Here is a 129,801-nt window from a genome sequence, read left to right as displayed (position 1 = left end):
CATGGTCGGTGGGGCTAACAAAATCATAGAATGAAAGCATCTATTTCTCCATCCCAAGTGGCGAAGGACGGCAGCTGGCGGCAAGAGGCAGCCGGCATTGGTTGGTGGCGGACAGCGGGCGATGGAGGACGGCAGGCGGCGGAGGACGGCAGACGACAACGGCGGACGGTAGGAGGTAGTCGGCGGGCAGGAGCGGAGGATGGCAGACAACGGCGAGAGGCGGCGGGGGGCGATCGGTGGGAGGCAGGAGGTGGTCGGTAGGTGGCGGGTGGGCGGCCGATTAGTAGCGAGGGCGAGCGATGAAAAAAGTTTTTATTTCTCATTTCTATTTCAAAAATAGAAAAGTATAAAATTTGTACTTCTTATTTATGTTCCAAACCTATTTCTGAAATCAAAATTTGTTCTAGAAAAAAGAATGAAATTGTATTACCAAACGGATTTCTGTTGCAAACCGAGGTATAGGTGCCTCGATTACCCGTGCGGGCTCGTCCCCGGGGAATGGTGGCGGATCCTCGGTTACCAAAAACAAAAAAAAACATCATAGAAGGATATTATCTTTTCTTACCAACGTGACACGTATAATTTCACGACAGTGATTGAACACGTGTGCTTAGCACGCGGGTTGAAATTTAATCAACAATGCTTTGATCAATCTTTGTTTATGCGACTTTCCAATTAAAATGCTAGCTTCCCCCGAGGCTTTAAAGTAAAAACATTGGGATACTTTGAATTAAATTAGTACATGGTCGGTGGGGATAACAAAATCGTAGAACAGAGAACACAAATCTTGTATTCAACATTCAAAGCATCTATTTGTGATTAATGAATATGTTTCGGAGGCATGAATAATAAATTTTAATACGACAACTGCAGCGAATTTACAATCCCCAAAACGACACGATATTGGAAAGAAAAGCTTTTGCATCATCAACATCAACATCAACATCAACATCAACATCATCATCATTATTACTATAATTATTATAATTTTTGTGATGTAATTATTGTTGTGATTACCATGCACTTGCTTTCGTGAAACGAAGATGCGATTGCCGTCGTGCGATTCCTCTTTTTTCAATCGAGGCGGGTCTTCAATGACGGGCTGTACAATCAAACGCAGCGTTTCGGGCTCGCTTCGTGATTAACGTGCGCGCGGATCAGGAACGAGAGAAAGGTCAAAGCCCAAACGCAAAAGAAAAAGAAAAGAAAAAGGAAAAAAGAAAAAAAGAAAAACAATCGTGAATTATCGGTTGGACGGACATCGCAGTTTATTCTCGGATTGGAACATTTTCCTCTGGAAGAGGTCGACGAGGGAATCGACTGAAGAAGAAGAGAGGCGGAGAAGAGAGTGAAGAAGGAGGAGGGAGGAGATGGAGATGATCGTCGCGTAGAGGGAAGGGAATGGATCCGGAGCAGACGTTCATTCGGGTCCAGGAGCGGTTCTCGCAGATCCTGACGCCCCGGCTCCGAGCTGCTTTGGAGTATGTCTACCTCTTCATCGCCGTCACTCTCTTCTGCATCCTCGTCGTCATGCACGCCAATTACGTCCAGCAGGTAACCCTCGATCGTCCCTCGCGCTTGTTCTGAGTACCCTTTTGCGAGCTTGGGGCCTGGCCTGTGTTTGGGTTTTGTTCCGCCGAATGAGTTGATGGATAGGGTTGTGTACAGTGTCCGAAGTTGGTTTAGCCGGGACACACATCAGTTGATTGTGTTGCGGTTCGTTTGGTTACTCATCGCGGTGTTTGCAGTGTGACGATTTGGTGAGGTGAAGGATTAAGTCGTGGGTGTTTTTGCATGGGGGAGAAATTGATGCGGGTTTGAGACAAAATTGGACCTTGGGGGTTATTTAACACTCTCATGTTGTGGGCGAGCATCTTTATTCGGATAGTGGGGTGATGATCTGTTGAAGCGTAGCCTTAAGTTATGCAGGTCACCCTGCTTGCCATTGCCATTAACTATTTCGAGATTCAAATTTGTGAATAATTTTGCTTTTGGGATTGCCTAAGAAACGTTAAGTTTAATGCCAGTATGTGTTAGGGTAGTTGCTACGACCTCTTGTGCTGAGTGATGATCGCTGGGAAGCGAATCAAAATGAAATCCATATCTTGCATCTGGCGAGGTCCAACATCCAAATAAACAACAGTTGTCTGTACTGCTTGTCTTGGGAGAGAGAGAGAGTTCAAGCTTGTGCTTTGGTTTGTCACTTGTTTTGTTCAGTTGGTGGTATTCTTTGTACTGCATCCTGCATTTCGTCTTTCATTCAACTAAATAGTAAACACAACCATATGTTTTAGATACTTTAAGATATGCTTATCTCTACTTTTTTAGTGTTCTTGCACTTTGGCTATTGTGGTATACGGCTGAAATTTAGTTCTTGTCATCAGCCTGGCTGTTCTAGTGAGTTCACTGGAGTCCAAACAGCGGATGCCCAACTCTTTCATATCAAGGTATGAGATCATTTTGTTGTTTATTCCAATTTGACTGTACCTTTGCTTGCTTGTCTCTATTTTCTTCCCTTCTTTTTAATTGTACCTTTTCTTTATACTCGTAGTTAACTCCCCACTCTTAATACCTTTTTGTCCTTCGTTTTCTGCTTTTGTGGGTTGATTTTTTTACCTTATGCCTTCTCATTTGTGATCCGGTCAATAGATACTTGGAACCTGTTTGGAACCTGTGACGGGTAATTATTGAGGTTTGTGGTGATGGGAAGAGTTTAATGGTTTTGTGTTGTGCTGACGTAATAGTAGTTTGATTTTGCTTAACATAATGAACATTTTCATTTTGGAATCTCCACAATCCTACGGTGTTTACACATATTTTGTGTCAACTGCAGAATTCTCTATTAAAACTAGTCTGCTTTACTTTCCCGCCTTTATTTGGTTGCCTTAATTAGTCGTCAATTTTAACATGTATTTCCGTTTTACGTGGTTGCATCAGTAAATGATCAGTTTCAATATGCAGACATGTAATTATTGCCAGTGATGTCACATACCTTGTATTTCCGTTTTATGTAATTGCATCAGTAATTGATCAGTTTTAATATGCAGACATGTAATAGTTACCAGTGATGTCGCATACCTAAGGTACGATCAATGATATAAAAATAGAGGAGCTGCTGGTAAATTGGAAATACTGGTAGTGGTTGTGGGAACAGGCTGTTTTTATGATTCGGCAAACTTGTTGCCTTAATAATATGGGTCAGTGAAATGAGAGGAGAAAAGCTCAATGGAGTGCATGGTAATCGGTAGCTAATCTTAGAGTTGTGGACATGTTATATTTTTGAGTCAGTTACTTCCGTTGTGATGTAAGATAATACTTTTCCAGATCAGTCTTTTATATTTTTTTCAATTTGGTGGCTCAAATCCTTTTTCCCCCTTTGCCAAATGTGAAGTGTGATCATTCAGTGACATTTAACATCTCTTTACTGCTGTAGATAGCCAGTGTAGGCTTGTGGTCACAATATGAGACTGCATTGGACAGGAGAGATCTTCCTGATTCTGAACATGCAGAGGGCGAAGTGGAAGTTCAGAATGTAGATGGAAAGGGATTGACACTTCTGGCTGCAAAGTATTGGGTAAACTGGATCGTCTCAGGTGTTAGACGGGGCAAACTAGTCTTACAGTTTTGGAAGACTGACAATGAGGTATCTGACCATCAAGCGGAAACTTTTCCTAGCAGCCAGAATTCTAAGTCGACAGATGATGAAGCAATTGGCAGAACAGATAAAGAGGGGTCTCGGAATAGCTTTCCTTTATCCGCCAAGGAAACATTTAAAGCTGCTATTGCTCACTTGGGCAGGAAATGGTGGAGACGTCTCTCATTCATATGGACACTTGTCAAACAAATTGTCGGAAGTTTCTGGAAGTTGTGGGTGAGTGGACTACAAATATTATCGGTTTTTTCTAATATATTTGTGCTCGTGATTAGCTCTCGTTTACGCATTGTTGCTTTTGAATAGGCAATTTTGATGATGGCGAAAAAGTGAGGCAGTTTTGACCTCTATTATCTGGCATTTAGATGTACAGCCATCGTAGGAAGAGTAGATTACTAGACTTATAAAATTCTGAATTAGGGTATTTATGTGTGCCTTGATTTAATGGGATCTTAGGCATTTATATCGGGATTTTGGGTGATGAAAGATTGAAGTGATTCACAATTCCCATTGCATTAAGATTCTAAGGTTAACAGCAATCAATACTATGATTTGGTGTATCTACTCTTTAAAGATCCTCCAGCAGTCTTCCATGTTCCTACCCCTCCAGATCCTTGAGCTGTATAAGCTAGTTATGTACTGCGCATTTAAAGTGGTGACAACTCAACTATTCCTAAGAAGTTCCGTAAAGCACCTGGACCTGAGATTTTACCATTGCAAAAGCTTGAAATTCTGGATTGCACTTTTGGAGGATGATTTTGTAGGCCTATGTGTTGCTTTAATTTTGGGATTATTTCATCATGGCAATTGTTCCTTGCTGCCTGTAGCCAGGGTACCACTTAAGTTTCACAGCTCATGTTTGACAATTTTGTGAGCTACGCTATCTTTGGAACGTCTAATTTTTTCACCTGGGCTCTTTATTAGCTGGTTTTGACATTTGATGTATATTTTCATTTTTTGTTTATCTGGCGTGTCATTTCATAGTTGCAAGGTAATGCTCTATATATGAAATCTCTTTGTTTCAATGTGGTTACAGATGCAAAAGGATTCGTTTGATCGATGTGCTAATTTCCTGTGGCTGAATTCGAAATTTTTACTGCAGAATATTGCAGGTGTGCACTTCAACATCGACATACCTAGGTGGTTGCACATACTTCATCTAGATAGGACCAACTTATATGCAGGTAAAGAGTTGCAATATTGTGACGTCTTAGCACACACATAGCATGAGCCTTGATGTAATTCTATCCTTCACCAAGTGAACTCTATGACTTGTAAATAGGTTGGCATTCCCTGTGTGCCACTTTGAGTTTCTTTTACTGATAAGAAAAAAGAACTTGCAACTTTTAATATCCACTATTGTGTAAAATTTTGGTTCAGTTTGGATCTTTTTTGTACATATATAAGACAGTTAAGATAAACTAGTCTTTGTAACTTCCATTTATTGGTTTTTTTATATTTTACACCTTTGCATGTGACACTTTGTTCTTTTCTATCTGGCGCTCTATTTCTCACTAACATCAGATTTAACACAACAAAAATGGAAAAGATAGCATTGCATGGTTCTCTCTCCTTCCCCCCACCCTTCCGGTAGGTACTATTAGATTCATTGCTTGGAGAAGTCTTTTTCCACGTTACTTGCACTTAGTCTGTGTTGGGTTGTTTGGATTTTTTTGTCAGATAGGATGAGGTTGGACAGGATAATGACGGTATTTGAAATATCTTATACAGTGTATGGTAGATGTCCGATTATAACTTGGATACAATACAAATTCTTCTCTCCTCTCCCCCTCCCCTCCCCTACCTTTACGCCATTGTCATCAACCCAATATCACTGTCGCCTTCCACCGCCACCTGTCAAGCCGCCGTTGACATCGTCTCACCTTGCTATGCCATCGGCACTCGTCATCGCATCCCCTATCATCGCTCAGTCATCGACCCGTGGCACCCAGTCAGCCACCATCTCTGTACTGTCTCGATTCTCTACATTGTGACCTTTGTGGCCTGCCTCAGATGATATTGTCAGCATTGGGCAACACCAGATAACCTCTTGTTGCACTCCAGGATCTCCACCATCCCATTTAAGCATCACTGCAAGTCGGCGTAGATGATGGTGAACGCAGTGAGGGAAACCTTACAGTGGCGAATTGCGTCGAGCAGCTTGGGCTTGATGAGAATCTCAGTCTCCATTTTGTCATTGTCCCTGAAATCCCTAGCGTGTGGAAGAGGTGGGCTGCGAAGGTCTTCCTTATGTCCTTGCCTATGAAGCTCACAAACACATTATAGTTCCATTGATGAATCGAAGCAGAAGATGGAATGCGTCTCGCTCGATTTCTTCGATTCCCATGAGGACAATGCATGATAGAGTGAGAGACTGTGAAAAAGGTGGAAACTTTTCCTCGCAGGTGAAGTGTATATGTATGGGAGATGGCGCACAAGTTGTGAATGAGAAGGGACGACGAATGAAAGCTCCGCCATCACACCAAATTTGGATTTCGATCGAGAAGCTCCAGCTGGGTAACACGATGGTTGGCCGGAGTGATGATTGGTGGTGGTTGGAGTCAACGACGAGCGGCTGTTGCAGTGGTGGTCCTCCGTGGTGACCAGTGTATACAATAGATATGAGAAATCTTATTCACCTTTATCCCACCCCCTACATGGTATTTTTTTATCTGGTTTATATCCCTCTTTTATCCAGCCTTATCCTGTCCTGGACAACAACAAAAAACTAGATAGGACAAAATTCTATCTAGGCTTTTATCCTGGCCACCGAACATTGGCTTAGATCTTTATGTGCTCGAAGCTTACTATATCTCTGTGAGTACTATCTGGCAATAGGTGTTGGCACTTTTTGTCGGTGCAGCTTCTGGATTTATCCACTCTGGTTGTTTATGTGACAATTGGTCAAGAAAGTTGGTTTTTCCTCTCTTTATTCAATCATTTTCTCTTATCGTATCGTGCCATTTGTTGCAGTGCAGTTGATTGAAAAGAGAATTAAAGCTTTTGAACCAACGTACTTATACACCATGGAAAAGGTATGATGACAGTTATTTGTTCTTGTCCTTTGCGCCACAATTTTGCTGAATCACTTATGGTGTGATGGTTTAGCTTTTTTGACTGAAAGAATTTGTAATAGGGTTTGAATCTCAATCTAGTTGGACCAAGAGAGTAGTTTTTTTTCCCTGCAGGGATATTTTCTGCTGCCTGAAAATGCTAAGACTGAGCACAACATTCGTACGGTGAATATTAGCATATCAGCTCAACATTCTTGCTTTGGCAACAGGTTAACTTCTCTAACTTAACATATTTTTCATCTGCTTTCCAGGAAGGAAGAATAGGTCTTAATTGTCTATTATCAGATTTTAGATATTTTTTCAATTACCTTTTCTTTAACTTAGCTTTTGGCCTTTTAAATTTTCGAGAGCCTGTTCTTAGTCCAAGGGCGACAAGATTTTTGTTATGCATGTTTATTGAATATATATCCTGGATGGATTTCCATCTTGGTAATTTTTGCCGATGTCAATCACGTTCTGTTCCTTCCCGCTCCAGTGAAGCGTGGTCTCTGGGTTACATTTTATGACCATCCAGATATATTAGGTCGCGAGTGCTTGTTTAGTTAGAAATGAAAGAATATAAAAGTAACTACCCATAAAGCAGATATCACAAGATAGTTTTCCTGCACTATCGCATAAAGCTTCTCTTGGTGGACACTGGACACACTAGGTTGGTATGATCATATATGGTCACTATTGAAAGTGAACCGACTCTCATAGGGAAACGTGTTACTTTTAGGAGTTCGAGTACCATTCACAGTTCTGGCTATATTTTTAAACCTATTGTGGCAATTTCAGGTGGCAGCAACTTCTGATAAACAGATTTGTTGGATATGATACCATTTTGATGAATAGTTTGTTGAACTCTTCTAAAAAAGGTATTTATATGTTTCAGCAAGAATACTGGTTTTCCTTTCGTAATTTTTTTTTCGAGTTCTCACTTGAAATTTAATTTACTAATGGGCAATGCTCTCAAGGAAGCCTGCCTCTTTAAGCAGATATGCAGGTGATTAAAATGTTAAGCACCATATCTAGGAGTTCTAGAGCATTATTTAATATGAAGCGTTGAGATCAAGATAGTAGAAACTTAGAATTATGGAGAGATAACACTTTTTGGATACCAATAAATGTATGCTTTTCATACTTCAGAATACTGAAGAGAATTGAGAGGAGGCAAGTCTTCAGCATATGGTCCGCCTACTTTCTTAATCAGTATTAGTGAAAGTGCAGTAGCACTGCAGCAGTGCCCTATCATGTAAGAATTGGGTGTGGATTAAAGAACTACAAAACTTGTGAGAAAAATGATAGTGTAAAATGAAAAATCTGCAAACATTACACGGAGATTCAGACACAGTTAGTGGGGTTTTGTATACATGCATTACTCCGTTGTTCCCTTGATAATATCTCTACTTTTACTGATAAATTAAGGGAATGGTTTAGGAAGATATAGATAAAGAAATCGGTAGTTTTTTATTGGACTTTTAAGATTTATGAACAAAAGAAGGGATTAGCAAGACAGTTTCTTTGAGGATCTTTTGTGGAGAGTATTTGAATACAAAAGACCAAAGAGAAATATTTTCCATGTTGCTGATCCTGTATGAGGCAAGCTACTATTTATGAATCTGTAGGCTGATGCTCCCAAAACTCAATTTTTCATACATTTTCCTTGCCTTGGGATGATTCAGCCTTGTACTTGATGTTATCTTACCCTACTGTTTGACTATCTTCCACTGGATCTGGAGATTATGTTGCCAATTTAGGTAATCATGCGTTCATCGGGGTTCAAAATATTATAGTGATAGTAAGACAGCCTTTGATGTTCCAGTATGTCAAGTAGAAGCTTTATGATTCCCTCTGAATGGTAAACCTCCTGCAGGTCACCTCTACAATTACCAGACCAAGGAGTTCTTTAATCTTACTTATGCGCACGAACCTCCGGAAGGTCCAGCAAGATTTGGAGGTTAGATTCTTTTTTTTCCCCTTTCTGTGTCTATGATTGTAGCTAAACGGCAATAAAGGAGCATTTTGTGAAAGAAAAATAAAAGCTTCTAGTGCTCCATTATTTACATATATTCCTACAGCATATAAATAGTCTGAGGTCATTAGGAGCATGTTGGATATGGTTGGATTAGTGAGTATTATATTCACTAGATCCCTTTGGACTTTGGAGTTTTTAATCTAAAGATTTTTGGCAAAAGAACCTATCAGTAAATTTGATGCCAAACAACCTAGGAGGCAGGAATAGTTTAGTGTGTTTAGAGTGGCTGTGGCTTTTAACTTGGTTTTAGATATTTACATTTGAAATTTGACTGTTACTATGGAATATTGTGAATTAAACATCTCAAAATTTTTATTGGAAAACACGTAAATATTTACCGCTAAACCCATTTAAGCCTTTAAGAAACTCATTACACATTCTGTCCCATAAGACAGGTCTTTTTTTGTCTTCTGGTTTCTCTCTCTCTGGCTTTTGTGCAAAAAGCTATACCAACTTACGAGCAATTCCACAAGCCAAGTAATATGGCCAAGCCACCAATTAGCTCTATTTGATACAACTGTAGTATCAGTTGATGGAGAAGTTTTCAACATATGAAATGTTTGCGGTACCGCTTTTACATAAACATGCATGCTGCACGCCTGTGGAACATGTTCGCGATACAATTATGAAACATCTTTCCTCTCAGAAGTAAAACAATTGGCACAATGCATAGCCTTTTGTAACAGTCATCATCTCCAGTATAAAATCTAAGTTTAAGCCATTGGATGCTATTATAACATGTTCCTGTTAGTTTGACATAAGAAATGAAGTGCGCTGTAAGTGGAAATGTATCGAAGGATGTCGGTTGTTTAGAAATGGTTTGGCCTTATGAGTTCACGTGCAGGGATGTGAACTTTACTTTCCTTTAATCTGGCTGAACACCGAACCTTGCTTTAGACTTGGTTTCAAGTGGGTTGGTGTTTTCTGAGTAACTTATTCGAAGACATGTGGCCCATTATAATCAATCAGTGTGGTTATTAAAGTCTCCTTTATAAAATTACTAGCGTCGTTGGACTACTTGACAATATTGAAGATTGTGTCGATGCAATGTAATTGTGGAGATTGGTGAATGTACAGGACGAAAACTATATGGAAAAACGTTAGCATGAGAATTGATAGTTATTAAGCTGATAACTTTTGGTAATTTGTCTTTGTTTATTTTTAAGAGAATCTTGTCCCTCAATTTTCAGTTAATTTTCAATAGACAAGTAATGCATTCACTGGCCACTTGCAGACTACTTTGTGAAAAAGTGTGGAGTGCTCATGATGTCTCTGTTCGTTTTTTTCACGACGACAATGTCCGTATCATTCACATTGAGAGAGACACAAACCCGAATGCTGAAATTCACAGGTTTGTATTGGATCCCTGGTATGATGGAAGCTGGGTACCTGTTCTTTGATCTTTATTTATCGTTCCAGGAACAGTGTAATAGGATTGCTGCATATATGAAAGTTGTCTGATGTACACTGCCAATTATATGAAAATCGTTGATTTTTTTAGTAGCTGTCTGGAGCTTATCTTCTCTCTGATTCGGGTTAGGGGTTCTATAGCTCTTGAGCTGGTGGCATCTTTTGATTTGCACCTTCATGTTTCGTCTCTATTTTCTTCTTTCACATACTTCTATATAATTCTAAAATAATAGTGATTTGCAGTGCAGCTTCAACATCACGCAAGACATCGGCTTCCTACATTTCAACTGATATTTGTGCATGTCATAGAATCCCTTGTCTTTGTACCGGTGAGCATTATGGTTTGAAGATGGTTTGACATTAGTATGGACAGCCCATCAAATATTGCAAATAGTGCAAAAGCTTCTTAACAAGCAGTGAATTGGATTGCAGATCATGATCGGGATTCTCTTTTTCCTGTTCGAGTTTTATGATGACCAGCTATTGGCTTTCATGGTGTTAATTCTCGTGTGGTTATGTGAACTATTTACACTCATAAGGTATCTCTCTCTGTCTCTCTCTGTCTCTCTCTCTCATGCTTATGCACGCACAAGGAGCTGCAGGCATGCACTTTATGTACATAATAGACAAGCTTGTGTCCATCCATACCTGTGTGTTTGTAAGTATTTGTTATGCTTATACCATTGAACTTTTATGCATTGTTAGGAAGTTTGCATCCTTGAATTTAGTAGGGAAACCGATGCCTGCAGACTGTTGATGCAATTTTTTAAGTAGTATGAGGAAAAGTGTATTCATGTTGGATGAAGGACAGTTTTGTACCATTCAGTTGATTATATTGTTTCCTCTTTTGGGCATTTGGCAACCAAGATCATGATAAATGCAATTATTCTCGCTAGTGAACTTATCATATTTTCAAAGCGGGTAAAAATTACTGGCCATAATTTTCACTATTAAACTTGGGAGAATAAGCACTCGTTCCTGCGAAGTATCATTTACATTTTCCGAGATTTATCGTATGTAATCCACGATAAAGGGGAACCTTGAGTTTATTGACCTTATGGAGGAAATAAACCAAATGCGGTGCAAAGGCATTGGTGGATCCACGTGATGGACTCCTGGGAAAAGGCTCCAGTGGTGTTGGTGGTTGGTATTTTCATATGAATTTGTAGTTTAGTTGGCATGCAGGATATGCATAACTCCTGTACTTAAATGGCATAAGCAAGCCGCATTTTGAGTAATCAAATCCAAGGGGTACAGGAGAAGATATGTTTCTCCTTTTTAATAGCAGAAAGAGATTGTTATTAGATGGAGCTGGAAAGCAGTGTGGTTTGGACTATTTGGTTTCATAACTTCTCCTTTTCTGAAAGTGACAGATAGTAACAGATAATGAGTGGGCTCTGTTGGATATTCTTAGCTAAAATGTATTCTGTTCTTTTGTCCTTTATCTCCTGCTGCTATGGATTGGTTAATTCGTGGTTTAGAAGATTGTGCTAAAATTTTGAATTCGCAATCAATTCTTTAAGCTAAATTGAACGTGATGCCGATTGTTCTGTGATGATAAAGATGTTTCACACATTTTAGAGTCCCATCAGTTGAAAATATGCAACATGATTTATTCACGAGCACATGTCCCCAAATACAGTCTTTTACCTTCGAATAAAGACTAACAGCTAAAATCTGATTATCCTTGCAGTGTCCGCACGCCAATATCAATGAAGTTCTTTCCCCGGTTTTTCCTTCTCTATTTCCTGGTTTTCCATATTTATTTCTTTTCCTATTCTTATGGTACGTTTCCCTTCGCCTTTCTTTCTTTTGTACGCGCGCACGCATCTATGGATGAAGACTCTCATTTAAGTGTTTCATGAACTTTTTCAGGTTTTTCATACTTGGCACTCTCTACAACGGCAGCATTCATGCAGCATCTAATCTTATATTTCTGGAACAGATTTGAGGTAATTGTAATATAGCAAGTGCTGCATTAGCTTGTACTCCCAATTGGGAAGCACGGTGTGTGGACCTATAGGTCAGAAAGATATTGTTAGAATGTCTTGCCAGATGGTTCACAGGATGAATATAGTGCTTGGTTAAATGCATATCATTAGAATGTTATACCGATAGTTTAAGGAGAAGCTCTGGAGAAAGAAACTATTCTGTACTTAGGAATACTGTCTGTCTCTCTCTCTCGCCCTTTGAAGGCTTGTTTACCTTGGTCACTTAGGTTCACTTTCCTGTATTGATCTTATAGGTCCCCGCTCTACAAAGGTTTATGCAAAATCGGCGGTCACAGCTTCAACAGCACCCAGACTTCCACATCACCTCGTCCACAATCCTCGCATCAACATTTCACATAACCAGACTAAACACTAGGAACGCAGTTCCAGCCAATGCAGACATGATAACTGGACCTGTGTCTGGGCAGAGACCTGGATTAGATCAAACCACACAGGCGAATACCATGCGGAATAGTTTCGGGCTTCCGGAACAGGCTGAAACCGACAATGCTGGACAGCCCGACCTACGCCAAGCAGAGGGTGGTGCCAACCCGGGAACTATGAACTCGTTTAGCTCTCTCTTGTTGTGGATATTAGGCGGTGCCTCTTCTGAAGGTCTCAACTCGATCTTTTCTATGTTCAGAGATGTGAGAGACCAAGGACAAGCTTATGCAGAATCCCCTAGGCATGAAAATCGCACGACTCCAAATGCTCAATAGCATAGGAAACGAAGATGATTCCAGCATCCGTTGAGAGAAATGCATCTTGATGTTGAAAGGTGAAAAAGGCAATAGGTGAATGGCATTCACTGAGCTTTTATTTGTACAGAAATTATATGTGCAATACATGAGAGTAATATCAGTGAACCCCCAAAGAATATACTTCAGGATTCAAGTTGGGGGAGAAGGGAAGACTGGTGGATATGATTTGTTAATGTGGTTTATGGATCTCGGTCCCACACTTCCCTTCTTTAGAGATACAGTATCTTGATATAAGAATAGCGGCTCTTGTGAAACATGGTTTTTGTAGTGAAAGCTAATCATTCTGAACTGTTTGTTCCTTTTCTGGCATTGGAATATGAAATATACCATCCTGGTCCAGTGATGTGAAGGTGTATGGTCCATGACTGATTGTCAATATCATGTTGTCCCAATCGACCGCTTTTGTATTATAAGGATGTTGGGTACTTGGCAGCAATAAAAGCTGTGAAGAGTCTAGTTGGTATTTGCACAAGGCGTCGACAAGCGCACTTCACGATTACAGCACCTACGACAATCGATTGCAGAATTGCTTTTATGAAGTCATCCCCCTTGAATGCAAAATTCTTCAGCACGAACTATATCAAATAGACTCGGACTTTTTAAGTAGGAAGGACAGAAAGAAAAGCGATTGAAATCAAGAAAATTTCTCATGTACAGTAATGGTAAAGCAAAATCATCTGGGTAAAGTTCCCTTCCGGAGAAGATTCAAAATAAGATTGACAATTTCTGATATGCAATGATGGTTTTTTATTTCTCATCATCAGCAGAATCTATACAATCTCCCTGCTCCAAATTGATGTTAAATTACCCCCTCCCCCACAATAAAAAAAATAAAAACAGAAGCCAGACGAATTTACTAGAGGGAAAAGGCAGGGCAGGACTGCCTGTGAGGCCGTGACTGTGAGTGAGGTGGAGAAACAGAAGGAGGAGAGAGGTTAAAGAAGTGCCGCGCATGGCCGAAGCTCACTCCACTCCACTGGCACCAACCTGCGATTGGCCTGCGGTGCGCAATGATGATCACTCATACTCAATTTCCTTCCTTTTTCATGCTTTTTAATCATGCCTCGTGTCCCCCTTCACCCGTTCGTGGTCCACGGTCCTCTCTCTCACTGTGTCTGCGTAGATTGCGGAACTCTCGCACTCTCGGCGTGTGCAAAGTGCAAAAGCAGAGTCGGCGATGCGAAAGAGGGAGGGGGACCAGGGTGCGAGGCTGGATTATAGAATGCGGTGCGTGCATGTGAGTGGATTCGACTCATCATTTGGCCCACCCCCACATAAGCTACACAATCATCCCATTCCACGTCTATTTATAGACTCGGCCCCGTCGTCTCCACTGCATCAGGCAGCCGAGCATGGGTCGCAACCTCAAGAACGCCCTCCTCGCCTTCGTCGCTCCCCTCCCCTCCATTCTCTTCTACTTGGCCTTCCTCAAACACTCCGGCTCCGTCGCTGCCGGCGATGGCGGCGATGGCGGCGATCGCCTCTCTCCTCTCTGGAGCTGGTGCCTCCACCATCCTTTTCTCTTGGCCAACGCCTTCTTCTTCCTCAACGTCAACGTCCTCTTCTGGACCATCAGTCAAATTCAGTCTAGCCACTGGGTGAGTGCCTCCCGCTTCTCTCTCTTGTTTTGTTTCGCGGGGCCAGCAAGTTGAACGCGTCTCCTCTGTTTCTTGGTCGTTGCAGATGATAGATCCGTACTGGACGGTGATTCCCGTGCTGCTGACGCATTACTACGCCACCCACCCTCTGGGGCAGTACAACTGGTGGAGATCCAGAATTCTGATGGCCATGACATGGGCGTGGAGCGTGAGGCTCTCCCACAACTACTTCAGGCGAGAGAAATGGCAGTGGGGTGCTCGGGAAGACTGGAGATTCACCGAGATGCGCGCAAAGTATGGCAAGAACTGGTGGTGGGTCTCCTTCTTGGCCATCTACGTCTCTCAACAGGTGCTCTCTGCAATTCCTTTCCTGCCCCGAGTCAGTGAATTCTCTTCTATGCCCGGTGACTGTTTGATGAAATGTCTGAACGAGCTCTACCTGCAGGTTTTCCTCCTTGGAGTGTGTCTCCCGACGTATGTAGTACACTCAGTGGACAAGCCCCTGAACGTTTGGGATTTTTTGGCTGTTCTTGTGTCGGTTTGCGGCATCATCGTGGCCTACTTTGCGGATACTCAGCTTCATGATTATGTCAGTCGAAATGAGAAGCTGAAAGAACAGGGGAAGCCCGTGGTGCTCAATCTTGACGAGGGCCTGTGGCGCTACTCGAGACATCCGAACTACTTCGGCGAGCAGCTATGGTGGTGGGGACTGGTCATATTCGCGTGGAACTTGGGACAGGGATGGACACTTGTCGGCGCACTGATCAATAGTCTCTGCTTATTCCACGTGACCGGGCTTGTCGAAGAGCGGATGTTGAAGAAGACTCACAGGGCCGAAGCTTACAGGCATTATCAGAAAACTACATCGGTATGGATCCCTTGGTTCAAAGCATCCGAACAGCCTGGAAAGGACAAGACCATTTGATCTTTTTTGTACTCGAACTGTTTGTGGAGACATGTGTGAACCAGTTTGTGTAAAATGAAGACCTTCACATTGTTTCGTACGGTTTTTCTATCCTTCTAAGGGGTTTCTCTTATTGGTTTAATGACCATTTGCTGGGTAAATCTACGTAGAAGATCACTCTTGACACATTAATTTAATGTATACTCGGTGTACAGAACGAAAAGAGATGCACCTATCCAGTTGCCAACGGCATCCGTTGCCGAGACGGCTAATCTACCATACCAAACCGGTACGTGCCAAACGATGCGAATCAATAGTAAATGTCCTAATCAGGCCAGTCGAAGGCCGTAATAAACATCCAAAAGCAATTTTGTAAATCAAACTGACTATACTGACTACCATTCACTTTTCACGTAAATGGATCTTGAATCTGTCTTAATGGGCATGAACCAAAAGATTTGCCTTATAAACATGATAGTTTGATTTGCCCTATAGGCTATAGACATCTTTGTTGTATGAGTAGATTTTGGCCTAATTCCAAAAAAAAACACTAACTTTAGGTCGAACGACAATTTTGGCCCAAACTTTTTTTGTTACATAAAAAAGCACCAACTTTAGGTCGATAGACAATTCTGGCCCGAACTTTTTTTTGTTCCATAAAAAAGCACCAACTTTAGGTCGAGGGACAATTCTGGCCTGAACTTTTTTTTGTCCCGTAAAAAAGCACAAACTTTAGATTGAGTGACAATTCCGGCCCCAATTTTTTTTGTCTCATTAAAAATCACCAACTTTCATCATAATCCTAAAATCTGGCCCCCTGTTGACTTTCACCATTGTTTGAGAAAGAAGATTATGGTGATGAGCTTGGCGAATCTCGTCCATGGCATCTGTCAATAGGCAGTGGTTGGTTTCAGATTACATTTGGCCAGAGAGATTCAATCTAGAGTTATTTTTGACTTGTCAGTGAAGTGAATGAGATAAACAGTTTTACCGTTATTCTTCAAATTGTGGCTTAGAGAATAAGACAATAAATATTGCTTTAAATCCAGTTAGCAAGCCACATGGATTTATTGTTAATGTGGAATAGTCAAGTTAGATAATCAATAGTTCCAAGTCAATGGGGGCTAGATTTGGGATTTAAGTCAAAGTTAGTGCTTTTTTATAAGACAAAAAAAGTTGGGGCCAAAATTGTTCATATACCTAAAGTTGGTGCTTTTTTACGGGGACAAAAAAAAGTTCGGGCCAAAATTATCCCTTGACCTAAAGTTGGTGCTTTTTTATGAGACAAAAAAAAGTTCGGGCCAGAATTGTCCTAGATCTAAAGTTGGTGCTTTTTTTTGGAATTAACCCAGTAGATTTTAGTAACAAACGACAGCCTTTAGTTGAATAATCTGATGACTTATTCAGATATTCGGTATCACCGCTCTATATATTGGACAAAATAGAATTTTGTGAAGTTCTTGTTCACTAATATCATTTTTCTATAAAATTTTGACTTTATAATTTAAGAGGACTATTGTAAATTCATCTTTTGTATTTGTATGATTATGATTTGTCAGCCCAAAGAATAATGATAAGTATCAAAAACTGCTTTTGCAAAATTGATGTATCAAATAATTTTGTTTAGTGGGTGTTATTTACCTAAATGCTCATGCTCATTTGCAACTAATTTATAAATTACTCTTAACTATCTAATTTCACTTTTGCTAAAATAATTATGCTCACGAATCTACTTGCATTAACTCCTAAGTCACAAATCGTGGATTGAGGGAGGGAGGGAGAGAGAAAACTATCCAAAATACTTGCTAGTGATTATTAATTAATAATTAAATTCTCATTGATTTTTTTTATCAGGGCATAAAACGCAATTGTTATTGTTATGTGTTTCTTTAATGTGAAGGAAGGAAATAACGTGGAACGATTATTAAAACTTAATAAATACATGTAAATGGTAAAAAAATGATCAATAATAAAGGTAAAAAACTCATCTTAGCGTTAGACCTCTCAAAATTAATCATATACCCATTTCTTAACTCATATTAATGGATCGAGTTGTTGTATAGGTTAGTCATATTCAGTAAATGGGTTTAGAATGGTAAAATTCAAAAAAATATGGATGTTAAATGAGTTTACAATTTACTTAGTTCTAACGCACCTCTATAACTCTCTTTTCACTTTCTTTTGCTCTCACTTGATCTCGAGCTCGCTCGCTCAATGCCCTTACCTCAATTTGGTAAGAGTTTTCGTAAATATGAAAGTATTTTATAAAATACGAGTCGGATTGAGTTTAGATTGGGTTGGGTATGAATCGTTAAATATACGTTATATGAAAATGGGCAAAAAATGATTAAACAGATCAATCCGTTTCAGACCAATTTTTCGACCCGACCTGACCCGACCCAACCATCTGATGACTTAGGGCCATCCGAGCAAAGTTCCCAAAATGCCCAAAAATGCCCACGGCCCAACAACGTGGCACTCGGTTATTGGTTGGGACACGTACTGGAGCATGTAGACGATCAGGAATCCAAGACCCCGTCTTGACTCACTTCCCTAGTGGCTTGACTTCCTTCGCCGAGTCCACTCTTCTCTCGCTTCTCTTTTAAAACCTCCGCATAAATCCCAGACTCCCTCTGAACACAGCACAGCAAGGACGCGACGGCGAGGCTTCGTGGAGTTTGCATTTCCCCGATCGATCATCGACGCCGCAATCGAAACACGACTTCAATGTCGCCGTCGTAGCTGCTCGAGGACGCGTCTCAAAGCTCGGAAGAAGAGAGATGAAGACCTGGCCTAGATCTGGGTTCTGGATTGTTGTTGCGTTGGTTTGTCTGGGACTGGCGTGCGTTCATGGAGAGGATCGGCGGCCCAAGAACGTGCAGGTCGCGCTCCGGGCCAAGTGGTCCGGCACTCCGTTGCTCCTGGAAGCCGGGTACTTTCATCCGCATCCCTCCTTTTCTTTCGTTGATGAACACGGGCGAGACTTCGAATTTTTGTCTTGTTCCCTCTTTGATGATCGGATGGCTTCGGGAGCGAATTCGCGATTTTCTTATTGCGGGCGCTCGTGTCAGGAGTTTGGATTATCGGTTGTTTTGGTCCTGTTCCTTTTGTCGATGGATGAATGAATAAAATCGTCTGGGTCGATGGGGGCATTCGTAGAATTGCGAAATGGATCGAATTTGCAAATGTTGTTCCATCAAAATGGCCTTCAGGACTCCTGTGCCTGCCCTCAAGCACGATGAAACATTTTGATCGGTCTTCTCCTTTCAAAGGGAATATCTCTTCGCGATGGAATTTTTTTTCCAAGTGTGCAGCACTAGTATTGTATCTATGTTGCTTAAAATAGGTTATATGGATTTTGTCTTTGATAATCCGACTGTTCCGCGAGTTCTTTGACAAGCATGTGTACTTATCCTGTGGTGGGAAAGTCACCTTACTGAATGCTATTGTCTTGTTATGTAGTTTTCTCATTCAACAGTTGCTGGACTAGTCAAACTATAGTCGACATTTCTTGTTCATCGTACTTCTGAATTGGTTCACTTTTTGCATTTCCCCTTTTTTTCCCCTTATACTTGAATTTCCTCAGTCAAACATTGGACCTGAAGAATCTGTTACTTGAATTATTTAACCACATCTATCTAGAGATTATTGTGCTGTTCCTTTTAATGACTTCCATCTCTATGATCAGTGAACTGCTATCAAAAGAATGGAAAGACCTCTTTTGGGAGTTCATTGAGGTTTGGCTTCACTCCGAGGGAACTGATGCTGATGCCGACTCCTCTACGGCCAGGGACTGCCTAAAGAAAATTTTAGGGCACGGAAACTCTTTGATAGGTCATTCATTGGCATCATTGTTCGAATTCTCTCTTCTTCTCAGATCAGCATCGCCACGATTAGTGCTTTATAGGCAACTAGCTGAGGAGTCTCTCTCATCTTTTCCTCTGGCTGACGATGTTAGCTCAAGTAATGTGAATCCTGGGTTTCCTAAAGAAATGGAGGGATTAAAGAGAAAGTTAGATTCCTTGCCTGTTGGTGTGAATCCAGATAGCCCAAATGGGAGATGTTGTTGGGTAGATACTGGAGGGGAACTGTTCTTTAATATTGCAGAGCTAAACTTGTGGCTTCAAAATCCTGAACGGTGCGTTCCATTCTCTTGTTTCTAGACATTGTTGTGTTGCCATTTAAAAATTCTTTATGATTGCATTGTCTCCTGATCAAATTTTGTACGATTTTCTGTCAGCAGTAATGGAGATGTTTTTCATCAGCTCGAACTCTTTGACTTTGATCACGTATATTTGGACTCAAATATAGAAAGTCCAATTGCTATCCTATATGGAGCTCTTGGGAGTAACTGCTTCAAGGAGTTCCATGGAGCTCTTATTGAGGCTGCTAAGAAGGTTAGTTTCGTAATCTGGAAGTCATTCCTTACCATATCTCGGCCATCTTCTCATTATCCTGAATTTTTTTTATCCGTAGTTAAAGAAAAAACAAAATTGTAATATTCTTGGGCGATATTACTGCTGACAATGTTGAGGGACTTATTTCTCAAGGGGATTTAGTTGATCTATTTTTAGAATGTATTGAATGCATAAATTGCACCATTTTTTTTAGAACCTTTTTAGAAAACTGTTACTAGTTTGCCTCGACTGATCTTGATTTATTTATGTTCATTTTTCTTTTGTGGGTTATGCCATCGCTAACTCGTGACCTCAAAATATACAGGGCAAAGTAATTTATGTTGTCAGGCCAGTATTGCCATCTGGCTGCGAATCAAAAGTTGGTGTTTGTGGTGCCCTTGGAACAGAAGATTATGTAAACTTGGGCGGTTATGGTGTGGAGCTTGCTCTGAAGAATATGGAATATAAGGCTATGGATGATAGTGCGGTGAAAAAAGGTCTGTAATGGAACTAGATTTATATCTGAATCCATACAAGCAGATGACATCACAATTCTATTCTTTTTTCTTATTCATTAATTACCTTAATATGTATCCATCGTTCTATATTGATTGCCAAAAAATTCTGAAGTTCCTTTTATTAAACAAAAGCCTTGAGGAAAGAGAGAAGGAACTCAGACAGTACAATAGGAAGTTTTATTGATGACTGCAAAGTTTGATTTCAGGTGTCACTTTGGAAGATCCTCGGACAGAAGATCTTACACAAGATGTTAGAGGATTCATATTTTCCAAGATCTTGGTATGTTACCCATAAGTTTAAGATAGTCCATATGTTCCGATTTATGTTAGATTCAAACATGACCTTATCACAGTCGTTCGTCATATTGAAAAAAAAATTGAATCTTGTTCTTCTAAATAGTGCCCACACCACAAGCAAGAAGAAGCTTTATGAAAAGATGTTAGACATACTAATTCGAGTGCTTACATTCTCTTAATTGTAAGGTGTGAAATTGTGTGGGATCACTACCAAATGTCCCAAAAGATTAAACTTTTAGATGAATGGGTCATTTAATATTCAAGTACTCTAATGCTCCCTCTCACAGTTTGGCTAGACTTAGGCCAAAGATCAAAGCATGGAAATATTTATTGGGGATACAAATAAGGAGCTTGGAAATATTTGAACATAGGACCTCCTGCTTTAACATCATGCGAAATTGTGTGGGACCACTGTCGACTGTTTTTAAAGTTTAAGCTTTTAAATGAAAGCTTTTTTTAATATTGAAATAAGGGACCTCGAGATATGGAATGTTGAAATGGGATAGAAGTAGTTCTTTGACATAGTCTAAGATGTACTATGATCAACCTATTCATGCAATAGCTTGAAGCATGCCACTTAGTTCAGCCATTTATGGACTGCATTTCTTTGTGGCATAATGTTTTGAAAAGTTGTGCAATAGCGCAAAAAATGCTGCTTAGGTTCAATCTTTTCTCGACATAGTGTTTTGGGTTACATGTTGTTACTGGAGAAGGAGATGTGTTATCGCTTTATGTTGGATTGATTCCAGTTTCAATCCTCGATTTGCAGGAACGCAAGCCTGAGCTGACTTCTGAAATTATGGCTTTCAGGGATTATTTATTATCAGCGACGGTATCAGATAGCCTTGATGTTTGGGAACTGAAAGGTATCTATTACGTTAATTAGGTTATTTTGTCATCTGTGTTTGATGACTTGCTTTTTTACAGATTTAGGACATCAGACTGCACAGAGAATAGTTCATGCTTCAGATCCTTTGCAATCAATGCTGGAAATCAACCAGAATTTTCCTACTGTAGTTTCGTCATTATCACGGATGAAGGTAAATGTCCTAGTGTCAGAATTTTCATTCTTCTAAACTAAAGCTTACACGATGATGTGTTTATATCATCCTTTCTGCTTTGGGGTTCTCGTCTTCTTTCTTTTGGTTGTGGCAATACTTACTCGATACTCTCAGAAAAGTAATGGGCACAATTCTTTCTTGATCCCTGACCCTGATTATTTTGGCACCTGCAGCTAAACGATTCAGTGAAAGAAGAGATACTTGCAAACCAGCGAATGATCCCACCTGGGAAGTCTTTAGTGGCGCTGAATGGGGCTTTGATCAATATTGAAGATGTTGACCTCTTCCTGTAAAGCTTTTCCACCCTCGTACTGTTTTATTTGTCACTTTTGGATGAAGACCCTCCTTTCTCCTGCCTAAATTTTCTAGCATGACCATAAGTATAGCTTCTGCCATTCCTGACTGCCCCACCGCACCCCAAAGTTTCAGTCTGAAGCTTTAGTGGAGGTCCACTTCCTACAGTTTTTGGATCCGAACATATAATATATGAGCCTAGGACTGGTAAAGATAATCGTATTTATGGGCATAATGATACTTCACTGAGCTTTCCCATGTAACCCGGCGCCTTGTACTGAGCCATGTCCTATTATTTTTAGTTGAAAATTGTGCCTTATGCCACTTAAGTTTATGTATGGACCACTTGAAGCATTTATTTTGTTTGGGGAAGGGGGCAAGGTGGTGTTGAAAAATCTGTTATAATATGTGCGAAAATCGAAACACCAAAAACAACTGGTTTTTGGTGAAGTTATTAATCATCTCTACACTCTAATTGATTGTGTAGATTCACTATAGCTCACTTATGATCTAGTACATCATCACAATGCGCAAATTTAATGCATTTAGTCATTAGAAAGCAACTTTTCCCTCTAGCACTGTGATGGGGCGATGGTGATGGGCTCACTCAAAATGAGCAGTAGTTATGGCTCAAACTGTCCATTCCATCACAGATGTGGAACTCCTATGGAACGTCCAGCTGGGTCGACGACATCAAAGAAAGCAACTTCTCTAGTTGCTCTGTTTGGTTTAACATGTCAAATACTTTGTATGCACATTTGGGATTTAGGAAGACTAAACTTTGTTGTACCAACTAACTTGTGTAGTTTAAGTCACGGTTCTGAAATTGGTAATAGGAAAAGAAAATAATTTCAATCAGCTGGTGAATAGATTTCATGGGATTAGAGTAGAGAAATTTAGACAATTTCGTAGTTATGCTGGATACAGCTTCCCAAGCTTCTGGATAGCATGCTGCCTTTAAAACTTTCAACATTTAATGCTATTGTTGACTGACATAAGGGTTGATTCAAGATCTTTACTTTTCATTCTATATTTTTTTCTTTCTCTCCTCAACAGGCAAGGTGAATACCGTAACTTTTTGTTCGTCGTACATTCTCTTTTCTGTCATCTATAGCGGCTTCCTTTTGTTGAAACAGAAAACCAAAATGTATGTCCTCACATCAGAGGAAGCTGGCAGCCTGGCATAATATCTTTCTTTTATTTACAAGGCCATGGCCATGTACTCTTATGATGTTGTAGATTTAATACAAGATGAGAGGTAGTTGATAATCTTTTAGAAAAAGTTGCTTTCCATATTGAGCCTACTTATTGTGGCCATAATTGATGATTCATTCGATTCTTTAATTTGTATGTTTTTCCTTCTTGCTGTGGAAGATTCTCCTTATCCTTTCACAAAATTGTTAACTTTTGCTGGTTTTAAATGGATGTTGTCATTTTGTTCCTGCTGACAGGTTAATGGACTTGGTTCATCAAGATTTGTCTCTAGCTGACCAGTTTGCAAAAATGAAGGTAAATGAAGGTTAATGGAGATAACTGACTACACAGCTTGTGTATTAAAATATGCTTTTTCCTTTTGACCAAGAAAACATTTCATGTTCTGCCGTCCACATACGATCATTTTCTTCATCTTGGGACATGTCAAACATTCAAAATTGGAGAGAGTAATTATTACTGTTTTAGCATTATACGTCTGAGTCAACTGAGCTCTTTAACTCAGGTTTCTGTGTTTGACAAGGACTCAGATTATTGCACATTCATATATGTCAATAAAAACTAGTAGAACTAATATATTCAAATCGGATTTGACACTTACCTGCATTGCAGACATTGAAATGGATACAGTACTTAATGTACTAATTTCACTTAGAGGAGCCAATTAATGGGTTGCTGTTGCCATAATATGGATATAAATGTGTTTTGTACCTTCTTGTTGAGGTTTCCAGCATCTTAGCTTACAAACGTCTTTTACAGGAGCTTCATTTTTACTGTCACCATTGGCCAGTTTATAATGGCTGAAGTGAGAGAATTATAAGTTTGTCTCTGCAAATCTGCTAAGATTGTAGAGTGCTAACCAACTTTCCAAAATATGTCCTATCTAGCACAGCCTCGCAAAATTGAAGGACGTCATACCATGATTCCAGGAGTTGTTTTTTTTTTTTAATCACGCTACTTGGCGATGCTAGCTGTTGAGGAATATTTGCTATACATAGTGAATGTGTTTGTTGTGGATAGAGAGGCAAACTTGTTAACAGTCGTGAAGTTTATATAGAAGAGGGTACACACTTGTGAACCCTGACCCATTCCGTACAACTTCTTCTCCCTTGCATCATACTTGCACACAGTAACAGTGTCAGTTTTCACCCGAGATTTATTTAATACGTGAGACTCCCTGTCCGTCAATTCGACGTGCTCTTCTCAGTCCAGTTTGCACAAAGGCTTTATATTCATTAAGTCTCCCTTTATTTATCAATTTAAATTTTTGGGTTGGACTTTCTAATAGTTAGCACCCCTTTATTGCTCTATGAATGAAGTTTTGTTTACTTATAAAAGAAAATTACACTATAGGTAGAATGCAAGTCCCTTGTGGAAACATAACTATGTGTTTTGTGAAGCACTTTTTGTTTGATAGCCCCTGTTCGTCATTTTCCATTTTTAGTATTTGGTCAAACTATAGTTGAAGTGAGTGAAGCTTGCTCCACATTTGGCAACTGAAGTGGATTTGACATTCCTTATGCCTGCAGATTCCCCAAAGTGCTATTGTGAAACTCTTGAGGACTTTGCCTCCTCCCGAGTCCAACATGTTCCGGATCGATTTTCGTTCAAGTCATGTTCATTATCTTAACAACTTGGAGGAGGATCCCATGTATAGGCAATGGAGGAGCAACCTAAATGAGGTAGTCATTTTCTTGTCCAACCTCTCACTTATTGGCTCAAATTTCACTGTATGGTTTTGTTGTACAGATATTGATGCCTGTTTTCCCCGGACAACTACGTTACATCCGCAAGAATCTTTATCATGCTGTTTATGTCATTGACCCAGGCTCTGTCTGTGGCCTTGAGGCAAGTTCTGATTTCATCCCAACTTGTATTTCCTCATTTTTATTTGTGGCCATCTTGCGGTGAGTGACGGCTTGTTTCATTTCCTATTCTTGGCCATCTTGCAGTCAATTGATATGGTTATATCTTTGTACGAGAACAATTTTCCCGTGAGATTTGGCGTGATACTATATTCTTCCAATTTCATAGAGAAGTCTGAAATAAACAGGGTCTCACGCCATGCTGAGGATAATGGCGGTCAAACTGAGGATCTATCCAGCTTGGTACTTTCTCTCTTTTATTTGTAGTCTTTTCTAGTGTAGTTTAAACAAATGGAGAATATTGATGACACTTGATCTGTTTGTTTTTGGCACAGATAATTGGACTTTTTGTTTATGTCAACGAAAATTATGGAACTCACTTGGCCTTCCAGTTCTTGAGCAGCGTACGGTTTGGCAGATAAACTCAATGTCTAAAGCAAATTGGTCTATCATATTTGTGTAACATGGACCTGATGGGTCGTATTTACAAGGCTTTTATTTTGCGCATTTTCTTTGAAGTTTTTTAAGTGCTGTAGCTTTTGGTATGTACCGTTGGTTGAAGTACGAAACACTTTTGGTTGAAGCACCTTTGGTTCTTTTGCTGCGTACAAGAACCATAATAATTAAAATGCTGTCTGTGAGCGCGGAGAGCAGACATGCTTTGAACTTGTCATCCATGAAACTTTAGGTTGAACCAGAGAAGAAAATTTTCCCGATCAAGAAAATTAGGTTTTGCATCTCATAGTTCCACGCATCTATTCATTCATTTTGGCTAGTTGTTTGTTAGAATTGTTTAGGCCGTAGATCATTCGCTTATAAAAAATTTCATTTATTGCTCTAAACAGCTAAATGCATGAACCAGAATGTCCATGTTTGTATCCTGCGAAGCTATAATATTTAGTGTCAAGTTTGTCTTTTCACGTTTTTATGTTCTTGCTATCCAGGTTAACAGAGCACGGATTGAGTCTGTGGATTCTGAAGATGATACTCTCGAAAGGCACCATATAGAAGGAGCATTTGTAGACACAGTGCTGTAAGTCTGTCTGATGTAGCTTGGCTTAATCTTAACCTGCTATATGCTGATTTCCCCTCCCTCTCCTTTATTCCTCTCCATCCTGAGCTCAATGAACAACATAAGAGGTATTCTCTTCTTTATTCAACTGACATAATTTACTTCGTGTTGGTAGACCAAAGGCAAAATCGCACCCACAAGACATTCTATTGAAGCTGGAAAAGGATCAAAATTTTCAGCTATTGTCTCAAGAGAGCTCCATGTTTGTTTTTAAGCTGGGGTTGGCTAAGAGGGGCTGTTGTCTCTTGATGAACGGTCTTGTCCTAGATGCTAACGAGGTACTTTCTCTCAAGGGAAGAGGCTTCTTTTTCATTGATAATTGTGCACCTCTCTTTCTTGGCATGGCATCTATGTTGGATCTTTTCTCTATCATATTCAAAAAGGCACGATGTTTGTAAATCCTCTTTGGAAATGGTCTTGCTTATATTGGACAGCAAGTTCCGATGGTGATTTTTAAACTGGCTTACATCTAGCAAATTATACTTGTTTCGGTGTGATCTTATATGATTGGAGAGGCACAATGTCTTTAGGTCTTTTGTTGAAATGTATAATTCGCTGCAATAAGAGCTTGTAACTTCTTCATCATACCAAACAGGAAGTTCTGATAGGGGTTTTTAAACTGGCTCATATCTAGCAGATTATACTTGTTCTCCTTGTGGTGTTATATGATTGTGAAGGCATATTTTTTGTAGATCTCCTTTGGAAATGTATAATTTGCTGCCATAAGAGCTTGAGATTTCTTCCTCATACCGAACAGCATGTTTTGATGGGGATTTTTAGACTGGTTCATTTCTAGCAGATTATACTTTCTTTCTTTTTTTGTGATTTTTACGCATTTGTGAAGTAATGAACTATTTCACAAGTCCCCTGATCAGTAATTAGTATTTTCTTTCTGCTTCATCATGAATGTCCAACTGCTTTTAAATATCTGTGGGCAGTTTGCTTTTTTGTTTCTTATGTTCTCACTGCTTCACTATTTCCAGGAGGCTCTCATGAATGCAATGAACGATGAGCTTCCAAAAATACAGGAGCAAGTTTATTTCGGGCACATAAATTCCCACACCGATGTGCTTGATAAATTTTTATCAGAAAGTGGTGTGAGCCGCTATAACCCTCTGGTGAGTGATTTGAATATTTAGTGAGACAGTAGATTACTTATCTAAGCTTATTAGTATGTTCACTTTCCCCTTGATCTTATGTACTCCAATAGATCATTGCTGACAGCAAAGCTAGACCACGGTTCGTGTCCCTCTCATCACTTGTTCTCCGAGGAAAATCTGTCCTGAATGAGATCAACTACTTGCATTCTCCTGAGAGTAAGCAGTACTTTATTTTCCTTTGGTAGCATTTGCTTCTCTATTTGTCTCATATTCTATTCTAATGAGAACCCTTTATGCAAATTCTCTAGCAATGGATGATCTGAAGCCTGTGTCTCATCTTCTTGCAATCGATGTGACATCAGAGAAAGGGACGAAGTTACTTCGCGAAGGAATTAAATATCTGGTTATTTTACTTCTGAGATGCAAGAATTCTTATTTGGATAATCTATTTTTACGCCAAGATTGTCTTCCTACACTGACATCTCGAATTCTTGCATCATAATGCAGATGGGAGGGTCCAAAATTGCTCGTTTAGGAGTGCTATTCAATGCTAATCAGAGTGCTGATTCCTCTAGTCTGCTCTTTGTGAGAGTTTTTGAATTTACTTTATCCTCTTATAGGTTGGTCAAAAACATTCACCACTCTGTAAATTTCGACTTTCTGTCTATGAAGCACATTCGCATTTTGAACTTTTACTTGGGTTATCATGCAGCCACAAAGAAAGAGTTCTGTACTTTTTGGATCAGCTGTCTTCATTCTATGAGAACAAGTATATTCTCGTTTCTTCAATAGCCGCTGAAAGTACTCAGGCATTCATGGGTAAAGTCTATGAGCTGGCTGATGAAAATGGATTATCTTCTGATGCCTTTAAATCAATGCTACTAGAATTTTCTGTCAACAAGATGAGAGGAGATCTGAATAAGGTACTTTGATCATGTAATTCATTTTGGTGAATGGAGATTTTTTTGTTTCTCCATTTTCTACAATAAAATCGCGCAAGAATCACTGTAGCCATTAGGTTTTTGAAATCTTTGCCTTTAAATCTGAACAATGTTCAGATTTCTCTTTTCCTTTTCCTTTCTTAATTACAGATGTTTCTGCTAATGATTATGTGCAGGTTGCACAATGTTTGTATACGCTACTTGGCTCTGGATCCAATGTCAATGCGGTCATCACCAATGGAAGGGTAAGTTTCATGAGGGCATATTGCATGCTATGTTGCTCCCGGCCAAAAAACAAGAAGTGCTGTCTCGTTTGAAGAAATTTTTGATCAAGTCACTGGCCAGAGTCAATTGTTCAGCCTGCATCCTAATAAATGAAATGCTGAAAAGCACAAGTCTGTGTTTGATCTTGATTTTAATAAGTTAGAAACCCTACAGGATAATTTAATGAGTCTGAAAGAACATAAGTCACATCTTCTGAAATTTCTCTTCTCAAAGAGGAACATAAGAATTACTCTCCTTTGTCCCTCTAAACAGTAGGAAATAGTTGCTCCTGCTTCATTTAGTCAGATTGTATTTTGTATATTCTTGCACGGATCAAACACTTTTGAATCTTTGATTAATTGATTTGTTTTTTTATAGCTGCTTTACATACTATTTCATTGCTTTATATAGTTGGGCGATGATGACCATTTAATATCCTTTATGATGTTAACAGGTGTTGTTTCCTGTTGAAGACACTTTTTTGAGCGATGATCTACGACTTCTTGAGTCTGTGGAATTTAAGCAGCGAACCAAGTACATAATGGAAATCATTGAAGAAGTAGAGTGGCAAGATACAGATCCTGACTTGCTAACAAGGTTAGAGAGAATACTGTCCCCACTGCTAGTTATCTTTCATTTGGTGTGTTCACCCTCCACCCCCCAACCCCAACAAAGTATATGAGAGGGACAGGTGGGTAACACTTTCAGTCTGGTCCTAACGAAATAAAAAATATGATGAGCTCTTTTGCCTGATGGATAATTGATTAAAGGCTTGCTTGCAGGTTTTAATATCATTTTTTTCTTTAGTTCTTCAAGTCTTTATATCATTGGGAAATGCTATAAAGACATGGACAAAAGCTTTAAGAAATGATCTTAAGAATAAACAAAGTGCAATGGTGAAAGAAATTTATGTAGCCCATTCCACTTTGTGGGGGAGAAGTCCTTTCACTCCTGTCTTGTCAGCCTTTAAGCCTTTGTGGCTTCATGCGATATCTTGTTACTCTACTTCTTGATATCCAAGCTTATCAATACTTCGGAATTACCACTTTCATAGTAATTCTACGGAATCACCACTTTCCACCAGAGCTTGTAATGTTCTTTCCTTGTGAAGTAAAGTAATTTTCAATACGTGCATATAACAAGCATAAGCTGATGCATTTGTGGCTAACAAATACGTTTTCTAGGATTTAGTTCATTCGGTCCATCGTTTTAGGTAAATTTTCTTTTACTTAGACTTTATTTTTCTCTTTGCAGTAAATTCATTAGTGATGTTATTATGTTTGCATCATCTGCAATGGCCCTGCGCGAACGGAGTTCTGAAAGTGCACGATTTGAGGTTTTGAATTCTCAGAACAGGTAACTATTAACTTTTTGCGATAAACACTATATCGCTTGGGTTTTCCTTCGAAAATGTATATAGATTTATGGAGAAGACTTTGAGGTGAATAAAATGTTCTTGGCTTCTCTATGTTTTCTTGTGTCATGCTGCTATTTCCTTTTATCACATTAAATTTCTAAATGTTATGAGGTTATGTGCATAAAACTGCTAATAGTGAAATCTAAGTGCATTGATGGCAGCATTAGCCTCTTTACTGTGAAGTAAGAAGTGATCATATTGGCCTTTTGGGTAAAGAATGGGCGAATTCAGAAAACAGCCGAGTAGGAGTTCAATCTGAGTCCTTAAGATTGATAGAGGTGGAATAATTCTAAATTTTTAATGGTGGTTCTCTAGACCAATCCGTTAGAGGATTTCCAAGTTGATATGATCGATTGATCCAATTTTGATTGTTGGATTGCTTATCCTCCAAGTTGATATGATCGATTGATCCAATTTTGATTGTTGGATTGTTTGATAAGCAATCCTGTAAGGTGCAACTAATTCCCTTTCAACCGTCATTTGGAGTGGAAATTGCTCATCCAGCTGTAATGGACCCAAAAATATGGCTTCTGTCCTTTTGTCCCTTTTCCTTTTTTATCATTCTATAGGTGTGAGGGTGGTGGCTGTGGGAATCTGAGTTTGAGTTGCGGTGGTTTTTTCTATTAGGAGGCAACTATTGTGAGGAACTGGGCCCAGAGTAATCATATTTGCCACATGTTGGTCAATAAATTTAAAGTAGGCAAAAATTAGTTGCTTTTCTTTTTTATCAGACTATTAGTTTCTGCAAATCTTCCACCTTTTTTAATTTCTAAGAGCCCATGCCTTTAATTCTTTAAGTGTGGATCTCTCTTTATCACTTCTAATCTTTTTTTGTGTTTTCAGCGCTGTTTTGTTGGGTAATGCAAATGCTAGTCTCCATGTTGATGCGGTCATTGATCCTTTGAGTCCATCTGGGCAGAAGCTAGCTTCGCTTCTTCGCATCTTATCGAAGTATGTTCAGCCAAGTATGAGAATTGTACTCAATCCCATGGTCAGTAAAATAAAGATCTCTCTGGAGCATTTCCCTTATATAAGCTTACTCGGTTTCTTTACTTGTTATTTGAAGACGGAGTAAATATGATCTTAGTAGCTTTTTTGCAAAAGGCTGATGATGACAAAAATTTCAGCACGAAGCAACTGATCATCAGTAGTTCGCTAGCTTTGTTTTTTCATGCTCACATGGATTAGGCATTACAGAGTATGGACTTCCAAGTTGTGCCTTTGATACGAGGGATTGTTGGACTGAAGCTAGGTCTATCTGGAGTTACTTTTACTCTGTACAATGTGTTTTTTCCTTTCCTTATAGAGATTTGAATTTGACTTTTAATTAATGTCATATACCTTAAATCTTTCGAAAGATGCACAGATGACAAGTAGTGTCTTTACAATCCTTTTCAAAATCTTTTAATATTAAAGATGTTTCCTTTTTAGGTTTTCAAATTTTGGAAAGACAAGCTACAACAATTGAAAAAAAGCCGGGACAAGCAGACCCTAAAGGAATTAATGAAACAAATAGGGTAATATTCTAGTGCGCTTTCCAGTTTGGTTCAGACTGTTTGGGTTTATAACATTCAAACTATATTTGAACCCATATATAGGAAATAGCCTGAAATCTGAACTGAACATAGTAGATCCAAAATTTTTAATTCAGGCATTTTCTCAGTTATTCAGGTTTCAGACACACATACACACGACCTAGCAAGTTTATGATGTATGATGTCATTTATTGTGTGATTCAAAATTGTGCATTGTGTTAACAATTGATGTGTGAGAGTATTAAGTTGAGTCAATGGAAAGGCTGTGACACTGAGATTGCACGGCAAATTTTGTGGTTAATGCGCTCCGGGAGGAACTAAGTCTATTATTCTTATTCGGCAATAAATCTTCATGTTGTCTTCTTGTTGGCTTTGCTTTTGTTGTCTCTTTTGTTCTCAACTTTACAGAAACCTTACTTGATATTGCATTATCTATCATGTAAGTTGTGTTTAATCTAGTTCTGTGCTTTTCCATCTATTACTTAGTTTGACAGAGTGGTTGCTTTGCAGAGTTCCCTTGTGGATCTTCCTTTGAAGAATTATTACAGATATGTGGTGCCGACAATGGTATCATCAATATCGAATATCTTTAAATGTTCTCAAGCTTGACATGACAACTGTAATTTTGACTTCCATTTCAATTTGCAGGAGGATTACAGCACTATTGACTACTCAATAAATGGACCTAGAGCTTTCTTTGCAAATATGCCGTTGTCAAAAACTCTCACCATGAATCTTGATGTTCCCGAGCCATGGCTTGTAGAGCCTGTCATTGCTGTGTATGATACTCTTCTACAAATGAACAAAAACGGATCTCTTGCACTAACTGATATGCATCCGCATCCTTTTCATAAGCAAAGAATTTTTTTTCGTGCATCATCTTTTCTGGTTGACTGCATAAACTGTTCATTTTGTTTTTAATTGCGGTTTTGATCCTAAATGCTTCAGCCATGACCTGGATAACATTTTGCTCGAGAATCTTGGAGAGACAAGAACCCTGCAAGCTGTCTTTGAGCTCGAGGCACTTGTCCTTACTGGTGAGATCCAGTTTGGCCTTTCTAACTTGTTTGAATGCTTGCTTATTTATTTTTAGCATCTCATGAGCTGCCTTACTCAGGTCATTGTTCTGAGAAAGACCACGAACCTCCTCGTGGCCTTCAGTTGATTCTTGGAACAAAGAGCAAACCTCACCTGGTGGATACCCTTGTTATGGCCAACTTGGGTTATTGGCAGATGAAAGTTTCTCCTGGGGTTTGGTTACTACAACTTGCTCCAGGCAGAAGTTCTGAGCTTTATATTTTTAGGGAAGATGGTGAGGGAAGCAGGAATGAGCCTTCACTAAAGCGCATCATGATTAATGATTTGCGGGGAAAAGTAGTTCACCTGGAAGTGGTGAAAAAGAAAGGCAAGGAAGATGAAAAGTTATTAGTTTCAAGCGATGATGAGCACCAATCACAAGAAAAGAGAGTCAGTTCTCTTCTTTTTGTTTTTTTGTTTCTTTGGATATTGTTGTCTTCAGTATAGCTTGTCCACTGATGAAGCTGTTCTAAACTTTTTAGGGAACCCAGAATTGGAACTCTAACATACTGAAATGGGCATCTAGTTTACTTGGTGGCAGTGAGCAATCAGGGAGTAGAAGTATGGCACAAGTAAGTTCTCTCTTTAGTTTTTCATCTTTGGTGCCTAACATGTCAACTAGCAGTGAAGCAATGAAGCGAACTCTATCCTTCGATTGTAGATATCTGACTCTGTTAAGTCAACAAGCTATTTTTGGTAGCTGATGGGGTGATATTTCCATCTGTATTTTTCACACATTGTGATCTAATACAGAGGATTGTGAATCCTATTCATTTCATGTCTAGAAAATTACAAACTCAAACATCTGGTAAATTAAGCTCTCAACTATGCCTATCAAGTCTTGCGCATCTCAACTCCCATCTTACGGAGCGGTTTCTTGTTACAAAATTTTCACGTTGTGTTTCATTTTATGTATACGGAAGGAAAGAACATGAAAATAGTTCTTCATCTGAGGTATAGAGCAAGTTTCTAACCTATTTTCATTGTATGTCTGACTCTATTTCCCTAGGAGCATGGGAAGGGTGGAAGGCATGGAAAACCAATTAACATCTTTTCTATTGCTTCTGGACACCTGTAAGAATTCCTTTCAAGATCTTTCTTATATTGTTGAGAATATTGCATGCATGATTTATTAATTATTTGTAAACTTTAGTTTTCACGTCCTAAAGTAATTTCTCATAACATATAATTATTTTTGGACATACCAATCGGTATCAGGTGCAAGCTTTATGATAAAACATGTTTGTAGTACTTTGTGACAGGACTAATAGTTTTGCTTCTTTGTCCTAGCTTTAACATTTTCATGACATCTTGTGGCAGGTACGAACGTTTCTTGAAAATCATGATCTTGAGTGTCCTGAAGAATACGCAGCGCCCTGTAAAATTCTGGTTCATAAAAAATTATCTCTCCCCTCAATTTAAGGTTTGTTCTGTGTCTCTTAACAGCCTCTACCCTCACTAAAACTAAGAGAAGTATTGATTTATGCTTGCATACTTTTCTGCTTTGAACTTTGTAGGATGTGATCCCACATATGGCTCATGAGTATGGTTTTGATTATGAATTGATCACCTACAAGTGGCCTACATGGCTGCATAAGCAGAAGGAAAAGCAAAGGATTATATGGGCATATAAAATTTTGTTCCTAGATGTCATCTTTCCCCTTTCTCTAGAGAAGGTAAGCATGCGATATCTATGACTTTGCCTTTTGACTGTCTACTCATGCTATTTTCAGTTCTCTATGACATCAAAATGCATTGACCCCTCTTTGCAACAGGTTATATTTGTTGATGCAGATCAGGTGGTGCGAGCAGACATGGGAGAACTTTATGACATGGATCTGAAAGGAAGACCGCTTGCATATACTCCTTTTTGTGACAACAACAAAGAAATGGATGGATATCGCTTTTGGAGACAAGTACATATTGAATTAATTATTCTTGTGTTTTATTCCAATCAATAGAAGGCCTTTGCCTTTTCAGATCAATCTATTCTTGTGTTTTATTCCAAGCAATAGAAGGCTCTTGCCCTTTCAGATCATTACTGACTACATCCATAAGTGAGTTTTTCTTATTTTCTCACAAAAACAGGGTTTCTGGAAGGAGCACTTACGCGGAAGACCATATCATATAAGGTAGGTTTTTGGGCAGTTACATTCTGTCCATAGGATCCTTTTGGCTCCGTTGGTATCATAGATGGGCTTAAATTCTGATATCATTCTGCAGTGCACTGTACGTTGTTGATTTGTTGAAATTTCGAGAGACTGCGGCAGGAGATAACCTGAGAGTTTTCTACGAATCTCTCAGCAAGGATCCAAACAGTCTGTCCAATCTTGATCAGGTCGGTTCTTGGATAATAAACTGCAAATTCTTCAGCATGAGAGATTCTTATGTATTATAACGTTGTGCGAGCTTATAATTGTATATCTCTAAAAAGGTACTTCACATATTAGTTGTGTATCTAAGTGCCATCTCTCATGCTTCAGGATCTCCCGAATTATGCTCAGCACATGGTGCCTATCTTCTCATTACCCCAAGAATGGTTGTGGTGTGAGTCGTGGTGCGGTACAGCCACCAAATCCAAGGCAAAGACCATTGATCTTTGCAACAATCCTATGACAAAGGAACCCAAGCTTCAGGTAAGTTCATTGGGTTGGGTGGTTCTTTTCCCACTGCCAAAATGATTCAGCGTTATGATTTAATTTTGTTTTGTTGTCCTCTCAGGGTGCAAAGAGAATAGTTTCTGAATGGCCTGATCTCGACCTAGAGGCAAGAACGTTTACTGCAAAAATTCTTAGGGATGAATCTGAACTTCAAGAAACAAGGGCTTCGGATAAGTCGCAGGGTTCACAGGTTGATGAGCCATCAGTAGAAGAAGTTGACCTTGAGTCTAAGTCAGAGCTGTAATGGCATTGTGCCATCTCAATATAATGCTCATTCGGCCATGATGTGATTGATCCCAATTGTCATCCTGATCGAGGCTGGAGGGCTAACTATCAACAAAATATTGTTTTGGAATTGCATCAACTAAGCAAAAACAAGCGGTTATGGGGTGAGTATGCTATCGAGATGGGGACAGAGACGCACCATCAAGAAAATGAGGTCATGGGGAGGCTGTGAGAAGGCAAGGTAGCCGGTAGAGATCTAAATTTTTTTAGAGAAGCAAGCTATTCATTTTGCTATTAAGTTTTTGTTAATCAACCGAATAATCTTACTTAACTGGCCTATTTGTATACGCGTAAAATGCCGCCCTTGATTGTGAAATTTCTTCTCCGATTGATCAAACCACAGGTGAAAAGCCAACATTCAGATTTTGTGAGAATGCCCTAGTACACACTTGGTTATATGTAGTCAAATAGGGAAAAGTTGTAAATTCTTTTGGTGGATTAACCTCTTTCTTGTGATGCTTTCGGAGACTACTGAAAATTGCATACTAAATAAGGCATAGGTGGGCCTGAGTGTTTTGCTTAAATCCGATCTCGGGTGTCGGCCCGGCCTTGCCGAATTATTCTTCTAACCGAAAATATTATTGAGCCCCTGCCTGACCAAATTTTGGGCTTAAAGCTGACCCCCTTCGGTAATTGCCTGGCTAGATGGGCCTATGTGCCCACTTCTTTGGTGTTTGCGTATGGCCGGGCTCATTATTAGGCCTAAACTTCGTCGGCCCGGCCCGGCCCATTTCAGGGCCTTAACTTGATTCTGGCTTGGTTCCATCTCACTAGGCTTATATTGGGCCCTCTTGGACCACTATTGGGCCATAACATGTTCCTAGCCCGGCACATTGTTGGGCCTTAACATGGGCTCCGCCCGGACCAATATTGGGTCTTAATTTGGGCCGGGCTGGTCTATTCGGGACTTAACGCGGGCCTAGTCGGACCTTTAATTGGTCCCGGCCCACTGTTGAACCTTAATTTGGGCTTCCCGGTCCGATCCCTTTTTGGTCTCGGCCGGCCCATTTGTGCACTTATTTAGCCTATTATAGGGCCTTCGCTTGCCCGAGTTTGGGCTCTTGAACGGCCCATTAGTCCTATTCTGGGCCCTCGCTTAGGCCCAGCATTTGCCCTCATTTGGGACTCGAGAATCTTGTCCATGAACAGGCCCTTCCGGGGTTATTCGTGGCTTAATTTGGGCCATCTCTAGCATTTTACTCGGCCTCAAATTGGCATTGGAGAAGCCCAAATCAAAGATCCAATATAGATCCTGGGACGGCACAAATTTTTAGCGAGAAAGCAGGAGATGTTTGATGTAGGCTTACGAAAAACAGAGAATACTTGAAGAATATGACCAACATCCCCAATTTTCTGTCGCGAAGTTTCAGACTCCGACTAAAAATAACACGCTAAAATCCTATTTACAGTCGAAACCCCCTGACAGTATTCTATCCACCTAATGAGCACAGTTTATGACATAAGAAGCTGTACAGAAATAAGCATAAATGGCTTTGCTTATTTACAGTGGTGTGCATTTCCAGCATCGTCCCCTATGCTCCCTTCTTTACACAAACCAACTACACGCTATCCACAATACAACCATACCACGGTCCATGAACACGCACCGACACAGAGGCCGCAACTGCTAAAACTTCAGCTGCTTCGACCACCCTTGGAGCCAACACCACTGCACCAATTGGCCGCAATGCCGTTTCCGCCAATTTCTTTGCAATGGGAGCGTTTCCCCCAAGCACGACCGCTCTCGCAGCAAGATAAACAGCATGCGAGACCCTCTCAAAAACAGGATCCCCGGCCTGCAAGCTCTTTGCCAGCATTCTAGCCATGACCACTTTCCTTGATTGGTGACTCTGGGTATCCACAGCTTCTTCACCATTCACTGGAAACTTGCTCAAAATCTCAACAATCTCTTCAATACCCACATCTTCAGCACGGTCCAAAAGCTCCGTCACTTTCTGAATGCAGTCTGATAATATGCCTTCCATGTCTGTCGCACTCGTTACTACTCGCTCGCTGAGGAGTGTTTGTCGGCAAACAAGAATGCTGCAATGCAAGAGTGATTTCCAAACAAGTTCAACAGGCATCTCAATAAATGGCCGATGGCAGTACAGGACAATTGCTATAGCACATCCTTTACAAACTGAAAAGACACCAATTTTTGTGGACACATGGATAACTTCAATTCATGCCATTCCCTATTTCTCGTCACATCTTAGTAAGCATCAACTCCAATTTATGCCATTCCCCTATTCCTAGTCACATTTTAATAAGTATCAACTTCAACTCATGCCATTCCCTAATTCCTTGTCACATATTAGTAAATACCGACTGTTCAGAGTCAGATCCGCCTGAGTTATTACCTCGTAGAAATTACCACGATCTTCTGCATTTGAGCCTGAACAGCCCTTAACCTGGGGAGGTTAAGCACGAAAGTCTCTGGCAAGGCATCATGCGTTAGAGCAGATACTCGACTGACCAGCTTTAACAGGCCAATTCTAACAAACAGGTCAACTCTTTCTCCTTTACACTCCTGGATTTGATTCCCTGGTGCACAAACAAAAGGAGACCTCAATTACCGCAAAATTTTCAGATCCAGCAACATCAAAAAGTATTATGACCAACTTTGCAACGATACCTGTCTTGTCTCCTGAATCACCGGGTAGAAGAGAAGTTTGATTGCCATTTGTATTCACCAGAAAGCTTCCCCCAGTTCTGAGGGTTGTGGGAGGCGTATAGCCTTGAGATAAACTCTCCTGGCTCAACAATGATGAGAGAGACGTAGTGTGCTCATTCCACTCCTGGTCAACGTAATTCTTAAGAGATGAGAGCCATTGCACAGCAGCTGGCAGAGCTGTGAGGGCTTCTGAAGGTTGTCCATGACGACTAGAGAAAGCAGTTCTCAGGTAATCGTATCCAGCAGGTCCCTTCAGTATAGGTTCCATCATTTTGATGCGAGCTTGGCTAATCTCAAGCTTTAATGCCTATAAAAATAATACACCATTATATAATTGTCACATGCTGTGCCAACAAGGCAGTAGTTTTCTGTAGCTGAGCACAACACCGGGTATCTCACGCACCACATATAATCTAAATAACAAAAAACAAACTAGGCTACTCATGCGTACAATGGGTGATTATTCCAACCTTGGAAAGCGTCATCAACAACTCAACTAATTTAATCAGCCTACCAAATCAAAAGTCTCATATTCTCACAAAGATGACATTACGCAAGAGCAATCCCATCCAACTGACCTATAACCAGGGATTTAAAAAAAAAAAAAAATCCAACATGGATTAGGCACAGCAATTTTTCATCATCTCTATACTGTTAATACCAATCCAGCACGAAAAAGGTCAAGTCAATTAGAATAGTTTAAAGATGAAGATAGTGTTATTACCAATCCAGCACGAAAGAGCTCAAGTAAATTAGAATAGTTTAAAGACGAAGATACTGCACAAAAAAGCAACATAAGCAAAAGCACGGGCACCTGAATCTGTTCCAGAACAAATCGCAGACCCTTTATCATAGCGATGGCATGTGAATTCTCTGAGTCATTTCTTTCTTCACATATCTCAGCTAGTTCTTTCAGTAACTGCTGGTGACTGGTCTTCAGTTTATCATCATTAGCTGGAGAAGAGAGCTTTTGCACAGTAGCCAATGCAAACACTAAAATCTTTGCCAGGTAATCAATGTCCAGGTTACCAGACTTCAAAACCTAAGACAAGAAGACCATAAATTGTTGATCATACTGATTTCACAGTAAGTGCAATGCGCACAAGTTTACTATCAAAATTTACTAGTCAAGTACACATTAAGTACATAAAAAGTAACGAATGATTAACTATGAATTCATCAGTGTATTGCTGATGCACCTCCCAAATTTCAATCTGGTCAGATATGAAAGAAACTATACAGGAGCATGGAGATCAGTTCACTGATAGAGAATGGACTACCTGAGAGAGAATGTCCAAATCAATTGCTTCAGTGATCTCTTCCTTCCAGCTTTGTGGAGCAATATCGCAAATTTCATCTCTCATCTCCATCATAAGCTGAACAACACGATCATACTGAGGGTCATTTCCTTCGATGGACTCCACGACGCCATCCCAAAAAGCCTTTTCCATTGCCTGTCTAATTTTTCCCTGCTTTCAGGAGACAGCAGGAGACAGTGTTGACATAACTGTAATTGAAAGTATAAAAGTTCACATGGTAATAGATCTAGAAAATTTGATACTATAACTGAATGTTGAGATCAGACCACCGACCTTAATCGAATTTTCATTGTCACTTTTAGTGCTGAAACCATTTAGAAGAACAGGACGCTGCTCATGGAGTAATGCATTCACAATCACTTCATTCTCATTCGCCAGTTGTATGCCAGAAGTCCCTGTCCGACCATCAGATTCCAGTGATAACGAACCAAACTCATTTGGCAAAGGAGTTACATCTTCTCTAAATAAAGATCGAACAACACGGTTTGGCTTCTCAACATCCTCACTCAATTTCCTTCTCTCATTGCTTGCAATGGAGGAACCATCAGAGGAGCTTGCAGAGCCTGGAGAAAAAACATTGGTCATTGGTGAACCTGATGGACTGCCCTCCTCTGTAGCTTGAAAGTACTTGCTTCGTGTTTCAGAAAGAGCACATTCCATCCTCTCAATCCCAGCATCCCCACCCAGATGCTGTATCTTTTCCCTCAGAAGTTTTTGATCTTCAAAAACCTGCATAGAAGAAAACATTATACTATTCGAAATGAGATAAAAATGATTTTCTCCATCTACATATTCATTTCTAATACAAATTACATAACTCCCCACCCAGTTGCATCACTGGCTGCTGCCCTAAAAAAATCCCCCATAAGAGAGACATCTACGCAGTCACAATAATTCTAATTATACCCGTACAAAAAATGATTAGTTTTGAATTACTGCAGTGATGACGTCACATGAAAACAGAATTTCAGTTCAAAGACCAAAGTATTCATGTTAAATCTGAAGTTTGCCTTGCTGAGAAATTTTTAAGTCATTGCATCAATGAGTGATGAATGGTCGTGAGGAGTAAGACCTGTTTCTGAATAGCCTTCATGTCATGAGTAAGCACACCAGTTTCTCCTTCTGTAGATAACTTACAGGTTTGCAGCATAGACAGCTCAAGCTGGCAAGCTGCTCTTACCAAATCATCCTCCAGTAACTTTGCATCCCTGACCTTCCATATCACAAAGTTATTCAAATAAGCACACCAAGCTTTGTCAAAAGCCGCAAGCTGAGATCTAAAGGTCCAACGCTTTGGCAAGGCAGAGTCAGACTCCTCATCTGAACTCTGTATCGGTCCATCCAATATGATCTTTATCAACAGCTCCAATTCTCGAACGAATCCTCGGGCTGACATAGCAAGGGCTATCTCACGCTCTCCCTGACCACTAAACACCGCATCCGGATGGCCCAATATCATGTACGCACAGAGAACTACTCTCACTGGATATCTTGATAGTTTGGCTGGGCCTTTCGCTACCTCCCTACTAGACCCTATTTTCTTAGACTCTTTGCCCCTAGCTGAAACCCTATCACTGGATCTCTTCCGAGGTGTAGCCACTCGTTTGAGAAGGTGATCTATATTACCCACACTGGACCTCTGGTTGGTAGCAGCAATGGACCCAGAGACTCTTAACCGGCTCTCAAACCGGTCAAGTAAGGCTTTAACTGCATGAATGGTATCAGAAGATTCAATAAGCATAGCTAGCTGTTCAAATGGCATCGAGTTCACATGTGTCTCGTTGATCCCAAGCATGTTGTATGCTTTTGCCAAGTCGAAAGTTGTCCTCCTGACTTTGAGGAAACGCCTCCAGCACCTAAATGTACCAATAAAAAGTGAGCCCTAGCAAACCTTGAATTAGATTTGTGAGGACATTTATGACCAAAGTCTTAAGCATGATTATTAATTTTCAAGCAACAATCTCCAACAATCCAGTGGGCATAGATATCAGGCAACTGCTAAGCTTTACTTACCTTGCCAATTTCCGGGAAAGGAGATCGGCCTGCTTAAGCATTATGCTCCGGCTCGGTTTAACAAAGTCACGCAGCTTTCCTCTCTGTCTCAGATACTCTGCTCTTTGTCTCTTGGCCTGTCCATAGATTTTTCATTAGAGCTACACCACTTAGCAAAGCCGGGAAAAAAAATCCAGCCGCTGAACTGTTCAAAGATGAAAAGTGAAAATTGTACAAATATATGCGTATATACCCTTTGCAGCCGATCTTCCAGGTGGTCCTGCAATTTCTTCCTTTCAACCTCGCGTTGGTGAGACACTGACTTTGCTACATTGCGCACTTGTAATACTCTAGCACGTGCTCTCTTCCTCTCTGCTTCCAACAATCTCAAACGCTTCTTCTCTGCAGCCGCTCGCTTTTGGTTGATTGCAGCACGTACGCGCTCCTTATACTTGCTCTCACGCGCCATCCTCCGCAACAATGATTGGGATGACCTCTCCCTTATAGTAGCCCTTCTTTGTTTATATGCCTTTAGAATAAGCATCCTATTCACCTGTGCCTGCTGAAATCGGCATTCGACTTTTGAGCCAAGCTTTTCTCGCTTCATTTCTAGACGCAGCTGCACCCCATTTTTGGCTGCCTGCCTAATCTCATCCAACTTAGCAAGGCGCATTTGAGCCTCAGCTAACATGCTCAACCTGTAGTGAAGTACATCATTGAGTTATAAGGGGTATAGCACCTTAAAGGATCAGTGCACTATTCTAGATATCGAAAAGGCATCCACAAGACATGGAAAATAGCTCAACTAATCCGCAGGCAGTCTGCAAAACCAACTAGAAGCAAATCTAAAAGTAGTACTTAATCAGAGATAGGCTTCTCGACAAAAAACCAACTCATAAAATGCAGAGAAATAGATATCAGAAGGAAGTGCAACCACGTCTTCAGGAATCAGAATTTGAAAAAACCTAACATATAGCAACAATGCCTGCAACTGTGATGACAATTATCTAACCATCACCATCCTCTAATCTTCAGTAACCAACAAGAATCGCTGGTACAGAATAAGTGTTTTACCTCTTCTGCTCAGCAGCTTGAAGCTTGGCTTCCAGTCGATGACCCAGATCTTCCTCGTTGGAGGAGGCTCGAGAGGGGCTTCTCTGCTTTGGGCGAGCCTTGCTTGACAATTTCTCATAGAATTGCTGAAAAAGAAAACAAAAAGGTGCAAGATAGGTTGAGCTACAGTCGCATCCACGCATGATTAAAGTAAGCAACTAAGAAACACAAAACTTGCAGGACAAACGGCTATATTATGAAAATCCCACGTGTAAATATACATGTTACTGCACAAGGTAATGGATAGGGAGCACATGCTCAAACAGACTAGCAAGTATAATTAAGGCTTTTCGTATTACTCAACTGTTCGTCTACAAAATGCAAAAAACTCAGTCCAGAAAGGGAAGACCAGATTTGGTAGAATAGGGTGCAAATGCTCAAACAGACTAGCAAGTGTAATTAAGGCTTTTCATATAGCCAGCTATCCGTCTACAAAATGCAAAAAACTCAGTCCAGAAAGTGAAGACCAAATTTGGTAGAATTCCGCAATATTGCATGTGAAAATGGTTAAATAATGATTCTACTACAGTAACCATGAAAAAACAAACGTTGCAAAAGGAAAATCCCCAGGAATTAACAGCTGCTTTTGGCCCAAAAAAAAGAAAAAGGACAGACACGCCAGCGTTAGAAAAGATTACCGATGAACACTAGAGTAGAAAAATTGCATACAGGGAAGAAAAACAGTAAGGATGCCTCTAGAGACAAACTTCGATCGTTTTTCAGGAGACAAAAGATGACGAATTAGAAGCTATTATTTATGCTGGCCCTCGAAAAAAACAAAACAACAAAACAACAAATAGCCGACTTATCCACCGGCAGCCACCGACAACGGTTCAATGTCACCTAATCAGGTTTCGATATGATACCTCTCGAAAATATTACGAAGCAGAGAAACGAGTCGAAAATCCAACAAAGTCCGAAACCCTCCTCGACCGATCAGCTAATATTCTCGGTCCAAAAACCCGAACAAAGCACGACGGAAACGAGTCCAAGATCTCTCTTAAACTACGACTAGGTATTGGCGGAAAACAAGAAACGAAAGATTGAACGCGAATTAAACCTGTCGACGAAGGTCGGCATCGCGAAGCTTGGCCTCGATTTCCTCCACGGAAACGGGAGACTTACTGCACTCGGCGAGGAGCCTCCGCCGGAGCCACCTCGGCATCCTGGGAGGCCAGGAGTAGGAGGCGGCCCCATCGGTGGCCGGGAAATCCAGGGCGATTCCGGCGACTCGCTTCTCCGGCGTTTCCATGGAGGGGCGGCGGGGCGGAAAAAGAGAGTCCACGAAATCGGAGCGAACGGCGGCCGACGCCGGCGATCCCACGGCGGGAACAACAACGAAAACAATAAAAATCGGAGTCTCCCGCGGCGGCGAACGGTGATGATCTCGAACGGAGAGACGGAGAGAGGAGAGGATTCGGTGGAGACGAGACGAGACGAGACGAGACGAGAAGAGTCCTCGACGAAAGCTTTTTTGCTACAGAACGATTCTAGAGAGAGAGGGAGGGGAGGAGGGGTTTGGTTGGGGGGATTTGGTAAAGGAGTGGGAGGAGTTGTGAAGGGGAAGAAGAGGGGAAGGGGAGGCCGAGTGATGAAGAAGAAGCGTGCGTCTGCGGGTGGAGCGTTTGCGTTTGCCGTGTTTGGGTACGGGGGGTGATTCGCGTCGCTTTATTCCTCCACCGCGCCACGTCAGCAGCGGGGAGGCCCTCCTATTCCAACGGTATATTTGTACGCACAAATTGCGCGTCTCCGCCTCGGTCCATCCATCCGTCCATCCGTCCATCATTATCTCGTTTGCTTGCTTTACCCGATGCGCCCCTCGCCTGGGCCCCACGCCCCCCTCCCTCCTCCGCCCTTTTCTGACTCCACTTTCTCTCTCTCTCTCTCTCTCTCTATCTTTTTTATCTGGGACTTTTCTTGAATGATTTGGTGAGATTGCGATTGTCAAATTCAAACTTTTCATATGGAGAATTGGAAATTTTGCACCTCTTCTTTCTTCCCTTCGGTTTATAGCCAAAGGAGACTCTCTCCTTTTGTGCTGGGGAAGCTTTTTTTTTTTTTTTTGGGTGGGGTCAGATTGTGCTGGGGAAGTTTGGTTTGTGCTTTTCTTAATAAGTACCTAAAAGTTTGGTCCTTTTTTCTCGACGATTTGAATTAATCCCAAGTGATAAGGAAAGATGGGTGATGTGATTAGAACGCCGATCAACAATCGTTCGGTTCACGAGCTCAAAATACGAGTGCAATCACCTTCGAGCATGAACCACCGCTGTAAAATCATCTTATGCAAGTTGTAAGCATATGTTCGCACCCCTACTCGATTTCTTGTTACCGTCGTAGCGAGAAAAAAAAAATCTATTCATAATACTCTGTCAACTATTTAGCATCTTCGTAAACGAGGACTCTCGAGTGGCGTGAAAATGGGATAATGGTCGAAACATGCATGCATTGGTCTAATGTATATTGTAGGTGCCAAGCAGTGACTCGATCATTGTGCATCTTCGCACGCATGATAACGTTCACATTGATGCTGCAATAGAATATGGGCATGACGATCTTAGATTATGGGGAATGTGCCAATGCGCTTGGTCAATCACATGGGGATTCGCGAGAGGATGCAATGTCTTCCGTGAAGCTCAAGTCAAAGAACTGTATTTGGTCAACGACCACCCCAATCTATGGATCGGCAATCCTTAAATCTTTAAACCCATGTGGGGGAGTTAATTATTGCATTTATAAACTAGCCCGCCTCTGGGTTTTGCACGAGGAGTGCTTGGAGTGTAAGGGAGCATGACCTTCAAAACAAAGCTGATTAATTTCTAAATCGATTGATCGATCTTTCGCCTTCTAGTTACATCAACTCTTAAAGCTAGATATATAAAAAGAAAAAGTATGGATATCTTCTTCCACAGGACGATTGCGTCTCGAAGATACCAAAGGTTGCTCGCTTAAACTTAAACGGGAGCAAAAGGTCCCGTTGAAATTCAAGAAGACAGCGTCGGAATTTAAGAAAATTCACGAAAAAGCCGCTTTTAAATTTACATGTTGATATTTGAGTATAGTGAATGTTTTGAGTGTTAGGATGCACATATAAATTGTATTAGAAAAGTCGTACATTGGAGAGTTGTGTCGATATACTCATAACTCATTGGCTTAAGTTTTTTAGTGAAAGTGGGTTCAATTGGATACGTCAACGAGCTCGAACTTTAGCTCCCTCTTGGCGTTCTCCACGGTGAAAGGTATCAAACTTTTGCTGCGCACTCCTAACTAATGATATCAGAACCGGTGGTTAATTAGTGGCCTGCTCTCAATGTGTATTGGTGTTTCATGAATATCTCAAGAAATGAATCTGGTGACCAACGCGGTTTTCGAACGGTGTGTGTTGTGGTGTAACGACACGGTTCAAATGTCAGCCTTTATGGTTCGATCTAGAGAAAAAGACTAGGGATGTGCACATTGATGAAGATTCAAATTGAGATATGTTGATATAGAATGATACTTGAATAAAGGGCGAGCGGGCCTAACACCTAGCTCACATGTGAGGAGGAGATTGTTAGAATGCACATGTGAGTCGTGTTATAAAAGTCTCACATCGAAGAGTTGTGTTAATTTATCTTAATTGACTCATGACTCGTTAGTTTAAGCTCTCGAGTGAATGTCAAACTAGGCATATGTTGATGGACTCGAACTTTGGTTCCTTCTTGACGATTTTTTCGGGAGAAGGAATCGGACTTTTGCTGCGCACTTCCGATATAAAAAATTTCAAATATCAAAAAAACGTTGGAGAGAGTCATACGCAAAATTGCAATTAAGAAAGAAGAGAAAAGCAAAAAATAATTTCAATCGGGCCCTACTTGATGATATTGCAAAATCATGTGATGTTACGACTATAAAGGAAGACTAGAGGAGGACGAGGAGGAGGAGGAGGGGCAGGTAAATGTAATGGTCAACAACAACATCCGGATTTGAAAAACGAAAACCACATGTGATTGTCGTGGAGGACATCTGTCCCTACAGCCTTTGACGATTTTGGGCCTCACGATGAGTAGAAAACAATTTCTGACAAAGGGGGAAAAAAAAGGCCTAATTCCGTAAAAAAATCTCAATTTTAGATCAAGTTTCAAATCTATCTCGAACTTTTTTTTGTATTAGAAAAAACCTAAACTTTAAGTCATGTCCGAAATCTGCTCGAAATTTTTTTTTGAGAAAAAAAATCACCAAAATTCAATTTAATTTAAAAAATATACCATGTGATCCAATCCCAATTTGACATGACACTACCACGTCAATAACAAATCCGTATCAACAAAGTAATTGAGTTTTTTTTTAGATAAAGAAAAGTTCAGAGCAAATTTAGACTGAACCTAAAAATTAGGTTTTTTTTTTAAATTGAATTTTGTTTTGTGGATTTGTTATCGTCCCTAACTTTCATATCCTATAATAGTTTTATTTTGGAGAATTTCAACAATTTTAATATGTTGGATTTGTTATCGAAGTGGAAATGCGACGTCGGTCTATACCTATTGCCCCATTATTTTGCTGATGTGGATTTTTTATCGACATGGAAGTGCCACGTCAAGTTAGATTGAAACAAGGGGGTATATTTCTGAAAATAAATTGAAATTTGCTGATTTTTTTTTACATGAAAAAAATCCAGGCAGATTTGGAATTGGACTTAAAGTTTGGAGTTTTTTTCTAAGACAAAAAAAGTTCAGGGCAAATTTAGGACTGGACCTAAAATTTAGGGTTTTTTCGAAGACAAAAAAAAAGTTCGAGGCAGATTTGGGACTTGATTTAAAGTTTGGAGTTTTATAGGAAATTCACCCGAAAAAAAAGAACATTACAAAATATTTATGGCTTTCTGCGGTGTTGGGACACGCGGTAGGATGTGGGACCACACGAAGTTTTTGCTTGAATAAGCGTGTTAGTGTTTCTGACCAAAAAAAAGCGTGTTAGTGAAATGTCATAACTTTTATATTTGATAACACATGTTTTAAAGGCCGTCCCCAAAAAGAACTTTTATGTTTGGTCAAATACCCGATTAAAATTATGATATTCCTTTTCACAATTAAAACGGTTGCGAAAAAGTTCTATTCAACGACATCTTTATTTTGTTCCGACAAAAAAAAACATTATCTTTGCAAAAGTATATTAATTTCCGTCCTCAACTAAAGTCAAGTCACAACCCAAATTATTAACTCCACTCTCAGTTTGCTGATTTTTTCTCATCGCCAAAACTCTCGGACTATTCAATTTGAGCAACAAATGACTATTGAAAGGGCGAATTCATCTTTTACTTCTCTAGTTTAGATTTGTGACACTCATACAGTTACTTCTATCTGTCATTCTAAAATGGAAAGCCCTCAAGGTATTCAAATACTGCCATATAAGATCATATACAACTTTACCACAATTGTGCGAAATTTAAAGCAAGTTCTTTCGTTTTCAAATTTTGGGAGGTTTCTTCCAAATGGGACTTTTACATTTAGTTGTAATTCTTTGAGAGTTAGACTTCAGTTTAATACTAAAACACCTAGACTTCCTAAGCACATTTACATGAAGATTATTTTCTGTTAAATATTCGAAATATTATTTGGGGAAAAATGATTATACTTAAAAAACGAAACACAATGATGCCTAATAAATTAAATTCACACGTCACCCAAAAAACAATGTACCCTCGAACCGAGGTAAGGATCGAGTACTATATTTATAGCGTTATAAATACATTCACATAATTGTAATCATAAGTGTATAATTAAATAAATAACCAATTGAATATCTAATAAGAGAATATCACTTTATTCAACAAAGTATGCGCGTTATGATAAAACATGTTTGCCGTATGATTACAATATCGTACAAAGCACTGTACTTTCCTTGTAGAAATTTTGCCCGTTATTTTGGTTCTCTTGGGCTGGGGTGGGAGTGACGACTTAAATCGCGAAGGATGACGCAATATTCTTTCAACAAATTCACGAAAAAGCAAAATCGGACGGAGGGAGAGAAAAGCAAAGGGCGAGATGGAGAGGGCCAAACATGTAATTTCAGACCCCCCCGTTTAGGAGCTTTCGAAAACGACGGAGGCGGCGGCGGTGGTGATGGCGACGCTTCGCCGTGAGGAATTCCCGGTTCACGCGCCTTCCGGGGTTTGAAAAAAATGGCCACTTGTCGGACGCCTCTTTTCAACTCGGGCACATCAGGGAGGAAGACACAGCTATCGAGGCCACGCGCGAGAGTGGCGCAACCAGGCTGTACTCGCCGCTTCGGACACATACCTGTCTGTCTCTCTGTCCGTCCAAGGCGACTGTTCTGGAATTGGGGGGGGCACGTGTCGGAATCCCACTTGGAGGATAAAGCAAGGGGAAAGATGTCTCTTCGAGACGGTGCCACGTGAGCTCATGAAAGAAGTGGCCACGTGAATTTTTGCTTTCGCGGGAAATGACAGATTAATTTAACCCGACACGTCGGACACCTCATCAGAACGAAAAGTTTTCAACTTATCGATTCCTACGTCGAGGAAAAGAAGGGAAAGCGGAACATAAAAAAGGTTTAATCGAAAGATTGACAAGATCATTCTATCCTTTTGAAAGGGGAAAATGTATACACACAAAAAAAAAAAATTTGACTAATATTTGTTATCAAGAGATGATGAGCTTAAACCACTGCTCAAGAGGTCATTTGTAAATAAATGAGTTAATTTAGATGATACTGATCGATAGCTCATTAGTGAGATTGTCGATAATAAACAATAAGAATTATTGAGAGGTGTTATTGTCTGTTGACGTCAATCATTAATGATTTGTCATTTGCAAAGTGTTGGAATTAAAAGACAAGTAATATGTGTCGACTTCAACATAGATTTATCGGTTTCAAGTGACGATTGATATCCCGATGATTTCAAAAATTATAACTTCTCATGAATAATGTTTATCAGCGTACGAAAAGCATGCTTGTAATGTAGTTAAAAGTAGGAAGTGCTTATATCCTCGCTTAATTTATCGATCCCCAATTTGTCCTCCCCTGACAAGGAAGCAGCATATGAATTTTTCCATTCGCTTTATAGTGATTTTTCTGTCTTTACTGAAATGCGGAATCAAGACTTACATTCTACCTTATAACCTTTCAAACGAGATAAGTCAATTTAGCATTGAATGACTTTTGCCCCTCCTACAGGCTACACTTTCTCTAAAATTGGAAGGATACTGTTGCTTCGCACGTGTAAAGTCTGAATTATGTTTAGCGCTGGTAAAATTTATGAAGCGTTGGTAATTGTCAAATAATAGAGAGTTGATTGTCAACTTAATTGACATGCCATACGTTTGAAACTTACCAGCATTTAACAGCAATTAATTTTTCCAAATTTACCAGCGTGTCACATTATTGACTTTTATGAGAACTTACAAACTCGATTTGAGTTACTTGCAAACTTTAATTTTTTTCAAATTTATCAACCACTTGAATAATTTACCAACATTGAATTGCGTCAATTATCAATGTGTTAAACTTATCAGATAATATTTGTTAATTTCCAACAAAGATTAATAGCTTCATATACGGTTACTTAATTACAAAAGAAAAAATGAAATAAATGTTGGTAACCGACTCAAATGAAATTAGTAGGCGCATGTAAAAAATGGAAGCCTAAGCTCTTCAAATAGGTGTCGGTAAATTATCGGAATAATCGGCAATTGTGAAAAAGAGCTGATAACTGGGTCCAAAAATCTGACTCTTACTCAGAAAACAATTGACTCCACGAAAGTGAACGTTACTAGATCCAACTCAGAGTGATCAAACTGAAATGTACTACTGAAATTCTCAATTGGCTAACAGCGCAACGTAGCACTGAAGTCAACGATGCCGAAACCATGCGAAAGACTTTCCTCCCTGCTTTGCTCAGTTTCCTTCTCTCTCCTCTTTTCGTCACACTGTGACGAAGCTGCTGAGCGAGCCAGTTACAAGATACAACAACGAATGCATAAGACAAGAAATGCAGAACCATGATGTTGTATGCCTGTGCTTGCTGGAACCTCCTATGATAATCACATACCGACTCCCTCGGGAAAGATTCCAATGGAAGGAGAGAGTGAGACAAAAATGCAACTGATACACATGATAACTCTTGCTCAATCTCATCAATAAGGAAAAAAGAGAGAGACAAGAATATAAAGGAGGAAAAAATTTGGAAAGTCATATTTAAGGTGACCGCACTGAATCTTTCAGAACGACGCCTACCAGGAGCAAACTGGAAGGGGGAGCCAATTAAACTGGCACTGCCTTTAAAAGACACATTAAAGACCCATTTCAACATGCCAAAATCTCGACGCCAATAGGTCATGCGTACAAAACAAACCTTCTCTGTTTACACTTGCTAACCGGATGTACAGCCAAAAACCTGGTGAAAAGCCAGGTCCCAGCCCTTGCAGGCCCTGCTACCCCCCACACTGACTTTACATGGCCCAAAATCCTGTGAGAAGTAAATTACCACTCATTCTACCAATTTACTCCATCAATTGATTCAACACGTTGGGAGCCTATACACAAGGAGGAAAATTACCTGCGTACTGTTCCTCTTCAGCAGGAACAAGGCAGCAGCATGAAGGTAAAGGAGAAACATCGATATAAACTATTAATTCATAATGCAATCCCCATCTTAAGCAATGGGCACAATGTTGTAAGGTATCGACTTTGAAGCTGGGAATCCCCTGCTCTCTGTGTAATGTCCATGGAAAGAGAGACCAAAGGCTGCCAAAAGCTCGCAATCGCAACTGGCCGACACAAATCTCTAAGTTTCCACTGCCTCGTGCACGAGGCACAAAACCTCTATCTTTCCCAGATAAATAAAAAGCTCCTTGCTTTACCAAAAAAAATAAAATAAATAAAAAGCTCCTTGATGTTTTGTTCTTCCCTGCAATGACACAAGCAACATCTTGTACCATTAATGTCTGTGCCACCAATTTGACATATAAACAACTACATTCTCAAATAATTGATGCACCTTACGAATGGCTTGATGCTGCGGAAAGATAGCATCCTCAAACCAATAGATCCATTCAGAAGTCAAAACCTGGCATGGCAAACTGACTTGCAAAGGCCTCTACACGAGTTCGAAGCTCAACAATCTCCTTATTGCTCTGAAGACCCTTCATAAAAGCCTTCTGCAGCTTGCCGTGCCCCCTCTGGATTGTGCTGGCAATTTGGGCAGCTTTGAGAAGATAATCAGCAATTATCTCAAAATCACTCTCCAGACAACCCCTTGTTGTCATAGCAGGAGTACCTGCAAATGCATCACTTCTCCATAAAATCTGAAAACCAATATAAAAACGAGGCCTGACAAAGAAATTGCTCTTACAAATTTAAGCATCTCGTAAATTCACCTACCAATCCTCACTCCACCGGGGGTAATGGTGCCATTATCATCAAAGATTGGTATCTTATTGAGAGTTATGTGACACATCTCACAGACTTTCTCATAGTTCCCACCTGTAAAATCATTTAACGAAACAAGAAATCAATTTGCGACTACTGAGTAGACCACGTGCATCAGCAAATAGTAACCAACCATAAATAAACCACATTCAAGCACACTAACAAGATTGGGAGGATCAATGAATGATGCAACTAACACAAATTAAGCTAATCATGATGCAACAGTAGCAGTGTCCAACCCTATTAAAAATGAAGTTTCAAGGAGAAACCAAGCACTTGGATCTTCAGAGCAGAGCATCATATTTGCCAGCAATACATAATAGAAATTCACTACCTCAGTAGTATTACAATGTTTATTCTAGTCAATGTCTCAAAAGAGAGTAACAGCCAAAAATCTTAAGCCACTCCAAACAGGATTTAAGTTGCTGACAAGTCGACTTCAATTGTCTTTTCAATTACAAGAAGGGAGAACAATGAAATTCTCAAATTATTCTGTTCTCAACAATCCTGGCCCACTCTAGCAAAAGGTCTAGAAAGCTTCCAATTTTGCCCCGTCTAATTTCTAATCTCACAATATGGCAGCACTGTATACTATTAGGTGTTTTATTGAAAAAAAATTTCAGATGCACCTAAGTTCAGATATAATCTTGTGCCTTTTAATTTACATTCAGAGACACCTAGTCACAATGTAAACAACCAACACAAACTCCAGAGTCACTTATGAACTTGTTCGAGCCAACTAAGATGTCACTTCCAGTTGACAAATGATTCACTTGAGGACTAATACAAGTAAAGATGAAGAAAAGCTAGCCAGCTTCACCATCATGCTAAGAGCATGAAACCCTTGGGCTAACACAAAAGACAAATCAATGAGACAACAGACGAAAAGCACGAATTCAGTAAACAAAAATGAACACACGCAAATCACATCAGCTTGATCTTCATGAAAATGGACATATAAGACACAGCATTCACAGATTGCATACCGGTTAATCCAAGAGGCCTTAGATCCCAAAGCAATAAATGGTTATCCGTGCCTCCTGTCACAAGCCTGCATTTTCTTCTTAGTAAAGCAGATGCTAATGCCTGAGCATTTTTCTTTACCTGCTGCATATAAGCTTTAAATACTGGGGTGGCTGCCTGCTTTAAAGCTATTGCAAGAGCAGCAATGTGGTTATTGTGTGGACCTCCCTGGAGGGATGGGAAAACAGCAAAGTTTATCTTCTCCTCAAAGTTGTAGTACTCAATTTCATTTCCTCGAGATAAAGGGGTTCCTCTTTTCCTTGGCTTTGCACCCTTCCGGAAAAAAATTATACCTCCTCTAGGACCTCGAAGACTTTTGTGAGTTGTCGAGGTAACAATATCACAGTAGTCGAAGGGACTTGCACATTCCTGAAAGTACATCACCCGCGTATATAACGACAACTTCCCTCAGTAATATTAAACTTGGAACTGAAAATATTCATCAATAACAGAAGGATGAGTGTATTATAGAGAGACAGACTGAAAGCGTGTCAAATACAGTCCCCTCTATTTTTCAACTTCATTTGCGTTTCTTTCTTTTCCTAGACAAAATACTTTTACTGCAGCCTCAATCTGCTTCCTCCCATTTCTTCCATACATTTTTTCAATACACCAAATAAAGCCTTTATCTATTGTTAAGTTGGACTGTGGTGGATATGAACTAAAACATAGATCCATCAAACCACCTACTTCATTGAGGACTCCCCCCATTCAACCAGCAGAATAAGTGCCACTTACCAACGGCGGGCTTAATCTTATAGAAAGTTGGGCTATTGCCCCCACTTGGTTCTCTGATCTTTTTATCATTAAAGTTGAATTTTTTTCAACAGTTTTTAAGATATGACTCATTAAGGCCACAAAAAAGGGGAACATCCCTATCAAATTTCTGACAAACTTTAAGTTAAGTTAATATCGAAATTTTATTTCTTCAATTTCCCATCAAGAGTTAATGAAACATAACGTGCTATTTATGATAATAATGTGAGCAGAACCTACCCAGCACAGTGAATCTTATTTATTTTAAATCAGAGATCAAATTCAACCCCACTAGTACTAGAAAGGATCCTGTAATTGTCATTGCCAAGTACCCATTTAGTTTTCCAATCGTGAGTACTGAGTAATATGTCCAAAGAGGACCACTAAATTAAAGAACTTTGCAGCTGATATCCATACAATTTGCCTGCACAAAAAGGTAAAACTTTCAAGGATTTCAATCTCCAGTGCAGGAACAGCATCAGGGAACAAGAGAGAAGACAGATGGTACTAAGACCTCCATCGATGCTTCTATAATGCTGTTAAAGAAACGATCGCTAGTAACGTAACTACTGTTGCTTTTTGGCCAGACAAACTAACTAGAGCAGTTGTCTCGCCTTACTAGATGATTTTTTTTTTTTTTTTTTTGTGTTGACAGGTACCAGATGTTAGTTCAACCAATCAGGTAGAGGTAAACTGGAATCACTTTATGCCAATTCCCACCAATCTAATCTAAGGAGTGAATGAACTGATTCAGTATCTGCATCAAAATAAGTCCCTAACTACCGAGTTCCACCAAGAAACCGTCTCCTCACAAAATTTACTTTCACCAAGTAGGTCGCAGTGACATACAGTCTGACCAGGAACAAATAAGAAAAGGCAAGTATTACCTCACCTTGAATAGGACATTATGAAACAAACGCACAAATAAATCCACACCCAACGCCCCCCCCCCCCCAACAAAAAAAAAAAAAAAGATAACAATAAAGCAAAGGACCGAAACACAAAGGAAGTTATGCCACAGCCGTCGACACTCGAGATAATACATAAGGTATAAATGATGAGAAGCAGGAAGCTAAATCTATATAGATAACATAAAATTCACACCTTAGCTGCAACAAGACCACTGACTTGAGCCATGTCACACATCAATACAGCACCGCACCTGTCTGCAACCTGCCTAAACCTACCATAGTCCCATTCGCGAGGATACGAACTTCCCCCGCAAATAAGAATCTTGGGGTGAAAATCAATTGCCCTCTCCTCAAGTTTATCAAAATCAATGTACCCAGTCTGTGGGTTGACCTTATAAGGCAAACTCTCGAAAAATATGGATGCCCCAGAAACTTTCCTTCCATCGGGCATATAGCACCCGTGGCTAGTATTACCACCCGACGGTGTATCCAACCCCATGATCCGATCCCCAGGGAGCAAAAGCCCCGTGTAAACCGCGAAATTTGCAGAAGTGCACGAGTATGGCTGTACATTCACTCCCCATTTCTCAGAATCCAAATCAAAAGCTGCCAATGCACGCTCCTGACAAAGAGTTTCAATCTCATCGATGTACTCATTCCCACCATAGTACCGCTCACCAGGCAATCCTTCCGAGTACTTATTCGTTAAGTGGCTACCGAGCGCTTCCATCACCGCTTTACACACGAAATTCTCCGAGGCAATCAATTCGATTCCCTTGGCTTGCCTGTTCTTCTCCCTCCCCATTATCTCGAAAAGATCGGGGTCCGCCACGCTCATCGACTCGTTCCCCCACGACCTAACCGCAGCCCTCCTCGCCTCCATATCCGAAGCGCTCGAAACCCTTCTGGAGGAGCTGGTGGAAGAAGACGTTGACTCGCTCTCTCTCCTCCGTTTGATGCAGTGGCCCAAAATGCGGAACTCTTCCACGTCCGCGTCGTCCTCGTCCTCACCGACCTCCGCGCCCGCCGCGGCGGCGCCGGCATTGCTCTCGGGTTTCCGGGACCGCGGCTCGAGCAATTCAAGAGGGACGGGTTGCTTCCCGTCGAGGTGCTGGAGCGAGACCGAATCATCGGACACCTGGTTCGATCCGGGGGACAGGAGGCCCAGGGAGAGAGCCGACGGAGAATTCGACAGGTCCATCCAGAGGGGAAGAATCGCGAGGGCTCAATCCAAACGCCGCTCACGAGGCTGCGAACGGCAGGAGGAGAAAACAACGGCGGGAGCAGAGGGATTCGAGAGGGTCGAAGGAGGTACGGCGGCAATGGCGGAGGGGCATCGATTGGATTTTGATTGGAGAAGGAGAGAATGAGTCGGAGATGATGATACAATAGATTCTGACACTGACGGTTTGATTCCCCGAGGCGAGGGGGGCGGGGGAGGCGTGTGCTTATCTTATCAAACTGCTGCTGCTATTGCTTGCGCTGATCGGGGATTTCGTCACCGCCGGTGAGATTAGATAGGCTTTGCGAATCGGGTTGCCCGGTTTTCCCATGGCGGGCCGGGGCACTGCGTCGGGTCCCATTAGGTCCGTCCTCCAGCCTCCAGCCTCCAGCCTCCAGCCTCCAGCCACTGTTGAAGTGTAAAGACTCGAGCTTTCTTTGGCGTGATGTGTTAACGGGGGAGAGCGGGGATTGAGGGGGAGAGTGGGGATTGGCCAAGGGTGCTTGCGTTGATGTAGGGTTGGATTAAGGAAGCGAATCTGGGTCGATTTTCTAATCTATCTGAAAAAAAATACCCAAAAACGCGACCTAATATGTCTCTTGGGGTGTATGCTGAATTGGATCTCGTGTCGGGTCAAGCGTGCCACTGTAGGTTACGAATCGAGTAAGGTATCATAAAAGCCCGATCCAATCCAATGACATGCTTATCGTTAATAGCTAAATGCTTAATCGTCGGGTCGGGGGTTTTTCTTTCTGAAAAAGCTTTAAAATTCTCATTAAGAAGTAGGTCAAGATTAATAAAATATGCTTATAAATACAAAAGAATTGAAAAAGGCTAAGGAAGAATAAGAGACCCAATTCGAGGGTTAGGTTTATGGGAGAAAATTATCAAAAGATCTTAAATTTATTTGTGCTAATTGAATCATTTTCACGTTTTACCAAATTGGTGGGAATTCATTGATGTGCACAACGGCCATCCTATGTTGCACGACTGACGCTGAAATGAAATTCTTTTCGATTTTTTTTTCTTTTTTCCTTCTCTTATTTTGTTTCTCTTTTCCTTCTTTACTTTTTTTTACCGTGGCTGGCTAGGGTCGTTAGGCCCCGCCTGGCCTCACCCAAATTTGGACAAGGTAGCCTCACCTGCGACCTCGATGGCAAAGTGAAACAAAGGATCGCAGAGAGGTTATCGTCCCTCGAGAACCTCTACTTCCCTTGCCTTGTCCAACCTTGTGCCTCTGATTCCTCTCAACGTAAGTCCATCTTCCTTGGCCTCCTCTCTCACAATATTGTCGTTTTCTTAGGTCTGGGCGAGGTTGCGATGGCCTGAGTAAGGCCAGCCTTGCCCGGCGCGGGCGAGGTTGTCTTGTCCAAATCTAGGCAAGGTTGGGTGAAGACCGACGACCACAGTAAGAAAAAGTAGATAAGGAAAAGTGAAAGAAAAGAAAAACAATCAAAAAAAATGTAAAATATATATAAAAAAAATCCCACGTTAACGCTAGTTTCACTACGTAGAACGGCTGGCATTCACATAGCCAGATGGACTCAATTGGCAAAATGTGAAGAGTTTTAAGACTCGATTGTCACAATTAAAAGGTTTATGACTAAATTGAAAAAAATGCAATAGATTTATGATTTTTTGGACAATTTTATCAGATTTATGGTTACATGCAAAAAACAATAACACAATCAAGCCCACAAAAATCACCAGTCCAAGAGCCTCGTGGGCAAAACATCATAAACATCTCCACAAAGCAAACAGCCACGGTCAACAAAGCAAGAACAGCATCGTCAGTACAAGTATTCTCCACGCTCGAGCAGAGCCCCAAACGAAGAGCTGAACAAATCTTCCCTCGAAGGCCGTTGAAGTCCTTCAAATCTATGCTTAACATTTTCCCCTCCGTGGCGTTGATTTAACCACGAAAAAGACAGATCAATTAATCATAAAGTTCGTTCCAGTTTCAATGGTCAAATGATGAAGCGCCGGTACTGCCGAACGGGGGAGAAAACCAAAAGCATCACGTTTATGGGGGACCAGAATCGAAAAAAGGACGAGAAAAGGCAAAAGAGAATGTCCCAAGCAGCCTTGACAGTTGACAGCGAGTCACGGGCAATTGGGCAGAGCGAGGCGTGAGCAAATTCCTTTTCTCAAAATGCCTTGAACCAAACTGAAAAGGGGGGTGCCCCAAAGATAAGAAAGCCCCGTCACGGTACAGTTACATCGGAAAAAGTGTCAAAAAAGTCCTAAACTTTTTGTATTGATGTCAATTGAGTTATAAATCTTTTTTTTTGTGTCAATTGAATCCTAAACCTTTTGTTTTTGTGTTAATTCAGTCATTCCGACTAATTTTGACCGGATTTTGCTGACGTGAAAGCCGACCGACCGGCGCTAACGTTGACAACTTTTAATAATTTTTTAAATTTGTACTTTTTTTATTGTTTTCTTTTCTTTTTCTTGTTTTTTTCCTCCCCCACCCTCCCTCCTCCAGCCGATCGCCGGCCGGAGGCCAAAGGCCGGCAAACCTCGCCCAGCCGCCGGCGAGGCTCAAGCCCTTGCCAGATCCGGCAAGGTTGTGCCTCGTCTAGCCGCCGACGAGGCTCCAGCCCTCGCTAGAGGCCGCGGCCTTCGACCTCGCCAACCAGCCTCTAGTCGGTCGCCAGTCTGGCAACCAGCTGGAGGAGGGAGGGCGGAGGAGGAAAAAAAAAAGAAAAAGAAAAGAAAACAATAAAAAAATAACTAAAAATTCAAAAAATTATTAAAAGTTATCCACGTCAGCAAAATCCAGCCAAAATTAGGCGGAAGGACTAAATTGGCACAAAGATAAAAGGTGTAGGACTCAATGGACACCAAAAAAAGATTTAGGACTTAATTGGCACAAATATAAAAGATTTAGGGCTTTTTTGACACTTTTCCCTTGTTACACCACCTGTTTACTTCAGCAATCACCAGAGTCTCAGTTCCTCAGCCACATCTGAATCTCTCCTCTGCATGACCTCTAGAGAAAGGAAAAACCATGATGATAATAACAAGAGGCACTCGGCTGTTTTGTATTTTACCCTTGCTGACAAATCACTACAAGCTCACAGCTTCACAATTAGGCTACAAACTCTTATGTTCTCCATACCCTCTAAATTCACAAGCAGCATGAATCAATCATTAAGTAAACCACCAATTTACACACGCTCAGACATCAGGATCTAATTGCAAAACCGACATCTCTCTTCCTTCGGATACAAACATTCACCTTTGTCTATATAGATGCCCCATTCAATAGCTTATAGACCCATACTGACAGAAAAACGGATATATTAAATGATACGGATTTCTCCACTAGCATGCACCTCCTTGACCCTCTTATCGTATTCATCTTCTTCCTCTTCCTCTTCTTCTTCCGCATTTTCCTCCTTTGGATCACCATCGTCGTCCTCTTCCCAGCCAAAGCTCCCGCGGGAGTGCGACGGTGGAGCCTGTCTTCTGGCCTCTTCCACGATTTTCATGATGTCCTCAACACTCTGAGGGGAGAAGCTTGGGTTTTCTTTTCTGTACTTTGCTTGAGCTGCCTCTGTTAATTCCCGCGGTAAGTTTGGGTTTTCTCTTCTGTAGTACTTTGCTTGAGCTGCCTCCGTTAATTCACGTGGCAAGTTCTTTAGAAACCATGGGTGAGACTTGATTTCTTTGATGGTGATTCTCTGCAAAAGAACATAGACTATGAGAAGCGATGCTACAAATGCTATAACAAATAAGGCAGTCTCAAAAGCATGCACACTTGGCCATGGAAGGCATGCTTCACCAGAAACAAGAGAATCTATGAACCAATACTTTGACCCACAATGTATAATATTGATCTCCCATGCGAATCAAGGCACAATTGCGAAAAGTGTAAATTACTGAGGGGCTCCAATGATCTAAGATGCAATTATCTTATGATCAGAGAGCACAATGTTGCAGTTGCAGGCTCCCAGCATATCTTATCTAACAAGAACGAAAATATGAAATTGCGGAGATTAAACCTTGAAGAAAAGGAAAGAAGCAGAATGAATTCATTGACCGATAAGAAGTCGATTATATAAACAAAACCAAAATATTATCTAAAATCCTAGACAGAGCTAGTAGATTTTTTTGGGGGAGACGGGTGGGTCAATGACTGTCTACAGAAGAAGTTATTGGCAGTTAAGTGCTAATCCAATAAATCACCAAAAGAAGGCTTTCTGACGTCATTCTTGCGCTCATCCTTTCACTTCATTTTCACTCTCACAGTCTCATACAAAATTAAAAAATTGACATCTTGCGTACCCTTAATGGATTTGCAACAAATATGCGAGAAAGGAGATGTCTGCAATCTTGAGATATATGAACGTAATCAGGGATCTTGTACTGAACAGCCATGATCCGCTGCAGAAGGCAAAAACTGCACCAAATCAGAAAACAAAAACACCTTCATTGGTCAAATGGAACGATAAGAGTATATTCTCACACTAATAGTCTTTCTGAAGTTTTTTGGATCATCCGGGTCTTCAAAGGGGTATGCTCCCACAAGCATCACATAAAGAGTCGCACCACAGGACCAGACATCTGCCAACTAATAAAGCACATATTTATAGTAAACACGACCTCCATGAAAGAACGGTTGACATTGCCTACTCATAAGGACCGCTAAATATAAGTGCAACCCCAAACTCAGGGACACTGGCATTCCAAGGGTATAGAGTGTGCTGAATGGCTAGGCATGGTTACACGAAACTCATGTTTTTATTACAGAGGGATACTAGACAAAAGAGGATACTCATGGGTTGGAGATGAGACGATAGATGTCAATGAAATAAAGGCAGTTGACAATTTCAGACATAAAAATGAAGCTCAGAGGGATAATAAACAGCATCTCACTGATCCCAAATTTAAAAACGATACATAATTAGTCCAATCCTGAACACATTTAACCCACCTGTGAACTGAAAAGCCTATCAAACAAGTCGGAAATATCTAGAGAAGCCTAACCAGTCACCAAAATAGTTCTACCACAGGTTTTGCAGTTTTTAATGTACATAAAGTAGCAGCAAGGCCATGCATAATGAGCTTAAGTCAATACTAGCATATAACATCGCAGACACGTGAGGCCAAAACTGGACAAGACCGACTTAACAGATGAACAGCTTTAATGAAATGACTTACCTTGCCATCATATTCCCTCCTAGAGAGAACCTCAGGTGCAATGTATGCTGGAGTTCCGACGGTGGATTTAGGTCTTGAATGAAGCACAGAAGACTAAAGGCAAGTTAACAAGATATAAGTCGACGAATCAGCCTAACCCCTGTAAAGATATTGCACAACCAATGTAAAGATGCTGCAAAAACTACTTCACACTTGTACCTTAGAATACCCAAAATCACATATTTTAAGTCTCGGCGCAGCGCTTCCATCTAAGAGGGTGTTCTCCAGCTTCAAATCTCTATGACATATTTGCTTAAGAACAAGAGAAAAAAGGACAAGTGATGAAATCTACAATAATGAGAATACTAGGATGCCACTTGAATAGAAAGTTTGGAACTTTATCTTACCATGGCATGGCAGAAGCTAACTCCTGAGATGAGCTGCTGGAAGAAATATCTGGCCTGGAGAATTGAAAAGAAAGAGTAAGCTGATCAGTACTTCAAAGAATATCAGATAACCACCAGTAATGCATAATGTATGTTTTGAATCCGCTCAGCAACTAATATCAGATCACAGACTCTAAAAAGTTTCCAAAACAATAAAAGAACAAAGCGAAAACTCTTTACTACGATTTTTTACTGATCGAGAAAAAGCAAACCTCATCTTCGCTGAATCTTCCAGCATTGCAGATTCTCTCAAAGAGCTCACCCCCCGCCGCATATTCCATGACAATAGCAAGATGGGTAGGCGTCAAAATCACCTGCATATACATTCCAAACATCAACAACTGATAGTCTGATAGCGAATGAAAGATCATCCATCACCCGAGCTCAAAGGCACGGTCATATTCCAAATCCTGTTCTTGTACTGACCTCTTTGAAGCGAATGATATTTGGATGGCAAAGCGATCTATGATTAATAATCTCTCTGGCCACATTCTCGTCAATCTGAAACCGGAAAACAAATGGAATTACTGTTACTGATGAGACCGGCAAGTGATTCCATAGGAAAATCAATCCCCCCGTCGACGCTAAAACTCCAATAGTAAACAAACTCGTTGCAGGATTGTACAGTTCTTGAGGTTGCGGCCGCAATTCAGGAACGATTCCGAAACTTTACTCCATAAAAAGCAAAAATCAAACATAACAAAAGAGAGATCAAAAGAAGGACCTTGCGACCTCGCTCGATGTACTTCATGGCAACAAATTCTTTGGTCTCCTTGTTCCTCATGAGCCGGGCAACTCCGAAATTGCCCGATCCTATATCCTTGATCACCTCGTACTTCTCCATGTCACCCCCCCCCCCCCCCCCTTCCTTTCTGGGACTACGCAAAACCAGAGACCCACTTCACCGATTGCCAAAGAAAGCTCCAAATCTCGCGGGAATCGAGCTTCAGGCCAAGCCCATCAAAGCTCAATCAAGAAAAGAAAGGAAAAAGGCACCGAGTCCTGAATCCTTGATCGCAGGACATCAAAGCACGACCATATATACAGCAAAGAGAGAGAGAGAGAAAGAAAGAGGGAGAGAGGGAGAGGAATTGTGAGTGTAAAGGTTGGATTTTGGGCTGTAGAAGGAGAAGCGGCGGCGGCGGTGGAGGTGGGTTTGCTGAGGATTTGAAGGAAAGCAACGAATCTGGAGAGATTATACGATGAGGGAATCAAGGAGAAGGAGGAGGAGGAGGAGATTATCGTGAAGGAGAGAGAGATGATGAGTCCTGACTGTGGAACTTTAAAGAAACGATGGGTGATCGGTCGTCAGAAATGAAAAGAATTGCGAAGGAATGGGCGATGGGTCCCAGAAGATGGTGGAGGAGGGAGAGAAGATGGTGGAGGAGGGAACAGGGGCGCCAGAGCCAGTAAGATCTTGCATGGGCGACGCGAGTGTTATTATTATTATTATTACCGTATATGTCGTCGTCGGCCATGCCCCCGGAGAGAACCTTTTCTTTACTGGCGAAGATTCTTGCATCGTCTCGGCGTCTTTAAAGGTTATTCCCCTCCCCCCCCCGGCGTCCAGAATTTTCACTGAGTTTATCGTCTTCGTGATCTTGCGATTATTTAAAGGATTAACGTCGCAAAAAACCCAAATTTACCTTAAATTAACTTTTTTACCACAAAAAAGACTCCAAACCGGTACGCCTATGACAAATTCTCCATCCGTTAATTTCCGTTAAAATTTTTACCGATGGACGTCACGTGAAAGTTAACGGGTAAATTTGTTACGGGTAGGGGTGTCAATGGGTCGGGTCGGGTTTTCATGATACCCAACCTGACCCGAAACAATGAATATGTGTGCTTGGCCCGACCCGAAACAAGACTCGAACATGATATAGCCGCATGATCGGGTCGGTTCGGTTCGGGCCGGGTTAGTTCGGTTCGGTTCGGGTTCGTGTTTTATATTTTTATTATAAATTAAGGTTAAGTTACACCTAGGGGTGTCAATGGATCGGGTTGGGTCTAGTCTCCACGTTACCCAACTCGACCCGAATCATAAAAGATATTGGACTCTTGACCCGAACCAAACATGACCTGAAACGCAAAACTGGGTCGGGCCGGGTCGGGTTGCTGAGACGATGCACAACGACCACCGCCGCCGCTAGAATCTCTCTCTCTCTGGCGCAGCGCATTTGCTTTCAATGGCGGTCCATCCTCACGAGCAGGTGAAGTCGCGCTTCGTCTCTCCATCCCGCGTCTCGCATCACATTGTCTGTATTTCGCAGCATTGCGTTCTATTCGCGGCTGAGCTTGATCTTGATCTTGATCGATCAATTCGACTGTTCTTTTTCTGGGAATTTCCGCTCGTTCTGTGCGTACCCTTTTAAGTTGTGATGATATATAGTGTTGGGTGTTGAAAGAATTTGAAAAAAGGCCTGAACTTTGTCGTTGTTTTGGTAAAATTTGAAGTCCTGATGTTTGTGCGAGAGGCTTGAGGGGGGTGCGCGTGCTTGACTGAGCTTGAAAATGGGAAGATGCAAAGTGGAAATTTTGGCGGAGAAATTTGTTGCCAACTCCTCCTCCCCCTCCTTGCTGTGCGCTGGTGATCTCTAATGTGTTCCCAGTACATATGTCTAGCTACTGTAGCGAGTGCCGGTTATTTGGTCCGTATGCTAAGCGTCGCCCGCATCCTGACAGGAGAGTTTTTCGACAGGAAAGAGCGTGCTTCTCGGTGGTTGCGGATGCAAGCGACGATCTTCCCATCGGTTGTCAGTGCTTCCACGCGCTAGATTCGATTATTGAGGAAGACAGCCAACACTGTCAGCTGGATAATTTAGCTTCAAACACATCATGTAAGGAGGACGAAGTTAAACGACAGTGCTACAAAGTGAAATGTGTTTCGGTTCTAAAAATAAAAAATAAAAAATAAAAATATATGTGTTTCGGTTCGGTTCGTGTTCTAAACACGAACCGAACCGAAACCATTGAGATACCCATTTGCTTAGCTAATACCCGAACATGAAGTTAACCCGACCCGAAAATACCCAAAACTTCGGATCCGGTCGGGTCGGTTCGTGTTCCGATTCGGGTATATTGTTTGGTTTTGACACCGCTACTTACGGGTGTACCAATTTGGGGTTTTTTTGATCAAAAAATTAATTTAGGGTAAATTTATTACAAATGTACCGGTTTGGATTTTTTCATATTATTATTAACCCTTATTAAAAATTAAATTTTTCGAAATCAATTTGATTCTTGTAAGTTATTTTGTGGTTTGTTCCGAAAATAGATTATTGGTAGTCCTCGCGGATAACATGTATGCTCGTTTTCTATGTATGATAGATTGTTAAATTCCACGTGTTATGAGAAAAGCAAGAGAAAAAGGGAAGTGCTAGATATTGCACTCGGGTTGTTTCTTTTTTCCTAATTGCGTGTAATATCAATATAAGGCCTCTTACAATCACTTTAAATTTTCGCATGAATTCAAGTGACTGGAGTTCAATCTTCCAAAAAAAAAGGAGAAGAAGAGTTCGACAAGATAAGTCAGTATAACCATCCAACTGATTGCTTATGTAGCTTGGTGTTAGCGCGAATTAAGCAATGGATGGAGTTTTGATCGGAACGACTTTGCTAGCGGCTACGGCGTATGTGTGTACCCCGTGTTGATCGTGAAGAATACGGAACATTTTGAAGTCGATGACCGGGTTGAAACCAAGGTATTGTGTAAATTTGCATCATAGTCTCTTTCACATTTAAGGCAAGCTTCTCATCGTCAGTAAAACAAAGTGTGTTTTTTCCGGCTAAACAAATCTAGTGGGATTTGCAAATCAAAGTCCCAACGACTAAAATGCAATAGGTTATAGCGTGTTGTATCCCAGTTCAATGCATGGGGGTGATCAATGCGCATATTTGAGAGATGGGACTAAAAGCCTCGGGGGTGTGTTTGGTGGCTTGAATAAGAGGCCAGACAGGGTATAATTATCTTGTCCGACATATGACGCCACATTTTGGACGAGATAAATCCGTATGCGTTCGTATGAAAAGTCTAATAATCTATCGTGGCCCAAGAGGTGGGACAAGGATCCGATTAGAAGAACAAAAGAAAATTTAAAGAGCATGTCTACCTTGCTGCCCATCGACGCCGCCATTGTGCCGGTTTCGATCACCGATCAATGCCCGCCTGAGAGTTTCATTCTTCGTCGCGAGCGTGGTGGGCAGATTGGGAAAATTGTCTAAAAAGTCCTAAATCTATTGCAATTTTGCCAATTTGGTTGTAAACCTTTCAATTTTGCCAATTGAGTCATGAATCTTTTTACTTCTTACCAATTGTGTCCACCTGACCAATTTCGGCCGGAAAGTGCTGATGTGGACGCCAACCGGCCTACGTAACGCTGACGTGGATAGTTTTAATAATATTTTTAAATTTTTAAAATTTTGTCTATTCCTTTTCCTTTTTTCTCTTTTTCTTTTTGCTTCCTTTTCTTTTCTCCTTTCCTTCCTTCTCCATCCTATCGTTGGGCGTCGGCAACCGGCTAGAGGGGGAAGGGCCGGCGAGGTCGAGCGAGCCTCGCCCAACGGCGGTGAGGCTCTCCCTCCCTAGCAATGGGTGAGGCTTGCCCTCGCGAGCAATGACAAGGTTCGGCCTTACCATGGCTGGGCGAGAATCGCCCTATGCTGGCGAGGTCGACCTTGCTGGCCCTCTCCTCTCTAGCCAATTGCAGACGTCCGACGACCGGCTGGAGGAAAAAGAAAAAAGAGAAAAAGAGAAAATAATAGAAAATAAAAAATTTGAAAAATATTAAAAATTATCCACGCCAGCGCCACGTAGGCCGGCCAATGTCTTATTATCGATTTCTAGCCAAAATTAACCAGATTGACTTAATTGGCAAGAAGTAAAAAGATTTATGATTCAATTGGCAAAATTGAAAAGTTTGAGACTAAATTGGTAAAATCGAAAGGTTTATGACTGAATTGGTAAAAGTGTAATAAATTAATGACTTTTTAAACAATTTTCCTGGTATATCTGGCCATCGCCGTTTGTTCCCTTGCTTTGGCGACGGCTCAATGGTGGTCGCACCCTACAACGCCGACCACCGTATGTTACCATTGCTCGAGGATCCTCATGGCCGATCGGTTGTGATGGCCGCCATGGTCAGGCAATGCCCACTGTGAAGGTCGCCGTCTAAAATGGCGACCTCCACAGGTAACGGTGGCTACGTATGTCACGGTGGTCTCGGTTTCTTTACTTTTTCTTAAAGTTATCTGTTCAGTTTTTTATTTTTTATTTTATTGTTTATTAAATCCTTGTAGATGTTATATCCGATCTCCTACCAAAACAGATTAATGACACGACAAACAATCCCCTCACATTTTCTATCCTAAGTCAGGAACAACTTTGGTTGGCTATGGAGGAGACCACAAGAAACAAGACGAAACCGCAAATCTCTTATTAATTGAACTGGACAAATTCCGTTTGGATCCTCAATCTCGGTGAATGCCGGTGGATCTTTAGAATTTCCTCGATATACGAACAAAATCAAAACCATCCCTCCTGTCCACGGGATTTTCAACTACTTTTTTTAAACTATGAATTTCTTTTATAAATAATACAGAATCACGTTGAATTCTCGAGAAAATTGTACGAGAAAATCGTCTCCAGTTTCACGCATCGATATATGAATATTTTAGAAATCAGCATAACCATTTCATGTTGCGTACAAATTAAAGTGTCGATATCCATAAAAAGCGAAGATCATAAATTACTCCGAACAAACGTGTTTAGTCATGGGCGATCCATGCGATCCTTTATTTTGATTATATAGATTCTGAAAGATAACACCTGTTGATTCTAGACGCTTCTCGAGTTAATTTAATCTCGAAACATTTCGGGTTCCGAGAAATTTAACTTTGAATTGCTTCGAACAAAAAGGTTTACCCGATGCTCTATTAGTTCACGGGATTGGGTCAATCTCGAAAGTCTTGGGAGATTTCTTTTACCATCCTACATATCTAGGAGATGACTTGTATGCATATTGCATGAACCCTTATATAGAAACAATTTGATATGATATATTGCCTACAATTTTCGAAAGAAAAACCCATTGGATTATCAATTTGGTTTCGCATGCACTGCCGTAGCGTGAATGATCACGGGCCCGATAGCCGACGGTGTTTGTACTAGACTCCCTCGAGTTCAATAGACCTAAAGCACAGATAGGCGCGAGCCTGGCGAGCATTTCCGCTTCGGGACTCGGCCCGACCGGCTTATCTAAGTATATGCTCAAACTCGATTGGTTTTATGACGAATAATGTAATATTTTTTGGTCATGGACCCGTGATCTAGATGAAGCCCTCTCTCAATTATCGGTGGTCTCAACAAAGAGAGCCGTCCTCATCAGATCAAATGAATGCACGCGGACGGTGCACGGGTCCCCACGTGTCAGCATCCCGGGCGTCCCGGTGTGACCCGACCCACATAGCTCTCCCTCCCGTCTCGCCCGGATAGGGCCGTGGAGCTGAACCGGAGCTTAAACCCGCTTTGAGACCCGACTCGCCCCCTTCATTTAACGCTTCCTCCAACCCGCAGAAGCTCCCAGGTACAGAGGGAACGACAACGACGACGACCTCTCTCGGTCCGATTCTGACCCCGATTCAGATCCGACCCTCGCCGGCGACCGCCATGGTTCCCGCCGTCCGATCCCTCTCTCTCCTCCTCCCTCTCCTTTTCCTCCTCTCCTCCTCCGCCCTCGCCTCCGAGTCAGATCACAAGGTAAAGCTCGTCCTCGTCCTTCCCACCGCGTCGTGGTTGACTCGGCCACTGGTCCCCGACGCGTTTTCCTGAATCCTAGATCTCGCTCGCGGCCTCGTTTTTGGTCCCTAATTTGGTTTAGATCTGCTCTTTCGGGATTTGCGCTGTCTCGGCTCCGGCGTTTTCCGCTTTGATTCGAGGGTTCTCCGCCAGAATCTGGCCGTGTCGGCTTTAGATTTGCGTGGGTGCGCCGGGTTTGTGTCGGTGGAAGTGCCTGTGGCTTAGTTTGTCCGGAGGAGAACCGCGATGCACGTGGGGGGGTTTACTCGCTTCTGTGCACGTGCACGGTCTCAGATGTTTTCTTGGGCGTTAGCATTGTAATGTACGGCATTGATCGGGATGTTAAAGCTTCTTTCGTGCGTCTGATTGTGAATGACTTGCCAATTCTCTTACAGTGGCACTAGATCTTTATACGTTGCAAGTCAGTGCTCAGTCTTTTTAGTGTCAGTAGTTGGATCTCACTCGCTGATCGTTGTCCTAATGTGGTTCCCGTGATGATGAATGCAAAGCACTGACTTTTTCGCATTGATCTCAATTTTCCTAGAGCTGCTTTCTCCTGTTTTTTCTCGGCAGTAGATAGTCTTGATTCGACTCTCGAGTGCTAGCTGCTTCTGCTAATATAGTTTGATCATTTTTAATAAGTAGAATTGTAGCCTTAAGCTTGCAATAGGAACTTTCATATTATTGTTGTAAAGACAAAGCTTTTAAAGACCAAGATCAGGTTCTTGGTGAACTTCGTCTTCTCGATGAGCTTTCTAAAAATCTTACGAATTTATTGAATATAGTCACAAGGGAAGATACTCACTGATAGGTTGTAAAGACAAAAAAAAGAATGGGTTGTTGACTGCTGTTGGTTTTATAGGCAGCACGTCTATTGCCATATCAGTAAACTATACCTCTATTTTTGGCAGCAACAGCTCGTTATTTTATGTTTCCTTATCCAAACAGAAGACGCACATTCTTGCTGACAACTTTTCACTTCTCTTTCAGTATCAGCAAGACGAGGCAGTCACCCTTTGGGTTAATAAGGTTGGCCCATACAACAATCCCCAAGAAACATACAATTATTACAGCCTCCCATTTTGCCGTGCTCCTGGAAATCCTGCACATAAGTGGGGTGGTCTTGGTGAGGTCCTTGGTGGAAATGAACTCATCGATAGCCAGATTGAGATAAAGTTTCGAAGTATGCAGATTGCCTTCACGTTATTTTTAACTGTTGAATCTGATATTATGTGGAGCTTATTGTGAGACGTTTTCCTTTGCAGAGACTGTGGAGAAAGGTGTCATTTGTCCACTTGAACTTGATGAAGGGAAGGTCAAACAATTCAAGGATGCTATTGAGAATAGTTATTGGTTTGAATTCTTCATGGGTATGTAAACCTTTGTTGAGTACTTCATTGACTTAATGTTTAGGTATCATCTACTTCTTTTATGTTAACATATTCTGATAGATTAACTCACCTCTTATATATCTTAATTTACTTAATGACTAAAGAGAGAACTTAATGGAACTAGCTTTATCCAAATATTTGATGGTTTGACACAGTGTAAGGAAAGCATGACCTTTAATACATACAATCTGTAATCCAGGAACCCCATAGCTGTGTTTTTCTCCTCCTTCCCTTCCCTTCCCCCCCCCCCCCCCCCTCCCTTTTTTTTTTGTGGAGAGTTGCACGGGCCTTGGGAGGCTCCTTGTAGAAGTTCCAATGATTTTATACTACATATTCAAAGTGATTGTGGATGTTATTTACTGGGCTTAAAAGTGTGAATGCAGCAGCCACGGCAATTTAGACCATTACTGTATGCATGAATTGGCATTGTTTCTTTTAGTATCAATAGAACCATGTGTGTTCTATGACTTCACTAGGACCATTTGTGACATGGTTATCGTTTTTCCCCCTCCCTTTGATATTGATTGATATATTTCTTCGTCTGGTGGGTTGAAGATCTGTATTATTATTTGCCCTTACTCATTTCAACTTGATGTCTTTCTGGATCATGCTTTGGGATATTGCCTGCTGAATGCAAGTCCAGATGATCTGCCTTTGTGGGGTATGTAATTAATAGTTATTGTTAGATTGAATTTTAAAACTTTGAATGTTTTCCAGTCTCACACTTTTCTTTCCTGTTTTAGGTTTTGTTGGTGAACTGCACCCTGATAAGAACAGTGATAACAGCAAGCACGTACTATACACTCATAAAAGCATCAGTGTTAAGTACAACAAAAATCAGGTGTGACTATCAGTTCATCTGTTATTTATAACAGTTAAGGATTCTGATGCTTACTTACCACTCTTCTTTTATGTAGATTATTCATGCTAGTCTGATGCCAGAGAATCCAAAGGCCTTGGAAGTTGGAAAGACATATGATATGACATACTCTGTCAAATGGGAAGAGATTCCTGTTTCTTTTGCACGTCGTTTTGATGTTTATTTGGATTACCCTTTCTTTGAGCATCAGGTTAGTATGGTGGTTTACTATCTTTTAGTTACGTACATGCATAAACGCAAGAAGATCATCGTCTCCATTTGCTTACGGCGTATTTATGTTCTATACACTCGTTTGCTCCTGACATTTGTTTATCAATATTCAATAGCATTATGGATTATCTAGTAATCTTCGTGAAAGTAACAATATTTTTTGTTCCAGGACGTTCTGTTCAATTTTCCTTTTCTCATTAATTTCTGTGCACTTTTCCTGTGTGACAGATCCATTGGTTTTCTATCTTCAATTCATTCATGATGGTGATATTCCTAACTGGCTTGGTGTCGATGATTTTGATGCGGACTCTGAGAAATGACTATGCGAAATACGCAAGGGAAGATGATGATCTGGAGACTCTGGTGATTCTCTTTTGATATTTTGCTGTCCCCTCCTGTGCTCTGATGTTTAGTGTCTTCTTTTTGATGTTGCAGTGTCGCTGACTAAATTATGATGACTATTTGATGCTCTACCCAGGAAAGGGATGTGAGTGAAGAGTCTGGCTGGAAACTTGTCCATGGCGATGTTTTTCGGCCTCCACGTAATTTAGTATTGCTGTCAGCTGTGGTTGGCACTGGTGCTCAGCTTGCTCTACTTGTGCTCCTTGTCATATTGTTGGCAATTGTTGGAATGTTATATGTTGGGTATGTTCTCATACTTAATGATTATTTGTGGATAATTTTGCTTAAGACAGGAGGATTTCTTTGATCCGCTAGCTGAAATAATATAATCCAGCTTTACTTTTCTTGATATCTTGCAATTGAATGTGTCTTTTTTTTGTCATGACATGAATTACTATTGTTCAGGAGAGGAGCAATTGTTACAACTTTTATCCTATGTTATGCCTTCACCTCCTTTATTTCTGGCTATGTTAGTGGTGGAATGTACTCACGTCATGGCGGTCAGTACTCTCGACGTGTTGTCATCATTTTCAATTGCCTTCGATCTTTGTTATTAATTAAAGTTGCTTTCTAAGGTGTGTTTTGCTGATTATGAAATTCTGTTATCTTGTGTAGGTAAAAGTTGGATCAAGTCGATGATCCTCACGGCATCTTTATTCCCATTTATGTGCTTTGGAATTGGCTTCATCCTCAATACCATTGCTATATTTTATGGGTCTTTAGCAGCAATTCCTTTTGGTACTATGGTAGTGGTTTTTGTTATCTGGGCATTCATCTCATTCCCCCTAGCTCTCCTTGGAACAGTCGTAGGAAGAAACTGGAGTGGAGCTCCGAACAACCCATGTCGTGTGAAGACTATTCCTCGTCCCATTCCTGAGAAAAAGTGGTACTTGACACCCTCTGTGGTGTCGATGATGGGAGGATTGTTACCCTTTGGCAGCATTTTTATCGAGATGTACTTTGTCTTCACTTCTTTCTGGAATTACAAGGTGATTTCCAGTTCCCCTTACTGGAAGATCTTGATTTCTAGAACAAACCAATGAAGTTAATGATAATTCAGTATCTGATTTTGCTCTATTGTGGTTTACAGGTGTACTACGTGTATGGATTTATGCTGCTTGTTTTCCTAATTCTCATCATTGTTACGGTTTGTGTAACAATTGTGGGCACATACTTTCTCTTAAATGCTGAGAATTATCATTGGCAGTGGACCTCGTTTTTCTCTGCTGCCTCAACAGCTGTCTATGTATACTTGTACTCAATCTATTACTACCATGTGAAGACTAAGATGTCGGGGTTCTTCCAGACCAGCTTCTATTTTGGATACACCTTGATGTTCTGTCTTGGACTGGGAATACTTTGTGGTGAGTATTATGATGTCCTCAGTGATTGCACCAAAATAAAAAAAAATGTTAATTGCTCTATTTACTGCGCCCCCGCCCAAAAAAGAGGGTTTAATGACTTTCATTTGCAATGTTTGTTGTAGAATAAAAAAGACTTAGTAGTCAGCTTCCTATAAAGTTTTTCTTTTACATGATTGCAAATTTTGGTATGTGGTGGTTTGTGCACGTTCAGTTAGATATCTGGACTCAGCTTGTCTAGGAGGACACTAAATCCCTAAATTTTTTGGTCCATAGGGAGGAATTTAGTAAATCAGTTGCTTTAAACATTCATTTGCAATACATATTTTTTTTTCATGTCAGGTTTTCTCTATGGTAGATGATGGTTAGTAGCTTTGTAGCTAGTTCAATACCTTATGAGAGTGCCATAATTTTTTCTAGTTTGCCACCTATGTGTTTGGAGTCTATTAGCTCTTGTAATTCCATGTTCGAAGGCTGCCATTTAATTCAACGACTTGATCAGTCTTCTTTTTCTCTTGGAGTATTGAGCATCTATGTGTGATGATTGCGCACAGGTGCCGTTGGTTATCTGGGCTCGAATTTGTTTGTAAGGAGGATCTACAGAAACATCAAATGTGATTAGAGCTTCATGATGGGAAGTGGGCGAAATGGTTTTTCCCGGTACCTTTTGGTTGTGGAGATGACAATAAAAATCGAGAGGAAGCCAGCCTATCACCTTGCGGACTATTTAGAATGTCACCGGACGGTTATCACGGAATTCAAGGATGGGGATGTACACTTTCTTCCGCCGAGCCTGGGGAATCCTGAGAATTTTTTTTTTTTCCTTTATATTCTAGCTGTAAGATGAATAGGGTGCAGGGATTGTTCTCGCTATCAGAAACTTTTTACAAATAGGTGCCCCAGTGGATACTTAATTTCTTGAGTCTGCTAACGTTGTAATGCTATTTTTGCTGTCTGGAATATGGACTTCAGCAGGAAAGGAGTCGATAATGAATTTTGTGATCCTGATGATCATGTTCCTTCTGCTATTGTTTAATATGGAATATGCCAGTTTTGGCCCTGGAATGCATAATCGCCCTCCAGGTAGCGAGTTTCTTCGGGTGTCTGCTATGGCTTCTGTGGCCTTGTCTTTCGTTTTCGCTTTCTGGTTGCGGTTCCATGCGACCACTGATGCTCTGCCGATTGTCAGTTTGGTCCTGATAGGCATGTATTAGTTGCTAGGGCTGTTCGCATGTAGAAGTTTCGCGAATATCGGCTTTAATTGGAATTGGGAGTTTCCTGGACCTCTATTATGTGTGGTACGCAATGCGTTTACTTTGCTATTCACACATATTGAAGCGCTTTCGTGGATTTGGCCGTTTAAAGAGTCTCTACCAGTCACCAAATGGAATGAGAATCTTCACTCTTCTCTCATTTTCTTATGGGAAAATGGACTTTATTAACTGAAGACCAGGAAATTAATCTTGGGCAGGAAAATGGACCAGAAATGTGGGTTTCTTTTGTCTCACGCGCACCAAAAGAAGAAAAGAAAAGAGAAAAAATGAAGGCCAAAAACTATCTCAAGGGAGGAATGTGGCATCCACGGTCGACCTCCTCACCAGTCACCCAATTTTATCTGGTCCTGATGATAAAGAGATAGAGCGAGGCACCAGGACGCGCCACGTGGCAAGCCACAAGCCAGAGACAATCCCCTATCCTCTTCTCCTTCCCACATCCAATATTAAGGCGCTCAAAGTATGACAGTCTTCTCAGTTTTTTTCACACCAAACTAGAGAGAAGAGAAGAGAAATGGCACTTGCAGGAGCTGCACTCTCAGGAAGCGTGGTGAGCTCCCCCTTCGTGAGGATGCAGCCAGTGAACAGACTCAGGGCATTCCCCAATGTGGGTCAGGCCCTGTTTGGTGTCAACTCTGGCCGTGGAAGAGTGACTGCCATGGCCGCCTACAAGGTCACCCTGATCACCCCCGAAGGCAAAGTCGAAATTGAAGTCCCCGATGATGTTTACATCTTGGACCAGGCCGAGGAGCAAGGCATCGACTTGCCCTACTCCTGCCGCGCCGGCTCTTGCTCGTCCTGCGCGGGCAAGGTCGTGGCGGGGAGCGTCGACCAGAGCGACGGCAGCTTCCTGGATGATGATCAGATTGATCAAGGTTGGGTCCTCACCTGTGTTGCCTACCCTCAATCTGATGTCACCATTGAGACTCACAAGGAAGAGGAGCTCACTGCTTGAAGCTCCTATTTGCTTTGCATAAATTAGTCTCACTCCATGCAACTTGTCCTTTCTCTCTCTCTCTCCCTCCCTCTTTACCTGTTTGTTAGTTCACTTAGTCTCTTCCTTTTTTACTGTGCCAGGGATAATTTAATGTTATTCTGAGTCTACTGTAATGGCTTTTCTTTTTCCTATTTCTGTATGAGGAAATAAAACTCATGCTCTATATTCCTTTCTATTGCATTTGGTGTGCAGACATCCTTCATAAGTATGTACGTTCAGCATTATAATATGAAGATGTCAGTAGTCAGTTTCAGGGGCAGTGCTCTAAACCGCACAAATGCATTTAAAGCCTGCTTATGACAATAAAAGGATGTCTGTGGCTTGAAATGCATTGATGTCATCTTGCTAATGCCATGTTTGGAGAACAGTACTCTGCAAAGTATGACAAATTAGAAATTGGGGTATTCATATGCTCCAGCCAAACTAAACTCTCGCAAAAGGCTGCGTGATATAAAGTTTTCTTCGCTGCTTTTGTATCTCCTATCCCATCACACTCCGGGAGCCATTTGTACCTTAACCAGTTTGATAGAGAGGAAAATATCCTACAGGATTTTGGGTAATACAAGATGAGCAGAGCCCCCTTTTTCTACAATATCGTGAATGTAGATGAGTATAACGTCATTCCGTCATCCTATAACTAAGCCGATTGATCTGAATCATGTGGCTTAAGTCCTCCGAAACAACTCTGACAGAGTCTCATCTTTACCTTCCTCCCCAACTTCTCCTACATTGTCTTCTTCGCCATGACGCGAGTGTGGCGTGCTCATGCGCAAGGACTCGGACAAGAATTCCTCCATCCGAAACAAAAACTCCTTTTGCGGACGATCGGAAATATCAAGAACGGTCTCTATCTGGTCTATCGAGGTGACGGTATCCTGATTATTGAGAGAGGCTAGTGAAGAGCTCCGAGATAATGTACCTGATGCCACCGTTATTTCATCCCTCTCATCTATTGTTGTATCAAGTGAACAAGTAGACCTTACGGTATACAAACGCAAAGAATCACGCTTTGATTTCTCCTTCACTCTTTTACACCAGCTATGGAGTGACTCCCTGACGCTCTCTGCAACCAAGGCTTTTTTGCACCGAGATCCCATCTACAACACACGAATTCAAGAGGCAATGACATACTATGATATTAGAGGCAGTCACTAAAACTTGAGCTCAGTTTTAAATTTAGATGTACTTCCAAAATTTAGTACCGACCAGACACAAATTACCAGAAGTAGACAATTATCTCCAGGAGTCAAGCTAGCCTTGTTGAGCATTTAACTTTTCACTTAGCATCTACTCATTTCTTATCAAATCAAGAGGTAAGTCTGTGATAGTCACTCTTAGTTGTGTCAACATCCAAAAGAAACATGCGCACGTGCGCATGTGCGCATTTCTGAAGAGTATCCAGGGGGCCGATGGTTGCTACTAGTAAAAGTAAGAAATATCTTATGAACTCCGTCAGAAAATGGGCACTCTATTCAAATTTTTTCCTCTTAAGCTTTGCCAAAGTGATATTAAAACACCGAAAGGTCATGTGAGGGGAATACTTATGTTCAGTCTTAATATTGAAGACGAATTAATATTAAAGTAGCCACTGAGCAGACAAACATGAAGGTATAGTTCCACTATCAAATGGTCACGCCTATTGCTTGCTGCTAGTGACATGAAGTCAACATAAAAGTATTTGTCATCCCAATTAATAAGTCTTCTAGAGAATACAAACTATTGTTACGTTTGCTCCGGATTGATCGGATTCATTCAACAACCACTTCATGAATAAGAACCAAAATAAGCACCTTGGACTTTTTAGGTTCCTATAATGATATACACAATTAAGCAGGCTAACTTGAGGATTCTACAAGATATGTTGATTCAATGAGATCCACCTTATCTACAAAGATATTAACAAATGACTTTGTGCATTAAGGACTATATTTCTACAGTAGAAGGTAAGCACCGACCTGTGTGACAATTACATTCAGGGGAACTGTGCTATTACTGCACCAGAACTGAACGATGACCCTGCATTGGAAATTGATTGGGGGATATAGCAGAAAATTGTTGACAGATAACCCATATGAATAATAAAGTAGTTGAAATTAGGAATAATGAAATAAAAGAGATCTGCAACTCAAACATAGAGACTTACCCGGAAGCAAGGCGAATGATTACTAACAAATGGTTCTTCATGAAGCATGACCTTTGTTTAAATCCCCACTAAACAAGAAACATAGAAGACTCAATAACCTATCACCCTTCAATAATTGACAGGCAACTGTAGGCAGGAGAGAGAGAGAGAGAGAGAGAGAGAGAGATTGCCACATACCATTAATGGGCAAATAAGTTATTTATTCTTTGCATTATCATTCACTGTTGAAGGAAAAAAAGGTTCCGGGGCGTATATAACTGAAAACCATTCCATGGACCCCCAAGAACGTATAATTTTTGGCCATGCATTCAGTTCAAGCCATAAATGATTGCATAAAAGAAAGAATACTAGAGAACAATAATTAATCTTACCAATGCCCAGATATATGTTGCCATCTCAAAGGCATTCTGCACAGCGAGGAAGATGACTACCGTCAGCCAAAATGACAACGACAATACATGTGTATGCAAAACATAGGCACAGGAAGTAACCTGAAATATGATGAACTGTATTAATTGTAACAGTATCTCTGGCTTTCCGAACCAAAACAGATCATCCCGAGGCTTTACTTGTGTTGCATTGGATGGACCTGTGGGCTCTACAATTTCGAGTGCTAGTGATGAGACAACATGCTGGAGCTTTGTCCCCACCAACATAACAAGCTAACATGCACAAAACAAGTTTAAGTTACACAACCAACGAATTTGGTCCATTTTCTAGAATACCATGGTGAAGAAGGTACTTACAACGGCAGGGATGAACGAAAGCCAGAAATAAATATTGAGACCTGCAAATTTTCTGTTTTGATAAGATATATATACCACAAGTTACCTATTTGCACTTGAAATTGCATTCTGAATATGACAAGTTACCATGGACATTCACAAAGATGCAAATGATAGCATAACCCCACAGTGGCCAACTGCAAAAGACAAGATTGAGATTCTGTCAAATGAGGTCGTGTCTGTGAAGTGAAGGAATATCATCAAAGAAGCTTAGACAGTGTAGTAACAAGATCAGCTTTGTGTTTTATATTGACCTAGCATTGTATATTATGGCCCTTAAGGGCGGCAAAGTTTCCATATATAGAATGGTTGGATGATGTCTTTCCAGACATTATGTGAACTGAAGCCTCGAAGGACTTACAAGATCTCATTCTCATTCAGAAACACCAGAAGTCAATCGAATACCCAAAAACTCAGGCAAATTAGGCTTTTGTATCCCAAAGGTATGCAACCACCACATTATCTCCACAGCAACTATCAAAGGAAAGAAAGCAAGAAAGTAGAGATAAGAAACTACACAACCTCCAAGCCAGTATGGTCCAGCAACATCAATCATACCTGTAAGACCATGTGGATAATGTTGCTGCCACTTCCTCTAAAGAGGAAATTAGGTGTTGCCAACTTGATGCGGATAATGACTCAGACATGAATTCAGAACTGTTTAGATTGAAGACATGCTCACAACCGAAGTCATAGAGTTAACTTCTTTTCAGGTTTAAACAGTTGACGGTAATTACTAGTAGGGTATATTCTCGTATACAACAGAAGTGAGGTTAGAATGTGTTGGCTCAAGAACCCAGCATGATCAGCCACATCCAAAAAAAACCAATTTTATAAGTAGGAACACAATTAATGCATCCACATAAGGGTTCCTCACTCTCGTACTATGTCAATCACTCAAGTCCCAATGGACACCACCCCAAAAGAAATCTTTCTGTGGTTTACAGTGGCAGGTAGTTCTCACTTATTAACCTGTGGAAGCAATGTCATTTGTAGCGGAGTAGATAATTCATTACGTTAACTTTTTCTTTAATGCAGCTAAGAAGTCAATGATGAACCACTTTTCGAGGCCCAAATTGAACTGCAATAGATTTGTCCTATGGCGACTAGGTCTGGTTGCTCATAGCTTGTAGGTTTCAGCATAAAAAAGACATTGTACAGTGAAAAGATACCTGATAACCAAAGAATCAGAAGACAGGTAAATGGTTAATGCTAACCTGATTCCCAAAATACCATGAAACTCATCTTCCATGCTGCGTACCATATACTTGTGAAAATTGTAAGAGTGGGGCAAACCGTGTTTCTGGATACCATTAAAGCAATGTAAATTAAGAGAATATTTTAGCTTGAAAAGATAATTTCAACAAACTAGGAAGAAGGAGTAATTGCTGTAATGTAACAGATAGTGCTTATGATCTCATGTCAGCTACATTTTGCTAATCAAGGTGATACACTTACCACATAGACTTAGCCATCAAATTATTAAGTTTGGTGGTAGACTTGTTCCTTGTATTATTTTGGGGTAGATTTACTTGCTGTCGGTGCTATTAAAAAATGTCAAACAGCCAATCTTAAGATCGTGGCTCCTTGAGCTTAAGTCTCATTCTAGAAGTTCTTACTTCTTAGAACTCAGTATTCAACACGATGCAAAAATTCTTCTTTCTATCTCAATTTTCTTTCATTGGCCAAACAAGCTAAATGTTCTTTTTATTTCACCAAGCACTTAAAAATTCAAGATAAAGCTAAATCGTAGAAGTCCCTAAAAAACACATAATCAATTTTAGTATTTCTTCCCTGTATATATATTTCTTGTAGTATGTATGTGAGATATTATCAGCGTGCATTTCATAGAAAATCCTAGGAGGTTGAGATGATATTTCTGTGATAACCTGGCCAGTAAACTTGTGTGCATTTTTCATCACCAAAAGAGAACTAAGGTATATCAATTACGACAGTCTCATAACTTATTGGCTAACATGTTTCTTTTGAAGTCACCGGTTGACTATTACACAACGAAAGAGGGATCATGTAACTCACTAATGCAATTATATTGCTTCAGTTTATAACCATGCATTACAACCAAGCATGTGCCACTTCCAGTTGATTTTAATTAGAGATGGCCTAAAAAAGTGTATTTTATACGTTTTTAGGTATATGATTATTGTTGAAGATTGTTGAAGTAAGTTTCTTTATATTTATTTAAAGTATGCATAGGCTTCGTCTTCTGCTACTAGGTTCTGCAATGTTATTGCCAAGATGAAAAATTATTTCTAGTTTGGAGGCTGTGTTGTAGGAGTGATAAGAATAGAAAACACGTCCCATCTCTCGGTCTCACAGAGAGAGAGAGAGAGAGAGAGAGAGAGAGAGAGAGAGAGAGAGAGAGAGAGAGAGAGAGAGAGAGAGCATGTCTAACAAGGAATGGACTGAAGTTAGATACCTACACTGATGAAACCCAAACGTAAAGCCAGGTAGTCTGATCTTTGGATAGAACTCCTAAATTGATGAAGAAAGCAAAGCTGCACAAATATCATACAGTGTCACTAACCTATGTATATGCAACACGAGATCAACTTCACAAAGGTTCATCAGTCGAATAAGTGTGCGTCATAAAATAATGAAAAATGTCTTGTCAGAAGAGAACAAAATACTGAATAAGGCAATTAAATTTCGAAGCACAAAAATGAGGCTTTAATGTCCCGTGGCAATGATAAAAAATCCCTTGCAATAACTAATGAGTCCTTCCACCTCACTGATTGCACCCAAAAGCATAAGAGAACGTATGGGACAAACTAAGAGATTGTTTACTGGCTTCTGCAGTCAAACAAGATGGTTGACTAAGAAGGCAACTAGATCAAAAAACACATTGGGATATACTAAAATGCCTTGCGGTCTAGAAATAAGTCCAGAAGGAAGAGTAATTACTATCCAAATAAGGACCCTATTCCGGCTCCATGGATGAGATGTGTGGTGAAAAACAAATGTAGACTGTCGCCTCATAATCTTGGCTTTCTTTGCTGTAAAAATATCAAAACTTGAGCTTAGAATGATTACAAGCAGAAACTTGGAAATGAACAAGATCAATATCTATAACCAAGTCCATCAAGCATATGTTTTTCGATGAAGAAAAAGAAACACGATGATAGGGTGAGAAAAAGAGAAACTTTATTGCACAAGTAAGACACAGTAATCATCCTCTTTTACAGAAATAGTCAGCAACCGGATATGGAGGTCAGTTGTGACTTATTAATGAGCTCAATCACCAATAAAATTTCTATGACACAAGGCTCTTTTGGGGGCTTTTGACTCTGTTTTAGGTGGAAGAGTGTACAACTTTAGTTCTAAAGAGAGCAATAGCAATGTACTGGGATTGCAAAAAGAAACCCAGTTAACTTTAAAAGCTCTTTTCTGATCAGCTGAAGCTCACTCTAGAAAGGAAGTAATCTATCCACCTATCCCAAATAACACCAGAATTTCTGCCAATTACTCAAGTTTCTCTAACATTGTCTAGTCTCTTTTCTTATACTATAAGTTAACTGTTAGAATCTCCATGCAGCTTGTTTATCTTGAAGGGAGACACAATACCATCAGCATCCTGTTACTGAAACCTAATCTTTTTTTGGAAAAAAATACCTACTCTTTTGGTAATCATGTTGCAGAACCTCTATTTAACTGAAAACACCGCTCTCTTTGCATAATCAGAACACAAGGCAAAGAACACTAACAAAAAATAAGTAGCAAATATTTTAACAATTAGTTTTTTGCATGATTAGCAATCAAGGAAAATGATTTATCTTGATTTCAATCAGTTTTTATGACTTACCTTGGACATCCCCTTCAGTAGTTAGAGTAGCCTGGTTTTCCCATTTCCTCCAGCTGTAAATCTGCAGCGGATGCAATTAGGGATCAAATACAGTTCATCAAAGAAATCACAGTCCATATAGCGATGCCAACATGATATACTAGTAATAATTCTAGCAGATGGAGGAGACAAGCCTGACCTTGCTCATGGCAAGGCCAACTGCAAGGCAGCTATAAAGAACATGGGTGATACCGAGGACGAAGAGAAAACGGTGAAGCTGCTCAAGACCTTCATATGAAACAAAAGGTTCTCGGCCCTGCATCATGCTACGAGCAGTCTGATAGATATTTATGTGAATAGATTAAAGATTGATATATATGACAGTGAAACATACTACCTCTCCACATTGATGAGATGACAGAGCATTAATTCCTTTTGGAGGAACATCGGTCTCATTCAGAAAAGAGAAGGAACTTTCAGACACAACATTCCCTGTCATGTCAAAGTCCTGTTCGGAGCATAGGTAGAACTTGCTGCTGAAAAGAGATGAGTTTACACAAATCTGAGAGATCCAATTTGCCCATTGGGCCAGCAGTAGAGATATGAGTCCAAGCAGCATCAACTCTATCAAGCAAACAAATGAAGCAGGAGTCAGCTTATTCTTCACTGAGGGCAACCCGCCCCTCATTGGCCCGGGACACATAAATTTGAATTTGAATCATTGGAAATACACACCTTCCTTAATCTTCACCAGGGAAACAAAGAGAGCCTTCCTCCTCGTCTTCTTCAGCCACTGCAGAAAGCATGTGTCAGTACTTTTACACTAAAAAGGAAGAAAAAACCTTTCTATTCATTGATTAAACATCTGCAGCCGAAGAACAAAATATGAAAAGTAAAATTAAACTAAAAAAGAGTACTCGTTGCTCCAATTTTGGCAACTAAGCGAACAATCACTTATTACTTCCACATTCTTACCAACAGTTGACTTCCACTCTGGCTGAAACAGAGTTGATTAAATACACGCAGTCAGTTTTTTTCCAATATATATGAAACAATCACTACAATATTGCACTGTTCGCCTCAGCCGGTGAAGTCAATAGTCGAGACTACAGAAATTTTCTTCTCTAGTCCTAATAAGATCATATACTCCCACCCACTGGAAAGTGAAATTTCCAAGGACTTTTTGGATCCAGAGACTATGTGGCATGAGGAACTCCAACTCAGAGATTTAGGGGGAAAAAAAAAAGATTCCAACATTGCCAACATCATTTAAACATTAACCAATGCCACCAAACCAATGATTACTTCTTGGAACTTATCTTAACAGTCAACTTTTCAAAGAGCATCTAAATGGACTAGCCACGACCAGAACACATCACTCAAGGCAAGAAGAAGTAAATGATCAGAGAGAGAGAGAGAGAAAAGGGGTGTTACAGCTTACCCTTCCAAATCTGTAAATGGACCTTTCCACGAAAAGGCACACAAAGACTAAGACAGTAACAACGGAAGCAACCAGATAAGTTGGGGTCTCTGCCAGAGACCTGCCTTGCTGCATCAAAGGGTTCATCTTTCGTTAGATTGTTATGCAGACTCAGAGCAGCAAACTTTCACTTCATTAATTTCTCAGGAAAGTTGAGATTTTTTCGGAGAAAGCATGAGACCCAGGAAAAGAAAGAGAGAGTGACACCGATAGATCCGGGAAACAGGGGAAAAAGAAGGAACCATTTTCTTCTTCTTTGTTTAACGTTGTTTTTCTCGTTCATGCGTCAGGGTTGAGCCCGTGCATGTGGGTTTTTTGACCAGGAATCTTAGAAAGCGAGCTCGGTCAATAATTTAGCTTATTCCGAGAAGGCGGACTTTGATTTGTCTTCTGATCTGTGAAAGCAAATGCCAACTTTCCACTGCGCGGGAATTGACGTAATCTCTCTCTCTCTCGCACTCTGTCTCTCTCTTCTCGAAGCGAACATACACGTAAAATATTGCAGGAAATGCGACCCGCCCACGTGCATCTCTCTCTCACTCTCTCTCACTGGCCATCATTTCTTGGAAGCTGGAAGGAGACTCGAGAGATCTGGCTCTGATTAAATGGTTACTGTCTGAACAGTAGCACCAGTTGTTTTGCAGGTAGGCCCTGTGGCCCGAAAAGAGAGTGTACGTTGGCCATGAAAATTAATTAGCTTCGGCCCATGTTCCATCATTACCTAATGATCTGGTGCACAAAGGAACCAAATAATGGCAGCCGGCGTTCCTAATCCAACAGTAGTTTTGGCTGGTGTAGTGAAAAAGTTTATGTATTTGCTGATTGAAGACTTGTTTTGGAAAGTATGTACAACGCAACATTATTAGACTGACACCTATTAATGTGGAAAGAAGAGGAAGTGACGTCTGATGAACGATGTGACCAGAGGGCGAAATAAAGTGCGGATACCATGTTACAACAGACGATATGCTGCTGATTGCAATGGGGCCAAGTGGATAAAGTTCGTGCATTTTCATAAGATGGTACATCTCTTCCGTCTAGTGTACAAAAAAAAATCATGTTATTGAAACGAAAAGCATAACTGGTCATTGAAGTCCTGGGGCCAGCATTATCTGCATCATGATCTTCTCATTTAACACTAAATATAATAGTTGAAAGAGCAAAAGGCTCACCCAGAAGTCTTGCAAAACCAGCCCTTGAATCAAATGATATCGTTCAAAAACTTTATCAGGAAGCCAGACCCTAAACGACCTAACTAAAGAAACTCTCAATTACACTTTTTCCCAGAATTTTTTGAAATTAGGATATGAGAGATAAAATACATTTGACACAGCATACTGAAAAAACACCAATCGTATGGCAGGCTAGCTTTCTTCTCCTCTGTTACCTGGTTGGACCACGAAGAAAACATCACGGGAACATCACATCACACAACAATTTGGCTGAGACTCCAGCATCTCAGGTGATCTGCACAAGTTAAACGTTCATGAGTCCATTGAATGAATGAGCTTAATCCACTACTTGTTTGCAGAGCAAGTTAAAAGGATCAAATATTAAAGCACATTCACCAAAAATGAATCCGGTAATTGGTCCATATAAGCTAAGACATGGAGAACCCAAGACGGAAAAGCAAATTCTCTCTTTAAGTGCATTTCCATTGTCCCCGGGGAGTAGGTATCTAGATTCTAGATCCTTCTTTTGGCCAAAAAAGCTCAACTTTTAGATTCAAACTAGCCTTTCAACAAGGCCTCATGAACAGATACCCACAAGGAAAAAGTATCCCTGATGGATAATACCCGAGATGACATCCAAATGTCATCAAAACTGTGCCCCAGTAAACCAGGCTGCTCATGATCTGAAAGCTACTGGCACTTTGAAGGGCTTAACAAATCTGGAAAATAGAGGGGACTATGAGGAAACTAAATGGAGAAAGATGAAAAATTGAATAAATGCACTACAAAGGGTGATGACTCAAAAAGAATTACAGAGAAATAGAAAAACAGTGTCTCTCGAGTCTCCGCATGTTCCTTTTATCATCCCAGACATAGTCATATTCAAGCAATTAGGGTCCCGAAAACTGAACAAGGATAGGGTTATGTCTTCCAAAGTAAGAGATAAATGACTGAGGGAACTTGGCACGGGGGTTGTAACCAAGTAAAGGAACTAATCATGACGTTAAAACCCAATACACACGACCAATAACAATTCCTTTTCCCACTCCAATGAAAGCCAAGCCCAGATATTAATTAAGCAGTTCTCCTTCTTCAGTTAAATAGCCATCCATTGGCTTAGTAGTATTATGAGGAATAAAACCCCTCATGATGAAGATGCTATCCCACTCTACGACAGCTTCATTCCAGCAATAAGCAGCAGACTTTTTGCAAAGTGTTTCACCTAATTCCACTGCCCAGCTGGGAACCGATAAAGTCTCCTTCAATATTCCATTAAATAGACAGGAAAGGTTAAGTAGGAGTTGATTTCAATCAATCTTCAGCTCAGCTCAGAACTCCCGAGCAATGACTGGAAGCTCAAAATGGATTGGAGAGTTTGCATGTCCAAATCCTGAAACTCATTACATTGTCTCCATGGATGGGTGTTCTCTATAGTCTCCTATCACTAGGCTCACCAACCAACTGGATCGATTCCTAACAAAAGAAAGGAGACTGCCATCCCCTTTTCCATTCTTCCTTCCCGCCTGATTCCAATAAGCTCTTGACCACTCTCAGAGGTAGCAGGGAACAAAAGGAAGAAGGGCTCAAAGCTAAGATCAGCGATTGGAGGATCACCTTTGACCTGCCCGACATGCTGTCCTCTTCAATGCAGTCATGAAGTACGCCTTATATATACAATTTTGATTTTGCTCGTACAAATATAATGTAAGGAGGAGAATCCAGAAAGAGATGATAACCTTAAGAGAGAGCACATAATGTTGCATGATACTTCAACTTTTGCATCGCTCATTGACAGCAGGAACCAACTGAGCATCAATGGAAGCTTAGCCGAAGAAAACTTCCTCTGGGTGGACAATCCCAATATCCGGTGATTGAAAACCAAATTTTTTTTGACAATTATATGCCCCTACTTCACAAATATGAAGCTGGGTTTTCCTAATATCTCATTATAAATCCAAGAGGAGTTGCTCAAATGCACTATAAGCCTGCGGACTTGAGAGAGTATGTAGGGCGATTCAAAGGTCATTTGCCCATGAAGCATCAATTTTCCCCTAGCAATGCATCATCCAACTAACTAAGGAAGACATATTTTCAAGTAAAAGAAAAGGCCAGACATCATAAATATTGTCAGTTCCCTAAGACATATCTGACATGAATCACTGCTCACAGATTTAGCAAAGAAAAATTCAACAATGAGAGATGGCCTACATTGGAAACAATATAATTGAGAAAACTTACAACTGGCCAAGACTGGATAAGTCAAAATCAGGAGCCAGCTCCCGAACAATATCATTCGGTGGTTGACCGCACTCCTGCATTTTTTGCATTAGCTCCACAATCTTTGTGAAATTATTTGGATCCTTCTCATAGACTTCATTAAGATCTTTTATAAATTGATATTGATGGGAAAAGCGATCATAGTCTTCTTTGCTCAACGTCGCTTCATGCTCTTCCAACCACTTTGGATATTTCTCTCCAATTTCCTTCATCGGTTCGTGAAGAATCTCCTTTGACAGCAGATGCTGCATCATGTTTTCCATCATAGATTCCATATCCTAAGGAGATATCAAAAGAAAAGAGTTATAAACAAACAAAATTTTCCCTATACTGCTTGCACAAATGAGGTGAATGAGCAAGCATTATTATCGCGGAACCACAATTCCCAGTCTGCAGGCTAAGGATCGTGTTCGAGTGATTTATACCTGAGTGCCAGCAAGCTCCTCAAACTGCTTGACCCATTCTTCCAACATGGCATTACCACCCAAATCATCCGCACCAGTGACAGATTCCAATCCTCTGACAGCTTCCCTCGTTTGTTCTCTGAGCTTATCTAGAGCTTCCGTAACATGGGTCGTGTCCTTCGATGCCATTTGCTTTCCCTTTTGCTTTTTACTTCTCAAATCAGGCAATCCCATCCCCAAACCCTGAACCCCAGAAGGCAAAGGAGCCACCTCCTGCTTCGTCGCAGCACCATCTCCACTCCTACATCCAAATAGAAAGTCCAAAAAATCGATACGGTCAGGATTGCCCAACAAAAAAAAAAAAAAACATGCCCACCAACTATTTGATGATTTTAAATCAAAGAAACAAGACCGTGCCAGAACAACAATCACCTGGAAGAAGAAAGGTTGAGACTCTGGAAATCGTCCAAAGCACCTAAAACCATCACGCGAATTATCCCGTAAACATCCCCGCTATATCTATCTTTCTGAGAAACATAGAGAGAGAGAGAGAGAGAGAGAGAGAGAGAGAGAGAGAGAGAGAGAGAGAGAGAGAGAGAGAGAGATGAAGAAACTCACTGTCGAGGAGTTCGTCCAAATCATCGGCTTGGTGGTCGGCCATGGGGGAAAGCGATTCCTGTTATAATCCCCAATGGCAATCGCGACCAATCACGTTGTAGCACCGGCGAAATTCGAGGATTTTGGAGGCGCGTCGATGGCGATAGGGAGGAGGAGGACGACGACGACGACGCTCGCCCTGCTGAAACTCCGAAGAAGAAGAGGAGGCAGCAGGCGGAGCTGCTGCGAAAAGTTATCGAAATTGACCCGAAAAGGATACAAATCGGGGGCGGTGCAACCGACAGAGCTTTTTGGGGACGAGCTGATGAACGCGAGCCAACGGCGTGGATTGAATGTCGCCGAGCGCAGTCGACAAGTTTAGACGGTCGATCTTACCGTCAACAGATTTCTTTCTTTTCTTTCTTTTTTTTTTTCTTGATCGGGAACCGTCAACAAGTTTCTGACCAGCTTCTGTTTTGAGAATTTTAATAATTTCATGTCGGAAAACCATCCACCTATCAGTGCATCGAATATATATTATTTACTAAATCCGTAATTACATTTCGAAATATAAATATTAGTAAATCCATAAGAAATGGGAATGATTAGGCATGAGTTGAAAGATTACATATTATCTGCCTTATAAGTGGCTATAGTTGATCCTAGTTATTATGTTTAATGCAAACAAAAAGAAAATTGTCAAAATGCAAGTCTTGAATTTCCAGTCCGAATTAAAATATTTTTCTTTTTCGAATTTTGAAAAATGAGAGGGAATTCAAAATATGTCCGTATATACTTCTAAGGATTCGCGCGTCCAATGTCAAGTGAAAATCTAAGGTAATGCTTGGAAAATTCGAAAATTTAAGCGAAAGTACAACCATTAATCCTCAAAGGAGTAAAGCATAATTAATTAATAAATCCATGTACCGAAAAAATAATTAATTAAAATAATCCGTTTTTTTAATTTCCAAGCGACAGAGATCAACGACGACGTAGCCAGAACGAGACAACTGCGTGCGAGACAACTCAAAAAAGAGATTCTCTCTCTCTCTCTCAGGTGTCGCCATCGCCATCGCCATTTCTCCATTCCCTCCACCAACGGATCTTGGCCCCTCCGAGCAAGCGCCGCGACAGAGGAGAGAGGACGGCCATGGACGACGGAGGAGGAGCGGCGTCGTCGTCGTCGCCGCCGCCGCCGCCGAGGAAGTCGCCGGACTCTGCGCCCGCGCCGAAGCAAAAGGAGAGGAAGCAGAAGAGCGGGTTAGGGTGGCTGGAGTGGACGCGAGGGTGGATGAGCGTGATAGGGGAGATGCTGTTCCAGAGGATCATGGCCAGTCACCTCCAGAACCCTCTCCCTCTCCCTCCCGTCAACCACCTCACCTGCATTGTCACCGGCTCCACCAGCGGCATCGGCCTCCAAATCGCCAGGTCTTCCTCCATCTCTGACCTAAATCCCTTCCCTTCTTCTCTCGTTTCGTGCTCCGACTTTCTCCGATTCCTTTCCCGAGCAAAATTGAGGGCGATTACTTCTGCGCGCGCCTTCACTTGCTTCTGTTTGTTCATTGAGTTGCGCTCTCTCTAAGTATCTCGGAGATGGTATTTAATGTTGTTTTCGTTTCTAAGAAGCCATAGGTGAGAACCGAAAATGGAAGTGAGAGAGTAGTAATTCGACGAAAATGGAAGTTGCCGGGCTTAGTTGTCTGGTTCTACTTCTTTAGAGTTTGTTCGTCCACATGCTGTTAGCTTGTTCTGTCATCTAGGACTCCCTTTTGACGAGGCTAATGGATCTGATGCTTTGTTTTTTACTTCCAGGCAGCTTGCGGAAGCTGGGGCTCATGTTGTGATGGCCGTGAGGAATCCAAAGGCAGCTCATGATTTGATCCAAACGTGGCAAATTGAGTGGTCTGGAATGGGTCTTCCTCTTAACATCGAGGTATCATAAAATGAGGAGCACTGTTTTTAATAGCATTGGAGTTGGTGCCTAGGAATCATTTTTGTGCACCTTGCTGGGTGAAATTTTGCTTTGACTCCAGTTCAAATTGCTCCTAACATATCATGCAAACTTCTCTCCTCCATGTCGATATACGTGTCAAGCTTTGCAATCTGAATTCCCCTTTGTTCCATTTCTTTTTCTCTATTTGGTTTCTTCTTTTTTGTGATCATGCCGCAGAGTTTGCCTGCATTCTGGATTTGATTAGAGTGCCACACTTCTAAGTTCTAGGTACGGGATTATAATATCCATATTGGATGGGGACCTAATGCTGTGTCTTTGTGTGTCTTTGTTAGGTGATGGAACTTGATCTTCTTTCGTTGGATTCTGTTGTGAGATTTGCTGATGCATGGAATTCGAGATTAGGGCCTCTGCACGTTCTTATCAATAATGCAGGCATATTTTCCATTGGAGGTTGGTCTTTATGAACCATGTAATCATTTATATATGCTTTCTCAGTGTTTAAACTGCATTAGAATTTAATGGCTCAGATCACTTCTTGTTTCACTTTATGTGAAGCACTGTCGTTTTCCAGCAGAAATTATGATGTCATGGCTAGGGACTGATATTGCAAGGGTCAATAGATCTATGAATTTGATACCATATTTCTGATTAAAACATTGTCTGATGGATTTTTTGTATACAATGAATTGATTCCTTCCTTTTATGTAAATAACATGGTATTTATCGGTAAAATTCACTTGGATGTATTTATAACCCTAGAAGAAGTCGATTTGCCTACTTGAAGTACTAATGACTCTTAAGGACACATGGGTTTGTCTTCGGTGAATTATGTATATTACCTTCTTTCGTCCTCATTGTTTATTTAAGCAATGAACACCCTTCTCAAACAACCATGCAACAGGGAGAAACTCTCATTTAGAAAGATAAATTTTTTTGGGAGGTCACATGGGCTATTCTTGCCTTACTTTTCTTTGGACATATGCTTGTTTAAGAACAATCTTGCCAACTGATGTACCTTACTTGTGGTGATTTCAGAACCACAGAAGTTTTCAAAAGATGGATATGAGCAACATATGCAAGTTAATCATCTTGCTCCAGCATTGCTATCGGTATTGCTTTTGCCGTCACTCCTTCGAGGCTCTCCAAGCAGAATTGTCAATGTAAATTCTGTGGTAAGTTTATGACCACAATATAGTCCACATTCGTCATCTTACTTTAAAATTGTGGACTGTGGCTTATAGGCAAATTACCATAATCAAGTGGTGAATTAGATATTTGGTCGTGAAGTATCATATTGTGTTGTTGGATTGAGAATCATGAGATCTTTCACAACAGTAAACATAGAGCTAAAGTCATCTTGAGGAGTCATACTTGTCAAATGCTCGATGATGGCTTGAAACTATTCTACGGTAGGGCAGTTAAACAATAGGATTACTTTGATCCCAAGCAGGCAAACTGGCTTTTGATTTCCTTCAGTTAGTGTTTTCAATAACGTATTAAGTTGGTGCTGCATTATGGTAATCGGGTTGTTCTTTGCCTCCATTTACTAATGACAGATGGCTGAAAGAATGATATTCCTGTCTTTGTTCTTACATGATGGCAATTTTGCAGATGCACTATGTTGGCTTTGTTGATCCCGAAGACATGAATCTCACTTCTGGGAGGAGGAAATACACAAGTTTATTAGGTTACTGTAGCAGCAAGTTAGCTCAGGTACAGTCAGAATGATCTTACCTGATTATGAATGCGATGACATGTTGGTATAGGCTAAATAGGCTATATAATAAAGGTACCAAGGGTGTATAACCCGTATGTGAAAAATTACAGAAAAAGAGTCTTCAAAGTTGCTCTCCAGAACAAAGTCTGATTTTAACAAACTATACTTACTGAAAGTGATTTTCACTATCCGGAATATTCAATAATATAAGCAAAAAATTGGAATCTTCACTCTCATAAGCTGTCAATATCTCTCCTTCCAATTAGGTTAACAAAAAATTGTGGAGGAATATTAGCAAGTACCAATCTATTCTCTTTGTTATTTACAAAATAAGCTCCTTTCCAAGTGCAATTTCTTCCCTAACCATTGAAACTTAAGCCAAGTGAATGCAGAAGTCCAAATGCCGTGTTTTTCGGGTGTCTCGCTCCAATGTGATGGATTAGATTGTGGTCGATTGATTCGGCTGGGCATTAACACTTAGGCATGATTACCTACTTGTCCCTGCTTCCCTTTTTTTGTTTCCCTTTTGAGAACTATTTGTATTTTGACAGCTGCTGCTGCTGCTGCGATAACAAGCAGAACAACAAAGCTTTTTCCATGGCTACATGGATATTTCTGTGCTATTTTACCCTGTTTAAGTACTGTTAGGGACAGATGTCTTTTCAGGAGAATCAATCAACTTTCTTTCCATCTATCTGAAATGAATGCCGTGGGGTACATTCGACTTGGTAATCGATAACGTTTTGATAAGATTGAGTTTTATCTGATAGTGGCATTACGTGCTTCTCATGGAGAAAGTGCTCGTGTAATCTCCTCCGTTGGCGGACAAATAGAAGTCATATTTCTTGTGGCTTAGGCGAGTCAGTGACTTGCAAGCTATTTCCAAGAGAAGCTGTTTTCTTCCCTAATGAGCTGTGAAAAAGGGTAGAGCTAATAGAGATAGCTCCAAATCTCTTATCTTCTTGGCTTAGACAAATCGCTTTGTTGGCGGTGCCTGGATTTAGGACAATGACCTTCCATCTCTTCTGGGTCCTTGATGTGGACTTCTGTTCCTTTTGGGTCCTTTATCCGTCATGTTGGCTGATAATCTGCACCGAATCCTCTGGCCAACGAAAAAAAAATTCTGCACAGTATCTTCTACTGTCCCTGCAAACCTATTTGGCCATGCTTTTTCTTTTTGCTAAAACTTCAATCTTCTATTCCATACTAACTTCATGAGTTTAGTTCTCTGAGATTGACTGTTTGCCACTTATGCCTGTTCATACCACAGTTCTCTTTTCTGGAGTTAGCCTTTATATCACCAAGTAATGAAGACTTGTGAGGTTCGATGCTCCATTTAAATGTTGTTGGATGGTTGACCTTGATCCATCTGGTTTGTATGTTAGGATGAATGGCCATATACTAATTGTTTACGCTATTTAGTCTGCAAACCTATCAATGCAACATTTTTACTGCTGTATTGTCCCCAACCTTTCTCCCTTTCTGGCTTTAAATCATTTGCTCTCATTCCTTTTTATTTTTCCCTTTAATACATTTCTGTACGATTTGTGCTTAGCAATTAGTATATTTCAGTGCTACATACCAATATATTGTAAATCATGAAGTGATACTTATTAGAATGTTGATTATGACCTGTAATTATTACTAATGAGGCGAGGTGGCCTTATTCAGGTTATGTTCAGCAGCGTCCTCCATAAACGGCTGCCTGCTGAATCTGGAATCAGTGTGTTATGTGTATCACCTGGAGTAGTCCAAACCAACGTTGTAAGTATGCTGAAGTAGTTTTCATTTTGAATATGTAAAAGTGAGTACACCATTAGACTTTGGATACATATATGTGTGTTGTGTCAGTGTGCAATGAGTCAATGATGGTCCCAAAGGGGTGGGTGGCATAACGCTGTTGCTGGTTGCTCCATGTATACTGAAACTTACTTTTGCTTTCATGTGAAATTTTCATGATGACGACGCCACCGCCGGGTCATCCTAGTCCTCTTTTGCCTACATCCTACATCTGCCTTGATTTGCTTATATGGTTGTCATCGGCTATCCTATGTAATTTTTTTTCCTGAAATGATTGACATCATGATTTAATAGGTGATCTATCTCCCATTTATATAAAAGGACATCCATGGTGTAATTTTTTCTTTACACCAGTACTTTTGAGAATAAGACATGAGGAGATATCAAGAATTTGTACAGATAAGTGCTTATTTAACATGGTAATGGACATGTGTTTGATCCGAGGAGTGCTTGTGTTTCTCATATAAATCCTTATTGAAAGTATTTACGTTCTTTTATCATATGGATGGATATGATCGTCTGTCATGTCATTTCAATGTCTTATATGTTTCATTATGACAACTTACTGATAGCAAATTCTTTTATATTTTTCAATGAATTGAATGCAGGCGAGGGATCTTCCTAGAATTGTTCAAACTGGTTATCACTTGATACCCTACTTTGTATTTAATCCTCAAGAAGGTTGGTCTTCTCACATGCCAGATTGTTTACCAAACTGAAAGTTGTATGGTCCTTATGTTGCTGATTCGTTTATTTCAGAAAGGGAGTGAGTATTCGAATGGAGTTATGCAGGCATAATCCTCTTATCTAGTTTACTATGCTAGCCATTTATCTACCCATTCTTGTTTTTTTTTTCCTTTTTTATATTCAATTAAAATATCTTCTTTCCAATCTGAAATAATATGGGTTTAAATTTCGCGTCTCACTACTCATGCAGGTTCTAGGAGTTCACTTTTTGCTGCGACAGATCCTCAGGTTCCAGAGTACTGCGAGTTACTGAAAGCGGATGAGTGGCCTGTTTGTGCTTTCATCTCTCAAGATTGCCGTCCAACAAACCCTTCTGAAGAAGCACACAATGTCGAAACCTCTTACCGGGTATGGGAAAAGACATTAGAGATGATAGGGCTTCCGTCAGATTCTGTGGAGAGGCTTATAGAAGGGGAAGAGATTACATGCCGATATGGTGGTCATTAGGGTGTTTATCCTCTCTCTTTTAACATGGAAGTGCTGGTCGACATGAAAGCCTCTGCACAGAATGCTCGTGAATGGCATCTTCAAATGTTTTCTGATAGCATTTCATGGCGCCGATTCTGATTCATGAAGGAAGGAAAAGGCCGATTAGAGAACTCTAGCAAAACTTCTGTTGGACAGTAAATGTTAGGATGAACTCTTCTCTTTCACACTTTGTGAGATAGTTTAACATTAGCGAGCCTTATCCTTGGAAATGCATGTGCTTGTTATAGGCTGTGAAGCCACCGCTAGTTTGTCTGCCACCGGGTTTCCCACTATGTACATTGTTTTGTTGAAGATTGATAAAAACATCGGGCAATTCTAGCATGCTTTTTGGCCATTTAACTGGATCTATCAATGGTTGAATTTGCTAGCAGTAGCTTGTTATCACTTGGATCACTGGAAAAGTTTATATGATTTATCGTGTAAAAAGTCATTGACGTATATTGTAAACGTGTTATTGATCATGACGTGGAAGTTACTAATCACATAAAAGTTGTTACTTTGATGGAAGCAGGATGGATTTGATTTGTGAGACGTCATTTCGCTCGTGAAATTAACATAGAAATCGGTTGTTGGAGGCTTGGAGCAGATACTTCTAGTTGGAAAGGTACCTATTTATCAGAGCACACCCCGAGGTAGACAATCGCCATGCGGCGATTGGCTTGGGCCCTCCTCTACTGCATGTAGCTAGGTTCGAGTACCATGAGTATTGACAGTTTTTCATGGATGAATTGGACAGTGTACCGTAGTTGTCATGCGCTGATATAGCACGCCGTTGTTCCTTGCGTCACAATGCTCATTAATTAATACTCTTTGCTTCGGCAAGAGATGACTTTTGGCAATTGATTAAGTAAAGGAATAACGCTTTGGTGCAAGCCATTGCCCGGTTGCTTTGGTCTAATCTAAGGCAGGTTGCGACTCGACCTATCAAGTCTCAAGTTGTCAACCTCCTCTTTTTGAGCTTTGTACCTGGGGTGGGTGATGGAATTCGGCACTCGGTGCCATCGAATCTAAGCACGAGCAAACTAGGCTCGGGCTTATATAATTCGTTTCACATCACATGAATATAAATTATAGAACCCATCCAATAGTACCTCAATTTTCAATTTCGTATTTTGTTTAGTCAACCGATGATGACATTGACATTCGATTATTTTTTCATTCTCGGACTGAAGAGTGTGGTCCGGTCTGGTGTGGTCTGGTCTGGTTGGGGGGGACTGTTTTAACAAACGTTAGACTCCCACCCCTTCCCCTTCCCGTGCCCGTAACCTTCCCCACGTAACATAAAACGAATAACCCGCGAATGACAAATAAAGACAGCGCAAATCAATGAACAAGAAAGCGATCGAATCGTATTAAAATGAGAGCCCTAGAAAACGTCGACATCAGGCTCCACAACCGAATTCGCTACTCCCGCTCTGCTCCGTTTATGGAAGAACCAACTGACGGAGGAGGAGGGGGAGGGGGAGGAGGAGGAGGAGGAGGAGGCGTCGACGGCGACGGAGGATCCCCTTCCCATGGAATCTTAGATCCACAGCCTTAGGAATTCATCTCGCTCCGCGACGTGCGCGTGCCTTTGTCGTTCGCTCTCGGATTCATTTCGTCGTCCGTCGAGGTGGGGATTCCTCCATGGGCAAGGGCGGCCCCTGCTGCTTCCGCCGGACGTCCGGCCGCCGCCGCCTCAAGAAGACCGCGGAGTCGTCGTCGCGCCCGGCCGCTTCCTCTCCGCCCCAGGACGAGGTCAATCGGAACCGGGGCGACGATGTCTCGGCGATCGCGAGCGCCGGCGCCGGCGGAGGCGCGGCTGTGGCGGCTTCGGGCGGAGGCAAGGGGAAGAAGAAGGCGGGAGGGGGTAGGATGTGGCTCTGGACGAGGTTTGACCGCGCTGGGCGGTCGGAGTTGTTGGAGTGCGAGAAGAGCGCAATCGTGCGGAGAGTTTCGATTCCCGCGAGGGATTTGAGGATTCTCGGTCCTGTCTTCTCTCACTCTTCCAACATTCTTGGTACGTCGTATAGATTGTTCAGTTTCTTTTCTTTTTCTGGGTCGTAGAGGTTAACTGCTCCTATAGGAAACGATCTTTTGTTTTGTTCCTTTATGATTTTCGGCAAGAATTATACTCTGAGGCAGTGTGCGTACTTTATTGGCGTGCATGCTGTTAGGAAACTTTTGTTCCAGAAGAATTGAGAGGATTTGGTGTTTATATATCTTCGCTCGATTTTGACGAGTACAATAAAAAGTTTGTGCTCCTTAAGAGTGGCCCTTGTCTCCCTTACAACCCTTGTGCGTGACAATGTATGTCTCCATTACATGACCTTCTTCTTTTTGGAGCTGAAACATGGTGTTTCGTGAAATTTTTCTCTGTGTGGCTTCCCCATCTAATGTTTTATCCCATATTTTGCAAAGTCAACGTTCCAACGTTGCAGCTGTTTTTCTTTTGTTTCAAGCTTTTATCCCCCGCTTATATTGGTAGTACTAGTTCCTTTTTGAATTGTTATGCATTCTTAGCAGTTTGGGTAAAATGAATGATCGTTTTGACAAAGATTAAGCTTTTCTTTTCCTTTTCAGCTAGAGAGAAAGCCATGGTTGTCAACTTGGAATTTATCAAGGCTATAGTTACTGCTGAAGAGGTGCTGATACTTGATCCAGTCCGGCCGGAGGTACTTCCGTTCGTGGATCAGCTCAGGCAGCAACTCCCGCATAAAAGTGCATTTAGGACCCAAGAATGTGGCCCTGTGGGAGATCCTGAGATGAATGTTTCTGCAGGCAGACATTGGTTACCTGTTCCTGAGGCTGCGGAGGGTTTGCAATGTGAGCTCCCCTTCGAGTTTCAGGTTCTTGAGATAGCACTAGAGGTTGTTTGTACTTTTCTAGATTCCAGTGTGGCAGAACTTGAGAGAGATGCCTACCCTATCATAGATGAGTTGGCCAGGAATGTTAGCACCAAAAATCTCGAGCACGTGCGAACTTTGAAAAGTAGTCTTACTCGCCTTCTTGCACGAGTTCAAAAGGTACGTTGATTGTCACATTCCCTTCTTCTGTTTGTTACCATTTCTTTTTCTTCCCTGTGAAAGTTTGGCAACAGATGCGAGCAACTGAAATACATCTCTCATGAGCTAAAACAATGTTTCATTGGAGTACATTTTGAAAGTACATATATTAGGGCAAATGATGAGTAAGAACTGGATTTATTTGTGCACCACAGATGGTCATTCTCCAAAGTTTGAGGGCGGCTGAATCATTTGGATCTTTATGTTTTTCCAAAAATGTATTATTAGCTGTCTTTGATCACTTAGCCCGATTAAGGTGAAAAATCTAAGTTGATGCTTCAATAGCCATTAAAAGGTGTTTTTCTAGTTTTGAGCACTAAGGTTATGGATTGGTATAGATGCATCATGTTGATTGTCTCTTATGACGCACCTTCAAGGGTATGGTGCCGATAACCAATTGAATGGGTGCTTTTGACTTTGAGATCTCCTTGATACTTGGTCCTTATTTCTTTCTTGTTCTCTCAGATGTGGATGACCGTGTTTAATTGAAATGTAGCATCGACGAATTTGAGATTGGTGGCTTTGGGGATTGTCCTACTTGTAGGCGGAATGATTATACTGGAGAATAAAGGATAACATCTTGATTGAAACTTCAGAGTTGTTTTTTTCTCCTGAGAATTGAGATGTAGTTTTCTGCTTTTCCTTTCAGTCAGCTTAAGTTGATACAGCTTTATTCAGTCCCCCTGGTAGTCTATTTTTATTTGTCCTTGATCAAATATCCACTTAATATGAATCAACTCTTGCAGAACTTTGCTTAGAAAAAAAGTGTGCCTGGTGGCTGCATTTAGCAGTGGCATATTGTCTACTAATTGTTTTGAGAATTGATGTGGCGGTTGGAGCTGTGGTCACAAGTGTCCATCCAAAGTATTTTATCTTGACTTGCTCTGAGAAAGAAGGCTTTTTCCTTGAGCATGAGAAAGAAGCCTTTTACGATCCCTTTTTATCTGGAAAATGAATTCTCAAGTGGCTGCAGCCGAAGCTGCTGGTTTCGAAGTAATATAAAGAAAATCAAAGATTGAGAGAGTATTCAATAGCGGAAACCAGGTTATTTGAACATCAATTAGGTTGAAAACCTTGTTGCTCTGTCTTCCTCAAAATTATTTAAAAGATTATCGAAACCCTCTTTTTCTCTGGCATGAACTGGCGTCGTGAACCGCTTAAAACATATTATATAAGGTACCAAGTTGTCCATTTTACTGGATGCATGTTTGAGAAGGCGATTTAGTAAAATTAGTAACATAGTCTCAGTAGTTTGTCTTGTTCTTTTCGTTTTCCCTATTTTGGTTTTGCCTTTCCATTTGTCGAGATATTGTTCCTTTGCTGCTATGCATGATGATTTGATAACTACTATGCGATTTGGTTGAACAGCAAGCTTTTTAAGTTTATGTTATTCTACCACTTTGAATTTAATGTCAATCGCCTTTCCAATCTTAGGTGAGGGATGAAATTGAACATCTATTGGATGACAATGAAGACATGGCACAATTGTATCTAACAAGGAAGTGGATGCAAACTCAGCAGCCCGAATCTCTGTTGGGAGTTGGGGGTTCAAACATTGTCAACTCTACTGGGCCCCCTCTTCGTCGAATCAGCTCTACCAGGAGTGGAAGTCTGGTGACTAGCAATTACTTGGATGATAATGACGTGGAGGATCTAGAGATGCTACTTGAAGCTTATTTTATGCAGCTGGATGGAACTCGTAACAAGATTCTGTCTGTGAGTATTAGCCCCGTCGAATTATTGAGATCTTTAGCCTGTGAGTTCTATTTTCCATGACTGTCTGCATGACATCTGGTTCAACCATGTTCCTTCTGTACTCGACACATGCGCTTGTCATGTCTCTTTTCTTGGTGTCGAGCTCGTTAGTGGACCTGATTGGGAAGCTTGCCACTATGTCTTATTAGTTTCACTGCTGGAATTTAAATATGCAGATTTGATGGGAGGTGATTACTTTAGACACTGGTTGGATGTAGTTGCTGATGAGTCAGTGCGAGTTACTCAAATGTCTATGGCTCCCCCTTATATGTGGAGAAATCTATTAGGAAATAACTTTTCCACATATTTCTCAGTTCATTTCCATTAATCGTGTTATCACTAATTGATTCCCGCCTTCGCGAGACCTTCCTGATCTGTTCTAGGTCAACCCGGTTAACTCGGGTACATCTATGGTGGGCTTTCTTACCAAAATTGTTAAGTCGCAGCAAGAAATAAAGCTACTCCATACCTTCTCTACTTTAGATTTTTATTTTTATTTTTTCATTACCATCTTTTTATTTGTGGTTAGTCCTTTTATTTTGGTGGGAGGGATTGGCAGTGGGGATTGTTGAGATCTTTAGCCCTTTTAGATTTTTTTGTTTATTGAGATCTTTAGCCTTTGAGTTCTATTTTCCATGAATGTCTGCATGATGTCTGGTTCAACCATGTTCCTTCTGTTATTGCATAGACAAGTAGTCTGTTTTTGCTGGTGTAGTTAGTTATCTCTGAGAATACTCATAATTAGTTGGTTGTGTTTGCAGGTTAGGGAGTATATTGATGACACGGAGGACTATGTTAATATTCAACTGGACAACCAGAGAAACGAATTAATTCAGCTGCAGTTGACATTGACGATTGCATCTTTTGCTATTGCCATTGAAACCTTGATTGCTGGGTTGTTCGGCATGAACATCCCTTGTCCGTTGTATAACGTAAATGGGATATTTGGCTTCTTTGTGGGAGGTACCTCAGCTGGCTGTATTTTGATCTTCTTTCTTATTTTAGGTTATGCAAGATGGAAGAAGCTACTTGGCTCTTAAGACTTCTACATCGATAGCGTTTTCCTGTTTCATTTTCTGTTAAGTGAAAATGGGGATTGAATGTGTGAGCTTGTTCACCGATCCAAATGATCATGTAATGGCCACAGTGCTATTGGCCTCGATACCGGATATGTGAATAAGTTTTATGGTGCATTGAGGCGTGGAATGAACTTGGCTTTTAGCATAATTTTGTAATATAATAAGTAGTTGTGTTCCAGAAAGTCACTTATCATTTCGAATGCATGAGGAAAAAATCTGTTTAATAATGCAATCTTATGCTGAGTCATGGAGCTGTGTCTAGTTGTTTGACATCAAATTGACTTCACCTTCTACTGATGGTTTAGTAAAGTTTCGAGTAGCACTGTGTCTCTCATGCAGGCTGAATACCGTTGGTTTTTTCATGCGCTAGTTATGACCTTTCAGATGTCTTCTGGGCGATCAGTAAAAATGGTTCTTTCCGACATGGTGATAGAGTGAGTGTTTATTAATCGAACTTAAATGGCTGTTAGTGACATATATGTCCTGCCCTGGTACGCACGAACCAGGAAATTCTCACAAAGATGCAATGGGTGAGGCATATCTTTCCTAATTCCTTTCACTCTTCTGCTAGTTTGTTCTTTGCGCGATTAAACAGTTTGGGTTTGTTGCGGACCGGTTTCTCTTTCTTCAGATATCCTCTTCACTATGACCCAAGTGTAATGCTTCAGCTACTGTGTTGCTTTCCACCTTTTTCAGTGGCTTTCCATGTAACTGTCTTGTGCATGATGAAGTATACTGCTTTGACTCCATTCAAGGTAGGGAGGGAGGGAGAGAGAGAGAGAGAGAGAGAGAGAGAGAGAGATTGACTTTGCATTTGAGTATGAGGGACCCGGTGATAGGCTGGTGGGGGTTGGTTTTTGCGACATGTTGGAGAGTCATAATGCACTGGAGCTGCCTGTCTGTTGCCTCCACTTGTATTTTGTGCTAACTACTTCATGTGTGAAGCAGGTCGTCTCTTTTGTCTCTCTCTCTCTCTCTCTCTCTCTCTCTCTCTCTCTCTCTCTCTCTGTGTACACAGCTCATGAGCAACCAAGCTTGGTTGCAATGATCTGTACTTTATGGGTTCTGGTGTTTCGTGTGATGCCCGTTTTCCAACTGATCTTCAGTAGGGCAAACGCAGGTATCGACGTGATTTTCCCTTCCCTGATCTTTTGGTACGGTAAAAGAATATGAATATGTAAACAAAACATAAAACTGACTTTGATACATACATCTTCTTCCCTCTCTGCGCGTACCCATCTGTTTTCAATGGCAATTCAAGACCGGACAATCGGTGTAAACTGGCAGGTCTCTCATTAAGCTGTTTGACTTCCCCATGCACAACAGAAGTTGTGTATCCAGAGCGACAACGACACCTGCTCCGCGTCTTACCAAAAGAAAGGAAAAAAGAAGAAGAAAAAAAATGAAGAGGGATTCTTTCTCTTCCTATTTTTTAATTAATTAATTTATTGTGGTTTAAAAAAATTGGAGAATGACCCATAAAAGTGATGATGTCCCCATTTTTTCCGAAAATCAAATTATTAATTTTTTTTTCCAGAGAATTTCCCAATATGCTGGTATCGTATGATTTTATAATAATTGGTGATTTGATATTTCCATGCGGGTCTAAGCTTTATCTCCACTCCTAGGATATTTGGACCAGAAAGAAATGAGAGTAAAAATAAAGCAAAAAAAAAAATTAAAGAAAACAAAAAAGGGTCAACCATCATGTCATCTTGCGGACCGAATTTCACAAAATTTGGGACGCGTTCGCTGAAATATTAAACAAAGGAAAAATAGGAAGAAAAAAAAGAAAGGGAAATCCTTTTTTTTTTTCCAATTTTTGTAATGCTTTTTCCAGTCCAGCCCAGCCACCCCCTCATTCAACCCAGAAAAGCCATAGCTTCGCGACACCCACCCACACACCTCCACACAGACACAGAGAGAGGAGAGAGAGGAGAGAGAGAAGTAGTTGGGGGCGTCGTCTCTGCACATTTGCGTCTCGAGATCTCAGAATTCCAGCACTTCTTGCTCTCTCAAAGGTTGGCATTTCGCTTTCTATCGACGTCAAAGGTTGTCGCTTCTCGGATTCCAAATCGAATCTGTTTTCCGTTCCTATTTTTCGTTTTTTGTTTTTGCTCAATCCGGTGGAAATCAGCCCGTCGTCTTTGCCAGCATCACACATTCCGGGCGCTTTGCTCGCTTCAATCAGTAACTTCTGGCGTCGGACCACGGTCGTTTCCTTGTTGAGATGCCGCATCTTCATCTGCTCATTATGTACACGTCTAATTTCATATCTTCCTTTTGGACGCTGAGGAATTGGGACCCGTGGAGTTTTCTTTTCTTTTCTTTTTTCTTGTTGTCTTCGAATCTAATTAGTTGTTACCAAGCGGGAGCTGAGAAATTACATAGTTTGCGCGAAATTCATAATCACGGTTTGAGGATCTACTCTTGCTTTCATGGGAATTAGAGGGTTTGAGTTCGTGTCCCCGTTAGCAGCTGAGAATCTCCAGCATTCCTTTCGTTTTCCCCGATTTTTGCACGGGACTTTTTGGTTCTTTTTCGGGCTCTTTTAAAGCTAGCATTTTTTTCTTCGTGGTGCTGCTTTGACAGTCCAGATTTTTGTATTTTCTGAAGGTCAGTTACTTAGGACTGCCCTGTGAGTCCAATTACCGATTTGAGCTCATGATTCGTTGGTTGGCATTCTGTAGATATAATGGGTATCACTGAATTCATACAGCTTATTGCTTGCGAATGAGTTTTGCGTGTCTAAGCTCCGGCTAGTACCTCTTTAGTGAAGTTTGAAAGTTCACCTGAAGAAATAACCTTATGCTTTTGTCATAGTGAGTTTCAGAGCCATGGAATCGATGCTTCCCCTATCTCTTTTCTTGTTGTAGGAGAGTCTTTTCCATGAATTTATTGATGGGGAATTTATTGATGGGATACTAGGCCTCGCTAAATTTGCTCATGCATAGGAAGAAACTTGTATTGGTTTAACAAGAGAAAGATCATGAAGGTTGCGGTTGGATTTCTTATTTCTTGTCTTCCGCTCTTTTAATGGTCTCTTAGTAATAATTTGTGGTATTGGCTTTCCGCTTTGTTTATTGACAGTGTCTGCTTCTAGTTGGCTATGGCGAATTCCAAGGGGACAGCGAACATCAGAAATTTGATGTGCTCTGGGAGACATCCTTTGCTGCCTCCCAAAAGTCCATTTCCCAGCGTTTCTTCATCATATGCTGATTACATACCAAGTGCAGCGAATGGATCAAAAGCTGTGCAGAAGCCAAGGGACAGTTATGTGCACCACCACCGAACATCCTCTGAGAGCCTTGTAATAGATGAGCAACCATCCTGGCTTGATGATCTACTCAATGAGCCAGAAACTCCAGTACGAAGAGCCGGTCATCGGCGTTCATCAAGTGACTCCTTTGCATATGTAGATGTGGCTAATTTTTCTAATCTAGATTATGCAGCCCATGATGAGTACGCGTTAAAAAACATGGTATCGGTACCTTCTTGGGGAGCTCAAGAGTTTGATCACTATCGAGATGGTCGTCATTCTTCTTTCCCTCCAGAAGCAAGCTCTGTTAAGCAGAGTAGTAGGGTTTGGGAATCATCTCTGAATAAGGTTGCTCCCCCAAGTGGTGTGACTTCTGGACCGTCGTATTCCTCGCAAGAGATAGATAGGGCTCCTTCTGGAGCAAGTGAGAAGCAATGTCAGGTTGAATCCAATTCCAATGATTCAAAATCTTCCGAGAGAAGGGACAGTTCGCATACCAAGCCTTCTGCATCAGACACTGATACAAAACGTGCTAAACAGTATGCCTCTCCATCTATCTATAATCTGTTTGTGTATGCAAGCGGACCACCTGCTTACCTTGTGCGCACATATGTCGGTCTCTGCTATATGATTGATTTATGAGTCTTACAGTCCATTTTCTTCATTGATTTTCCGATGGTATTGTCAGATTAGTTTTGGATGGATGATGAACAGTTCAATTTTATCTGATTGCTATTAACTATGTAATAATAGATTACTGAATAATGTGCACGTGTTGCAATGTAATTATGTTTTCTTTGCTCTGGTGCAATTCTTAGTTGGTTTCCCATTCTTGTTTCTTAATTGCCTTCAAATTAATACATAGTCCAGAAGTGCAATGTATGCGGTAACTGTGAATGAAGCCTTAGAGTTGCTATGATTAAGGTAGTAGATTCTCCCCATTGGATTAGAGTTCCATGATTAGGCTGTGAACCTGTACCCAGTTATTTTCATCAAATGGTTTGTTTGTTATGACAAGCTCGGCAACTTGTCTTTGTAGGCAATTCGCTCAGCGTTCACGAGTGCGGAAACTTCAGTACATTGCTGAATTGGAAAGGAATGTGCAAGCTTTACAGGCAAGGCCCAGTAGAACATGACAATCCACATTTCTCCTGAAATACTCATGCCCAAAGAGAGGAATGCAGATAACTGCAGGATTCCAAGATTTTAAACTTTCTATCTGTTATTATGCAGGCAGAAGGGTCAGAAGCATCGGCCGAGCTTGAGTTTCTAAACCAACAAAATCTCATTTTGAGCATGGAAAACAAAACCCTAAAGCAACGATTAGAAAGCTTAGCTCAAGAGCAAATGATAAAATACTGTAAGTTTCTTTTTTCTCTTTCGTAATGTTCTTGACGAATAAACTTGTCATTCTGTTTTTCGTTTCTGCTGCTTTAAATCCTAAAACGACGTTTTCACTGCTTAAATGTAGTTTTTGTTTACTGAACAAGAAAACTTTGGAAACTGATCAGGAACTGTATCAACTTGAGTTAGTAATTTAGTGTATTCTGGACAGTGTGAGAGGTTTGAATTCCATAAGATAAGCATGTTAATTAATGTTTTTATTCTGCACATTTGCTAGTGAATTGATGCGGTTGTATGATCATTGTGCCGTCATTGCTTAATTTGGAATTAGCCAAAGAACTCACTGACGTCGTTTGGACAACTTTGCAACCTGAGTTTTGAACTGTGGTGCAGACAGAAACGAGCACACTGACCTGGTTTGACAGAAATGGATGCGTTAACTAAGCCACAAAAAAAGGAAATTGAAAGGAAGGTTGATATATAGTGAGAAGTGATATATATGACCTATAAGACTATAAGAGCAACTAAAATCACTTTTTTTAGGTGGGAGGCACTTTGTGGCAACTGGAAAGATCCTAATGATTATTTTCTTGTGGAGAAAGGAAGATTTTAATGTGAAGATGCTACCTCTTTAGTAGAGAAGCGGAAACAGATACTATTTGTCACATTTTATGAATCTTCATTGTATCTTGTTAGTCACTACTTCATGAATATAACATCCAATCTACATCCAGTGGAGCATGAGGTTTTAGAGCGGGAGATAGGAAGGCTAAGAGCACTGTATCAGCAGCAGCAGCAGCCACCGCAACAGCAGCAGCAGCAGCACAAGCAACCGTCTTCCAGTCTTCGACGCACCACCAGTAAAGATCTTGATACACAGCTTGCTAATCTCTCTTTGAGACCCAAAGATGCCAATTCTGGCCAAGACACTGTGAGTGGTCCACTGCGCACTTAAGTTGTGGTGTCCCCCTTTTATCATGCCTCCATTTGGATTTGCTTGTGTCCATGCCTTCATGAGCTTGTTGGATCTAAGTTGTGCCAGGTAAGCGTAGGCTCCTACATCCCGGCACCATCTCTCCCCATTACGTGCCCTCCTTTTCAACTCTTAAGCCTAATCTTTGACTGAGCAGTACCTTGAGCGCCTGGTTGTCATGGCTGGAAAATCTGTTCTCTGCCCGCTGACATACCTGAGGTGGTTACTTCAAGCAGTTTGGAAATGCACTTGCTCCTGTATGTTTACCTAATTGTAGTTTTTGTTATCTACTCCATTCTTCTCGCGGCTGTTTGTAGAATTTAACGTAGTAGGAAATTTCCTTGGGCTGCATAGATGTGCAATTTTTTGTAATGCAAGATGGTGAGAAAGCTTTGTTTGAGCAGTCTATTAAGTCAGTGTCCTGTCTTGTTCAATTCTGATTGGGCTATGGAAAGACATACTGGATATTCATCACTTTCTCCATTTCATCTTTTCGTTTGATTTTAGATTTGGGAAAAAGAATCATGGGAATTCTAGCGTCGTGATAAAATATGTTTGTTGAAAGAAATCGAACTGTGAAAACTTGACCGTCTCACAGGAGCAGCTTACCAGTCATGTATATTCAGTCGTCACCCTCTTCTCTGCCAATAACCCAACTTTGAGAAAGATGTTTATATACAATCTTATTGTGACATGAAATTAATAGGAGGATTACAGTTAGGGGCAATTGATGAAAATGGAAGGAAGAACATGAAGATGATGTGTTAATTATGTCCATTATAAATACTGTCAATTGTATATGCACAGATTTTGTTTGTTCTAGTGTCATGGTATATAAACGATGCTAATTGAGATCGAGGATTCTAGAGGTAATGAAGATTCTTACCTTCAACAGATGAAGAAAATTCAGGACGGTAACAGTATTTTTCATTAGACAAGCATTCCTATTAGCATGCTGAAAACATTTAGAAGATGACAATTCGCGCTAACCAGATGGAATGTTTAACTTCTCTTGGGTAAACAGAGGTGATTAATAGAAACATGGGAGTTTTATTCACTTTGACTGAACCGCATGTGGCTGTGAAATGCTTGTACGCCTTAATTTGCAGAGCATGGTTACTATGCAATTTGGTGGTAAAAATTTCACAGATCTGTGTTCAGTTTGGTCAAATACATTTGCCATTTAAGAAATATGGACTAGAATGTGCCGATTCATGCCAGTCCCTCTGCACTGTGAGGAGCTACAATTTCAGGAACAACAGACAGAACCTATGGGGTCAGAGTTGCTACAGCATAAACATCAAAATGAGAAGACAAGGAATATTCAAAAGAATGAATCTGAAAAATGAGCTAGTATTGGCATTATTGGGTAGCCTGGGGTAATCCTCTGGAGATGGCATCACACATTCATCGCCATTGAATGAAATCTTCCTGGGAAAAGCCCACCCTTCTCTGAAAGTGAACATTCCTGCATCTTTATTCAGTAAAATCTCCGTCTGCACATTCCCGTTATCGCCTGATTGCAGTAGCATCTCGTTGTAGTACTGGATTCCCCAAAACATCCCAGTATCGTCTGGACCATTTTAATCGCAAGAGTTAAATGATATTACAAAAAGCTAAGTGCCTAAGTAGGTCATTTTTGTTCGATTACTTACTGATGGTTCCATGCTGATCAAGTGGGCTGTAGTTGAAGCTGAAAACTTGGGTCAAGCTACGGAGGTTTGGATGCTGCATCACCAGGCTCCACTGAGAGTAGTTTTTGGCCAAGTTAAAGTTGGTGATTGTTATTTTCACTCGCCAATACTCCCGGTAACTTTGTTTCACGTGCCAGTGAACCTTTATTGGGCACATGTGCTGTGAACAACTAACCAGTGGCGGCACTTCTTTCGTTACATCGTGTGGTAACTGGAGTAACGGCGGTAGCTTGCTGGAGCTGCTGTTTCATAAAATGATCAATGGTGGAAGATATGGTAGTAAATTAGGACTGAGTTTGGGACTGCTTCATGGGGAAAAGCAGGTTTCTGATCCATGTTAAGAATTATATTAAGACCAAGGAACGGGGTTAAGAATTTCAAAAAAGATTTTGCATGTATCGAGTGATATATAGATGATAGCTGCAAGATGAAAAAACAAAGGTCAAACTAACCCAATGCTCAAGGCTGGGGCTTACTTGGCACAACGCGCACCCGGTAATCCTTGACAATGACAGCTGCAGGTGGGGCAAGGAACAATTGTGGAATTATAAAAGGCTGAGAGGGAGACACAGCACTTGGGCGTTAGCGATGCTCGAAACTGTGAGTAAATACAAGTCACGTTCCATGTGCCTACAACAAAACGACCAAAACGTGTGTTACTAAATGTCAGAACTACAGCATTGCTCTATCCCTGTAGCTCTGCTCTGGATATGCATTAAACAGGAACATTCCTCTCAATCTTTCAACTTGGTGTCAGAATAATCTGCCGGTTTTCTCTCTCTTTTGTTGGCTGATGAGATCATAAAATCGTGTTACTTGGATAGAGATATCCTCGTCAAGTAGTTACCGATTGCTTGTGTCCATCGACGACCACCGTCGCTGGTAAATCGGCTGGGAGGGACTTCGCGAGGAGGACCACAGGTATACCCAGGAAGCTCTATGGTGAAATTTGCAGGAATTGAGTACAGTGAGCTGGTGTTGCTTGCGTTGTAAGTTGAAGCAGCACCAACACTCATCTGGAAAGTGGCTCCATACTTTGAAGGGTCCTGAATCAGGGAGGATAAGACCCCACCCTTGCAACAATTGGCCACTTGCATGTTATAGGGAGCTCCTGGCAGGAGATCAACAATCACTGGCTTCTTCTCACAGGAGTGAGGGAGATTGCCCATGAACCTAGAGCAGTTGCCTTGCAAAGTAGCCTGTGCCCCAGCCATGTTCCATATTACTTCATCTCCGTTCCATGTCCAACTCAGTCTCCAACCCGGTGGCTCCACGTGCCGGAACAGTTGGTAGTTGAACAGTGACACCTTCACCTGCAAAACAAATCGGGTTTTGGGTGCAACAAGACCGAGTTTCATTTCTGTGCATGCCTAACATCCAAATGGAAGAGTTCTTGAGGCAACATATCTAGTAGGGTTATTTGTCTACACATTTCAAGACCCACCTTTCAGACGAGTCATTTACTCACGGTCAATCAAATTCTTTGAGGAACCAAACTTTTTTAGGACACAGACGCCTAACAGGCTATCAAGCATCTACCGAAGAAGGGTAAAAACAAAACAGGACATTCACACATTAAAAGAACAAATCAATCTGATCTTTTTACAAAACCCATTCCATGAGGTGATGTCATCAAACGAGAAGTGTTCTCATTTGTGTAATCGAGTATTTTAAAAGATACAGTGACGAAGACCTTACACTGTATCCGCCAGCATTGGCTTGCATGATATCCCATTTGATGGTTATATTCCCAGTCGGATCCAATGGATCATACCCATCTGCAATGAAAGGAGCCCATAAGTTCATACTGCTATGCCATCTTTTTCGATGAACAAGAACAACAAAACAACGCGAAAGAAAATGAAAGAAAGTGAAACAAACAATCTTACTTACACGAGAGTGGAGCGAAGCTCGCAAGATACAAAGTCATGATCAAACCCAACATCAAAACCAAACCCATCCCGACGTTTCGCCGGCGACAAGCTCGAGGTGATCAAATCTCGTCTTCCTTTGGTGAATTCTGGAAGATCATTCATCAGTATCACCAAAGGCTCCTTATAAGTGGTGCATTGAACATGGGTCATAGGTCGTGTGCATTAACTCTCACTCGCTTATACACACGCTGTCGTTCTAGGTGGTGCTGTTGTTGCCCGTGGCACTGAATTGTAGAGGGTGTTGTTCATCGTACCAGGAACTTATTTGTGTGTGTGTTAGGGTTGCTGGAAATGGAGAGAGTGAGATGGATTCAATCCCCTATTATAGTGGCACGGGGGGTGGTGGAGGAGGAGTGAATGTTTGATTTGATCAAAGGTGGAAAGTCTGAGAGAATCAAGAAAATCCGTTTTTGGGATTAACAGCTCATCTCTCCCATCCTCCTCATTAATTGCCCAATTAATCTTTTGCTTACGGCTGGCCCTTGACCCTATCCTTCTGTTACGACTCATTTCACGCTGTTATAACCTTGTATGATTGATTGGTGATGAATGACTTGCATCAATTCTCAGAAACACAGAAACACTTGATACCTTGACATTGTTATAAACAAATAGCATGAAAACATGTGGGCCGTAGTAGGGGTGATGGGTTCCCAAAGTATATGTTCGGTCGTTTGGATCCGATTTTCGCAAGATGGATATTGCTCCAAAATCAAATACAATTCCATTGTAAATTCGTAACATGTGTCATTGGCTCTCAATTCGAGAGCACAAAAAACTTAACCTTTGTTAAGAAAATATCAAAAAAATCATTTTCTTTTTTTTCCTTTTAAAGAAAACTAGCACGAGAACCACCGCCATAACCCCGCTTAAATCTGCGTTGCCAAAGACAATTAATTGAACCAAAAAACATTGATTTTTTGGCGGAAAAGTATGAGAACACCCTTATCACTGGATCAATTCCAAAATGGGTTATCAGTTTATATCTGATGAACTTTTAGTTGAATATCATTATCGGACATTTGTGACCAACATGCTCTTAAACCTTTTTGGACAAACGGGCTCGAAAGGGTAAGCCGAAGTCTCGCATTCACTTCCTTGGCTAAATTTTTTATTTAGAATTACTTAATTAGAAAAAATTAAGCACATTATTATCCATAGAAAATTGACTATTCTTTTAGCGTTGTACTTATGAAGTTGTGATTTTTTTTATTTTCTTTCTTGTTTTTTATATTTCCCTTTTTCCCATCAATTTCTTAAAAAGAATAAAATACTTGAGTGGGATTTGCTTGCTAAATCTCATCAATTTCCTTTTTAAATGGAGCAAGACTGGAAACGTGACAGATGAGTTTCCAAGTTTAATTAGCGGTGGAGAAGCCACCATGTGTAATTGATATATTGCAGTGCCATTAGCTCGTCTTTATTCATTAAAAATCTTTGAAAATCCTTTGTCCTTTGAAAATATTCGAAAATCCCATCTCCGACCGGCTTCTCTAGTACGACTCAGACCCATTAAACCTTGTTGTCAGCCGGGAACAGTCTCTAGAAAGTCGACCTCAGTTACATCTCATGGCTCAACAAGCGACCTTTGAAGTCAATCATCTACAAGAGCTGCTTCGAGAGCATCGCGACCCTCAACAGACACGACTTCCAAAGGAGGTGGTGTTGTCCTAGAGGAGCTGAGGTAGGCGGCAACGGAGTGGGGGTGCGGTGTGGGGTGGGCCTCGTAGGAGGAGGTTCTGCACCACGGTGCCGCTGCGGCATTCGTGATGCACAGCAAGTTCCAAAGCCGAGGGTGTGCTGACCTTTCTTCTCCGACCAGCAGGTGAACAGCCGGCTCGTAACCCACCCCTAGAAGGTCGGGCTCGACATGAAGAACGCATGCGATAAGAAGGTGGTGGAGAGGATGATCTATGCAAACTCGTACAGCGATAATTTTTAGATTCCTTTTCATCCTCAATCGTCGGAACACGATCGCTCGCCGGCAATAGCAACTAGTGGTTGGAGGCAAGATGTATTGGTAATGATCCTCGCATGGTGGCCTATCACTTCATTTTTGGAAGATAAAAAAATTCATTAGGTTATGTTTAAAAATTTTCAATCTAATCCGAGCTTATACTACCCCTTGTCCCGGATTTATTATCCGATGTTTAATCCATATATATCTAGCATTATCCAGTCTGAAGGACGTTGCCAAACACCGATAGGATAAGTTGCTATTATATCTGGACTATCAAAACCCAGATTGTCTGAAATAAATAGTATGAAAACACGTATAGTGTATTATGGGTGATTGATTCTTGTGTGGGTCAGTTCTCAGCCTATAATTGGAAAACAATATCGTGACTTTTGGATCCAAATTTTGGAATCGGAATCGGTAGAATCGGGAACCGGCCTACTTTTTTATGCTGTGTAAAATATTGCATTTTTAAAATAAAATAGAAAATTTATATCGTTTCACTACAAAAACATATATTGGTCAAGTGGTTATGTTGTTTTTTTTATTTAGAAGATTTTGGTCCAATTCTTATTGAGTGCAAAAGTTTTTTTTTTTTTTTCCAAAAAAAGCTGGACTTGGTCGTGGGTCCGATTCTCATGTCGAGCCGGGCCCGATGCTCGGCCCTACACCGTATATATCTCTCTCTCACTCGCACGAGACGTTGCTTCCTTGCGCCTGTTTAATGTTCGACGGATCCTTAATTTTGATTATGGACTCTCCGTGGAAAAAGTGTTTCTTCTTGGGCTGAAACCAAGTATGCAAGGAGTGGATGACCCATAACAAATCAACATGACCTGACAGCAGATTATGCAAATTAATTCATTAGTGGAAAGCTCACAAGTTAAAACTTCTCCAAAGATGGAGTTGGTACCAAAACCATTCAAGTATTTCATGATATGAAGATTACAAAATTCTTGACAGAGACGAAAGGCATGGATCAAATAATCTCCAACCTTAGGACTCCAATTCGGCCCTTAATCTACTAATAAAGCCAAAGGAGGAGGAGGAGGACTATCTCAATCAGCAAGGAATGACACCATGCTTCTTCCCCTTTAATTTTTATTTTCTGCCTCCACCTACTATTTTGGGAATCTTGTGCTTGGACTACATGCCCCGCAGGTTGTGAGGTTGATTTCCCAATTCATTTCCATTGACCAACTCGGTTTCTCCAACTCACCCCGAGTCATTGCCCATCTCACTCGCCCCTCTCATGTATGCCATGATCGTTCTCCTCCTAAACTACACTTTCCCACTGAGCATATCTCCCTGAATCTCTCCTTTTTGTGCTCCTTGTTTCACCAAAGTGCTCGTGTTGCATCTACTAGCATGTTTTCGCCACCTCTTCAACGAAACTAGGCTCCGCCACTGGCTCAACCAAGTCAGTACCGGAACTCGCTGATGGAGAACTCTTTCCATCTCCATGACGATTTCCGAGACCGATGGCCGAGAGCCTTCGTTGGCTGCTACACAACGTCCCGCGATGTGGACCATGTGCCTGAAGGGTTCTACACTGGGCAATGAAATTCTAGGGTCACAGATATCCATCACTCTTTGCCCTTCAATCCGAGAGATTGCCCAATCCACTATTGAGGCCGTTTGCTTGGACACATCCATGGCTTTCCTCCCACTCATGATCTCCAACAACATAACCCCGAAACTGAAGACATCATTTTTGCGGCTCAACTTGCTGGGACAGGTGTAATTGGGGTCCAAGTACCCGATAGTACCGGCCGGCGAGTCGAGTCGGTCATCGCCGTCCATCACGGCGAGCCCGAAATCAGCCAACTTGGCGTTCCAGTCCGAATCGAACAGGACATTGGCGGACTTGATGTCCCTGTGGATGATGAAGGGCTTCCTGTCGTGAAGGGATTGGAGCGCACGTGCCACCTGGAGAGCGGTCCTCAAACGGGCGGGCCAAGTTGGCGGTGGGGCATCATTAGTGGGAGGATGAAGCAAGTCGTGGAGAGAGCCATTGGGCATGAACTCCATGACCAGGAGCTTGTTCTGTGAAGGGTCCTGGCTGGTTCCTAGAAGCTTTATCACATGATCAGAAGAAGAAGAAGAAGAAGAAGAGTTGTCAGGCTCAGCAAGTGATAATAATACGCGAGTCTCGTTGTTGAGCTTGGAGTTGTCGTGGAGGGCTCGAAGGGCAAGAGACAGTGTTTTGACGGCGATCACTCGGTCTTCACTGAGAACACCTTTGTAGACGCATCCATGGCTGCCTTTTCCAATGAGCCTGCTTGAGGAGAAGCTCTCTGTCGCTTTGACCAGGTCTTCATACTTGAACTCCTCCATGTCAGGCCTTGTACATACCTAGCTGTCGACTTCTTGGGTCTGTGTTTGTGAGGTTGGGGGGGGTTAACAAAGAGGTGGGATGGTTGGGGATAGTGAAAGGGTAGCTTATTCTGTATTGCGGTGGTGATCAAACTGATAAAGTCGGGATTTTTCTGAAGGTGAGAGGGAACAGTAAAAGAGGGTTCGGGTACATGAGAAGGTATAAGGTAGAGGAATACATGAATCATTGAACAAAGTAAAAGGTAGACAGAAAAAGCTGGGGAGTGCTGAGCTAAAAGGGCTCTGCTCTGACGAGGACGGGATTCTCTTCTCCATATTCTATACCCACCTCCATCTCTCTCTGCTCTCTGTCTCCCTCACTCTGCTGTCTCTCTCTCTGTGTTGTCAATGGCGGTCATCATGTGGAAATATATCTTTAGCTATCCCTATCTGATTGAATTCTTGTAAATTTGAAAGATGATTTATCATCTGTAGGTGTTGCTGCTGGTGCGTTGCTATTGGTCGTATTTAGTCATAAAGCTTGTTCTTTTTTTCTTAATATTCAAAAAAGGGTTGGCTGTGAGCACACGATTTTGCCATATTACCTAATTTTCAAGAATCTTTAGGTGATGACTTTTGAAATTCCCTTAGAGATTGAAGGGTTCTTGAAGAAAGAGGAAACACTTTTCTTTTCAAATAGTCCACGTGGGGCATGAGTTAAATGGCCTACACAAAGTTTGTGGTTGGATAAGTGAGAAACTTCATACTCAAGATGAAGCGGTTCCCTTTCGTGCATAACTTACACTCTAATAGATAACCCAAAAGTAAGATTGTGATTTTATTGATCCTAAAAAATTTTGTGGGTTTACAATCAACTAGTTTAAAAGCTTGCATTGCGTAATCTAATATTCACATAATCTAATAGATAATCCAAAAGTAACACAAATTTATCAATGTCCGGGGTAGTTTGATATTCCGACGAGAGGGATGGGGAAAACTTGGATGAAATGGACATGTATGATGCTGTACAATCTGTTACCAATTCGAATAGGAACACAAGATGATCGGGATCTGCGTGGATTTAAGCCTAATTGTCGACCAAAACCCCATGTACTTAAAAGAAGTAAAAGAGGATGAATTATGGGCGTGTCGTTTGAAGATGGACAAAGTGAATGCCACAAGTTTCTCTCTTTCCCTCAACACCCAATCCTTGTTTATATTTTTAATCGCAATAAGAAAAAGGATTATTGTTGTAACCCCTAATTATCTTTTAAGTATCGTGGATCTTGATGCACCTTTTGGGCTTAGCAGACAAGCCCATCTTCGTTATTAGGCCGCACATAAGTCGGGTTATGTAATGCCCGGGCCAGTGGGAAATCTCGGCCCTGTGAGATCCGACCCGAACCGACCCGACCCGATCGAATCTAATTCGAAGCTTTTTTACGCGGCGGCACTCGGTTCGGTTCCCCCATCGTGTTGCTGTTCTTGTTAGACCAACAACAATTCAACTCCTGAAAAACTCTTCCGTCCGCCAATTTTTGCACCGAGAGAGATAGAGGGAGAGAGGGAGATCGAGATGGCGCAGCCGAGCAAGGAGCCGTGCAAGAAGGAGGCGTGCGACATCCAAGCCTGCCTCACCAAGAACAATTTCATTCCTCAGAAGTATTGTCTTCGTTCGTCTTCACGCCTCTTTTTGTCTGTCCAAGTCGCGTCATTCGATTGCCTCCCGTTTCTTTTCAGCAATCGCCGAGCTTTGTTTTGTGGGTTGCTCGTTCGTTTCGGCGTCTCGGGGTGACGTGTTCCTTGGTTGTGTCTGTTTTAGATTGATTGCGACGATTGCATCCGTCCGCCACACTGCGCAACGCGCATGGATTCTTGTATCGGAACAAGTCGTTCTACCTTTCGATACCGTCTCCGTGTGTTTCTCCTATCCGAACACATCGAGTCAAGTGCTTGGGAGGCTCGCTTGCCTTCTGTGCTGTCTTGTCATCGACCCAGTTTCGCTGGGATCATGGGTCGTCGTCGGACGTTTATGAAGATGAATGAATGCTCTTTGCTTCAATCCAGATGAAATGATCTCTTTTGTCCTTGTTAGTTTGTCATGTCTGAACGGGTGGTTTTTGTATTGTTCAGGTGTCTGAAGGTCATTGAGGCGCTGCAGTCTTGCTGCGAGCAATGTGATTACAAATCAACACACTGTGGTTCTGTCTCTGGCCTTTTGAAGCAGAAGCCTAAGCAAAAGGCTACATGAAAGTGCATGCTGCCTTGGCTTCCTTTGTTTTGACTTGGGGCAAATAAAAGCTCTTGTTTTTTGCCCTGCAACATATCGGTACGCTATGTGATTGGGTAACCATTCTGTTGAGAGTGGGATCTAATAGGGCAAAGCTGGATGTTTTTTTCATTTTTGCTAAGAAGAGGAAGTGTGGATGAAGATAGTGCATGCGTCGATCTTTTCCTTGCATAGTGCGGTGGTCTGAGAAGCACATAGCCACAAGAGGTTTGCATTCAGTCACATCTTATGAGGACTAAGCTATCTAATTAGACCTGCTGACATGTTTGAGCCTGAGGATGTTATATGTCATGAAATAGGGAGAAATCTTCTTTGGATGATTTACTAACCATGTGTATGTCCGTGTAAATGTCGGTATTCTTCCCTTTACCAGCATAAGAATGGCTGCTTCCTTTCTACAGATTTTACCATGTAGGAAGCAAGTGGAGTCAGATATGTGACCCATCAGTGAATGGATTGTTTATTTGGCTCTCTCTCTCTCTCTCTCGATCAATATTGCCAAGGCATATTTCTGAACTAATATGGTTGAATTATCCTTGTGCTTATGGGCATATCTGAAAACATGTCTGACACATCTTTATCTGCACTACAGATATGATAGTAAACTGATTAATGTTCACATGGTGCTTTTTTGATCCAGTTGAAAAGGCACTTTTGCGTAGTTCGTGTATAGCACGTTTTATGAGCCGATATTTTGCTTGCTTGCTTGTGATTCTTTTCGTAGAAGATGATCATGAGATTAAAAACCAACAACAATTGCAGCAACTTTGATAAGAAACTGGGTTTCCAACACCATGAAGATTTACACACTTAATTGAAAAAGTGAGGTGAAGAGTGGAGAGACTCATGTAGATGAGTTGTGGGAGATCTCTTCTTCCTGGAAAACCAGTCTCCTACAAGTGGAACAATAGGCTTCTTCTTCATCATTTTCTTCTCCTTCGTGCATCCTGAGTAGTCCCCCTTCTCACTGATACTCAGTATCTGAGCCAGAGTGGGGGAGCTCTCCATCCTGATCACCATCTCGCTTATTTTCTCCTGTTCTTTCATGGCATCAGCCCCAGTTCCCCTTTCAAAATCAGTTGATCTTCTGGTCGCCGCAGCTTTTGCTGCAGCAGCAGCTTCAGCTTGAGCTAACCTTGACATGTTCTTGTGCAGCTCAGCGTTCAGGGAAGCCAGAGCAACCTCGGTTATAGACTCTCGCTCTCTTAGTAACTTTAACTCCAACTTTGTTTCCGCGAGCTCTGCTTCAAGTTTCTTTAGGTTATTGCTGGAAGCATGTTGCTCACCCTCAGCTTCTTCTCTCGGGGGTAGTTTCACCATGGGACTGGGTGTGCTGAAGCTCCATGAGGTGCCTACCTCTGGTTTGGGGCTGTTATGAGGCTTTGGGGAGTACATGTCGCCAGCGAGAATTCGCTCGCCGAAAATGGCGACAGCTTCTTTGACAGAACTGAAGGGGCGAGAAGTATCGACATTGGAATGATAGTCACTAGGAAGCTTTTGGCAGATATGTTGGTCTTCCATGGTTAGGGTGAAATGAGAATTGGTTGTAAGGAGGATGGATTATTTGATGATGGGTCAGGGTTTGGGTTGCTTTGCTTTCACTTCAATACTTGATAGACAGAGTGAAAGAGAGAGATGGGCAAGTGGGAATTTGTTGTTTTAAGGTTAAGACAATATCTGAGTATGGTACCGGTTGAGGACGACCATTTATCTACTGGGCTGCTTCTTGTTGGTCGACTTAGTTGTAGCCCATTCCTCTCGGGTCTCATCCTTTTTATCATCTTCCTCATAGTAGTTTATTACCTTAATGTTTGATGGAATTGTACAAGAAGATGCAGTGTTAAGGCGATACTCGGACTCTTTCGTGTCCTTTAATTATGTGGAGAAAGAGAACCTTCCCAACCACCCTCTCTCTCTCTCTCTCTCTCTGTGTCTCTCTCTGTCTCTCTCTCTCTCTCTCTCTCTCTCTCTCTCTCTCTCTGTGTATTCAAGTGTTGTTGATTTAGCACGAGTACAGAGCGTCTGGTTAGGTATGAAGTGATGAGTTTGTTATGCTATTTGCTCGAGAGTTTCCAGTGGAAGATGATTTTCATGGATCCTTTGTTCACCTATCATTTATCTTTCCCTTCATTCTTTGCCTTCGGAGGATGAACCTTCCAGAAATGGAGCAAATCTTGCAGGAGGAGAATTGCTTCTCTCAAGGTTGGCATCAGTTTGCATCATTATTGAATTGCTCTGTTTCTCGATAATCCAGTTGGTTTTGCTTCTCTTTGCATTTGCTGGCTCGTGCATATAAACGTCAGTGCTGTTTTTCCTTGCTAATCCAGATTCAAGTCCTTTTGCCACTGCTCAATCTGCACGCGACATTCTATCCCTATTACTTATCCAATGGATAAAAACTTAGTAACCCTCTACGAGTTACCAATCGAATTCACTTAATCTATTTGACATTAACTTCTACTTGCATAGGCAAATACCATTGCGTTAACCACAAGATGGTGAATTAGATATTCGATGTCCTCAGGGTCTCAATTGAGTCGGCCGAAGGCGGATTAATGGATGCAATTTAAGCGAACATTAGTAGCCTTTCCCAAAGGTTGGTAAACTCGATTCCAGGTGGATGAACTACTGCCACTAACTTTCATTAGTGATATTACAATTATGCCTTTAAAACTAGAAGGGTTGATAGATGTCCAAACGCTAATTCGTAATTTACAAACACACCAATGGCAGAGCCTTTCAAGAGCTCAGCGGGTGAAATTGACCCACTGAGCTCGCCAATCTCCCCCAGTTCATGAACATAAGATAATGATCCTGTTTCTGAGTCGAGTCCATCAACAAATCTGGGGGTTGTGCATTAAAACTTAAAAGGGCTAAATCACGCGAATGGAGAGAAGATTAAAAACACGCAAGCAAAAATGTTCATCAGATCATCGATATTCCTAATAACTTACTCTAAAGAGGGACATATCGTGTATTTTTTGTTAATTAAACTCTTGAAGCAATTGATTTCATCATGTAATCAAGTCCGTAGGAGAATTTTGATCAATATAAGAAAAGTTTTGATCGATGCTATTAAGAAAAGTGTCACTTAGAAGATCAATTTTCTCTATGAATTTCGAGCTACTTCTCGTTATGACAATATAGAATCATTATTCGTAATAACACTTAGAAATTTTCCACGATCAAACTCCGGGATACACGGTTTAATGGAATTTCGACGTTATTTTCTCTTCGATGAAATGATCTCTTTAAAGCACAAGAATAAAGAATCGGAAAATATTTTTACGTCAGATTATACACTAATTTAAGGTCAATGCTATATAGTATCACGAAACTATATTCCAGACCATAATTTACATTTGTGACGTTTGCATTGTTTTACTTCACCTTTTCTTCGGCACCTCTCTCTTCGCATGCCGATTTGATATCCTCACCTCCCCGTCCGTCACCGTCCTTGGACGACCCTTCTTGTTCCGCCATCGCCACCATCATCTCCTCTCTCTCTCTCTTTCTCTCTCTCTCTCCGTCTCCAATGGCGAAACCACCATTCGCCTCTCTGATACGCTCCCTCTCGCTCCTCTCCCTCCTCTCTCTCCTCCTCATCAATCTCTATTCCTTTCAATCCCTCGCCGATTCCCACTTCGAGGGCTTCGATGCCGACGACGAGGACGAATCCTTCGAGTCCCTCCAGTTCTCCGATCTCCGATCCCCTCCCCTGACCCAATCCGAATCGCATCCTCCTCCTCCTCCCGCCACTCAATCCGAACCCGAAGACGTCGTCCCGGCTCCGGATCCGAAGCCGATTCGTGACCCGGACCTCCTGACTCAATCCCAGGATCCCCAGAAGCCTTCTTCCACGAGCTTCGATTTCTGGGACGAAGACGAATTCGAAGGCCTTCCCGTCGTGGAGCAACCGGCGGACCCCATCGAAGTTGCCCAAGATGCCGCCGGACCTAGCGACCCCACCCCGGACCTCAAGCCGGCGTCGAAAGATAAGCCGACTTGGAGATCATATACCGTGGAGATTGCCTGCGTGAGTTTCTTGGTGATGTTTGGGATCAACTTTTTCGCCGGGAAGCGCGAGAATGAGAACATCGCGCTTGCTTGGGCGACCAAGTTTGCGACGAAGGATTCCATTTTCGAGAAAAATTTCAGCTTGCTGGGTGTTGGGGAAGGAGATGACTCGCCTCTTCTGCTCAAAGAAGGGCAGAATGTATTCAAATTTTACGCGAGCGGGCGGAGATTTTGCCAAGGTATGCCTGGCTGATTTTATCTCGATGGATTTGCCCCCCCTTCTCTTAGTTAGCTAGGTTTGGTGATAATTGGTGCACATTGGATTGGTGTTTCTTTAGCCATAATGGTTTATTTTGGCGTTTCCTTGATAACTTTGTTGAAAATCTGGTTTCGTTCACCTCGAAATTTTAACTGTCAAGTGACACTTGAACTGTTAAGGGTAGCCTATTATTGCAAGAATAGAACTGGGGAAGTTTTTTTTTCCTCTCTTCTTTTCTGTTTTTGGTTGTAAATAATATAATTTTCTCTCCGTTCAAAGTTGGCGACTGTTATGCCGCAACAAAATCTCGACTCTTATATCATGTCTGGGAAGGATGTGATTGTCATGGCAAGACCAAGTTAAATATCATTGGATTTATGATGTTTCTTGTTGCTGTGGAATCAAATTTTTGGGGTATCGGACCGTTTCAGTTCATCCCCTTTCCTTTTGGTGCTGAAAAATGCTGGCGTAATGTTAGAACAACAGAGTTCTATCCATCTTTAAGCCGTATGGTTGTGAGTAAAAATAGTGGAAGGTTCCTTTCGTTCTTTGGTTGCAAGTTCGAAATTTTTGTCAGAACTTGGAGACATGGCAATATTTGATAGGCATAGCATGGTGCATTTGAATTCTTTTCAATTTCTTTAACCTATTTCTCGTTGATGTGGAATGACATTTTGGAAGGTTTATTGGCGACTATGGAGTTGAAGAGTAGGCATGATTTGATATCGAGGATGTACAATCTGATAGTGCCATGCCGTGATGAGATTAGTTTCGAGGTCTACATGAATGATGATGCCATGGATCATGTGATTTTTGCTGTGGCAAAGAAGAAGGCAGCTAAAGGGATGCAGAAAGAAGTGAGGGACTTGCAGAGATTTGCAGGACTTTTATCACCTCCTGGTGGGAGGAAGTGGGTTGCCGACGAGTTGGCGGTTATTTCGGAGTCCAAGGAGGTTGCTGGGGATCTGATAACAGAGGCAGTGCTTGATCAGGTTGGTCTATGCTTGTTCTTTCTTGTACTGAAAGAATTTACCTCTTTGCAGTTCAACATATACCGTGAACAGCTGTGGTTGCTTGACTGTTTAATTGAGGGCTCAAAATTGCTTTGATTCTTTTGGCTGTCAATTGGATTCCATAACTTGTACATCAGTTTTATTTTTCCTTCGGGCGAAAGGTTTTTGGAAGAAATCTATTATTAATTGATGATGCAGAAGTGTAACAATTTTGCGGCCACTGCCTCTCATCTGATTCTTTCTTTTTCTTAATGTCGTTATTGTTTTTCTTGTGTATGTTGATTAGAAGAGTAAGATGGTGATTTCTAGATGTCTTGTAATAAACCATCACTTGGCCTCCACCATCACTACTCTTTTCCCCTGACGTATTCGTCTTGTTCTATGCACCGCCGAGATTGTCAACTTTCTTGCAAATGATTCGAAGGAAGATTTTTTTTATTTGTATTCGCAACATCTGATTGTATGCTTGCAGGTTTTTGTAACTTTCTTATACAGATAACCTGCTTGATTACTAGTTTGATGACTATGAAATGAATTGCATACTCCTACTTATGAATTGCCACACTGTATTTATCTTGGATCTTAAAATTGCAGTGGTTTTTTTTTTTTTCACTAAGTTCAGTGCCCGAATCTTTCTACATGCACTTTATGAGGTTGTAAATTGTAGTACTTTGTCTATTTCCTTTGGCGTCCTGAGTCTTACTTTTCGATCCTTTTTTGATGGGAAACAAAAGGGTATTTCCTTGGCCACATGAATCCTCTGTTCTAGTCTGCCTGATTTCGGCTCATTCCATTGCATCATGCTTTCACTTGGTACCCCAGGTCTATGTGAATGTGGACATTTTCTTCACGACAAGCAGTTTATGAAGAGTCTGAACTATTGCTCATGCGGGAGAGCTGTTATTGCTGCAGGTGCTGGGGGATAAGGCTTTTGAAAAATTTGGGAAAGGTTTCATCTCCATGCATTTCTCTGATCAGCACTCTGCTGCTCACAAGAAGATGCTACTGTTTAAGTTTGCTCTCCCTGATGTCAACCACATGGCGGATATGACCCGTTTGGTGGCTCTTATACCATATTACATTGATTTAGTGGGGCGTTACAAGCTTAGTTCTCAGGTGAGCCGCGGTCAATGGTTGATCTTATTGATGAGTGGTTCTGGTTAATTCTAAAGCTGAAGTTTGATCTTGTGCACATGCAGGCACGGACCAAAACTGAAGCTGTTAGATCAAAGATTCAACAAGAGGCATATAAAGAACTCCATAATGCCAGGCAAGAAGCCATGCAGAAAAAGAAGGCAGAGAAAAAGAGGATGTTGGAAGAGGCTGAAGCAAAACTTAGTGCAGAGTCTCTTCGGAAGAAAGAAGCTAAGGAGCGTGCCCGCCAAATGAAGAAAGCAATGCCAAAGATGAAGATGACCCGCGCTCACTAGGTTCTTGAGCCAATCAATCATCGGTCTATGAGTTAGCTGTAGTTTGTGGAGCATTTTCTTCTGCCCTCATATCTGTTGCTGTCCTGTTGTACTCTAGTGTCTCTCATTTTAGCCATCTTTTCACTTCCCCTATGAATTCCAAAGGTACCAGGATTTTATGCTTCAAGAGTTAGTGTAGTAATTTCCTTGGTGCGGACACTTTTGAACCTAGGGTCCGTTTATTTGGTGTAAACTGCTTTTTGGTCCTAGAAGATATTTTGTTAAAAATAATTTTGAAAGAAAGAAATACTCCGTGTGCTTGATGCAAGCAAAACTTTGGGAGATTATGTGCTGCCCGGTCTCGACGGTCTCCGGCTAGCTCCAATTATTTTCCTTTACCAACTTTCGCTCGGAATGTACCGAAAAGCATATTCTATTAATTGATAGGAGTATGAGTGCGCCGACTCGAGTAACCTACGTAAGTTGGTTTTCAGCCAGTATAGATGAGTGGTGCTATTTGAAATGGCAAGATATCTTTGGATCCCACTTTGAGTTGATTGGCTGTAAATGGTTTGCGAAACCTTTTTTCGAAAGAATCGTGAAAAGTTCAGGATTTATGAATATTGTATATGATAGATTGATTATATTAAATCGTGAAGAGTTATATGATTTGGTAAGTAAATCGGAGTTTTGAAATGGTTTCTGATTTGAATTGTGGGTCATTGGAAATTAAAGTTGGTGGATTATGCTCATGTTGTTATGATTAAAACTAATTGAGGGTTTAAGTATGCATATTATTATAAGAACGTCCTTCTAGGCCAAATCACCTGTTGATATAGGTGGAGACTTAGCCAAGGACAAACTTGGTCGCTATGCCACGGGCGTTAAGCGTGACCATAATTAGATATTAAGCATTAGATTAACCGATGAAATGGTCTATTTATATTTGATTCGATAGAGATTAATCCACGTACAAGACAGTAACATGGGAACTCGCCGAAAGGGTTTGGTCTTGTAGTCGAAAGCAACACAGTAGTAGCTGCAGCATTGCACTTGGGTCAAAGTGAAGAGGAGATCTGATAAAGAGAAACGGTCCACAACAAATCAAACTATTTTATCACCCAAAGAACAAACTAGCTTATAAGTGAAAGGAGTTAGGAAAGATATGCCTTACCCATTACATCTTCGTGAGGAGGATTTCGTGGTTAATGTGTACCAGGGCAGGACACATATATCAGTAAAGGTACAGTGCTACTTTATAACTAGGGCATGAAACAAAAACCATAGATATTCTCAGCTTGCACACAAGATACAGTGCTACTCGATAGTCACCAAACTATCAGTAGAAGGTGAAGTTCAATTTGATATCGAACAACTAAATACAGCTCCATGACTCCGCATAAGATTGCATTAGTGATTTCTATAACAACAAAATACTTGATAGTCACCAAACTATCAGTAGAAGGTGCCAGATCCTATTTTGGCCAAATATGAGTTAAAAAGAATGCTTGAATATAATATTTCAAAATCCAATTTTAGGGATGATCGATGTTGATGTCATAATTTGTCATATCATCTCTATATGGACATTTAGTGATTTTTTGCATGTCGACAATCCTTAACTAGTAGTGTGATCTTTGAAGTGCATAGCCTTCATTAAAAATAGTCATGCTGCCCGTTCTTTGACAATCGAGCCAAAGTTAGTCAACTTTGCATTGTTTTCCTATATACATAGAAGGTATCTATTAATTTGGATATTTATGCTAATATCAATAACCACTCGTGCTGAACTTGAATTTGTGTCTTGAGTAAACTACCTGATAGTATATTTTCGGGTTTTAAATCGACTATGATGAACTGCTTTTCATGCACCTTGATTACAGCCAATGCAATTTGTTTACAAATTTTCACTGTCTATCCAATTCAAATTTGTTATAATGGCCAAAATGCATATCGGTAAAATATATAAATATGTGTGTGTGATGATAGGAAAACGCAAATATCATTACAACCACTGCCACCTTGTGAGAGTATTGACGTACTTTTGGCATATATTCTAGCACGATGATTTTATTGCTCGGTGAGTCAGTGAAGCAAGTTCACGATATTTTTGTGCCAAGTGGATGACAAAAATTCTTTCTCTACTTGCAAAATTTCAGTTTAGAAAATAATTGCATTGTATGCAATGTGAAATGTTTTGTTAATATTTAATTTTTGGAGGGAAAATGACACAAACAGTCCCTGAACTTTGACTCAATGTGCAATTTGGTCCCTAAATTTTTAATTTGTTCAATATAGTTCATGAACTTTCAATTTGTTCAATGTGGTCCTGAACTTTTGGTATATGTTCAATATAGTCCTTGAACTTTATAAAAATATTCAATATAGTCATTCCATTAATTCAAGTTCAGGGACTATATTATACATTTTGATATAGTTCAGGGCTAAATTGAACATGTACCAAAAGTTCAGGGGCCACATTGAATAAATTAAAAGTTCAAGGACCACATTAAATATTAAGCTAAAGTTCAAGGACTACATTGAACAAATTAAAAGTTCAGGGACCAAATTGCACATTGAGCCAAAGTTCAGAGACTATTTGTGTCATTATCACGTTTTTGAATGTTACTGCTTGTTTACATTGACGTATATTTTTTTTTGTATATTTCCACTCTTGTAATTCTTGACTGTAATTTTTCTTTATGACTAACGGTATAATTTTCCTTTGATATTATTCGCCTATTTTACATAATCGATAGAATTTGAGATCTGCCAGAGGTTTTTCCCCCAAAGAATGAAAGAATTTTAGAATAGCCATACATTTTGTTTGATTAATCGAAATTCACAATCTCGACATTTTCTTTTTAAATCGAACGACATTTTTAGAACAATTAGGTCATGAGCTTTTTGTAGATGAAAAAATCGAATCAATGGGACGTCGGACAAACAAGTTGTGCCGGATCCAATTTTGGCCAAATATGGGTTAAAAAGAATACTTGAATATAATATTTCAAGATCCAATTTTAGGGATGATCTATGTTAATATTATAATTTGTCATATCATCTCTACATGTAGATTCAGTGATTTCTTGCATGTCGGCAATCCTTAACTAGTAGTGTACTCTGAAATATAGCAGCCTGTCGACCGTGTCTCTGTGTGATCTTTGAAGTGCATAGCCTTAAGTAACAATAGTCACGCTGCCCATTCTTTAACAACCTAGCCAAAGTTAGTCAACTTTGCATTGTTTTCCTATATACATAGAAGGTATCTATTAATTGGGATATTTATGCTAATATCAATAACCACTCGTGCTGAACTTGAATTTGTGTCTTGAGTAAACTACCTAATCAAGAAGTATATTTTCGGGTTTTAAATCGACTATGATGAACTGTTTTTCATGCACCTTGATTACAGCCGATGCAATTTGTTTACAAATTTTCACTATCTGTCCAACTCAAATCTGTTATAATGGCCAAAATGCATATAAGTAAAATTATATATATGTGTAATTTTAGAATGATAAAGCCGGAAATTATATATCGGCTAATATCAAAACCTCCAGCTTCAATTTTTGGAACACCTAGGTCCTAGGAATCAACTTCTCAAATTTTGAATGACAAAGCTTCACCTGTGCACAATAACGTGAATCCATTACTAAGGGCCTTTTAACTATAAGGTCCCAAAACCTAAAGAAGATTATGTAAGTATTGTCATTAATGCAAGTAATTTTAGCACGATAAAAGTTCATGATAGCCAAACGTAGGGTTACAGCTGAAGGACTGCCAATAACCACATTTACTTTAACCATATGGGATGAGCAATACTAGAAATGCGATAAACGCCAAATTATTTGAGGAAAGGTGCTGAGGATTTCCACTGTCTTTCTCTAAGTTCAACAATGAAACGAGACACATAGATAAATAATAGGAGATAATGCACTGAACACATAGAGCCCCTCCCTTCAAATTCCGAAAATCAAAACCTACAGCTTCAATTTTTGGAACACCTACGTCCTTGGAATCAACTTCTCATAACAGAGCAACAATTTCCCATCATATTTATTGGCAGTTCTTCAATTGCTTCAAATTTTGAATGACAAAGCTTTACTTGTGCACAATAACATAAATCCATCACTAAGGGCCTTTTAACTATTAGATCCCAAAACGTAAAAAAGATTTTGTAAGTATTTTAGCACGATAAAAGTCCAGATGATACTCAAACATAGGGTTACAGCTGAAGGACTGCCAATAACCACATTTACTTTAACCATATGGGGTAAGCAATACTAGAAATGCGATAAACGCCAACATTATAGGAGGAAAGGACCTGAGGATTTCCACTGTCTTTTTCCAAGTTAAACAATGAAATGAGACACAGAGATAAATAATAGGAGAAGATGCACTTAACACATAGAGCCCTTCCCTTTAAGTTCGGGAAATCAAAACCTCCTGCTTCAATTTTTGGAACACCAAGGTCGGAATCAACTTTTCATGACAGAGCAACAATTTCCCATCAGATTTATTGGCAGTCCTTTAATTGCTTGAAATTTTGAATGACAGAGCTTCACCTGTGCACAATAACATAAATCCATTACTACGGGCCTTTTAACAATTAGGACCCGAAACCTGAAGATTCTGCAAGTATTGTCATTAATGCAAGTAATTTTAGCACGATAAAAGTTCAGATGATACTCAAATGTAGGGTTACAACTGAAGGACTGCCAATAACCACATTTACTTTAAGCATATGGGATGAGCAATACTAGAAATGCGATAAACACCAAATTATTTGAGGATAGGTTCCGAGGATTTCCACTGTCTTTCTTCAAGTTCAACAATGAAACGAGACACAGAGATAAATAATAGGAGATAATGCACTGAACACATAGAGTCCCTCCCTTCAAATTCCGGAATCAAAACCTACAACTTCAATTTTTGGAACACCTACGTCCTTGGAATCAACTTCTCACAACAGAGCAATAATTTCCCATCATATTTATTGACAGTCCTTCAATTGCTTCAAATTTTGAATGACAAAGCTTTACTTGTGCACAATAACATAAATCCATCACTAAGTGCCTTTTATCTATTAGATCCCAAAACGTACAAAAGATTTTGTAAGTATTTTAGCACGATAAAAGTCCAGATGATACTCAAACATAGGGTTACAGCTGAAGGACTGTCAATAACCACATTTACTTTAACCATATGGGATGAGCAATACTAGAAATGCGATAAACGCCAACATTATAAGAGGAAAGGAGCTGAGAATTTCCACTGTCTTTCTCCAAGTTCAACAATGAAATGAGACACAGAGATAAATAATAGGAGAAGATGCACTTAACACATAGAGCCCTTCCCTTTAAGTTCGGGAAATCAAAACCTCCGGCTTCAATTTTTGGAACACCAAGGTCGGAATCAACTTCTCATGACAGAGCAACAATTTCCCATCAGATTTATTGGCAGTCCTTCAATTGCTTGAAATTTTGAATGACAGAGCTTCACCTGTGCAAAATAACATAAATCCATTACTACGGGCCTTTTAACAATTAGGTCCCAAAACTTGAAGATTTTGCAAGTATTGTCATTAATGCAAGTAATTTTAGCACGATAAAAGTTCAGATGATACTCGAACGTAGAGTTACAGCAGAAGGATTGCCAATAACCACATTTACTTTAACCATATGGGATGAGCAATACTAGAAATGCGATAAACACCAAATTATTTGAGGAAAGGTTATGAGGATTTCCACTGTCTTTCTCCAAGTTCAACAATAAAATGAGACACAGAGATATAAACACCAAATTATTTGAGGAAAGGTTCTGAGGATTTCCACTGTCTTTCTCCAAGTTCAACAATAAAATGAGACACAGAGATAAATAATAGGAGATAATGCACTGAACACATAGAGCCCCTCCCTTCAAATTCCGGAAATCAAAACCTAGAGCTTCAATTTTTGGAACACCTACGTCCTTGGAATCAACTTCTCATAACAGAGCAACAATTTCCCATCATATTTATTGGCAGTCCTTCAATTGCTTCAAATTTTGAATGACAAAGCTTTACCTGTGCACAATAACATAAATCCATCACTAAGTGCCTTTTAACTATTATATCCCAAAACGTAAAAAAGATTTTGTAAGTATTTTAGCACGATAAAAGTCCAGATGATACTCAAACATAGGGTTACAGCTGAAGGACTGCCAATAACCACATTTACTTTAACCATGTGGGATGAACAATACTAGAAATGCGATAATCGCCGAGGAAAAGAGCTGAGGATTTGCATTGTCTTTCTCCAAGTTCAACAATGAAATGAGACATAGAGATAAATAATGGGAGAAGATGCACTTCACACATAGTGCCCCTCCCTTTAAGTTCGGGAAATCAAAACCTCTGGCTTCAATTTTTGGAACACCTAGGTACTTGGAATCAACTTCTCATAATAGAAAAAAAATTTCCCTTCAGATTTATTAGCTTGCATTCTCCACTCAATTTGTTTCCAATTAGGATTAGTACTTGCCTCACTCGATTCCATGAGTTTTATTCAACAAAAAGAAATATTAGCTTTGATGAGCTAAGACCGTAACATTTTTTTGACTCTCCATATTAAGTATTTTCTTGAAACTTTCTATTGTGTTTTCTCAATATTAAGTTAATATAGTTGATTACAAATAATATTTATTGTATTATATAACAACGATAATAAAAAAAATTCTAATTGTTGTTGAGTTTCTATATTAAGAATTCGACCTTTATTTTGTTTTAAAAAGCATTCATATGAAATAAGCTAGAATTTAATGAATTGTTTATATTAACATACACATTCCAATTTTATAATGGGTATAATGGGTATTGAAAAAAAAAAAACTTTTCTTCTATGCCACCTTAAGTTTTTTATAATGGGTAAATATCAAATGTAAAGTCGACGTTAAGGAAATCGATATATGGTTCTAACTTATTGCTGCTAATACATGTTGTTTTGTAAACACATGCTTCTAATGTAATATGGGGATTATTCTTTTCTAGATTTAGAATCAACATTATCTCTCTACATAATTTGACGATGTTTGCAATAAAACTTTGCCATGATGGTAAAAATATGGGGTTGTAGTTTAATGCAACCAACAAAGCATATGATTGTAAATATATTTTTGAAAATTTATCACTCACGATATAATTATTCTTCTATGATTTTCCAAATATTGAGTAGTTTTCCCACTGCCATTATCATTATTACTCGTTCATGCATGTGAATCTTTAGGGAAACTTAATTGAATTTTGTGAATTTGTAGGAACGCACATGATCGTTTAAAAAATATAAAAGGTCTTCAAATAATTAAATCTAGT

At 40.7% G+C, this 129,801-nt stretch overlaps 17 protein-coding genes and 1 long non-coding RNA gene across 22 annotated transcripts; 9 read left to right on the top strand and 9 right to left on the bottom strand.

Moving 5' to 3' along the window:
* Positions 1 to 1,249: 1,249 nt before the first annotated feature.
* LOC115679572 (membralin-like protein At1g60995) lies at positions 1,250 to 13,248 on the top strand. The gene is made up of 14 exons (XM_030603187.2): positions 1,250 to 1,554; positions 2,385 to 2,447; positions 3,434 to 3,871; positions 4,755 to 4,836; positions 6,626 to 6,687; positions 6,841 to 6,935; positions 7,504 to 7,583; positions 8,582 to 8,665; positions 9,978 to 10,094; positions 10,397 to 10,482; positions 10,586 to 10,692; positions 11,847 to 11,938; positions 12,029 to 12,105; positions 12,399 to 13,248. Exons 1-14 carry the CDS (start codon positions 1,402 to 1,404, stop codon positions 12,861 to 12,863), a joined length of 2,001 nt encoding a protein of 666 aa, XP_030459047.1. The 5' UTR covers positions 1,250 to 1,401; the 3' UTR covers positions 12,864 to 13,248.
* A 598-nt stretch (positions 13,249 to 13,846) lies between these two features.
* On the top strand, positions 13,847 to 15,555 carry LOC115679573 (uncharacterized protein C594.04c). Its single transcript, XM_030603188.2, has 3 exons — positions 13,847 to 14,503; positions 14,589 to 14,852; positions 14,949 to 15,555. Exons 1-3 carry the CDS (start codon positions 14,258 to 14,260, stop codon positions 15,426 to 15,428), a joined length of 990 nt encoding a protein of 329 aa, XP_030459048.1. The 5' UTR covers positions 13,847 to 14,257; the 3' UTR covers positions 15,429 to 15,555.
* Positions 15,556 to 17,972: 2,417 nt separating this feature from the next.
* LOC115679569 (UDP-glucose:glycoprotein glucosyltransferase) lies at positions 17,973 to 35,861 on the top strand. Of its 2 annotated transcripts, none has more exons than XM_030603185.2 (37): positions 17,973 to 18,339; positions 19,096 to 19,545; positions 19,651 to 19,804; positions 20,130 to 20,301; positions 20,529 to 20,602; positions 21,389 to 21,485; positions 21,547 to 21,659; positions 21,854 to 21,969; positions 23,426 to 23,483; positions 24,716 to 24,868; positions 24,936 to 25,034; positions 25,139 to 25,294; positions 25,387 to 25,455; positions 25,996 to 26,084; positions 26,239 to 26,401; positions 27,107 to 27,241; positions 27,334 to 27,439; positions 27,532 to 27,626; positions 27,731 to 27,843; positions 27,936 to 28,146; positions 28,341 to 28,409; positions 28,883 to 29,025; positions 29,683 to 29,784; positions 30,689 to 30,836; positions 31,891 to 31,947; positions 32,029 to 32,159; positions 32,329 to 32,417; positions 32,498 to 32,847; positions 32,940 to 33,029; positions 33,467 to 33,531; positions 33,778 to 33,880; positions 33,975 to 34,133; positions 34,233 to 34,373; positions 34,546 to 34,589; positions 34,681 to 34,795; positions 34,941 to 35,093; positions 35,179 to 35,861. In XM_030603185.2, the coding sequence occupies exons 1-37, from the start codon at positions 18,188 to 18,190 to the stop codon at positions 35,359 to 35,361; spliced, it is 4,917 nt and encodes a 1,638-aa protein (XP_030459045.1). In that variant the 5' UTR covers positions 17,973 to 18,187; the 3' UTR covers positions 35,362 to 35,861. The 2 variants fall into 2 exon arrangements, with proteins under 2 accessions (XP_030459045.1, XP_030459044.1); XM_030603184.2 differs by having other exon boundaries at positions 19,648 to 19,804.
* An 844-nt stretch (positions 35,862 to 36,705) lies between these two features.
* Positions 36,706 to 43,979, bottom strand: LOC115679570 (uncharacterized). Its single transcript, XM_030603186.2, has 11 exons — positions 43,561 to 43,979; positions 42,462 to 42,586; positions 41,641 to 42,085; positions 41,409 to 41,524; positions 40,468 to 41,251; positions 39,669 to 40,124; positions 39,357 to 39,545; positions 38,891 to 39,118; positions 38,038 to 38,383; positions 37,763 to 37,946; positions 36,706 to 37,445 (listed from the first exon to the last, which is right to left on the bottom strand). The coding sequence occupies exons 1-11, from the start codon at positions 43,750 to 43,752 to the stop codon at positions 36,962 to 36,964; spliced, it is 3,549 nt and encodes a 1,182-aa protein (XP_030459046.1). The 5' UTR covers positions 43,753 to 43,979; the 3' UTR covers positions 36,706 to 36,961.
* A 6,691-nt stretch (positions 43,980 to 50,670) lies between these two features.
* Positions 50,671 to 51,348, bottom strand: LOC130136850 (uncharacterized). The gene is made up of 2 exons (XR_008815569.1): positions 51,055 to 51,348; positions 50,671 to 50,964 (listed from the first exon to the last, which is right to left on the bottom strand). It is a non-coding gene; the product is annotated as an uncharacterized LOC130136850 (long non-coding RNA).
* A 24-nt stretch (positions 51,349 to 51,372) lies between these two features.
* LOC115679702 (serine hydroxymethyltransferase 7-like) lies at positions 51,373 to 55,959 on the bottom strand. The gene is made up of 4 exons (XM_030603370.2): positions 54,810 to 55,959; positions 52,913 to 53,318; positions 51,879 to 51,980; positions 51,373 to 51,774 (listed from the first exon to the last, which is right to left on the bottom strand). The coding sequence occupies exons 1-4, from the start codon at positions 55,815 to 55,817 to the stop codon at positions 51,551 to 51,553; spliced, it is 1,740 nt and encodes a 579-aa protein (XP_030459230.1). The 5' UTR covers positions 55,818 to 55,959; the 3' UTR covers positions 51,373 to 51,550.
* A 2,896-nt stretch (positions 55,960 to 58,855) lies between these two features.
* On the bottom strand, positions 58,856 to 62,704 carry LOC115679623 (serine/threonine-protein kinase SAPK7-like). The gene is made up of 9 exons (XM_030603251.2): positions 62,157 to 62,704; positions 61,859 to 61,933; positions 61,645 to 61,746; positions 61,394 to 61,447; positions 61,206 to 61,298; positions 61,008 to 61,100; positions 60,313 to 60,417; positions 60,132 to 60,230; positions 58,856 to 59,527 (listed from the first exon to the last, which is right to left on the bottom strand). The coding sequence occupies exons 1-9, from the start codon at positions 62,274 to 62,276 to the stop codon at positions 59,147 to 59,149; spliced, it is 1,122 nt and encodes a 373-aa protein (XP_030459111.1). The 5' UTR covers positions 62,277 to 62,704; the 3' UTR covers positions 58,856 to 59,146.
* Positions 62,705 to 67,991: 5,287 nt separating this feature from the next.
* On the top strand, positions 67,992 to 73,483 carry LOC115679620 (transmembrane 9 superfamily member 1). Its single transcript, XM_030603244.2, has 12 exons — positions 67,992 to 68,189; positions 69,219 to 69,411; positions 69,494 to 69,598; positions 70,263 to 70,280; positions 70,363 to 70,460; positions 70,537 to 70,689; positions 70,938 to 71,072; positions 71,188 to 71,354; positions 71,517 to 71,611; positions 71,727 to 72,100; positions 72,202 to 72,475; positions 73,027 to 73,483. Exons 1-12 carry the CDS (start codon positions 68,100 to 68,102, stop codon positions 73,092 to 73,094), a joined length of 1,770 nt encoding a protein of 589 aa, XP_030459104.1. The 5' UTR covers positions 67,992 to 68,099; the 3' UTR covers positions 73,095 to 73,483.
* Positions 73,484 to 74,214: 731 nt separating this feature from the next.
* On the top strand, positions 74,215 to 74,996 carry LOC115679625 (ferredoxin). Its single transcript, XM_030603253.2, has one exon. The coding sequence runs from the start codon at positions 74,261 to 74,263 to the stop codon at positions 74,699 to 74,701; it is 441 nt and encodes a 146-aa protein (XP_030459113.1). The 5' UTR covers positions 74,215 to 74,260; the 3' UTR covers positions 74,702 to 74,996.
* Positions 74,997 to 75,099: 103 nt separating this feature from the next.
* On the bottom strand, positions 75,100 to 83,923 carry LOC115679621 (MLO-like protein 4). Of its 2 annotated transcripts, XM_030603246.2 has the most exons (15): positions 82,912 to 83,517; positions 82,206 to 82,263; positions 81,868 to 82,094; positions 81,670 to 81,786; positions 81,492 to 81,552; positions 80,594 to 80,685; positions 80,113 to 80,187; positions 78,889 to 78,974; positions 77,759 to 77,808; positions 77,633 to 77,673; positions 77,378 to 77,548; positions 77,258 to 77,293; positions 76,887 to 76,954; positions 76,699 to 76,759; positions 75,100 to 75,840 (listed from the first exon to the last, which is right to left on the bottom strand). In XM_030603246.2, the coding sequence occupies exons 1-15, from the start codon at positions 83,035 to 83,037 to the stop codon at positions 75,409 to 75,411; spliced, it is 1,701 nt and encodes a 566-aa protein (XP_030459106.1). In that variant the 5' UTR covers positions 83,038 to 83,517; the 3' UTR covers positions 75,100 to 75,408. The 2 variants fall into 2 exon arrangements, with proteins under 2 accessions (XP_030459106.1, XP_056163294.1); XM_056307319.1 differs by lacking the exon at positions 76,699 to 76,759 and having other exon boundaries at positions 75,625 to 75,840; positions 82,912 to 83,923.
* Positions 83,924 to 84,058: 135 nt separating this feature from the next.
* LOC115679624 (peroxisome biogenesis protein 19-2-like) lies at positions 84,059 to 87,675 on the bottom strand. The gene is made up of 5 exons (XM_030603252.2): positions 87,422 to 87,675; positions 87,236 to 87,278; positions 86,825 to 87,104; positions 86,361 to 86,677; positions 84,059 to 84,417 (listed from the first exon to the last, which is right to left on the bottom strand). Exons 1-5 carry the CDS (start codon positions 87,462 to 87,464, stop codon positions 84,372 to 84,374), a joined length of 729 nt encoding a protein of 242 aa, XP_030459112.1. The 5' UTR covers positions 87,465 to 87,675; the 3' UTR covers positions 84,059 to 84,371.
* A 755-nt stretch (positions 87,676 to 88,430) lies between these two features.
* Positions 88,431 to 94,477, top strand: LOC115679622 (dehydrogenase/reductase SDR family member FEY-like). Its single transcript, XM_030603250.2, has 8 exons — positions 88,431 to 88,828; positions 89,213 to 89,333; positions 89,687 to 89,804; positions 90,390 to 90,526; positions 90,966 to 91,067; positions 92,743 to 92,835; positions 93,480 to 93,552; positions 93,809 to 94,477. The coding sequence occupies exons 1-8, from the start codon at positions 88,551 to 88,553 to the stop codon at positions 94,063 to 94,065; spliced, it is 1,179 nt and encodes a 392-aa protein (XP_030459110.1). The 5' UTR covers positions 88,431 to 88,550; the 3' UTR covers positions 94,066 to 94,477.
* Positions 94,478 to 95,501: 1,024 nt separating this feature from the next.
* Positions 95,502 to 100,133, top strand: LOC115679773 (magnesium transporter MRS2-4). Its single transcript, XM_030603475.2, has 4 exons — positions 95,502 to 96,106; positions 96,670 to 97,112; positions 98,586 to 98,867; positions 99,668 to 100,133. Exons 1-4 carry the CDS (start codon positions 95,734 to 95,736, stop codon positions 99,944 to 99,946), a joined length of 1,377 nt encoding a protein of 458 aa, XP_030459335.1. The 5' UTR covers positions 95,502 to 95,733; the 3' UTR covers positions 99,947 to 100,133.
* Positions 100,134 to 101,846: 1,713 nt separating this feature from the next.
* LOC115679776 (uncharacterized protein At4g06598) lies at positions 101,847 to 106,035 on the top strand. Of its 2 annotated transcripts, none has more exons than XM_030603480.2 (5): positions 101,847 to 102,006; positions 103,076 to 103,783; positions 104,284 to 104,359; positions 104,478 to 104,604; positions 105,323 to 106,035. In XM_030603480.2, the coding sequence occupies exons 2-5, from the start codon at positions 103,095 to 103,097 to the stop codon at positions 105,541 to 105,543; spliced, it is 1,113 nt and encodes a 370-aa protein (XP_030459340.1). In that variant the 5' UTR covers positions 101,847 to 102,006; positions 103,076 to 103,094; the 3' UTR covers positions 105,544 to 106,035. The 2 variants fall into 2 exon arrangements, with proteins under 2 accessions (XP_030459340.1, XP_056163307.1); XM_056307332.1 differs by lacking the exon at positions 101,847 to 102,006 and adding an exon at positions 102,075 to 102,241.
* Positions 106,036 to 106,688: 653 nt separating this feature from the next.
* Positions 106,689 to 109,562, bottom strand: LOC115679775 (COBRA-like protein 6). Of its 2 annotated transcripts, none has more exons than XM_030603478.2 (6): positions 109,149 to 109,562; positions 108,954 to 109,033; positions 108,103 to 108,568; positions 107,732 to 107,885; positions 107,217 to 107,497; positions 106,689 to 107,134 (listed from the first exon to the last, which is right to left on the bottom strand). In XM_030603478.2, exons 1-6 carry the CDS (start codon positions 109,213 to 109,215, stop codon positions 106,848 to 106,850), a joined length of 1,335 nt encoding a protein of 444 aa, XP_030459338.1. In that variant the 5' UTR covers positions 109,216 to 109,562; the 3' UTR covers positions 106,689 to 106,847. The 2 variants fall into 2 exon arrangements, with proteins under 2 accessions (XP_030459338.1, XP_030459339.1); XM_030603479.2 differs by having other exon boundaries at positions 107,217 to 107,494.
* Positions 109,563 to 112,052: 2,490 nt separating this feature from the next.
* LOC115679777 (serine/threonine-protein kinase-like protein At5g23170) lies at positions 112,053 to 113,893 on the bottom strand. Its single transcript, XM_030603484.2, has one exon. The coding sequence runs from the start codon at positions 113,481 to 113,483 to the stop codon at positions 112,428 to 112,430; it is 1,056 nt and encodes a 351-aa protein (XP_030459344.1). The 5' UTR covers positions 113,484 to 113,893; the 3' UTR covers positions 112,053 to 112,427.
* A 2,625-nt stretch (positions 113,894 to 116,518) lies between these two features.
* Positions 116,519 to 117,410, bottom strand: LOC115679778 (WEB family protein At2g17940). Its single transcript, XM_030603485.2, has one exon. It carries the CDS (start codon positions 117,271 to 117,273, stop codon positions 116,563 to 116,565), a length of 711 nt encoding a protein of 236 aa, XP_030459345.1. The 5' UTR covers positions 117,274 to 117,410; the 3' UTR covers positions 116,519 to 116,562.
* Positions 117,411 to 119,109: 1,699 nt separating this feature from the next.
* On the top strand, positions 119,110 to 122,757 carry LOC115679694 (uncharacterized protein At5g49945). The gene is made up of 4 exons (XM_030603356.2): positions 119,110 to 120,008; positions 120,710 to 121,020; positions 121,954 to 122,157; positions 122,241 to 122,757. The coding sequence occupies exons 1-4, from the start codon at positions 119,288 to 119,290 to the stop codon at positions 122,469 to 122,471; spliced, it is 1,467 nt and encodes a 488-aa protein (XP_030459216.1). The 5' UTR covers positions 119,110 to 119,287; the 3' UTR covers positions 122,472 to 122,757.
* The last annotated feature ends 7,044 nt before the right edge of the window (positions 122,758 to 129,801 follow it).

Source organism: Syzygium oleosum, unplaced genomic scaffold, assembly GCF_021117445.2.
Source record: "Syzygium oleosum isolate NSW1041296 unplaced genomic scaffold, Sole_v2.1 Sole_v2.52, whole genome shotgun sequence".
In the NCBI taxonomy this organism is placed as follows: Eukaryota; Viridiplantae; Streptophyta; class Magnoliopsida; order Myrtales; family Myrtaceae; genus Syzygium; species Syzygium oleosum.
The sequence above is the reverse complement of the archived record's forward strand: the minus strand, read 5'-3'. Positions and strand labels throughout refer to the sequence as shown.

What these genes read in the sequence shown, in the direction of transcription:
- LOC115679570 (XM_030603186.2), bottom strand. Translation starts at nt 43,752, where the DNA reads ATGGAAACGCCGGAGAAGCGAGTCGCCGGAATCGCCCTGGATTTCCCG. An exon ending in CAAGCTGCTGAGCAGAAGAG is followed by an intron (nt 42,086 to 42,461) that starts GTAAAACACTTA and finishes ACTTCACTACAG; the next exon opens with GTTGAGCATGTTAGCTGAGG. An exon ending in ATCGTGGTAATTTCTACGAG is followed by an intron (nt 37,446 to 37,762) that starts GTAATAACTCAG and finishes CTTGCATTGCAG; the next exon opens with CATTCTTGTTTGCCGACAAA.
- LOC115679621 (XM_030603246.2), bottom strand. Translation starts at nt 83,037, where the DNA reads ATGAACCCTTTGATGCAGCAAGGCAGGTCTCTGGCAGAGACCCCAACT. An exon ending in CCATTTACAGATTTGGAAGG is followed by an intron (nt 82,264 to 82,911) that starts GTAAGCTGTAAC and finishes TGCTTTCTGCAG; the next exon opens with TGGCTGAAGAAGACGAGGAG. An exon ending in CATCTTTGTGAATGTCCATG is followed by an intron (nt 77,674 to 77,758) that starts GTAACTTGTCAT and finishes GAAAATTTGCAG; the next exon opens with GTCTCAATATTTATTTCTGG.
- LOC115679623 (XM_030603251.2), bottom strand. Translation starts at nt 62,276, where the DNA reads ATGGAGAAGTACGAGGTGATCAAGGATATAGGATCGGGCAATTTCGGA. An exon ending in GTGATTTTGGGTATTCTAAG is followed by an intron (nt 61,101 to 61,205) that starts GTACAAGTGTGA and finishes ACTTGCCTTTAG; the next exon opens with TCTTCTGTGCTTCATTCAAG. An exon ending in TTGTTGCAAATCCATTAAGG is followed by an intron (nt 59,528 to 60,131) that starts GTACGCAAGATG and finishes GTTCTTTTGCAG; the next exon opens with AGAATCACCATCAAAGAAAT.
- LOC115679775 (XM_030603478.2), bottom strand. Translation starts at nt 109,215, where the DNA reads ATGGGTTTGGTTTTGATGTTGGGTTTGATCATGACTTTGTATCTTGCG. An exon ending in GAGCTTCGCTCCACTCTCGT is followed by an intron (nt 109,034 to 109,148) that starts GTAAGTAAGATT and finishes CTTTCATTGCAG; the next exon opens with ATGGGTATGATCCATTGGAT. An exon ending in TGATCAGCATGGAACCATCA is followed by an intron (nt 107,135 to 107,216) that starts GTAAGTAATCGA and finishes AAAATGGTCCAG; the next exon opens with ACGATACTGGGATGTTTTGG.
- LOC115679776 (XM_030603480.2), top strand. Translation starts at nt 103,095, where the DNA reads ATGGCGAATTCCAAGGGGACAGCGAACATCAGAAATTTGATGTGCTCT. An exon ending in GGAATGTGCAAGCTTTACAG is followed by an intron (nt 104,360 to 104,477) that starts GCAAGGCCCAGT and finishes GTTATTATGCAG; the next exon opens with GCAGAAGGGTCAGAAGCATC. An exon ending in AGAGCAAATGATAAAATACT is followed by an intron (nt 104,605 to 105,322) that starts GTAAGTTTCTTT and finishes ATCTACATCCAG; the next exon opens with TGGAGCATGAGGTTTTAGAG.
- LOC115679777 (XM_030603484.2), bottom strand. Translation starts at nt 113,483, where the DNA reads ATGGAGGAGTTCAAGTATGAAGACCTGGTCAAAGCGACAGAGAGCTTC.
- LOC115679778 (XM_030603485.2), bottom strand. Translation starts at nt 117,273, where the DNA reads ATGGAAGACCAACATATCTGCCAAAAGCTTCCTAGTGACTATCATTCC.
- LOC115679694 (XM_030603356.2), top strand. Translation starts at nt 119,288, where the DNA reads ATGGCGAAACCACCATTCGCCTCTCTGATACGCTCCCTCTCGCTCCTC. An exon ending in CGGGCGGAGATTTTGCCAAG is followed by an intron (nt 120,009 to 120,709) that starts GTATGCCTGGCT and finishes ACATTTTGGAAG; the next exon opens with GTTTATTGGCGACTATGGAG. An exon ending in CAGAGGCAGTGCTTGATCAG is followed by an intron (nt 121,021 to 121,953) that starts GTTGGTCTATGC and finishes TTATTGCTGCAG; the next exon opens with GTGCTGGGGGATAAGGCTTT.
- LOC115679773 (XM_030603475.2), top strand. Translation starts at nt 95,734, where the DNA reads ATGGGCAAGGGCGGCCCCTGCTGCTTCCGCCGGACGTCCGGCCGCCGC. An exon ending in TTCTTGCACGAGTTCAAAAG is followed by an intron (nt 97,113 to 98,585) that starts GTACGTTGATTG and finishes TTCCAATCTTAG; the next exon opens with GTGAGGGATGAAATTGAACA. An exon ending in CTCGTAACAAGATTCTGTCT is followed by an intron (nt 98,868 to 99,667) that starts GTGAGTATTAGC and finishes TTGTGTTTGCAG; the next exon opens with GTTAGGGAGTATATTGATGA.
- LOC115679573 (XM_030603188.2), top strand. Translation starts at nt 14,258, where the DNA reads ATGGGTCGCAACCTCAAGAACGCCCTCCTCGCCTTCGTCGCTCCCCTC. An exon ending in AAATTCAGTCTAGCCACTGG is followed by an intron (nt 14,504 to 14,588) that starts GTGAGTGCCTCC and finishes TGGTCGTTGCAG; the next exon opens with ATGATAGATCCGTACTGGAC. An exon ending in CCATCTACGTCTCTCAACAG is followed by an intron (nt 14,853 to 14,948) that starts GTGCTCTCTGCA and finishes CTCTACCTGCAG; the next exon opens with GTTTTCCTCCTTGGAGTGTG.
- LOC115679622 (XM_030603250.2), top strand. Translation starts at nt 88,551, where the DNA reads ATGGACGACGGAGGAGGAGCGGCGTCGTCGTCGTCGCCGCCGCCGCCG. An exon ending in GTCTTCCTCTTAACATCGAG is followed by an intron (nt 89,334 to 89,686) that starts GTATCATAAAAT and finishes TGTCTTTGTTAG; the next exon opens with GTGATGGAACTTGATCTTCT. An exon ending in AGGCATATTTTCCATTGGAG is followed by an intron (nt 89,805 to 90,389) that starts GTTGGTCTTTAT and finishes TGGTGATTTCAG; the next exon opens with AACCACAGAAGTTTTCAAAA.
- LOC115679702 (XM_030603370.2), bottom strand. Translation starts at nt 55,817, where the DNA reads ATGGACCTGTCGAATTCTCCGTCGGCTCTCTCCCTGGGCCTCCTGTCC. An exon ending in GTGGTCTTGTTGCAGCTAAG is followed by an intron (nt 53,319 to 54,809) that starts GTGTGAATTTTA and finishes ATGTACTTTCAG; the next exon opens with GAATGTGCAAGTCCCTTCGA. An exon ending in CCCCGGTGGAGTGAGGATTG is followed by an intron (nt 51,775 to 51,878) that starts GTAGGTGAATTT and finishes ATGCATTTGCAG; the next exon opens with GTACTCCTGCTATGACAACA.
- LOC115679625 (XM_030603253.2), top strand. Translation starts at nt 74,261, where the DNA reads ATGGCACTTGCAGGAGCTGCACTCTCAGGAAGCGTGGTGAGCTCCCCC.
- LOC115679572 (XM_030603187.2), top strand. Translation starts at nt 1,402, where the DNA reads ATGGATCCGGAGCAGACGTTCATTCGGGTCCAGGAGCGGTTCTCGCAG. An exon ending in GAAGTTTCTGGAAGTTGTGG is followed by an intron (nt 3,872 to 4,754) that starts GTGAGTGGACTA and finishes TTTTTACTGCAG; the next exon opens with AATATTGCAGGTGTGCACTT. An exon ending in CATTCTTGCTTTGGCAACAG is followed by an intron (nt 6,936 to 7,503) that starts GTTAACTTCTCT and finishes TGGCAATTTCAG; the next exon opens with GTGGCAGCAACTTCTGATAA.
- LOC115679620 (XM_030603244.2), top strand. Translation starts at nt 68,100, where the DNA reads ATGGTTCCCGCCGTCCGATCCCTCTCTCTCCTCCTCCCTCTCCTTTTC. An exon ending in ACCCTTTCTTTGAGCATCAG is followed by an intron (nt 70,690 to 70,937) that starts GTTAGTATGGTG and finishes CCTGTGTGACAG; the next exon opens with ATCCATTGGTTTTCTATCTT. An exon ending in TGGACTGGGAATACTTTGTG is followed by an intron (nt 72,476 to 73,026) that starts GTGAGTATTATG and finishes GATTGCGCACAG; the next exon opens with GTGCCGTTGGTTATCTGGGC.
- LOC115679569 (XM_030603184.2), top strand. Translation starts at nt 18,188, where the DNA reads ATGAAGACCTGGCCTAGATCTGGGTTCTGGATTGTTGTTGCGTTGGTT. An exon ending in CCTTCCAGTTCTTGAGCAGC is followed by an intron (nt 25,456 to 25,995) that starts GTACGGTTTGGC and finishes CTTGCTATCCAG; the next exon opens with GTTAACAGAGCACGGATTGA. An exon ending in CAAAGGAACCCAAGCTTCAG is followed by an intron (nt 35,094 to 35,178) that starts GTAAGTTCATTG and finishes TTGTCCTCTCAG; the next exon opens with GGTGCAAAGAGAATAGTTTC.
- LOC115679624 (XM_030603252.2), bottom strand. Translation starts at nt 87,464, where the DNA reads ATGGCCGACCACCAAGCCGATGATTTGGACGAACTCCTCGACA. An exon ending in TTTGGACGAACTCCTCGACA is followed by an intron (nt 87,279 to 87,421) that starts GTGAGTTTCTTC and finishes TGATGGTTTTAG; the next exon opens with GTGCTTTGGACGATTTCCAG. An exon ending in CTCAACCTTTCTTCTTCCAG is followed by an intron (nt 87,105 to 87,235) that starts GTGATTGTTGTT and finishes ATTTGGATGTAG; the next exon opens with GAGTGGAGATGGTGCTGCGA.